Raw genomic sequence first — 141,983 nt, 5'->3', positions numbered from 1 at the left:
TACTTCTAGACAGCATCTGCTGGGTACAGCTGCAAAGAGGCAGGGGTTGGAAATGCAAAAGAATATTTATTCCAAGGAACAGAATCCTAGCTACTGTGAAGTGTTACCTTCAGTATCACCTACTGAGCGAAACTGGAGCCTTTTCCTTGGATTGCTGTATTGCGATGTAGGTGTGGGAGCAGTTTCCAATTCATCAAGCAGAATATCAAATCTAGTATTTTAGGGAGAAAAGACACAAAAGCACTTGTAAAATATTTCTCAGTTTCCACATCACTGAGTCCTGGTGAGATTTACCCCTTGTGGTCACAGGAAATGGCTAAATGGAAGGATTCCAAAGGCCATTTCTGGTCAGTTAAAAAAGGAAGGAAGAAAAACAACAACTAAATGTGAGCTTGAGAAATAAGACTAAGGTCTGCTTGTGCAAAATTCTTACTTGAATGGCAATTGCTCCAATCCAGTAAATGCAAGCCACAGGTGGACTGGCAGTATAAGCTATATCCAAAGCTTGCTGAGTAAGGGACAACAACAAAGTAATGTAAGAGCAATTGTTTCGTGCATTTTCCTACAATGGAGGTGGCTGTCCTCCCAAAGGGTTACTACTCCTCCTATCTCCAAAACAAAGGGTCATTCCATCCTCCATCATCGTTACTGACACACAGGTTCAGGAAAGCAGCCTGTCCATTGTGTATCCAGGGATGCAGAAGCAGATGAGCAGCTTTTTGTTGCTCCTGTGGTTTGTTTTATACAACTATTTGTGCAGATTGTGAAAATATTTTTAACACCACACAAACCCAACTCTCTCCCCTACAGCCCTTAAATGAGTATTGACAGACAGTTACCTTGTCACCATGTTCTCAGTTTTGCTGAGCAAGTGGCTAAATCCTGGAGACAGGTTCTCTTTTGGAGACCGCTTTGGGCTGTAGGTCACAGCAACTGGAGTCAACATTATCTCTCTCCTTGCTGCCAAGAGAAATAGCTTATTAGAATTTAGTTATGTCTTAGAACAAGCATCTGATGCGTTGTAATATTATGCTCCTGTTGCCTTTGCAAAAAAAAAAAAAAAAAAGGGGGGGGGGGGTTATTCAAGCATTTTCCCACAATACCTTCTGCTTAAATAGGATGCTATGGTAGGGAGCTGGAAGCCTATAGTCCAATTCCATCTCCCAAGAGGTGTATTAGCAGCCCTCTCCAGCTGCTAAAAAGGTACATGGAGGAAGGGGTTCCTGTGGAAATGGACTTCCTGGTAATCTACTGTGGGGCAACCTTGCTGCTCCCCCCACCCTCAGTGTTAGCTGGATTGATCAAGGTCGTGTGCGAGCAGTCATTAAATATCAAATCACCTTCCTGCTCTGTTTATTTACAGGATTTAAAAACAAAACCTTTGCCACTCCTTGAAAGTTCAAATTTTAAAAGAACAAGAGCAGCAGAATAAGACATCTTCTACAATAGCATGGGCACAGTAAAAACAGAAGCTATGGAGCTATGAAACACACTTTAAGTAAGATGGCTCTGTACACCCTAATTATAAGCTGGGCAGCCTGCAGCTGCAATTCCTACTTGGAGTGTTTGACTTCCTGTTTGAAGGTGGAAGAGATGAGGACCTCTGACCGTTAGGTGAGCTGTATCTTTTGTGTCTGAGTTGGTCTTTGCCTTTCTCTGGGGACCGGTTGGCACTGAGAGCTGTTTCATCAAATCCAACAGTGGGACGTCGAGTGGTTGCTTCTGAAATATACAAGCAATGCAAAAAAGTGGCTTTATTTTTCTTAGGATTTCCCATCCTGCTTTCCCCCTAGAAAAAAAATGGAGTGTTCCCAAATCAGCTTAAGAAAATTAAAACTAACAAGACAAAGATAATCAGACCAATTTCAAAAATTAAACAAACTTGGAAGATGCTTTCAAATTGGAGGGGAATCATAACACATTATTGAAAGCAAGAGAAAAAGATCAAAAGCTCACTGAAAAAACATGTATGAGTCCTGTGCTATGGGTTCTCAAGACCTCCCTACTTCTGGAGAACGTGCCAAAGAATGAGTGATCCAGAGTAAGCTGAAGGAATGGCACCAGGGATTTCTTAGAAAAGGTCTGGGGAGTCTTGCTAGGGGGAGAAGACTCAAGAAAACTGAACACCCACCACTACACTTCCTATGTTTTAGGCACATAAAAGCTTGCATCTCATTTATGAGTTAAAAAGCTGGCTTTTAGCTGGCTTGGCTAGCAATCTCATACAACTCACTTTTTGATCACTCTCCTGCCTTCTCCTCTTATTAACAAGACCAGCTAATTTTATAAGGCTAGCTTCCTTAATACAGTTGAATGACTGGGTCCATCTAGCTTAGTATTGTCGACATCAACTGGCAGTGGCTCGCCATAGTTTCAGACAGACATTCCCAGCCCTATCTGGAGAGGCAGAGGCCTGAGCCTGGGCCCTTCTGCATACAGATAGATGCTCTGCTGTTCTTGCGTATTACATAGCGGCTCTCTGTCCTTTAAAGACTGAGCCAGGCTTATTCTAATCCCTGGGAAGAAAGAAGTAGCAGCAAAACCCTGGGACTGAGGAAACCAAGGAGAAATCAAGGTGACTTACTTGTAGGAGCAGCTGCTTCCTCTTTCTCTGTCTGAGTGGCCCAGTTTTTCAACGTCTTCCTTCCTTCAAGTTCTTTAAAGGCTTTTATGATGGGCGTTTCTGTGACTTGCATTTCTTTTTTTGAAATTTCACTTGTCAGCGACGGATCTGGGGAAGAATCCTTTTCTGGAGGTGTATGGTATCTAGAAGCATACAATGGGATGACACACGTTCAGCATGGGCTGTAATCATGTTGATGACATGTCAAAAGTGTTGCACTCAAAGGATGAAGAAATTTCATAAGCACCAATTTAAATACTTGGGTTGGAGCCACACTAAGGCTGCAATTCTAGTCCAATTTACCTAGCAGTAAGACCTATTGAAATCAACATGGTTATGGTTTTTCTGCTGCGTTCCATTGAAATCAGAGGCACTGAACTTTCAGCTAATTCAATTCTATCCACTTAGGATTTTGGAGTGAAGGGAGATGTACTGGATTATTTGAATTTCTGTCACTGCTGTTGTAAATGTATTTCCATGTCAGGTAAAGGGTGGATTATAAGTATTTTAAATAAATAAAATAAACTCAGTCTGGATCCAACCCACGGCATACAAGGGAGACAAAGGGACAAAAGGGCACAGAAAATGAATTCCCACCTAACTGCAAAGAAATCACAGCAGGCTCATTTTATATCTCCTCCCTGATACAAAGCCCATGAGTGGTGGATTAGGATGAGCCACCAGTGGAAGAGCTCTCCTTATGCTAACAGAGTCCTCTCCTTGGGGAAGAGATTATTTGCCAGTTTAGCATTCAAAGTCACCCTACCTGCAGGAAGTGTATGTTTCTTCCAAACGATTATCTTTGGAGCTCTCTTGGGCTTCCAATGGCTGGCCTGTGAAGATTGAATACTCTGATCCCGGTATCAGCCATTTCCTTCTGCTCACATCAGAGCTTGCTAGCTTGCTTCTAGGCAGAAAACTTGAGAATTAATGGAAAGCTCACGTTTCATTTCTCGTACAGTACAGCATTTTACTAGCCAAAATTAATATGAACAATCATTCCCACACCCTCACAGAGCTAGCTGAGGAAAACAGCTTTAGGAAGCCACTTTGGAAAGTACACAGTAACTAAATTCAAGTGGGAGAAATCTATAGGAAGGTCAAACCATCACAGGGGCTGCTGGGGCTGCTGGGGAGACTGTCCCAGGCACATTTTTCTGAGGGCACACACTACTCCTGCTGCCCTCTCTGAGCCATTCCTGAACCACTTTGTGAGATATTTCAGTCCTTTCGCTTTCCTAGAGGTTTAGGACAATCTCATTTTCTTTTTTAAATCAGCCCTCTACATACCATCCTTCATGGCAGTCACTGTTAAGCACAATATGAAAGGTCCATATAAAGAAGTCTTAAGATGCAAAAATCACCAGAATTTCTTTATAGGGAAATGCAGAATTTATTTACCAACAGACATTCTGAAGGCACCAATTTTAGTAAATGCTCTATCATTTTAACCAAGTATTATTAAACTTAAGCCAGAATGCTAGAATAATTCATTTGGGGGACTAAAGAGTTGATGTAAGGAGCAAGTGTTTTATTTGTACTGCACATAATAATTTATACACCAGAGGTTCATAAGTAGTGTATTAAGACTGAAATGAAATATTGCTGGGTGTCAAGCATAGCAACCAAGTCTGAGACTATCTGAAGAATATTCAACATCCAAAAGTTGAAGTAAAGAACTTTCAGAGATAGTTTGAGAACTGATTTGCTGTAATTCATTAAAATTATTGTTTGGGGGCTGAGTTCTGTGGGGTAGGAGAGAAGTACTTGTTACCCCTAGAGCTGTGGTGGGGTGGGAACTTCAAGCCCAGGGATCAAAGGCAGCTTCCCAGCCTCTAGCCTTCTCCAGGCCACACTCCTCACTGGCTGTAGTCTGTGCCCCCTTTGAGCTCCTGCCTCTTGTGAAGCTATCAGCAGTACCTGCTAAGGGCACCTCATTAAGAGCACCTCTCCATGCCTCTTGCTGGCCTGGAAAGAGATGGGGTGGGCGAATGCTGAAGCCTCTGGTGTTTATATGGCTAGAATGTAGGCCACTATTCCAAAATGTAGGCGCAACATCCATTTATCCACCTGCTTTTGCCTTTGGTACCCCCCAAGTGGTTTCTCCAGGAGTGGAATAAACAATAATAATAATGTGGGGGTTTTTGGGAGGGGGGCTATTGGGTTGTTGTTTTTATTATGTATTTTGTGGTTTTATATCTTGATTTTATTCTGTGAACCGCCCTGAGACCCCCAGGGTATAGGGGGGTATATAAAGTCAATAAATAATACTAATAATAAATGTGACCATTGGGCTGAAAAATATCGCTTAACCCTGTCTGAGTCTTCCCTAGCTGAAACAACACCTGCTCAAGATGATCTTGCATGGTTCATACAATAGACAATCAGACTGCTGTACATACAGCAAGAACACATAGTATCATTGCTACATTACTGAAAATTGATAATTGCAGTAAGTCAGTGGGGATCTTGCTATATCGAGAAAGCCTCTTATTAATGCTTTATTATGCATCTGTTTTGTTGTGATTATTCTGTATCAAGGAAAACTGACTAATAGCTACGTTTATCCTTCTCAAAAATCACAGTTTTGTAAGACACGTATCCTTTACTTTCTCACAAAGTCATATTTATTATTTGCTTACTTGGCATAGGATGTTCTGAAGTGACTGTCTGCAAAATGACGAAATTTGAGCAAGTTTTCATGTTCTAACTGCTTGATCTGAGCTTCAAGTTTCGAGACAGTTCTATAATGGAAGCAAAAATATATTCAGAAACAATGGCATAAAATAAGTTTGATCCAACAACTCTGCCAATCACTGTCAATGCAGATATTTTATAAGCTGGTCTGACTCAGTGCAAGGCAGCTGCTGATGTTCTCACACATTTGTTGTGCCTGGACCAGGAAACTCAAAGTTTTGAAATCACCACCAAAGTGTCACTGGACTTTTTTAAACACTTTTTTAAACAGTTGAAAAAGAACAAAGTGTTGTACACAATTTGAGCTGCAATTCTAGGTGCAAGTACCACAAAACTGTGGGGTTTACTTCTGAGAAGAGCTACATAGTAGTTTAAATATGTTGCATGGTATGAATGCTGCAAATGAATACATAAATCATAGAATTGTAAGTGTCAGGGCCGCCTCAGGTCCCAGCTCACAAGAGACCAACGCCAAGTCCACTTTATTTACAAAAGTCTTTATTGAAGTACATTGTTTGTTCCACAGCCGAGGCGCGCAGCCCCACGTCTGTTACGCTTAGACCGCTGAAGTCCCCTCTGAATCAGTCCCGCCTCTACACCAGTTTAAGAGGCTTGTGCTGGTCCACCTCTTCCTGTCCTTCCTTTTCCGCAGGGTCTTTCTGCCCCCCTGGGTTCCTTCCCTCCTGCATTCCCCTGACGCTGACTCCCCAGACGCCTGTTCCCCCCTCCTCCGTGCTTTGGGACCAGGCTCCTCCTCCGGGCTCTCCGCATTTCCGCGCGCCTCCACATTTGAACTTGGCGCGCGTTCGCTACCCCTGACCTTCCTCTTGACAGTTACACTACTCTCTGTACTACTCTCCGCCCCTTCCGGCAGGACGTCTTGCCCCGATCTCCTTCCCCTCTCTGCTTCCTGCTCTGCTTCGTCTGTCACACTGGGAACTCCACCCTCTTCACTCCGTTCCGGCGGGGAAGCCGGCCCCGATCTCCAACTCCCACTCGGGGTTTCCCTGCTGCTCCCCTGTTCCTGACGAGTCCCCCCTGTGGCTCCCCTTGGCCTGACCAGGGGCGCCCCCTTTTGGGAATCCTCCGATTCACTTGAAAGACTCATGGAAACCCTCAAGTCATTGTCATCCTCCTCCTCCTCGTTCCTGGATTCTTCCCCCTCGCTCTCAGTCTCCTCCCTCATCTGTGCCTCTCTCCCTGAACCCCTGACAGTAAGGGACCCCAAGGGTTACTTAGTCCAACCCCCTGCAATGTAAAAATCTCAGCTAAAGCATCCATGACACATGGCCTTCCAACCTCTGCTTAAAAACCTCCAAGGAAGGAGAGTTCACCACCTTCTGAGGCAGTCTGACCCACTGTCAAACAGCTCTTACCACCGGAAAGTTCTTCCTGATGTTTAGTCAGAATCTCCTTTCTAGTAACTTCAAGCCACTGGATCAAGTCCTACCCTCCAGAGTATGAGAAAACAAGCTTGATCCATCTGTCATCTGACAGCCCCCCAGATATTTGAAGATGGCTATCATACTCCTCAGTTTCCTGTTTTCCAGGCCCAACATACCCAACTCCTTCAACAGTTCCTCATAAGGTTTGGTTTCCAGACCCCTGATGATCTTGGTTGCCCTCCTCTGTAAACGTTCCAGCTTTTCAAAAGCCTTCTTAAATTGTAGCACCCAGAAATGCAGTTATCCAGGTGTGGTCTGACTATGGCAGAATAGAGTGGTACTATTACTTCCCTTGATCTGGACACTAAACTCCTGTTGATGCAGCCTAAAGAGCATTAGCTCTTTTTGCTCCTGCATCAAACTGTTGGCTCATGTTAAGCTTGTGGTCCACCAAAACCCCTAGATGCTTTTCACGTGTATTACAGGCAAGCCAAGTGTTTGCCATCTTATATTTGTGCATCTGGTTCTTCCTGCCTTACATTTGTCCCTGCTGAAATTCATTGTTAGCTTGGGCCCAGTTCTCCGATCTGTTAAGGTGATTTTGAAATTTTTACAACATTATTTGAAGAAGTAACATTTCCCCTCACACAGGATTAAATGGCACATTTACCTTTTCAAATCAGAAATCTGAGTTTGTGCATCCAACAATTTGTTCTCAGTGATGTTTAAGGTATCCTGTAGGGAGGCAGAAAAGGTCACATGCTAAGCGTGCATAAAGTGTAAAGCAAATACAGAATTGGTCTCTCCACTAATCTTGAAAGATTACAACATGTAACTACTATTTATAGGGGCATCAATCCAATTTGGCTTGAGCTTCCTCTGGAGTAAGTTCAGCGCATGTTTTGCTTCATTGTCACTTACCAATAATTAATCTTCATACTTGTACTCTGTCAGGATTGCTGCAGACCAGCAGATCATCTTGGGCCTGCCTTTCTTTCTGGCTTCCTACATGCAGCCATGTTCACTTGCTGAAGCAATCTGTCTTCCTAAATGATTCTCTGGTGCTAAGCACCTTCAGTGCAGGCCTATCTAACTCCCTGCTGCTCTCTCAGCTGAGAGACACTATAATCTGCACAATATGGGTAAATGAATAAGAAGCTTGGTGCACAACAAATTCTATTTATGGCTGGATTAGTGACCACTGGGTAGTTATCATTTCCGATATAGTTAAAATGTCTTGCAGAAAGGCTGAATTCTGAGGAGTAAAAAAATAATAATTCACCCTCCCTCCTTCATGTATCAGTTTCTGTTGAGAGTACAATGCACATCTGGAAGATGTCCCTTATGAATTTAAGGCAATAATCTAGAGAGTGTACATCCCACTGAACTCAGTAAGGCTTTCTTCCAAGCAGACTTCCCTGCATAAGACTTCAGCCCTCCAAAACCCCTCCATCTCTTGGTCCTCTTTATTTAAATACACAGAAAATTCCATAGAATAAAAATTTGGTACAAAGTCAATTTGCTTCTCACCTTTACTCTTTCATGCTCCTTCCCAAGGGATTCATATTCTCCTAAAAGCTACAAAGAAAGAAAAGTAATTACATTTTCCTCCCTCAGTTAGTAATTATACTTTGAAACAGACATCATAGAAAGAAAATGTTTTGGGTGGACAGGATCAAGATGCTTGGACGAGAATCCTGCCCTCCTAAAAATAACAGCAAATGTTCAAATAGGCAAGGATGTTAGCTCTGTGATGAATATGAATACTAATGATCTGCTCCCCTCTAGCATTAGAGAAAATTCTTCAAGACTACAGATTTCAACAACTGCAGTGCTATACAGATAACCTACTAAGCTTTACTCAGTTCCATTATCAGGCATGTCCAACAAAACAGAATTGAAACAAATTCCCTCAACTTTTTGATGAATTTCAGCCTACCCCTAGTTGTTCTAAAAATAAAAAATAAAAAAAATACCCCAAGGAGGAACCTAGAATTAGTTTAGAAATACCAGAAATACAAAGTGTGAACTAAGACAGCACATCTATTTAGTTGCTAGAGACAGAAAAGAAACTGAGTAGGCAGAGACACCAAAAGATCTGCCTCCCCAGCTGCTGAATATCAACACTTAGCCATCTGGAATTAAACAGAATAGAAAAATGCTCCCCCCAATGCCTTTAGAAGTCACAATTTCTTTGTTAAAAGCTGCATACCACAAAGGTACTATTGTTTTAGTAGAGACAATTGAAGTACGGAGACATTTCCATTAAGGGCTAGCCAAATCTGCAGTGTCCAGAAAGTGGTTCCTATTACAAAGTTCCAGGAATATCATCTCAATTAGAGGTTCATTCAAGCAGCTGCTTGATTATAGTGGGGCTCTCATTTGACCTCACAAATGGATTGTTCAGCTGAATTTACTCAAGCATCCAAGTTACCCTGTTTTTTCCAACCTACATTTTGGAACATTTTATTTTCTTCCTTTAACTTGGCATCTTTATTATCTGAGAGCTTGTAGGCTTTTTCAAATGCTTCTTCTAGATCTTTAAGCCTCCTCTTCAGGCGGCTGATGGTGTTATCTTTCTCTTTACCACTGGTGCGCATTTCCTCAATACGTTCCTGCAAAGCCTTGGTGGTATTGCTGACAGCACAGAAGCGCTCTTTCCAGTCTGTCTGAAACAAAAGAAGGCCAAGTATCAGACAGGTACACACATAAACAGAAAACAGAAGCCTACTTTGAAAACAGAAGCAGAACCAAAGCTAAGGAATATAATGTCTTGAGACACAAGATATAAGATTCAGACAAAACATGTTCTCGTTTTTATTATTGCTTGCAAGCTTTAGGAGAGATACCAGTAACATGCAGTGGATATAAACACAACATACTAACAGATCTGATCCAGTAGAGGGTAGATACATCGTCTGCAGAGAGCTTGCACAGGGCCCAATAGAGCTGTTTCCCTGTTTTCTCCCACATGTAAGCTCACAGGCACCACAAGGGGACGCTGCAGTCCTCCCTCTATGTCCCAGGAAAATCTCCTGAGTTGCTATTCCACATGGGCATTAAGAAATAGTTGTGTTTTCATTCTCCTTGTTTCTTCTCTTCCCTCCCCATACAGTGGTACCTCAGGTTAAGAACTTAATTAATTCTGGAGGTGCGTTCTTAACCTGAAACTGTTCTTAACCTGAGGTACCACTTTAGCTAATGGGGCCTCCTCGCTGCTGCTGTGCCACCACTGCACTATTTCTGTTCTCATCCTGAAGCAAAGTTCTTAACCTGAGGTACTATTTCTGGGTTAGCGGAGTCTGTAACCTGAAGCGTCTGTAACCCGAGGTACCACTATATTGCTTTCCTTTTCTATCAAACCTTTTAGAATGAAAGTCTGGGGCCTGGGCCATTTTAGTCTTTCCACAGCACCTATAAAAACATTAAGTGCTTTAGAAATAATAAAATTATCCACACTTTAAGTCGTAATGGGTTGTATTAAGGTTTATTATCAATTATATTTTAGTGCTTATATTGCAAATAAGAAGCTTTCTGGTGAAAGGCAAGATTGACTGATTATTTGTTTATTTAAAGCCAAACCTAGTAACTAGGATTCTAGCAGGGAATCAAGGAGACCCCAGGGAAAGGAGGCATCGCTACAAGAACTGCTGACTTGTGACAGATAAGGACTCCCAAGTTCCAGCAGAAAAACATACCGCTCAGAGGGCTGACAGATCAGACTTGTATCGTCTCGCTTGGTAATCTTTCTATATAACTGAGCTCAATTTGACTCATGACATGCACTTACCACTTCTGTTTCCAGAGTGCTATTTTTATCTTCAAGTGCTCTCATGCGATTATTAGCTTTATCCAATGCTGCCTGTAAGTGGTCACATCTAAAAATGAAAATAAAGCCATGAAAATGATAGAAATGAAAACAAGATTTTTCAGTATTTTTAGCTGAGTTGCCTAACTAGGCTATGAGAGTGTGACCAAAACTGCATTTGAAAATGATTTGAACCCAGGCACTGTATAGCTAGTTTCTAAAGCTACAATAGTCTTCTTTCCAAAAATGGCATGTACAACAAACATTGAAGAAATAGTTCCACTTCCAGCTAAGCAGCATAAACAAGTTACCTTGAAGATTTGTGCTAGAGGAATTCTGTATGTGAATAACAGCATTTATCTCTTTTCTCTGTCTAAAACTCATCCCTAATTAACGGGCATCTCAAAGATTCCACATTATGTATTTTCATGTAGCCATCAATATCTGTGCCCTAGATCTTAAAAGTGAAGGAAGCAATATACAGAAAGAGTTGCTCCAGGAAACAACTATTTTGAAAGGAGACAGAGACAGAGAGACAGACACACAGAGATGGGGGGGGGGGGGGGCTGAGAAATATGCACATTGTTCCAAGCAGCTCTATTACCTGTCAGTAAGATTTTGATTGATCTTCTCAAAGTCTTCTGAATGAGGTTTATGGCTTGCCTCCAGCTGCTGTTTTAAGCTTTGAATTTCTGAATCATAATAAGCTCGTAGATCAGCAATATGCCGGGCATGTTTTTCTCTCAAATTCTGCCTAATCCTGTTTTTTAAGAATAAAAATATGTCATAATGCATTTGCAACACTATTTTTTAGAGACAGAAAATGACCATCCTGGCACGTGTTTTCCACAGATGGTGAACTACAGCTACTGAAATTTGCCTCCACAAACAGATGCCAAGTGATCTTCCCCACCAAAGCACTTGTATAACAGTGCATGTGCACAACTAGTTCTGAATGCAGAAGCTCTGATGGGTGTTTCTTGAACAGTAGTGTCCCCATGGTACATGGCAAGCCTTTTTTGAAAGAGAGAAGTTAAAAAGCATCTTGATATAGCAGAAGATGTGGGACGCTCTACTGTTCAAGGCAAACAAGCCAGAGTCTCGTTCAAGCTCACACATTCTGAACTAACTCTCCAAATTAAGTACCATGGCTGGAATATCTGTGCAATCCAATGACAATATAAAGCAAAACCAAATGCTTCAGTTTCTAGTCTCTGGTTCTCAGATTTTTCATGTAAGAATAGTAGTCACAAATCAATAGTTTATTTCTTTCCTTTTCCTATGCATAAGAACCACATAAAGAGTCCTGCTAGATAAAAAGCAAATCTGCCATGTCATAGGAAGATGTCAGACCAACTGGTGCATCTAGTTCAGTATTATCTACACTGTCTGCAAGCAGCTCTCCAGGATTTTAGCCAGGGCTTTCGTCCAGCTCTATCTAGAAATGCTGGAGACTGAACCTGGGACCTTCCACACACTGCACAAATTGAGATTGGAAGTCTCAGTAAAAAGAACAGTCTGCATTTCCAATTGCACAGATACTGCTTTTTCTGCTACCGTATTTTCCGCTCTATAGGACACACTTTTCCCCCCGCGCTCCGGAGGCTTTGTGTTGCTTTCGCTGAAGCCACCTGAAGCCCCCAGAGCGTAGGGAACTCACGCTGTGCTCCAGGCAGCTATCCGCAAGCCTTCGGAGTGCAGCAGGAGTTCCCGCTGCGCTCCGAAGGCTTGCGGATAGCAGCCTGAAGCCTGGAGAGCGAGAGGTCGGTGCACACCGATCCCTCTTGCTCTCCAGGCTTCGCTGGAGAGGCACTGCACAGTTTTCCCTCTCTGCGCAGCAAAGCAGGAGGAGAAATGGAAGGGGCTCTGTTTCTCCTCCGCTTCGCTGAAGGGGTGCTGAGCAGAGAGGAGAAGAATTTTCCCCCCCCCCCCCCCGTTCTCCCCCTCCTATGGTCCGGTGTGTCCTATAGAGCGAAAAATACGGTAAGTAGCAAAGCTTTCAATTTAAGCAAATGCATTTCCTTCTTTGAAGTACAATACAAAGTATTTTGAAGTTTTCTTGTAGTCTGTAAGCAAAAGACACTTCAACTGGGCTTCCCTTGCTGCAAACGTTTGGCGAATCGGGGCAAAATGTATTCTAATAAAAAAATAAATCTGAAAGACAGCCCGGGGAGGTTGCTACTTAAGAAAAAACTGCAATCTGAAAATCACTATTGGGAAAAATACCTTGTGAGGGTTCTGAGGAATGACAGCCAGTGAGGAAAAGGCAATGCACCTCCAATTTCCACTCAAAATTGCAGTTCCCTAGGCGGCTTTTGATTATGAACATTCTGAGCCATTCTTACATATATTTTTAAGGTGTAGCCTGCCTGCAGGGTGGAAAGTGGCTAACTTGGTGTGTGCTTTTTTAATTGGTTAAAACAGACATGATAACAGAAGACTTGTTCATTTAAATCCAGGTCTGCCCAATCATGTTTAAAGTAGATAGGGGAGTGAGTGGCACAGATGAAGAGTGCTAACCCACCTCCTCCCAGTTTAACTCCCCAACTAAGTTTCAAGTATCTAGAAGGGACACAGCTCAGCTCCCTTTGTCCACGTTTCCCTGTGTTCTAAACAGGCAGGTTTGTTGGCATCATATCTAGTCTGGTCCTTAGTCTGAGATCTCCTCAAATGACATAATCCAGCCTGAATCCAAGTTAGCCACTTTCCACAAAACTGAAACTCAAGCCTTGCAAATAAATTTAGAATAAGCTATCGGGTGTGGTCTGAAGGCACATAAGACTTTAGCACTTTGCAGAAAGACTTCATGAGACCTCCTATGAACCACAAGTATGCCACTTGGGGTTCCATGATGGAAGAACAGTTGAATATAAATGTAGAAAAACAGATAAGCTACATGCTTTCTAGCCGCCCCCCCCCATGGTTACGATAATATTTGGTCTCTAAAGAAAGTTTCGACAGGTTTTGTGGCCTGGTCACCTGACTACAATTCAAACTCATCACAGGCAGCCAGAAGTGACTGCTTTCAGGCGTGTAATAATGCTTAGTATTTTCATTTAACTCAACGGAAGGCTTCAGGAAAGGAAAGTAAGCAGACGTTTCAAATTACAGTGGTACCTCGAGTTAAGTACTTAATTCGTTCCAGAGGTCCGTTCTTAACCTGAAGACCACTTTAGCTAATGAGGCCTCCTTCTGCTGCCGTGCCGCCGGAGCACGATTTCTGTTCTCATCCTGAAGCAAAGTTCTTAACCCGACATACTATTTCTGGGTTAGCGGAGTCTGTAACCTGAAGCGTCTGTAACCTGAAGCGTCTGTAACCCGAGGTACCACTGTACTGAATACTGCAATGCTTATTTAAAGGTCAACATTCTTACTGACATCAGCCTTACTTGGAGAATACCACAGGATCTTCCATGCATGTCACTGAAATATTGTATTCCGGCAAACTATTACTGGCAGATGGAGGCTGGGAGTGGGGAGCTGAAGATGGCGTGAGTGTCAAGTTGTCATCCTCTTCGGTGTTTAAGAACTCATTGCTTGGACGACAAGAACTGCTGGCGTTAGTTTCATTCTGGAACATGCAAGTATTCCAGGGGTCACTGTGCAAAGCTGTTGCACTCAGAGTGTATTTTGGAGACCCAGGAGACAGAGGTGATGTTACTGTGCTTATGTGAGACAATGAATCGGAGTCTGAATGCATGAAAAAAGGAGGATCTGCCATAGAGTCTGGAGAAAACATAACCCTGTCAGGTGTCCCATAGAAGGAGGGCGGAGGCGGTCCTGGATTCTGATGGCCAGGTTTCATGTGCAATGTTGGGTCGAGGGTCAGGATCTGGGAAACAAAGATCACAGTGATTAGAATTGAAAAATATCTGTGGTCAACTATCTGGTGAAGCAGCTTTCATTTTGATATAAAAAACAAGAAGTTTCTGAAATTTTTAAGAGAGAAGTTACAGCTGTAATTTCATAATAGTATGTGCATAGCTGGGGAGAGAACAATGTTAGTTACTTAAATCTGTGAGCTGCATTTAAGCTTGCAGCTTCTGCTTGAAAGTTAAGCTGCTCATTTCTTGCCATGTTTTGTTAAGTGTGGAAGGTGAAATTATTGACAACGCCCACCCCCTTGTTGCGTGTTCCTGATTTAATAAGGAACAAAGAACCATCTGATTTTGTGATCAATAGCACAGGGGTGTGTGTGTGTGTGTAGGTATGTATACACTTTGCAAAGATCTAATTATTGGGCTTGTGTCAAGGGAGTACTTCACTATATTTTGGAGTCTGGAACAGATGAGTTTTGTCAGGGAAAAGGGTGATATTTTTATATACATACACATACATACACACACACACACACACACAGAGAGAGAGAGAGAGAGAGAGAGAGAGAAAGAGAGAGAGAGAGAGAGAGAGAGAGAGAGAGAGAGAGAGAGAGAGAGAGAATCTTAAGTGTGAGGAAGCATGGAAGGCTTCCAATCCAACATATGGCGCTGAAATAAAATTACCTCAGGAGGGTGAGTTGATTGTGAGGGCGAAAGGTTCCAGTCTACAAACTGTTTACATTCCCTTTGTTTCTTATGATAAATTTCCTTTAAGGATGATGGCTTCATCTCATCACCGGAAGACAACTAAAAAAAAAAGTAATTAAGATTTGTTTAAACACCCATCATATTTAATGCAAAGAAAGATGCCAAAGTGAACTTAAACATTTGGGGGAGGGGGAAGTGAATACAGTAGTGCCAATTCAAGTTCCAATGTGTGGTCTAAAGTATTATTGTTATATTATTAATATAATAATTATTAATAATTTATTGTTGTTATTGTTATATTTGTCATGTGCTTTTCTCAGAAAGTGACTCAAAGCAACTTACATTAAAAACATTTAAGAACAATCAATTACAAACCTAAACACCTATTACAAACCTATTTTATGTGCCTGCCCATTTATACCAACAGCTCTAGATACATATGATGCTAAATCAAAGTCTGAAATAAATCCTGGTTTACCATGAACAAGCAGCATACTAGTGCATGCTGCTCAATCGTGCCTGCTTTACTCCTCCCCTTTCAAAGAGTGGAAACAAGCCGCAGAGGGCCTGGCTTACTGTTATGTGTGAAAGCTCACTTGAGTTAGCTTCCTAACAAACCAAGAATAAGGGATCATACACAATGCTAAGCTAGTCACTTCATAGTTTGTTTTCTCATGCAATAAAAGGAGACACAAAGTAGGCACAACTGAGTTGTTGGCCCTAGAATGCTGCTTGTTCAAGGTAAACCATTATTTATTTCTGATTATTACTTACCTTTCGGGCCATGAGTAGGCTCCTCCTACTTTAGGGAAATGGGAAAGTATGTGCCCACAGTAATTCTATGAGAACATAGCCAAAAAAGGGGTGGGCTGTTGTAAATTAATGATAAAAATATTACTATCAATGAGCAATTTAAAAAAATACTCTAAAAGCTGAATAAAATCTTGGAAATTTTCTAAGACCTTTCCTGGAACTGTCAACTTTAATAAATAAATAAAGGGAATAAACCTATAGCCTAGGAGTAGCTCACATAACGCCTTCTGGATATTGCTGGACTACAGCTCCCATCATCCCTGACAATTAGGCCTTGTTGCCTGGGACTGGAGCTAGGAATCCCAACAACAACAAAAACAACTGAAGGGCACAACGTTGGCGACTTCTGCTGTAGCCCTTTCATTTATGGAGATGTACGAAAAAGCAGAAGTCTACCTTGATTCTTAGTAAGACACAAAGCTGCTTCTGCCTCCTAGTGTTCAGGACAGTAAGTGCAAGGATACTTTGATTTGCTTGGATTGCCGTAATCAATCAACCAACAGAACAACCTAAGGGCTCCCTACAATCAGGTTTCTCTTGTTTTGTATTGACTTACGATGCCCCACTCCTGGGTACTTTCATATTCCTCCAGCCCAATCCCCTACAAAAATTCTAGCTACAGGAATGGAGCAATGTATGGCAACCAGAGCATATGTAAATGTCAAGGATCCCTGGTTCAGGCCAATTTCATTCAGTTTTAGCAAAAGCAGTTTTCTCCTCTTTTATCTGGGTTGTTTTTTAAAAAAGAAGGGTACATAATGCTTTTAGTTCATAGTGCAGCAAATTCTGCTCAAAAGGAAAGCAGAGCTCAGCAACTCAAGTACTTGTTGTATGGTTTCTTTTTAAAAACAAGGAGTGATGATAAATCAAGAAGAGGCAAGCATAACTTTAAACAGGGCCAAACCGGAGGAGGCACTGATCATGTAAATTTAAAAAGCCATTCGTACAATTCTTGAAGTAAATGGGAGGCAAGGGGGAGACTGATCTGGAGTAAGAGCTCGGGGGTATAGAAAGGATGTAATACTCTCCACCCCCACCCCCCATCCCCACCCTGATATGGACCAGCCACCCTACACCTGCTATTTATTTTATTTATTCCTTTTCCATATATGCAGGATTAGAATGACAGAAGCAAACTGCTAAGTGAAAACCACTGTTCCAAGGCATGATTGGCTGAAAAGGGAAAAAGGGAAATCATGACTCTTTTCTTAGCACTGAAATTTATCCATCTAGGTAAACATAATAATACTGTAAATCACAGAAATGACAAGGCCTTCAGAATTTTTTAAAGGTCAGCTATTATTATCTGCTGTAGCCAGAATTCAATTATTTGAAAGCATTTCCTTTCATGTTTTCTGCCTCTTTTTATTATAGATTTGCTTAGTTTTTAAGAAAGGTGCATCAAAGTCTCATGAAACAGAACTTCAGAAACCATCCATTCCTGTCAACAGATACAATTTGCAACAGCCAACTTATAGCAAAGAATTAGAATTAGAAGCTTGGCACAAGAGCTACTGGAGACAATATATTCATTTTAAATGAGCCCTGAAGGTCTTGAAACCCTTTTGCTAAGGCCATGTCTCGCCTTCTCCTGTCCTGTATTGGCTCCCTGCCACCTTTTTCAACACTCCTGAGTTGCTACATGGATAGTTGTCCTCTCTCATTCCCCTTCATTCACCTCCCTAGTCACTCTACATAAGTATATCCATTTTTATTTTCCAACTCCTATGGCAGTTCTGAGTAAAAAATAATAAAATGATTAGTCACATTTATCAGAACCTATCAGTTATGAACACTAAATAAAAGTTTCAGGAGGTGGTTAAGAAAGCACAAAAAACTGTTCCTGTGTTAACTGCTAGAAATAGACAGGATCATTAAGGTTGTCCAAGAAAATATCAACAGCTAATGAACCCAGTTATGAACCATAGCCATTTGCTTTTTAATAATAATATTTTATTTATATCCCACCCTCCCCAGCTGAAGTCGGGCTCAGAGTGGCTAGCAACAATAAAAGTAACACAGCATTCTAAAATCAATTCATTTTAAAATCAAATTAATGGCAACCATTGGGCTAGAGTTCTGTGAGGATTACCAAAGGACTGTGCCTTGGCCAAAGGCCTAGTAGAACAGCTCTGTCTTGCAGGCCTTGCGGAAAGATGTCAAGTCCCACAGGGCCCTAGTCTTTCGTATTTATTCTGCCTTTGGGCCTGAGTCAAATGTCTCTTACTGAAAACAATCCTTAACCCTGCAGCAGGTAATTCAAACCCACCCATCCACAACAACTTGAACAACGGTCCACTTTCTCAAATGCCCTAGATCCTTGAAGCAATAGGAGAGAGAAAAGGGGCCTGTTTCTCAGCTCCCCTAAATAAACTGGCTGTGTGGCAAATACCTGCCAACCGATCCAAACAGCAACAGTGGCTGAACAGGGGGAAAACATTCTAACATGCATTAAACTACCAAAGCAAACACTACACAAAAGATACCTGGTCCGAGGACATCTTTGTTGCAAATGCACTAAATTCATTTCTGAAGTTCTCAGGCAAAGTATGGTACGTTTCCTTCTCATCTAGTTTCCAGTATGTCAATCCTGAAATGGAGAAATATATCAAAGTTTACTTCTGTATAGAAAAGAGCTGTGAAGCCTGACATTACTTTTTTTGATTTTCACATTACGGGTGCAAATTCGCAACATTATGAAAAACTCATGTCTGAAATGTTATGCTTCAGAGCTTTAGCAGTAATAGGGTTTGACATGAAATAATGTTAAAGATAATGTATTAATATTGCAGCGAACTCTGGGGAAACTAGTGCTGAGAATGTAATGAGAATATTTGTCCTTAACCATATTTCAACATTATCTCCATCTAAATCAGTCCTTCCTTATCCTGATTTAAACAGCAACACTAGTTCATTGAATCTGAATAAAGAACAGTTGGCCTCCTTACACTTTTCACTCACATTTGCAACATGAGAAGCAACATCATAGCCGTTTGCTATGAAAATGGGGCATAAATTCTATAACAAAAGGATTACATTTTAAAAACAACTGGCATTCTTCATGTTTTTTCTCTTATCCTACTCTCCCAAGCTTATTGTGCTTGGGGCAAAATAAAGTCGTTTGCCAGTTTTACTATTTGGAAGGTGTGCAGAGGAAGGCCACCAAGATCAGGAAACCAAGCCTTATGAGGAATGGCTGAGGGAACTGTGTATGTTGAGCCTGGTAAAGAGGCTGTCACATGGAGCAAGCTTGTTTTCATGTGACAGCCTCTTTACCAGGCTCAACATACACAGTTCCCTCAGCCATTCCTCATAAGGCTTGGTTTCAAGAACATTATAAAAAAATACCCATTTCCCCATAAACCTGTTATGCTGATTTATATGTATACATTTGTCATACGTTAGCTTAATCACAGTTACTATGGACCAAATTATCTCAATCCCTGCAGATATAGCAGGAGATATGCTTCTTTCCCAATGTTTATGGGGTAAAGTTTTTATTATTAAAACCAAAATCAGGGCCAAGCTCTTACAACGGGACTTTCAACAGAACAACATTGTTTATCGTATAGATATTTATAAAAAGCAGAAAAACAGCAGCATAGTGCCTTACAGTACAATCCTATACATATCTGTTCAGAAGTACATCCCACTTAGTTCAAGGGTGCTTGCTGCTGGGTAAGTGGGTACAGTCAACTTGCACCTTGTGTGGGGCTTACGTTCCAGAGATGGCACATATATGCAAAAGCACGTCTAGTCAAACCATCTCCTTGGAACTGCCCCCATGCAAGCAACCTTATCTTCCAGAGCCAGAACACCAAACAGGTCTTCTTCCCACTCCCAAGTACGGCAGAACGCGTTCATGCTCTCCACCTTGCTCACAGAGCTCTGGGAAGTTCCCAGGAAAACCCTGAGCAAAACGTTATCTTGTTATCTGTGCTTTAATTTGTGCAATTTCAACCAGCCAGCCATCAACAGCATAAAGTTGAAATTATTAAATTATACATGCACAAGCTGACTGTATAGGGCAGGGGTAGGCGACCCTTTTATACCTACTGTCCACTAATGCATCTTTCTTTATGGTAAAATTTCCTTACCGCCCACCAGTGCTCGATGGAAGGAGGATTCAGCTTGTGCTGTAGAACCCCCTACTGCCCACCTAGCAGGTTGACAACCCCTGGTATAGGGTTTATTTTTGGGACTGTGTTCTTAATCTTACCAAACTGCAACATACAGAGCCACCGAAAATAAGGAGAAACAGACACAAAATCAGTCACAACACAATTTACATTTAGTTGCAATTTTGAAATAGTAACAACAAAAGCAAAATAGAAAGCAATTAACTATACCTGAAGTACCAGAACTGAAAGAAATTTGGCTTCCGTTTTGTTCATTGAGGTAAAAAGTGTAAGATGATGATGGAGCAGCTGCAGTAGGATTAGTCTACAATTCCATAAAAGGGGGGACACAATGATTTATCGACCAATAAAAAGTTACATAAATTATATCAAGTAAAAAGAAAAAGTCAGCATCAACTACAAAATATTGAAAAAAATATTTTACAAGCGATTGTCTATAGCCATTTAACCAAAGTTCTCACTGAGGTCTATGACCTCACTCCAAGGAGGCAGTGATGGCTTTAAACAAGGATTAGACAAATTAATGGAGGAGAGGGCTATCCATGCTTGGGAATAGAATGCTAGACTGGATGGGCCACTGGCCTGATCCAGGAGACTCTTCTTATGTTCACCAAGAGCATATATTATATTAAATCCTATTGTATTTGTTACAGAGAAGCTCAGGGGAACTGTAACTCGTCACATGAAAGTGGTGGGGATTTCAAAACCAGTTTGCAATAAGGAACGGGTGAGGAGAGGAACCTCAATGCTGTTCAAAAACTGATGAAAGCGGGTTACTGTTGGGCATGTGCACATATACTTGGCCACATCTAAATGTAGCTCTTTGGATCCCAGAAAGAAAATGTAGCTCAGTCCTATACACATTTACTATTCCAATGAAGGGGTTTAGGTGGAATGGTGGTCCACTTACATTCTCCAATGTTACAGTCTGTGAGTGCTCTTTTACTTGCACAGAATGCATATCCCCTTCCTCCACATTTGTTCTTTTCAGCTGGTTTTGCTTTAACTTTTGAGCCCATGATGTTAAAGATTTACTACAATAAGGGAAATAGAAAAAGAGAAAGAAACATGTTTGCCCCAGCAACATTTATTTTAGATCTATTTCATGCTACAGCCTGTAAGGTACTATGGCCTTATGCAGGGGAGACTGGACAAACTCCTCCCCCCCCCCCGAATGGTTTTCAACAAATAATATTGGGAAGAAAGAAATTGTTCCCTGGAGTCTACAACAGGACATCCTGTAATTTATTTAAAATAAGATCTGTGCCAAAATGAAGAGATGATGCAACTCAAACCCTGCAGTAGCTCAAATATCTGGGCAACTGTAAAGAACTAACCATACTGAAACACTTACAGAACTTGCAGAATATGAGTAAAAAGACTCAAGAAAACAATGGTCAGGTCCAAAGTACAAATGACTAGCTCCACCTTAACCAAGGGAGGCTTTGGAATTTTGTTTCTTTAATAAAAAATAGTCTTCCATGCCATATAGCAACCCCAACAAAAGGGAGCAAAAGCAATATGTCACAAGGGAGGTCTGCTGATCAGTAGAAAAATATCAAAAGTCCCACTAATTGCATCCCAAACTCTAAGCATCATAGTGAAGACATGCACACACACACAAACAAACAAACAAACACAAGTGTATGTGTTTTAGAAACTTCACCACGCTATAAATATCAGAGTGTGAAGAAAACCAAATATAAATATAAACCAAAAACAATCCAGATAAAATAATGGCACAACACTAGAAGATAATCAGGAGACTCTTTCAGTAAAGAATTAGGGAAATGAAAAGGTCTGAAGTCTGTGTCTGAAAGAGTAGATTGTTGAAGCTGCTTGTCTCCTCCTTGCTTAGTGTTATGTTCAAACCAATGAGTATGTCTTCTTCGAACTAACAAAGCCAAGAGCAAACATCAGTTACAGAATTTTTGTTGTTGAGAGCAAGGCATCATGGTTTGTTTCCTTCCAGTGTGAGCAGAGAGGAGCTATGAGGTCAGGGCCAGTGCATTCACAATAAACAGTTAACTATGGTTTATCAGGATGTGTGAATGAGGCCACTGAATATTCCTATTTCTTAAGCATAGAAGAGAAGGCTTGAAGGTTAAGGCTAAGGCTATATAGACAAGGATGATGTTCTAACAATGGCCAGTCAGATGCCTTGGAGAAGGGCCATAAAAAGACCAGGAGGGCAATTGCCCCTCCCCTCACAGTGCCCTATTGCCCTCCAACACCGACTCTTGTTTTTTAATCTATGATGACTAAATTGCCACTGATACAACTATCCTCCAGGAATTGGCCTAATCTTCTTTAAAACGCTATTTGCAGCTAGTGACCATTGCCACATCTTGCCACTGCAAATTAATAATACCCTGTGCAAAGCAGCACTTTCTTTCGCCTGTCTTGAGCCTACCGAGAATCAGTTTCATTGGAGGACCTGGAGTTCTAGTATTTAAAAGACCCCATCATATAGATTATTATTATTAAGTTTAAACCCATTTAGAGCCCATTTTAAACATGTTTAGAGTCTGCAGCTTACGCTTCCCTCCTATTTGGACTTTCAGTCGTATCAGGCAGTTATCCAATGGGTCTAGCAAGCGGACCGTTCAAATCCTAGGAGCACACATCCACTTTTTAGCATCAAAAGGCTAGGTTGCCACATTCAGCAGTTAAGTTATCTGTGCCAGCAGAGCTTAAAATGAAGCAAGTATATATGCAATTGATGTTTTCTCAAGTGCCATAGAAAAAATATGAATCAAGAATAATGACCCTGTGAGTCAGCTTAGTAATTTCTTTCTTTTTCATAGAATTAATGAACAATCACATGTCCCCATCACTGTTTCCTTGGAAATAATGTGCAGGTGAAGGCATAATGGCATTCTGTCCATTAAAAAAAAGGCATCAGACTGCATATACTAAACTATCCGGTTGACAGCATGTAATTGTCACATTTCAGTTCATTCACAACAGAATGTATATTTCATCTCAAGAATTCTGAGGGCTAAGCACACCCAGAACATGCTCTCTTTGCTATATAGTTTACAGCTGAAGCAACTGCTTTTCAACCAGGTCCTCTCAGACTTCAGGGTGTACATAAAAGTAAGTTCCTTTCGTCTTTAAACCTCCACAATCCAGGCTTGGGCTACTTCTAAAGCTTTAGAGGATGAAACTGTTTGAAGAAAGTGCTAGACTGAAGCAGGCTATACTATTACACATTTGTAAGAACTCAATCATTTTGTGTGGCAGCAACACCACTTTGGAACTCCCTACCTATTGCTATCAAGCAGGGATACAGTCTTTACTGTACGCTTCCTGCTGAAAACATTCAGATCCAGACGCTTAGAAAGTTGAGGTGATTTAAATCTGTTTTAATATTTTAATGTAGTTTATTTTTTCTTGATCTTATTGTTTTAACTTTTTGTAAACCATTTTGAGGTTTTTGTAATCAAGTGGTATATAATTTTTATGAAATAAAATAAATGGGGAGAGACTGTAGCTCAGTGGTAGAGTGCATGTTTTGCATGCAGAAAAGCCTGGGTTCAGTCTTTGGCACCTCCAGGTAAGGCTGGTAAAGACCCGTCTGAAACCCTGGAGACACACTGCCAATCAGTGTAGAATAGACACTATTCACCTAGGTAGATCAGTGGTCTCACTCAACAAAAAGAAGCTTCCTGTTATTTTAACACCTCTCTCCTCGTAGACTTTCAATGCAGAATAGCAACATGCCACACACCTACCAGGAATGTGAAGTGCCAGGAACATTTCTGCCTATTTAACAAAACAAAACAAAACAAAGCCTGAAAATTTCCCTGGGAATAAGCAAGATTTTTAAATATAGACACCCTCATTACATCAGTGATAGCATATCAGGTATCACAAATGCAAGGAATGTATCTTAGATTTTAACGTAAGCAAACTCAATTGCATGCTGAGTGGCATATATAGGCAAGTAGTGAAACTACCTTTCCAAACACTACTGCCTGTGTTAAAAGCAGAGTAGACATATTAAAACCTTACCAACTCTAAATATAAACCTAATGACTCCAAGATTGGCCACTTACCAGTTTGTTTTTCCACAATGACCTTCGCCGATCTTATGCTCAAATTCATCAGAAAAACCTTTATCATCTTTTTTCAGCAATGGACAATGTTCTACACCTGTTTGTGTATATTCTCTTGTGTTCTGAATACTGGGTGTAACTAGACCTTCCGGCACTGGTGAGGCACCTTCCTTTCCTTTGGTAATCTCCGCTGGGTCTTCCATGCACGTCTGAATGTCTTTATATTTGCTAGGACTCAGTTCTGCAGCAGAACATGTGCCATAGCCACTGCTCATTGAAACACTATTCGTGAGACACTCCGGAGGCATGGCCGAAGCTTCCAGATGACTCTCATGATCACTGGTTTTGAGATGACTGGTAAAGAGCTCATTTTCTTCAAAAGTTTCAGACTGCAACCCCATTTGACTTTCTAATGAAGAAGAACTGTTCACAAATTTGATCTGAGATGTTTGTTTCTTGCACGAACACACATTCTGGCTTTGCAGCTTCATCAAGTGTTTGATTTCATTCTGTATGCGCTACAAATAAAAATATGTGATTTAAAATAAAAATTGGAAATAATTATGGAAATTGCACACAAGGGTTATTTTAACCTTAACTTCCACAAGACCAAGCTACAGACGTAACATGCAGAAATGTGTTATGGGATACAAATGAACACCCTGAGTTGTTCCACTTTTGCCATTAAAACACATGCGTGTGCACATTCAATGTTGCTTGGTTAAGACTATATTAAAGGTACCGTAAGTACAAGAAACAAATGGAGAGTGGGAGAGTCCATCCCATACAACTTTAAATGAAACAAGGAAACCTTCATGTCCATAAATAATTGTTACTCACCCTGCAAAGTTGACCTAATAAATAAAATTAGTAAAGTTTTAAAGCCATGGAAGCCAGCTTTTCCAGTGATACTCATAGCACATCCATGGGCAATTCTGGAGAGACGCAATGCCACTAACCACTCCTAATTTGCTTTTCCTGCTAGCCTGCCTCAAAATCCATGTATAGTATTTAAAATATCCACAATTCTTATTCCCAATCTCTACCACTTTCCCCCAGCTCTATCCACCTCCCCAAGCAGACAAATAGCAGCTACAAGCCTCCAATTGGAATTACTTGTTTAATGAAACCACTGGTTTGCTCAGGACCAATGATTGGTATATGTGTATTGTGTCTCTAAATTCGGAATGAAGACCCATTAATTTTAATTAAGCATATTCCACACCAGGCATAGTTATGGTTGCATTTATTCTTCAAAATAGAATGCTTAGAAGAAGTGAAGCTGCTCATCTTTTAAAACATTTCTGGACCAGACCTAGCAAAAAATGTTCAATTTTAATATGAGGTTTTGTGGTCTCATTGCCAAAAACAACACATATCTTCATGGGAATTAGCCAAATTAAAATACAACCATTAAGTTTTCAGCCTAATATATAGCATGATTGCCACGTGTAACCAACATGTTTCTGTAAGGCCACGAATAATGAGAACATTTCTATCTTCCAGAAAACTCAAAATACAGAACCAGTCTCTCATCCTAAGAAATGGTGTTCAGGTGTGACCAACGCTTTTCAGAATTACACACAACAACTTCAATGAATCTGCATAAGAAATGCCAAGTGTTGATCAGGCAAACTTTGTGCATCAGCGGCGCTTCCACCGGGTTAGTTTTGAAAACCAGCAACCCCGGCAAGCACCCTTCAGTGAGCAATCAGGCCTCTCCATAGCAACACATGATCGTAGACGCCCAACACAGAGAAGAAATACCAACATGGATGAAAAAAGATGCAAGACAAAAAGAAAGTAAGGAGGAAGGAAACAGGAAGGGCGGAAAAAGAATGAAAAAGAACAATACCTCTTTGTTATTTGTTTCAGGAGCTGTTGGTTACTATTAGTGCAGAGGACCATCAGGAAATGGAAGGGAAAAACAGTAACCAAAAGGGTATAAATATTAAAAATGTACTGAAACATCTATTAAATGTATCAAATATCAGTTTTCACATATGAAAGTGACTCATATATGCTGACTTTATTGTGAAATAGGCATGAGGGAGAATTTGAACTTAAGAGATAAAGATATTATTTATGCCAAGTAACAGTTTTCACATATTATAGTAAAGAAATGTAGAAATATCCCAAGCATCTGGTCACCCAGATAGCAAGACAGTTTGCTGAAACATGTCTTCAGTTCAGCGCAGAGCATATGTCTAAATAATTGTTACCTAGGAATTGAACTACTTTTGTAGTCATTATTAGAATGGCTGCTATACCATGCTAAGCTCCATATGGCCCTACATAGCTAATGAGAGAGTTGAGGCTGGAGACGTACCACTGCTCTTGAACAGGACCTCTCCAAAAGGCATTTAGTTGAACTCTTATTCTGGTGTTAAAGACTCAGTTCATCCTACTCAGCTATTCTAGATCTGTACTCCTGATGCCCTGCAATTATGGGATAGCAAGATGAGAAAATTTAATTCAGGACTGTAAAGGACAAAATATTCCTTTTTATATACCACATGGTGGCAAAAGCATGCATTTGGTCTCTCAGAATACTGCAAATTCAAAAGCACTTTATCACTTTCCTTCTTTAAAAAAGTCAAGGCTATGCTACCAAGAACTCTTTATAGTACACCAAAAATGAATAAGAGTTATTCGTTTCTCTACCGCGCACACGCACGAGCGCGCACACACAAACATACAAACCTGCTGACACCTAAAACTATGTTTGTTTGTTTTTTGAATATGCTTTTTATTAAGTTTTCATTTTAGATACACCAACACCAACAAACAAATATATCAAATCTTTTTACACCTATCTTACTTTATGCTCCATAGAGCCATTGACACCTAAAACTATGTACAGTTAAGCAGTTAAAACGGGATCACAATTATGGTCCAGAAGATAGCCATCAAATGCTTCATGTATTAGCCTAAAAAGTGCACCAGGTGGAGCTCACACTTCCCCCTAGCTTAAGGGCAAAAAAAATCAGAAGCAATGAAAAAGTGAAGAACTGTGGTCCACAGTGGAGAGAAAAATGGTTGCAAAAAAATTGACTGCTAACCCCATGCACCAGAAAGCAAGAATATTTTCTACGGTGCAATAATCAGGCTGACTAACTTCAAGATACTAGCAAATATATTGCAATAAAAACTTTCAAAGAGTTAATTTCAACAGGTGTATGAAATAGTATCCTAGGCTGACAGGAGTGTATGTGCTTGTACACAAAGCTGTTACATTTATAAACATTTTTATCTGTACCTATGCACACACATCTCTGCCAGCTTAGGACATGTCATGCATCTTATGCACTAGGAAAGCACAGGAAGAAGCATTCACATCACTAACAGCTGTCTTTGCCTCTGTAATGACACCAACCTCACACTAATGAGAAACTGCTTCAATTTAAAACAGTCAAGCAAACCAAAATACTTACATGGATCTGATGATAGAACACTTTTTGCTGGGCAACTATTTGTTCTTGGCATTGCTTCTCCACCAGCTGGAACAATCGCAGCCACCTGATCTATTAAATATGAATTAAAAGAAAAAAAGATGAAAAACACATTTTCTTCCATTTTTGTTTTACATCTAGCACAGTAGAGGCAGACAATGAAATCTCTCGTGCTGTCTAGGACTGTGTATGGAGCTATGGAAGCCCTGACAATCAGTGGTGTCTGCAAGCCAGCCACTTCTTTACCTGTCATCATGTGTAGGTTAACTGGGTTAGCCAAAATGGCCTTACAAGTCTAATTGGACCTGTGGACTGGAGGTTCCCCAATTAAAAACAAACCATGGTTTAATGGTGAATATGCAGCATGCTATTGCATGCTGCTGAAAAATTCTCAGCCTATTCCTCCGTCTCTGCACTGCCAGGAAACAAGTTAGAGTCTGGCTTGTTGAGAAGTTCAAACCTTGGCTAACAGTTTGTTTCTCCCTAAATAAATTACTGGTAGAAGCGACAAGTTGAGAACAGACCTTGAGTTCTCTATCAGCTGAGAGATAGAGAGAGCTGCTGATTGAACAAGAGGGAAACTTAAAATTGAAAGAATGTGATGAAATAAAAGAACATCTACAAAGCTGGCTGCATCATAGACAATTAAAGGATATATTTAAAGAGGATAATAAAAAAGGCTTCTCATATTCAGTTTCCAAATTCCAAAAGGAAGTGATAGAAGAAAACACAAAATTATTGAAAAAGGCATATAATATTCTCTTGGAATGGGAAACTAAGGATGAAGAAGTAAAATCGGTAATGCTCAAATGGGCGCAAGATATAGGCCATAACAGGATACAGGACTGGATAAAATTGTGGAAAGTAAATTTGAAATTTACAGATTGCATATTATTGAGAGAGAATTATATGAAAATGATGTATAGATGGTATATCACCGGTTAATTTGGCAAAAATGTATAAAAATGAAAAGAAAGAGGGCTGGAGGTGTGAAGCAGAAGGCATGTTTTATCATATGTGGTGGGATTGTAAAAAGGTAAAAGCTTATTGGGAAATGATATGTAATGAATTGAAGAAAATGTTGAAAATAACTTTTGTAATAAAACCAGATGCCTTTCTATTAGGTATTTTAGGCCAAGATATACCGAAAGAAAAGAGAACTTTATTTATGTATGCCACTACAGCAGCGAGAATGTTGATCACAGAAAATTGGAAGACTGGAGAAATGCCAACTAAAGAACAATGGCAAGAGAAGTTGATGAACCATACAGAACTGGCAAAAATGACAGACAGATTAAGAGAAAAAGACAACAGTGACTTTGAAAAGAATGGGAACCATTTATATTATACTTGCAGAAACAAAGAAAGTCTATAGACTTGATGGCAGGATTTAAATAAATATTCACATTGTTGGTATTAGAAAATGTGTAGAAGATAGAGAAATAATATGGTGTATTCATTGTTATTTTTATGTTTTCAGGTTTGATGTTATTGTATAAATATGTTATTAGTAGCCTTTTCTTTTAAGAGGCAGTAAAGTGGGTAAAAGGAGAAACAAACCAGAAGCGGAAGTTGGGGGAAACCTAGGAGGGGTGGGAGAAAGGAATATATAGTAAATGTTATGAATAAAAGATGTGTAATGAATGAAAAATAAAAATGACTAATTTTTTAAAAAAGAAAAAAGAGAGAAAAAAAGAGAGCAGACCCTGAGTGTATTTGGAGGGGAAAACTTCAAGCATTGGGCATCACAAGAAGCTAGAGTCTGGCTTATTTCCTGGGGTGCAATGGCAGGGACAGGGGTTTTGAGCAGTGTGCATTAGCATGCTTTGCGTTCACATTAAAACTTACTTTTTCCCCAAAACTATGCTTCAATGTGAGATTCAAACCAGTCCTGGAGATTGTGTTCACTGCAAATTAATAGAGTTACATACTTTCCCCCTACAATCGCAGTATAGACTCTTACAATTTTTCATAACACGATGCTTTTGTAAGATTTTTAAAAAATGTTTAAATGTTCTTGATCACTGAGAAAAGAACGTTACCTACCTCACAGTTTTTCAATAGTTCCGAGTCACTATTCCATTGAGCGTTTTGCATGAAGGAAGAAGGACCAACATCACAATGTATTACAGGAGGGATGGTTTTCCCTGAGAAACTGGAGATGCCATTTGGGTTTGAGAAGGGACTGCTGGTGCTGAAGAAAAAATAAGTGAATTATTTATTATGCCAAATGCCAGACAAAGCCGTCTCTATAGTATTATGCTAGCAGCATAACTGCTTTGTGCTGAAAACAAAAAAGAACAGACCACAGGAAACACTTACAAAGAGGTAAAGAATTTCCAAACCTTGACAAGAAAGTTGTTAAACTCAGTGAAAATAACTGTCTCATCAATGAGAATGAGTGTATAGAACTCAAAAAGTACAATTATTACTATGTTACAGTTGTACCTCAGGTTAAGTACTTAATTCGTTCCAGAGTACTTAACCTGAAACTGTTCTTAAACTGAAGCACCACTTTAGCTAATGGGGCCTCCTGCTGCTGCTGTACCGCCAGAGCACGATTTCTGTTCTCATCCTGAAGCAAAGTTCTTAACCTGAAGCACTATTTCTGGGTTAGTGGAGTCTGTAACCTGAAGCGTATGTAACCTGAGGTACTACTGTATTAATATCCAATAGTGTGACTTCATTAGCAAACTAGTCTTTAGTGAGACCAGTGTGGTTCAGACATAACTAGGGACACACACATTCCAATGAAATTCATGAGACAGAACTACTTAAGAAGATCTCTTCCCATTGAGTTTTCCCTCACACACCGCTCCAATTCTTCACAGCAGAAAATATAGGGCAGATCTCTGTACCTAAACTAACCTCCTTGGAAAGGGCATCCAAGACAAATAATGGTGACAAGAGATATGAGTTCTAGGCCTTACTGACCAATTTAAGAATTGACAAATTACCAGGCCTTGATAGCATCCACTTGAGTATTCTTAAAGAACTCAAATATAAAACTGCTGATATTTTAACAAAAATATGCAACTTGCCTCCAAGTTCAGCCTCCATACCAGAAGACTTTTTTCTTGATGACTGACACATACGGTATTTTTCCGAGTATAAATATGCCCCCATGCATAAGACGACCCCTACTTTTTTGAACCCAAAATTAAGAAATTAATATTTTAAACATCAAACAGAAATTTAATATTTAATAAAATATTCGAAGTTGTTAAGCCGAGCCCACGGGACGGACAGTTCCACCCTGAGGCCCAGGTACGCCCAGTGGCACCCCCACCCCCGCCTGCCTACACAACTGAGGACCGGTATATATACTACAGTATATTTAAACATCAGCAGTGACAGTAATGGTTAGCTGAGGTGCATGCATTGGTTGGCAGAAGTGGTTAAGTGAAATGATTGGTTGTTCCAGCAGCTTCTTCACGGCAGCCACAGGGAGGTAAGTGGTGCTTTTTTAAACTCCTGTGCATTCATCATCTGTGTATAAGATGACCCCCAATATTTGACAATTTTTTTAAACAAAAAATCATCTTAGAAAGTTGCACTGAGTGTTGCACTTTTTGCTGAAATGACTGTCTATGCTAGAGTTCCTTTCTAATTTGAAAAAAATTACCTGTTATTACTGACATCACAGCCAACAGAGTTCTGATCATCTCTGGTATTGGTGTCTACAGAAGCAGCCTCTTGATCAATTTTCACCAAGCCCAGGTTTTCCATATCTCATGCTTGCAAAGCATGTGGTTATCCTTTCAAAAAGAAAAAGAAAAATACGTGACACACCCACTTCAAAAAGAAGGAAGGAAAAGAAGGTACCATATTTTTTGCTCTATAAGACGCACCAGACCACAAGACGCACCTAGTTTTCGGAGGAGGAAAACAAGAAAAAAAATATTCTGAATCTCAGAAGCCAGAACAGCAAGTGCGCTATGAAAGCAGCAATCCCTCTTGCTGTTCTGGCTTCTGGGATAGCTGCGCAGCCTGCATTCGCTCCATAAGACACGCACACGTTTCCCCTTACTTTTTAGGAGGGAAAAAGTGAGTCTTATAGAGCAAAAAATACGGTACATCAACATTCAGTGTTCGAAATCATGGCAACTACTTAGCAGTCCAACTTCATTAAGGTGCTTTCAGAATCAAGGCTTGAAACAAGTATCTTCAAAGCTACAGAAATCAAGTTGTTACTTGGCTGAACCCAAACAACTGTTCCACATTTTCCTATACATGCCAGTCAAAACTGAGTAGTTGATTGTTTTCATCAAAAAGAGTGACTTCAGCAATTCAGCTGAATATTCCCATGTCATAGATGAAGCTAAAAACAGTTCTAAAAAGTCCCCTAAAACAGTTAATTGCTCTATTTTGATTTGAGCCTCATCCACTCTTCCTACTACACCACATGCACATCAACACCTGCTATATTCTCATGACCAGTCAACATCTTCTGGGAAAATCATTCACTTAAACAAACATTTTCTAAGTACAATAAAACAATTCTACCCATCATGGATATCCACAACATTCTAACCAAATTCCCTGTCACTTCCGTCAATCTACCAATGTAGCAGAATACATGAATGCCACAGCACCAACAAAGAAGAATCCTTAGAGGTTAAGAGACCACATTGAGGAAGCAGGAATTAACCATTTTCCAGCACATAATGGCTGACCTACTTCTTCCCTTCCTCAGTTCTGTGTGCATTAATTATTTGTGCTACATCCTCAGTTTCTCACCATACTGCAAACATAACATTTCCCTTCAAAAATCTAGATAAACCAAGATCAATCTTGAACTCTAGAATAACTTCACAGGAAATTGAAGGTGCCATTCAAAGTATGCAGCTAGGCAAATCTCCAGGCCCGGATGGGCTTACCTCCAAATATTATAAGACTCTGAAGGACTACTTGATACAACCTTTGTTGGAGGTATGCAACCAGATTATGGATGGGAGGAGGGCACCAGAAACGTGGAAGGAAGCTTTCATCACATTGATACCTAAGACTGAATCTGAAAAGACCCAGCTCAAGAACTACCGTCCCATCTCACTCCTGAATGTGGATTACAAAATATTTGCAGACATTTTGGCAAGTAGACTTAAAAAGGTCCTAAATGAAGTAATTCACAAGGACCAAGCAGGCTTTCTCCCTGGTAGACATTTATACGAAAACACTAGAAACATTATTGACATTTTGGAACTCTTGCAAACTAACCTTAATACAAGAGCAGTGTTAATTTTTATTGATGCGGAGAAGGCCTTTGACAACATTTCTTGGATGTTTATGAAAAAAAATTTGGAAGGGATGGGAGTGGGACGGGGGTTTGAGAATGGAATAGAGGCAATTTACTCAGAGCAAAAAGCTAAACTGATAGTTAATAATGTGGTGACAGAAGAGTTTAAAATTGAAAAAGGAACACGACAAGGGTGCCCTCTATCCCCTCTTTTATTTATATCAGTCCTGGAGGTGTTGCTGAACATGATTAGGGAGGACCGGTTGGTACAAGGGATAGAGGTCGGAGTGAAACAATACAAATTGAAAGCTTTTGCAGATGACTTAGTTTTGACACTACAGGAGCCAGAACCCAGTACAAAAAGAGTGTTAGAACTTATAGCAGAGTTTGGTCGGGTTGCGGGATTTAAGTTGAACAAACAAAAAACTAAGGTTTTGACCAAAAATTTGACATCTACAGAAACAGAGGGGTTCCAGAGAGAAACAGAATTAAGTGTGGTTAAAAAAGTGAAATACCTAGGGATTTATTTGTCTTCCAAAAACTTGAATTTATTTAAAGACAATTATGAAAAATGTTGGTTGGAAATTAAAAAGGACTTAGAAATTTGGTCAAGATTGAAACTTTCCTTGTTAGGTAGAATTGCAGCTATAAAAATGAATGTATTGCCGAAAATGTTATTTTTATTCCAAACCCTACAGATCGTGGACAGAGTGGAATGCTTCGGAAAATGGCAGAAGGATATATCTAAGTTTGTCTGGCAGGGCAAAAAGCCCCGAATAAAGTTTAAAATACTAACTGACTCGAAAGAAAGAGGGGGGTTTGCCCTGCCGGACTTGAGGTTATATTATGAATCTGCAGCCTTCTGCTGGTTGAAAGATTGGTTTTTGTTAGAAAACACGGATGTCCTAGATCTGGAAGGCTTTGACAATGCTTTTGGCTGGCTCGCATACCTATGGTATGACAAGGTTAAAGTTCATAAATTGTTCAAAAACCATATTGTGAGAAAAGCAATTTTTGCAGTCTGGATGAAATACAAAGACTTACTAGAGAGTAAAACCCCGAGGTGGCTATCACCGATGGAGGCCAAGGCTCGAAAAAGGCCCAATATGGAGGCCAAATGGCCGAAATATTGGGAAATAATTGAAAAAATTGGAGACAATTGGAAGCTGCAGAGCCAAGACAAACTAAAAAATAAGGTGCGAGACTGGCTACATTATGCTCAAATTCAAGAGGTTTTTAAGATGGATAAAAAAGTTGGTTTCCAAGTGGAAAAATCGAAATTGGAGACAGAACTATTAGAACCAAAAACTAAGATACTATCGAGAATGTATAACTTGCTGCTTAAGTGGAACACACAGGATGAGACAGTTAAATCTGCCATGATAAAATGGGCACAGGATGTGGGACATAACATTATGTTTGAAGACTGGGAAAGGTTATGGAACACCGGAATAAAATTCACGGCATGTAGTGCCCTGAAAGAAAACATTATGAAAATTATATACCGGTGGTACATGACCCCAGTCAAGCTAGCTAAGATATATCACCTGTCTGATAATAAATGTTGGAAATGTAAGAAGGCAGAAGGGACATTTTTTCATCTCTGGTGGACCTGCCCAAAAGTGAAGGCCTTCTGGAAAATGATTTACAATGAATTGAAAAAGGTATTTAGGTATACCTTCCATAAGAAACCAGAGGCCTTCCTGCTGGGCATGGTAGACCAGAAAGTGTCAAAGAAAGATAGAACGTTGTTTATGTATGCTATCACAGCAGCAAGAATACTCATTGCAAAGAACTGGAAGACACAAGATTTACCCACGTTGGAGGAATGGCAGACGCAGTTGATGGACTACATGGAACTAGCTGAAATGACCGGCAGAATCCGAGATTTGGATGAAGAATCAGTTGAGGGGGATTGGAAAAAATTTAAAGACTATCTGCAAAAATATTATAAGTTGTATGAATCTTAAGATAGTGCATGTTATTGGAAATGTTATGCTTTAGTAAATATGATTAAGCAAATGGTAAAATAAGTCACAAATGAGAAAAGAAGATAAGTGAACCAAACATATTATGTTTATTTTAAAGGTATTAAAATTGAGATACAACATATTGAATACGGAGACATAATAACTGAAAGTTGTAACAAGGTTTGAAATAAGGTAACAAATTGCTGATATTGTTATTACAAAGAACGCAGATTTGGAAGGTGTGGGGAGGTCAAATGAGGATTTACGGAAAGTGGAATGTTTATATATCTATAATTTCATTAAGGTTTTTTCCTTTTTTTTTTTTTGTTCAAAAAAATAAAAAAAAATGTTTCTTGTATTTGGTTCCTCCTGTACTATTTGGAATGTACAAAACTATGAAAAGAAACGCAATAAAAAATATTTTTAAAAAAACACAAAAATCTAGATAAACCAATGCAATGATAGTTGAACACAAGATTAGCCAAGAAATTAAAATATAAAAGCAAATTGTAAACTGGTTGCCAAATGTCTCCTAGGCCCACCTCAAGTTACTTGCATTGATTTTTAAAGCCCTAAACAACTGACTTCAACAATATGGGGTTGCAACATTAGACAAAATTGGAGGAGGGATGTGGTTTGAGAAAATGAAAAAGGCCCACTCATATCCTGAGCCCAAGGGCTTCCTGAAACATGGAGCCACCCCTTGCTGTATGGTAGGCAGAAATTCAACAGGTTAAGCTTCCTCTAGTGGGGGAAAAGCTTTACTATTACTGTGCTCTCTGATTTTATGTTTTTGTCATACCCCCTACACAGCAGCCATTTTGTGACTGGCACCAAGAGAACTCTTTCAAAAGTTGTGCACTGGTCCAAAAAGGTTAGCAAACCCTGTATAAATATAAAGGTAAAGTTATGTCTCTTGCACAAAAAGTTTCAAAAGTTCTAACAAAGATTAGAAATGTAATATATAATACAACTGTTTATCAAAGGCAATGCAAACAACAGGGTGATTGAAATGGATAAAAAGCTTCCTATCCCAATGAAGCAGGGGAGAAGCATGGTAAATCACTTAGGTACAAACATCCCTTCAGTATAAGAAATAACCACCTATGGCAAAGGATGGCCAGGTTACCAGCCAAAGAAATGATCACATCCCTACATTTTCTCTACCTCAGCCTTTGGCTTCTCCTCTAGCTTCCATCCTTCTGATTGTCTGCTCCTCCACTTATCCATTTTCTTTACTGCAAATTTTCCCTTCAAAAATCAACCCCAAACCCCAGCCACTTAGTCCACAGGATTAGGGACTAGTCACCAGCAGCCCCTTGAACTGGATCTAGCTTCTTGAAGGGTCATGCCAGAAGGGATGCAGAGATACACACAAGGCAGTTGGAAAAAAAACTTGAAAAAATGTTTAAAAAACAAGTAAAGTAATAAACAATTATGACTGTCACATTTAATCAATTGATTGGTTAATTTAACTCATTTTTAAAAAACCTTAATTGATTAAATAGGTGCCCCCAATTCATTGGGCAGATTTTTTATTTTAAAAACTTATTCTTAATACATGTGGTTATAAAAACTGCAAATGGCAACTACTGTGGTGAAACTGGCATTCTCTTTTCTCTCACACAGGATGAATGCCTTTACAAAGCTGCTATTTGCTATAATGCCTGCAGCATTTAAAATCAAAGCAAGTATGCTTACTAGTTCAGAAATAAATTCACACACCTACAAATTTAAAATTAGATGAATAAACTAAAACTCTAAAGACTGGGTTCCAGCCCTACAAATCTGTGCCATTCATGATTACTTGGAAATAAGCCAATGCATTATTCCAGCATGGTTCTAATGTGAGGTCAATTTAATAGAAAAATGGAGAAAAGGGAGGTGGAGAAAGCAAAAGAACCACCAAATTCAGAGCCCTGCCAGTCTTGCATGAGTCAGAGGAGCTGGACAGAAAACAGAAGAAACTCAGAAGAAAGTCCTAATGAGTGCAATGGGACTTAGGGCTGCAGCCTTAGTTCTGAACAAAGCAGTTAGGATCAGGTACAAGTAATTCTCTCATATGTGTTGTTTCCATCTCTTTAATTTACACTAAGATTTAATTGTCATTCTTTCACCGTCTTCCAGATTTCCTAGCTATCACCAACCATCACATCCAGTTGGCGAAGGGGTTAGGATATCACTAAGACTGATGAGACTCACACTGAAATATCCAGTTAGTGATTAAGCTTGCTGGGTGACCTTGGGCTAGTCACTCTCTTAGCCTAACTTACCTCACGGGGTTGTTGAAAGGATAAAATGGAATGGGGGAACCTCGTATGTTGCCTTGAGCTCCTTGGAGAAAAATGGAATAGAAATGTAATTAATAAATAATAAAATAAATTTGTGGTAAGCACTGGCATAAGAGGGGGAGGACAGTGGTGCTTTGCCTTCACTTATTTACCTGCAAAAGATACACAGAAAGACTTAACAGACTGAAGTTAGACAAAGTTGTTTTTCTTCCATCATGCCAACAGCAAAATCTTTACCTGCTTAATTTCTACCAGTGAGAAAGCTGTTGAAGGCATATGAGCAGAGGCGATTTTCTAAAAGTGGCTTGAGTGTATAACAGCAGTTAGAAATTGAGCCCGCAATCCAATTCATACTGATTTGGGAGCAACTTCCATTGAATTCAGAGCAGCTAACTTCTGAATCAACCATGAAATTGCACAAATGGAAGAAAGGTCCCAGTTCAAACTTCCCCTCAGTCATTACAAAGAAAAGGCCTTAGGTTACAGATTCCCATTTACAATATGGAGAAAAAAGTATCGGTCTTCCTTATAAGGTAGTTGTGGCTCCCAGTACTTTTCTTCTAGGAAAAAAAGGGTGCTGCTACTGCGTACAATTTACCTCCAGAAAAAAAAGCACAGGACTGGTCTCCATATGTTAAACTACAAGTCTCATCATCCCTGACCATTCGATATGCTGGCTGGGGCTGATACAATCTAAAGTTCAATAAAAATATTTTAGGCCCCCCAAGTCCCCCACTCCTATTGTATAGGGTAAGATACAGTCTACAGGAAGTGCTCTGAAAAATCTAAAACAGTTGAAATATTATTAAACATGCTCTTTTAACATTCCTGCAGTATCAGTACTTTCCTTTTTTTTATCCTTATCGTATTTATTGATCCAGTGCATTTCAGACCCTACTGATCCTTCAATAAATGCATTTTTAACGACGAAGCTGTTTTTTTTTCTTCCACTTCCCCCCTTCTGTCTTTAAATCCATTTTTTAAAAGAACGCATGTCCCTACTCACAAAGTTCATTGTTTCTAACTATCACAGCACGTCACGTTTGAGGCATTTTATAATTACTGCTACTTCCATCTTATCTTGCCCTTTTCCCTCTAATGGCTCTAATTCACCGCCATCCACATACAGGGTACCGTAGAAAGAACAATCATCACTATTTCCTACCCCCAAAGGGCTTATCAGATAAAAATTGATATCAGAAGCAAAAGGGGGAAGGCAGTGGGAAAGGGAAGCAGGGACAAACAGAAGAATAAATGATCGTTTCACTTATTACTGTATACAGTACATACTTTCGGCTTACTTACAATATAGCATATAGGGATGATCTTATATAAGATAAAGAAAGAACTAGAAAGCATGAAAACAAAAACAATAGGAGCACTTAAAAAAACAACCTTCCTCTATATCTGCACTCTATTATTATTATTAAACTCACATATCCTCTCATCAAAGAGCTCAGGAGTTGAATCCCGCTCCCTTTTCCCGTCAAGTTGTTTATTTTCCCTTTGACCCTCCTCTCCAGAACCCGGCGAGGCAGGCAGTGCTGAGGCGGCAACCGGCTCCAATTCGCCCAGCGCGAGTCGGAGGCTGAGCGGAGAGAGGACTCGAACCCGGGCCGCCTCGCTCTTCCTCTTACACGCGCGCGCCCCCCTCGCCCCGAGGCTTCCGCGAAGATGTTGTCTCCCAATTCTGCAGCCCAGCCTTCCTGCGTCCTGATTGGCTGGCTCTGGAATGTTGACGAGCGAGGCCAGGCGTTGATTGGCTAACGGGAGCGCCGCTCTGCAGCCCGAGGGCTCGTCCGAAGGCCCTGGCCAAACCCGCCCTCGTCAACAGCCGTTATATTCCAGAAACATCCGGTCGCTTACCTGCATTTCGAATCGCCGGCCTAGTCGGTGGGGGGGGGAGAAAAACAGCGGCTCCCGCGTTTTTATCTTCCCCCGCCTCAGAGAGAGAGAGGTCAGGCTGTAAACAACGGCGACCGCGGCGGGCTCTTTCCCCTCGAGCCCCCTCCCCTCAGGGTTGGCGGTTGAGATTCGAAGCTTTTTCAAAGCAGACGCAAGAGGCTCGCGAGGCGGCTTCACCCGGACGCTTATTGGCTGCTCCGAGCCGCGCGCCGGGGTGGGACGCGGGATGCCATTGGCTACCCAACAACGGAGGCGGGAGCGGAGGGGCGTGGAATGGGAGCTTCGCGGCCATTGGGCGGTGGCAAGGAGAAAGGCCCGTCGCGTAACGGGTCGTGCTCTGTGATTGGCTCTCCGCCGCCCCTGTTGGAGTGGAACCTTCATGGAGTGGCGGGTGGGGGCGCTCTCTCTTTCTCTACCTCGGGTCAGTGAAGTAAATACACGGCGGCGCATGCGCAGACAGGCTGGGGCCTCCTTCTTCTGAGGCGAGCTGACCCGTCCCGCAGTAGGTAAGAGGCGTCAGCAGAGCGGTTTTCTGCTTTTCCTCCGGCCTAGGTGGAAGTGCAACGGGCGGGGTTCCCGGTCCCCACCTCGGCCCTCGATTGAGAGGCCTTTCGCTCGGTTGCAGAAGAAACCCAGGAGTCCTGCGCCCCCCCCCCCAAACCTCCCCTCACCTACAAAACCGGAATCCAGCAGCCCTTCACCAAGGAGGACCCAGGAGCCCGAACCTTAGTCATGCATTTTTTGCATTTATAGCCCACCCTTTTGTTCATGGAGCTCAACGTGACGAGCACATGATTCTTCCCGCCTTCCTTTAATCACCACCACAAGCCTGTGAGGCAGGTTGGGTTGAGAGTCAGCGACTGGCCCAAGATCATTCCGGGAGCTTCATGCTTGAGGGGGGATTCGAACTTGGGTCTGTGAGGTCCTCGTCTGACACACCCACCCAGACTTTCTGGATCTTGGGTCCCCAGATGTTGTTGGACTACAATTCCCATCATCCCTAATGAGAAGGGCCAGCCGTCTGGAATGATGGGAGTTGTAGTCCAACCACGTCTGGGGACCAGAGATTGAGAAAGTCTGCTCTAACCACTGCACCACCTGGCTCTCAAACTTCTCACTCCTCCAAAAAAAGACCCCTCTTTTTCTGTGCCCAGGACCATCCACAGCCAGGAGAGACCCAGGAGCCTGTCCTCCACTTCATCATTTGTAAAGCCAGGACTCAGCATTCTTTCTCCCCCTTCCCACCCTCATCTCCAAAACGAAGAGCTTTTCTATTCTCCCCGCAAAAACTACAAAGTCAATGCATCCTCTTCCCCTGCAATCACCTTGAAGCCCTAGGAGTACTGACTACCTCCCAGCCCACAAAAACAGGAGTCCTACCCTGTGTGTCAAGGATGGAATATAGAAGTTCTGCTGCATCCTCACCTCAGGTGTGGAGCTGGGATTGCAACCCAGAGTCTTGCTGCCCAAGTACATCCAGAGCCAAGAATGGAGCCCAGGAGCCTTCTTGTTGCACCTACAGCATGTAGCCTGGAGTCTTCCACTTATAAAACAGAGGCAGGAACATGTAAGGCAGGATGCCTGTTGCCTTTTGACTTAGAAACCAAACCCTTAAAATTGACAGCTGCCTTAGATTTGCACCATGGAAACCGTGTCACCAGGAGACCAAGGGAGACTGGGAGCAATTGGGCTACTAGACCAGCATTAGGCTGAAAGGGTCAACAGACAAGTTTGTATTTTCCCCCTGGCAGCTGCTTGCAGAGCCCTACCTCCTTTTGAAAACCCAGACACAAAAGTATAGCAACATCTACTCACTCTTGCCATGATGAGCGGTGGCCAACCTGTGTTCAATCTAGCACTTGGTTGCAATGCCTTGCAGTCTTCCTAGGAGGTCCTACAGAGGAAATCCTGATGCAGCCTTTTCCCCTGGCAACTGATGTGGCCAGCAGTGGATTGTGACTTCAGCGCAGAGTTAAATGGGGTGGGTGGATGGGAAGATGAGCAGTGGGGAATGTGTCTTCAAAGCAGCGTACTTCATTTCAAACAAAATGCTTGAGGGGGTATGTTTTGTTCATTGCTTCATTTTTTATTTTCTTTTTAATTGTTTAAATTGGCATCAGAAATGCATCATCATCTGGAAGACCGCATTTCTTGAACAGAGAAGCTGGAGTTTTGTGGCTGGTGGACACATTCTGTTCTATGATGGTGTTGCTCTGGAATGGAGCCTTCAAATTGGAAATGCTCTGTTGGTATCTTGGGGGCAGGAGAGAGCAGAATATCATTAACAGATGCTGGCATCAGTGAAACCTTAGAAGGGAGGTGTACTTTAACGTTTTTTGTTTTTTAATTGCCTTCTTAAACTAGAAGGTACGGTATATATTTATTTAAAAAACTCAGTACCATTATTTATCAAATCTCATTATTCCATTGTTTGACTTCAGTAACCTATTTTGGCTGCTGCTGCTTCTTTTTAAAAAAGCTGAATCAACTATATTCCATTTTTGGCTAAGCTTTCCTTTCTTCCACCCACTACTTATTTCTTGGCAGTATCCTGGAATTCAGTTTAAAGTTACTGGGATTAGTTGCCCTATTAATTTAATACTGTGGATGGTAAGAGGAGGAAGAAACCTGCACTATGTATTTAAATTTCCAAATGCACTGAGAGATGAAAAAGCAATATGATCTCCTGCCCTCTCTCCTTTCAGTTCTTGTTATGTCCTCCCTCACCTGCCTGTCACATTATTTATTACAGTAAACATGAGAGGGACTGGACAACAGAATAAGAACATAAGAGGAGCCTGCTGGATCAGGCCAGTGCCCCATCTAATCCAGCATCTTCTCACAGTGACAAACCCACATGCAGGACCTAAGCACAAGAAGACTCCCCTCCTGTAGTATTCAGCTTGTATAGGTAGCCTTTGCCATCATAGTGCTGTTCAGATGTTACAGATTACAATCACCATTACCGGGCTCAGTCTAATGGGAGTTGTAGTCCAAGACATCTGGATAGTAGAGCTGTAAGGCATTGTTTTCTACTTCACCCTTTATTCATTGCAAGCAGCGCTGTTTCTGTTGCGCTGCAGCTTATCTTCCACCAAAACCCACATTATTCATCTTGCTGTCCCCTGTAGCAAAATTACATAACTTAAGTAACTGATGGTGTAAGTTACATATCCATGCAAATGGAGAGGGGAGTAATCAGTTGCATATTGTTTGTATAGTCAAAGCAACAACAACAACAGTGAATAATATTCACTGGATTGATTTGTGTGCTGGATGGGGCAAATAATTGGCAATTCCTGTTTCCATTTCTTTTTGGTCAGAATTCTCCGGATTTGGTGGAAGAAAAAGGGTTGAATCTGTTTTCACTGCATTGTCAGGGAACATAAAGTTACTTCGTAGACCAAGTTGCAGCCTGGCAGTCCTAAGGAAGAGCAAAGAGCTGCTTTATTCCCGTTGCTTGATCACTTTCTTTGAAAACTGTTTTATTACTTTTGCCAAATCCAGACATATTTAAGCTGGAAACCCAAAAAGCATATATTTAGAATCATTTTAGCAAAATGAAGAGCCTGTTTGCCCACAGACCAGTTCAGGGTTAAGCATTCCAGGGCAGTGCCATCATGGAACATGTGACCAGCAGCTGCAGCATGACCTCCTACTTATCTGTATAATCAGTGCTCTTCTGGGTGAAGATGTGTTTTCCACTTCTGACTATTGGTTGGAATTTGTCCAGACAAATCAGTAGTGATATTGGTGATTTCTATAGCCCTGTAATTTTATAATAGTTACAATTCGGGTTTTGCAAGGAAGCATTTACTTCCTCCCCTATCTCTTGGTTTCTGGTGCCACCAAGTGAGCATTTTGGCTCATTGAAAATATTTGGTTTTTCTGTACCCTTTGGATCAGCAATTGCTAAGGGGTACTGTGAGCAGAAACCTGTTTGGTCTTCCTCTACAGAAATGGAAGTCCTTTCAGTTTGTGTTTTTAATTTAAGCAAATAAATGATTTACAATTGGTCCAATATACATAAAACAGATGGTCGGATAAATCGCTCAAATAAAGCAAAAGGTTCCTAATAATGTGTGTTTAGCAGCATTATCTTGACCCCGAAGCCTTTTCAATTTGATCATGTGAAGATTGGGGTACCTGTGGATAAATACTTCCAAGGCCACATTCCACAATTTGTGTGCTGGCACAGTGGCCAGGTGAGTGTTCAGATGTGGCAGGTATTAGAGTCAGGCTGTTAGTCTTGCTCCCTTAATCATAGAGTGGCTTTGTTTTCAGAAAAAGAGACATCAAGCTGGAAAGGTTAATTGCCACTTGTCTGAGTAACAGAAAAAGACCGTGGCCAGTTTTTTCACTCCTCTCTTTTTTTTCCATGAAAAGATTAACTTCAGCCAGAAGTTGGAAAAGCACCCTGTACTGTTTAGTAACAAGATGATATTTCAGTCTGGGGACTGGGAAGAGGAGAGTTCAGGGGTGGAGAAGGCTCAAAGGGAGGATAGCAACTATACCACAGCCCTACCCACATCATATGAGATGTTGGTGTTGTGTGGTGTTACGGGTGGGATTAAATCATCAGACAGGATATCATTTCTTTTGACAGTTAAGTCCTCTCCTGCTACCCTGGAATGTAATGTGAAGTCAGCAGAGTCAATGAAAACAGACAGCTTGCATTCCACACTGCAGTGGTGTAGTCTGAGAAAAATTAAAAAAAAAATTGGGTCCCATCCTCCACCACCAAAAGCACAGCACCATAAAGTGCATGTGTACAAAAGGCTGTGGCTGAATAGTAAGCAACTGCTTTGTGCCCTCATGGTCATAGGGTCAATCCCTGGCAGCTTCAGATAGGGCTGGGCAAGAACCCTGCCTGAAATCATGGAGAGCCTCTGCCAGTCAGTGAAGACAGTACTGCGCTAGATAGACCAATGGTTATAGGGCCAGATATACTGACAGTTACTTATGAGTATTTTCTTGGCTTCTCTCCTATTGTTTAAATTAGGAGTCCTCATCTCTAGAGTTTTCTATGCCTCCCTCAAGTTTACCGCTCTTGGCAAACACATTGAATGGACTAAGTGGTTTCCCTCTGGCATCAAGGCTTTGGTGGAAGTCGCGTTTTTTAATGCCTTGGTGGCCCAGACCGTTGCTCCTTGAAGTGGGAAAGAAGAGCTTCAGAGACCTCCTTCCTCTACACGAGGCTGACCTAGAAGAGCAGTTTGTCCGTGGCTCTGGACCCGGAGGCCAAGCAACCAATAAAACCAGTAACTGTGTGGTCCTGAAACATCTTCCTTCAGGAATTGTAGTCAAGGTGAGCTGCTTGACTTTGCTCCACATCTGCTTCTTTGGCAAGTTTCACTAGTTTTCTGCTTCACGTAATACAGTGTTTAGCACAACAGAGGTTTGTAAAAAGCTTGTCCACTGGAGTAAGAGTCGTGTTCAGGTGATCAGCCAGGAAGCTTTTATACCACAAAAAACTATATACTGTTGGATAGGCATATGGGCCAATAAAGCTGAGGTGTGTGTTCTTCACATTCCTGAGAAGCCCCATGTGTAGTATCCAGGTCACATCAGCTAGAATGGGTAGAGCAGGGATAACTAACATGGTGCCCTCCATACATTTTGGACAACAATTCCATTTTCATAAAATTTGTATATCACTTGATTGTAGAAATAACCTCAAAGCAGTCTTCCCTGACAGTGATGTTGCAGCGATCCGGGGAAATGTAATCCAAAACATCTGGTGAGCACCATGTTGGCTATCTCTGACCAGATTCATGAGAAAATCCATTTTGGGAGTCTACTCCAAAGGAATTGTCGGCATGTGGTGCATCCACCAAGAGTCTATAGGTAGTTCTTGAAATCATGATTCTGTGAGGTAGGAAACAGATGACAAAGGCAGCCTTTCAACAGGCAGAGACTGAACTGCCATTTCATCAGTAGAGTAGGGGTGGGCAGTGTCAGGTTTTCAACACTGCAATGTATTACCAAGCAAACATTGCGATCTGGTGGTACATCTCAATGTTCAAAACCCTGCTTCCTACCACAGCGCTGCAAGATCACTGAGGTGATTTCACCCGGGCGCTTTGCCGCACCAGAGAGAAAGGAGCTAAGCAGCCCCATCCTTTTCCAGCTTGCACTTGGGGGGCAGTGGCCACATCACAATCCTAGCTTATTTTAATGGTTTGCATCTCCCCCACCCTCAAGAGCTGCCAAAAGCGCATAAACATGGAGAACAGTGGGGCTTGGTCCATTGTATTGCCTTTATGTCTCCAGCCCCTGCCTTTCTTTCCACTCATCTACAACACTTCTGCCACCTTCCAGCATCCTACAGCCACATACGGATGGCTCCATAAATCCTCTTTCAAGCTTCTACAGTCCTTTTGTGCCTCTCCAGCCACCTCATCTGCTTCCTTCTCTTAGAATTCTCTTTCCCAGACAAAGTAGTTCTGTATCACCAGGCCTGCAATAGCATTTCTAACTTTCAGGATGGGGCTGGCTCCAATCCCCTAAGCGAATTATTTTTTCTCCCCGCCCTCCTTCTAGTGCCATCAGACAAGATCAGTGGATCAGAACCGTAAAAAAGCTAGAGAGATCCTCCAGGAGAAAGTGGATGTTTTCTACAAAGGTGAAACCAGTGACGTTGTTAAGGAGAAGCGGGAATTTCAGAAGAAAAAGCAAGAGAAGAAGAAGCGAGCAAAAGAAAATCTTGAAAGGAAAAGGCACTTGAAAGAAATGCAAGCATTAGAGGACAAATAAACAGGACTGGGCAGTTGTGGGTTTTGGTTGGTTGTTTTCTTTAAAAAAGAAACCTCATCCAATTTGTTGTGCATGGGAGGGGGACACTTGCCTGGTTGTGGTTCTTTAGAATTGTGAGAAAAACTGTTTGCAGTTCAGAGGCAAAAATGCAAGTGACGGTACACTGTGATATTTGTAGATGTTCATCATTCCATCGTTTCAGATGGAAAAGAGCTTTTCTACCTTTGCGGTAACCAGCAATTGAGCCTACAAACCAACCTTGCCTCACTCTTAAGAAGTTACTGCATCAAACATGTTCCAGATGGAACCAGATGGATGCCCCTTGTTTTAAGGCAGGATTAGGGCGACTTCCTGTCCACACTTTCAGGAATTGGTGCCCAGTTGCCTTTCGGTAATAACACATCAGTGGTTTTGTGGTTGTGGACAAGCAATGCTTAGCTGCAAGCCCTGCCCAAGCCTCTGTCATCAGGTCATTACCCCAAATAGGCTGTGTGTGTGCTGGCCACTCTACTCTGCAGCCATGAAGCAGTGGGCGTGGTGCGTTCCCAGCATTGTGTCAGCATTCGGCACAAGGCATGCAAAATGAGAACTGCATGACGCCCAAGCAGAGCCCATAAAACTAGAACAGCATGGCAAGCAGTGGAGTGGCAAAGCCACCAAGTATGTGGTGTCTAACCCTGTGTTTTTCAGCCTTGAGTTCTCAGGTGTATCTGTGTTGGGACCCCCAGTTTTCCCATCATCCCCAGCCATCTTAGCCAATGATCAGGGATGGTGGAAGTTGTAGTTCAACAACAGCTGAGAACCCAAGGTTGAAAAAGAGTGGCCTAGCCCACGATTAGCTGGATCTCTTACTTTGCCGCCTGCAGAATATAGCAGCAAGGCATTAATCTCAAGCACTACAGCAGGGATGGAGAACCTGTCGTGCTCTAGTGGCTTCTGGACTTTTCCCATCAACCCCAATCATTGGCCTTGCTGAAAGAGGCTGAAGAGAGTTGGAGTCTGACAACATCTGGAAGGCCATATGTTCCCTCCATAAATGTTCTGCTTTGCCTCAACAGTGCTGGAGTGGATGCCCAGTGGGTCCTCTCTGTGGCAGAGACAAGGGAACAAGCAAGTATGGATGCTCAAACCAACCAAAAACCTCAAGCTGAAAGTTGCTTTCGACCAAGGTGGAATGATACTTCATTATAGGGACAGGCTAGAACAGTGGTCCCTTTTTGTCACCTGCTGCTGAACTTGAAGCTCACTCTGGCTAACTGATGGCCTAAACACAGCAGAGAACAGAGCAGCAACTCCCTTTCCTGGCAAATGGTGGTGGCACTTTATGGGGCCAGTGGAACCCTCTAAGGCAAGGATGTGGCCCTCCATATTTTGTTGGGCTCCAATCAGCCCTGTTCATCAAGGTCCAATGGAAAAGGGTGAAGGGAACTGTAGTCTGATAGCTGGAGTGTCCCAAATTTTCCACCTCTGCTCTATATAATGTATAATGAAAGCCAGTTCTGCTAAGGCTTCTCAGCTCAAGTGAAGGTGTCAAGGTGGCTTCTGCCACTTCCAGCATTCCTCAGAGTTTTTGGGTGGTTGCATACACTCTGGTCAGGTAGAGGTGGTCAGTCAGGAAGGTTGAACACCCACCAGCAGAAGCCTCCATCTCTTTAAAGTTGACAGTGCTGGAAAGTGGATTTGGAGGGAAACGGGAACCCATGAGTAGTACTGGCTGTTCACCAACTATGTCATAGACCAGAGCTTTTCAGTCTTTGCATGTTGGTGACAAACTTTATACATGCATATTTCGCAACAGGGTAATTCACTTTTACTAGCAAACTGACAGCCAAACTAACCCCTTATAAAAGCATTTGTGCAACACACCTACACTTTGCAGCCAACACACTTAACGTGTTGTGACACAGTTTGGAAAGCTCTTTTATAGACCAATAAAGTTCACCGAGCTCAATGGGCCTGTGTGATGTCACTGGATATTGCATGTTCAGAATGGTGTAAGGGGTAATTCCCTCATCATGCTTGCTTACCTTATCTTTATCCTTTATGCTTCCACATCACTGAGTTCCTATGCTGGATTTCCTGAGGGATCTCTCAGATGTTCCAATAATTCTACGCTTTAATGCTTTTGAGTAATTGGGCCTCTGCTGCTTAACAGTACCAAATTGTTAATGAAAATAAGCTTTATTACGTCAAGTAATAAATACATACAAAGATGCAAATAACAGTTTTAGTCACTTATTTGGATTTTTTTTTTTTTGGCAAAGTTACAATTTAAATCTGGGGGAATAGAGTTGCTTTTGGGGCCTGTGACAGGTTAGAATAGTCTTTTTGTAGAACTCATGCACTTTTAATGGAAACACTAACAATCATGCAAAATGATGGGGAGGGGGGATAATTTTTGAACAAAATTTATGGTGCGTGCACCAAATTAGAAATTAGGCTGTCAGCTGGTAAAACAAGAAGCAATATCTGTACTCAAACTTAAAGGAGTCTGGGTAAGAAATGGTTTAGTGGTGAAGCCAAATGAATGCTTGAGGATTAAGGCGGCTGTTTTCAAATTTTGCTTTCAAGCAGCCCTTTACTCCTCTGCTGTTCTGCAAAGGCTGAGTGTTTGCCATAGGAAGTCTGCTGCACTGCAAAGGACTCGGGGGTGTGTACACCCAATCCATGGGGTGTGATGTCTGGAGCTGCTTAGCTTTGCCAATGCCCCACATGACCGTACCTTGCAACCTGGAACATAACCAGCGCTCCTTTTACATTACACAGGAATACTGGCAGCAGCAGAGGAGCTCCCTTTTCAGGGGAGCGTGTCCAACATTGCTGATATTGTTACTGAGAAGTCCCTAGAAAGCTAAGGAGCCGTAGACCTTTCCTAGAATGCAGTTTGAAAACCACTGGATATGGGGAATACTGTTAGTTGAAGGAGCAACCTGAGGCAGAACAGAGAATTAAGAGAGAGGAATGTAGTTGTTTTTAAATAAAAAATTTCAACTAATGCCTCAAATAAAATACTGCAAACTCCACTTTAAATGAGAAGGAGGATAATCTTCTTGACTATGGCCAGGATCCAGAAGAAAAAAAGACAGCACAAGTTTTATCCACCCAAGGGGACCTTTGGACTTTCTCAAACCAATGCCCCCCATGCTGGATGGTGAGCTGCTTTTGGATGTATTTGTTGGGGGGATTCAAACTTTCCACTGGGCACACAAGCCCTTGGCTGCCTCCCAAGTGCTACTTTGGATTGCGGCCCACATTCTTGGAAATGGCAGTGGGGGGGGGGGGGAGTGGTAGAGTCAAATTAAGGGATCTCTCTGAATGCCTTCTGTAGTCTCCAAAGGAACTGGTGTCCCTTTTTCATAAGAGGTGGAAAACTCTTGCAGCCATGGGAAGAGATGCTAGGATCTTGCATTGCGCTCAGTCTCTGCCAAACACTCTCGAACTAGTCCTCTGGCGTGAATGATGCCTGCAAAATAAGTAACATAAAGTCTGCTTGTGTTCACTTTTACAAAAACAATACAGTGGTTCCTCAGTTTAAGAACAGTCCTGTTTACGAACAATTCGGTTTACAAACTCCGCAAAACTGGAAGAAGTGTCCCGCTTTGCGAACTTTACCTCGGTCTAAGAACGGAATCCAAACGGTGGAAGGGCACCGGCGGCAGGAGGCCTCATTAGGGAAAGTGCACCTTGATTTAAGAACTGTACAGTTTGGGAGGCATTGACTTTTTGCCAGATTCATATGAAGGTATAGCTGCTTTTTCATTTCACTGGGACATTTGCAGGAGAACTTCCTTGGTGGAGCATGCCTTTGAGTTACATTTTTCTCCCTTTTTCTGAAGCGGTTCAGTGACCATTGCAGCATTTTTTGTAAGGAAGAAAGCTTTATCTTTAAATACTTTTGGAGAGGGGCAAAGCATGTTTCTAGGTGGCCAGGGAAAGAGGCGCATAGCAACCCATTAATCCAGGTGTATCCAAGATGGTGCCATCCAAATGTTGCTGAACTGCAACTCTCATTAGCCCTCATCATTGGCTATGCTGACTGGGGCTGGGAGAAGTTGCCAGGTATCAGAACAAACAGTCTTCAGTCATGGTAAAGGGACCCCTGACCATTAGGTCCAGTCGGGGCCGACTCTGGGGTTGCGGCACTCATCTCGTTTTATTGGCTGAGGGAGCCGGCGAACAGCTTCCGGGTCATGTGGCCAGCATGACTAAGCCGCTTCTGGTGAACCAGAGCAGCGCACGGAAACGCCGTTTACCTTCCCGCCAGAGCGGTACCTATTTATCTACTTGCACTTCATGCTTTCGAACTTCTAGATGGGCAGGAGCAGGGACCGAGCAACGGGAGCTCACCCCGTTGGGATTTGAACCGCCGACCTTCTGATCGGCAAGTCCTGGGCTCTGTGGTTTAACCCACAGCGCCTATACGTTAAAAGTCATATATTACTTCATATGCTCTTGGTATGAATTGCACAGGCTAGCCTTCTCTTTGGGTGGGACTAGGTGGCGTTTTCGTTTCTACTCTGTCTTAAAGTGGGAGCTCCTGGGCCACTATAAGCCCAACCTGGACCACTCTTATTAATAAACCTTTCTCAGAGATTGTGTTTTTTGACCTTTTCCTCACAATCTTGTGGACTAGGTCCTTAAGTCAAGTGATTTAGTGTAAATAATACGGCCTAAAATATGTCTCTCAATATTAGCTTCATTACCTCGTTTTAACCTTTCCATGGCACTTTTACTTCCCGCATATGTAGGCCTGATTTCTTTTCCTAATTCTTCTATGATGGCCAAGAGTTCTGCATACTTGCTCTGTGGTACTTGACTGCTACTCGTTCCCTGGCAGCAGAAAGAAATGGGATCTGAATTAGACCAGAGCAAGTCACAAGAACCAACAAACCACAATAAAGCTCAAATTAATCAATTCATAAATTGCAGGGTGACAGTCCAATCCTACACATGCTCTGATTAGTGGGGATTACTCTTGGGAAAGCATGCACAGAATTGCAGTCTAAAAGTGGCTGTTTAGTGCAGGCCATATCGGGACGGGAGGGTTTCCCCCTCATTATTTTATTTATTTACTGTACTTTAAAAAACATATATTGCTTGATTGTAAGAAATCCTATTAAGCAGCTTACAAAATTACCAAATATTAACATTATCAATAAAAACAGTTAAAAACGGGTCCTTTAAAATATTTAAAAGATCATTAAAATCAATAGTAGCTAAAAAGAAGAAAGACATCAACATTTCACATAGAATATTAGAGTGGGAAGGGACCCCAAATGTCATCTAGTCCAACCCCCCGCAATGCTGGAATCATGCCCACAGCCATCTGCATAGGCTTGCCTAAACGAAAAGGTTTCAATCAGACGTCTGTCTGGTGTTGACAGGCTGGGAGTTACAATATGTAACACCCCCCCCCCCCAAGATAACTATTTCTTACAGGTGTTCCAGTTCCACATATCAAAGCAGTTGAGTGGGCATGTAAGGGGTAAGGCGACCCTGCGAGTAAACTGGTTCCCAGGTTGTTGAGGGCTTAATATGCTAATAACAGCACACTGAGCTTGTCTGGGTAGCAGATGGGAAATGGGCAACTAATGCAGATCTCTGAGCAGAGGGGTTCTATGCAGACAGGGTCTCATTCGTGACAGCAGCCGTGCTGAAGCATTCTGCACTAGCCGCAGCTTCCGGATCAAGCCCGAGGGAAGCCCCAAATAGTGAGCACTGCACCTTTAAAGCAACTTGAACGTGAAAGCTGAAATATTTATTAATGCCATCGTTGAGGCGAGCAGGTTAAAAGTAGAGTCGACGCTTGTGAAAAACAGAAGCTTGTTAACAAATAAACATGAAGCCTTAGATGCCACACCCACAGCAAAAACGCCATGTACCTGAATCACATAGTCACTCAGTGCTGATTTTGGTCAATATCACTTCTGTTTGGAAACTGTAATATTTATTTTAATCCATCCACTTAAATTTAATCCATTAAGTGACATCACAACCAGTTTGTTGACTTACACAGGCATTTCCTCGATTTCTCAGCCCATCTCCAGATTTTAATTGCTGCACTGTTTTAATTGGGGACATTTATACAGTATTTTAACTTTTCTGTCACTCTGTTTTTATATTTTGCAAACTACTATTTTGGAACTGTATGTGGTGTACGTATATAAATTAACAATATAGACAACTTCCCTTTTTTTCAACAAGTCTTTTCAAATGAGGTTCTTATCCCAGTCTGTTTCTGTCGGATTTGAAATTGTCCTTATATATGTTTTTTATTGTCAAACCCTTGGGGAAGTTTCAAGGGAACTCGTTCATAAATGAATGAATAAATGGCATAAGAGACACACTGCTGGCAGCCCAGAATGTTGGAAGTTTTTACCTGCACTCCTTGTGTGTAACCTAGAGATGGGGGTCCGTAGTCATTTATAAGCTGTCTGTATTGCCCTGAGCCTGCCATGCTCGTGGAAGGAGAGTGGACGTTCCCAGCTTTGGAAAAAGAAAATGTACAAAGTGAGAATGATTATGAAATGTTGAGTAAGATACAAAGCTAGCAGGTTAAACATTCTGGTTTTGAAAGGTCAGTACCTATCTTCCTCATTCCGCTAACAGTTGCCAGCTATGCTAATGCAGTGGTAAAAATAAACACCACATTGTCCTGATCAGTAGAAGCACAAGACACCATGGCAATCATAATACATTGACATTTGCTGTCTATGAAAGCTTTTCCCAGGCGCTCAGAGTTCTTCACATAGATTATCTTGGACATCCTAACAGGAACCCTGTAAAGTAGGTCACCATTATTCTCCCTATATTGCAGATGGAGAGACCGTCCAACAAGTGAACAGCTCACCTAAAGTCTGTATGTGGTATAAAAATAACCGTTTATTTAACTGATGTGGCAAGGTTAATAGGCCTTTGTCAGAAATGCTGGTCACTTGTAGGAGCAGAAGGGGAAAGGGAAATGGATGGGAATAAATAAAATGTTATTTGTAGCCTTGGCATCTGTGTCCCAGACTGGGTGCTGCTTCGCTATCCCCTCATCTATCGCTGCAAAACTCCTCACCTGGCCAGGCTAGCCCTTCCCCTAGACTGCCAATGAGTGCTGCCAAAATGGAGAACACCAGCCATTTGTTGGAGAGGTGTGCCCACACAGGCAGCCTGTTGTTCAGCTACACACATGAAGACCAAAACAGACCACTGGTCTGTCTAACTCAGTCGTAGCCATGCTGCTGGTCAGCAGATCTCCCCACTGAGAGATGCTGGGGATTGAACCCCAGACCTTCTGCAGACAAAGCAGATACAGTGGTACCTTGGGTTAAGAACTTAATTCATTCTGGAGGTCCGTTCTTAACCTGAAACTGTTCTTAACCTGAGGTGCCACTTTAGCTAATGGGGTCTCCCGCCGCCACCGCACAATTTCTGTTCTCATCCTGAAGCAAAGTTCTTAACTCGAGGTACTATTTCTGGGCTAGCGGAGTCTGTAACCTGAAGCGTCTGTAATCCAAGGTACCACTGTACTCTTCACCAATAAGGAGCTAAGGCCCCTTCCCTTTGTAAAACAGAGCGCAACGTGCAATGTTCAGGAAACATGCGGGGTGGGGGAGGCCACGCGGTGAGAAGGGAGGCCCTGAGGATCTCCAACCGGACTGGCATGTCTTCTCCCCCCCTGCACCTTCTCCTGGGGCCGTCTTCCCCCATAGCGCACCTAAGCTTGCCCTAGAGGCTGCTGATGAGTTTAAGCCAGCGTCCCTGTCCCCCCTAAGCTCCCCCCCCCAATGCCAAGCCACTGGGTGCCTTTACCTGATCCTTTGCCGTCTGCCTCGAAGACGTAGTAAGACATAGTGGCCAACACAGAGCGCGCCTTATCAGCACCGCAGCAGCAGGCCCCGAGAACAAAAGGAGGGTTTTGGACTTGGCTGCGGTGCCAGCCCTCCTTGCACAGTGCAGATGGCCGCATTAGTCGCTGTGCCAGCTCAGCTCAGATGGAGGGTGCGGGTGGGAGGGTGGAAGGAAGGAAGGAAGGAAGGAAAGAAAAACATAGCCATGCTTGCTTTGAAAGCCCCGGATCTTGAAAGGGTTCCTGCACCCCATCAAATCCAGGCCAAACTTTTAAAGGGCAACCCTGCTCCGAGATGTGGCCAGCTTTGGAAAGCAGCAAAGTATGGTAGGAGTTACCGAGGCAGATTTGGGATGGTTTCTGGCAGTCAAAGGCATAGCATGGGCTTGGCTTTGCTCTAGCGAAGGGCCCCTCGCTCAGTGGCAGTCTGCCCTCACCCAGCCCCCACCTGCTTGCCTTCCTCCTACAGCTAGTCTTTTTTTTGGGGGGGGGGTGGTACTGGCATTCCCTGTCGGCTGCTGTCTCATCAGCCTCAGCGCTGCCCTTGCAGAACTCAGCAGGGAAAAGGAGGTGACTGTGGTTAAAGGTAGCATGAATTGCCTGTGCCTGCCATTGGCTCAGGTGCTGCTAACCATTTAAGCTCGCCACCTTCTGCCCCACCAGTCCCAACGAGCATCAGCTACTCCTGATCCTTTGCGTGCAGAAGGCCCCAGGGTCCACCCCTCCCTGGCATCTCCAGCAAAGGCTGGGAGAGAAGTTCTGGCAAGCTGCTGCCACACAGCAGAGACCACACTGAACAAGAGGAACCAATGGTCTGACTTAAGGCAGTTTCCTATGTTCCTTTCATAGAATGGCCATAGCTCAGGGGCACTGTTGTTCTTGACATCCGTCTGTCTCAAGACAATGCACTGCGCCTCCAGCAATCAAAGCAAACGGCTGTATTAGCGGCACCAAAGCAACCTCCTTGGGGAACAAGCCTGGGCAGTATGTGGAGGTCCTGGGCTGCCCAGACAACAAGACACACACTCACACTCGGGTCTCACTGGTGTGGTCCAAAGGAAAGGAAAGCAAGACATTTGGCACCAGCTTGGTTGCAGGAGGTGCTGGAAGGAGGTGTACAAGGCACCATCCAGGTGAACAAACCCTCATTTTTCTCTACAGCATGTGCAGAAACCACCTTCTTGACCACTGGACCTGGGTGTAGCCAGGATTCATATTAGGGTGGGCAGGATCAATGTTAGGGGGGCAGAACCAAGCTATCTGCGACACAATTGGCCACTTAGTTAAGTATTATTATTTTTTACTTGATTTAGGGGGAGGCAGCTGCCCCCCCTTTTGCTACGCCCATGGTTGGACCCACTATTGGTCTTGTCCACTCAATCCGCCAGAGTCTGTCTTTGCATGCAGGGAAGTCCCTAACTCACTGAGGGTTTGTGACCCATCAGTTACCCTTGCCTGGTTTAGCCAACCAGTCAAAGCCACTCCCGGGCTGTGGCAGCTGTTGCATATTGAGCTTCCAGGAGCTACAGGTGAGAGCTGAGTGCAGAGTGGGGACCATTGGTAGACAAACTACCCCAGAAGGAGAATGACGCGTCCCCCACCAGAGGTACTACAGAGGGAAGCCTAACACCCCATACACTGGGGCATTATTACTCTCTTATTATTGCTGCTGTTTCCATTTATAGACCGCTTTACTATCCGAAAGATCCATAGCAAGTGATTTGCGTAACAAAATACATAAACAATATCCATAACCATAAAATACAAAAAATCATAAAAAATAATATACAACTATCATAAAAATATATCGTAGCAGTTTGCAACAATATAAAAACATAAAGCCAGACAATAAAATCAAAAAAAGTTAAAAGTAAAGAGAAATGAAAAACAAACATCAGTAGACCATTGTGAGGGGTTGTACCTCTCATCTGCCTGCTTAAGCCTGGAGGAATAGAAAAGTTTTCAGCAAGCGCTTAAAAGTTGGCAACTTAGAACTACCTAAATTGTAGTTGGGAATTTCAGCTGGCGTAGCTGCCCATTAAACGTGCAGGAGCCCCACCCCTACCTGCTTGGTACAAGACCCAGAAGCCAGCCGGCACTCTGTCCCAAACAATCCAGAATGAAGCATGTCCAAATCTACTGCTGGGAGGAACAAAACAAACCCCTCTTGAGCAAGGATGCCAAGGTGGAGCGGGAGGACAGGAGCCCACCCCCCTCGCCAGATGCCCCAGTCAGTCCATTCCAGTGGGGAATCCGTGTCCACGGTAATATACCTTAGGCAAAGGTAAGGTATATAAAACTAATAAATAAATAATTTGGGCAGGCAGCATAGTTAGTGGCTTCCAGCTAGGATTTCCCCTCTCTTTTTTGATAGGGTTCCTGTGCTATTAATAGCCACATGACTGGCAAATTATTATTGTTAATTACCTGTCCTTCACCACAAGTTCCCAGGGCATGTATTACATTGGTAGCAGTAGCATTAATAGTAATAGTATCTTTTGTATACCACCCTTCATCTGAAGATCACAGGTTTACAACACAAAATACATCATAAAACAGAAACAAACCATAACTCCTCTCTCCCACAAACACATTTTTAAGAACCATAGAATGTTAATCAGCCGAACACCTGGTCATAGAGAAATGTTTTCACCTGGCGCCTAAATATACGTAATGAAGGCGCCAGATGAGCCTCCTCAGGGAGATTTCCACAAATGAGGAGCCACTGCAGGAAAGGCCTGTTCTCGTGTTGCCACCCTCCAGACCTCTTGAAGGGAAGGCACACAAAGAAGAGCCTCAGAGGATGGTTGCAGGGTCCAGGTCGGTGCATAAGGGGAGAGGCAGGCCTTGAGGGGTTATGGTCCTGAGCTGCTTAGGGATTTATAGATCAAAACCAGCACTTTGAATTGGACCAGGAAACTAAATGGCAGCCAGTGCATTTGGGCCGGGATTGGCATTAGATGCTGAAACCGTCCTGCCCAGTGAGCAACCTGGCCACTGAATTCTGCACCAGCTGGTTTCTGAACCATCTTCAGAGGCAGCCCTACGTAAAAGGCATTGCAGTTATCTAACCTAGAAGTTACCACAGTATAGACAACAGAAGTTAGGCTGTCCCTGTCCGGATAAGGGTACAGCTGGGCCATCAGTCAAAGCTGACAGAAGACACTCCGTGCCATCAAGGCTGCCTGAGCCTCAAGTGACAGCCAAGGATCCAGGAGGACTTCCACGCTGTGTACCCAACTCCTTCAGAACCAGTGTTGCCCCGTCAAGAGCAGACAACCTCTCCGCCATCTGGTCTAGGGATCCACCAACTAGCAGCGCCTCAGTCTTATCTGGACTGAGCTTCAGTTTGAGGCTCTCATCCAGGCCATGACCAAGGCAAGAAATTTGCTAGATGCTTTATTTATACAAATGCGCATGACTCAATGTGACTTAAGAAAATAATATGAAAGATATATCCAACAGGTGTTGCTTACTATCAAACAACTGCAGTGTCGCAATGGAAAAGGGTTTGCCGGCTGCATTTCTCCCTCTAAGGCTCAGGAGTCCTGCCAGAACGAAAAGTGGCTAATCTTGCAGGGGAACCATGAAGAGAAGGAAAAGAACTGGTATTGAAGTTGCCAGCTTTTATTTCTTTTTACTGTTAAGTGTTGAAGCTCCTGTGTCTTCAACAGCAGCCCGATACGGACAAATTCTGCCTTTCCATTGTTTTGCTCCCTGCCAAGAAAAGCCCCACTTAATTTCCATATGCTGGGCTGTTTATAAAGCCACAGGAACAGGATTTTTTTTTAATGTTGGCATCTCAAACGGTGTTAATGAGGAACTTTGCCAGAGTGATGGGCAACCAATGGGGGGGCAGGGGGGCGAGCATACATCAAGGTCCAATGGGGACACTCTTAAGAGAGGTTATACACATCAGTATAGTAAATTTTCCCCTCTGCAGAGCTTGGGAGCTGCCTTCTCTCTCCTTCCTAATTGATGGGGAAATCAAAGTTAAGTGGGTAATTAACAGCAGCAAAAAAGCCCTTTAAAAGCCTCCCCCACACACACACATCACAGCCACCTGGAATGCATAAGGACACTTACTGTCAGATGCAGGAAGACACTGGGGGAGAGGAGAGAAAAGACATTACTGAACCTACAGTGGCCTTCAAAACTTTCCAGCCCCACAGCGGTGGGTGGGTCACAGCTGATGATTATTGGCTTTGGATTTCCCACACATTTGGCTTGAAGAAGGGGTTGGGGTTAAGTCCCCCCCCCCAAAACCAGAATCCCTGTGTCTTTAATATTAGCACAACGGGCAGAAATTTGACCAGGAAAGCATTCTTCCTTCAGCCTTTTTCAGGCTAAGAGAGTAAGGGAAGCCGCAGCAATCATTCTTAATTCCTGCTACATTTAAAAAGCGAAATCTGCCTTCACATCTGCAAGCAAAGTTAAGAGTTTACAGGTCTGAATCTGGGGTGTGTGTGTGTGTTAAGGGGGGGGGGTAGTATTTCATTTGGATGGCTGAGAGAGGCCCCCTCCAGCCCTGACCGCTCAAGCCAAGCTGCCTAATCAGAGACTGGGAGCATTTGCAGTCATATCACTGAGAATCCGAGATATTCAATTGCCAGGGCTCCTTTGTCTAACTCCCTTGGCCTTACGCCAGAGTGCTGGCATTAGCGCTTAGCGAGAGGAAGGGCTGGTGTACAAAGCAGACAGAGAAACCATTTTGGAAACTGATGAGTGCTCTTTACTTCCCTTCCCCCCTCCCCAATTCCACCTAAAGAGTTTCTCTATAGAATGGATGAGGCACAAAGCAGCAGTACAGGTGAAATGGGGACAGGCTGAGCATCCCTGGAAATGGTTGTGGAAGGGCCTTCAATAACAATGCAATTATTATATTATCAGGTTTCGTTAAAGAGCGTAAGAGATTTGGGGAGCGACTGGTTCCAGTTGCCTCGGTCAACTCTTGCAGGATGTCCCTTGCTCCAAGCACATCTAAAACATCACAATTCGTATTCTGTCCAAAACACAGGACGAAAGCAAATGTTTTGCTGGGGGCGGGGGTGGGGTGGGATAGATGGGCAACCAAACCAGCATCACTACACAAGGTTTGAAACTGGAATTAAAAACGGGCTTCCACTGACACCCAAGAGATTTGGTTGCCACCACACGTCTTCTCTCCAAATACCACTCAGATTAAGGTGTTTTTTTAAAAAAAAAAGACATAAAATGTTGCTTCTGCTCACTGTAAGGGGTAAGGGGTCTATTTGGAAGCTCCAAAGCCAAAATGAGGAATCTGAAGAAAAACATTTGCAAATCCAAGGTTCCAGGCATGCGAACACACAAGGCTCAGACAAGGGGTCTTGAAGGGCACAACCCGTCAGGACATTCTCCTGCACAAAACCCATTGCAAATTACCAGGATGACGCATGAAGGGGGGGGGGGTTTCCACAGGGAGGGCGCGACTACCGAGAAGGCCGTCTGCCTGGTCCCTTTGGACATCACTGGTTCAAATCAGTGCAGACTGAAAATGTTCAGTCCACCATCTTGATTCAAAATGGTGTCCAGCTGAGTCCAAACATGGGTGAAAACCTGCAGCTTGATCTTAGGAGCCAACATGCAACATTTGGTTATGGTATCTTAAGGGGTGTTCAAATGCATAGTGAACAAACAACTTTTCAAAATAGACACAGAGTGAGAGAAAGAGAGAGAACTACAAATTAATTTTCAAATGTGCTCAAACAACTCTTTAATCAGCAGCATTTGCTTTAAGAAACCAAAGTCTAAGTTTTTGCTACAACAATAGATAGTCCCAATTATTAATTTCAACAATACCTTATTACAGGACAGCTTAAACCCTGAAGCAAACTTTCTACCTCCAGGGCCCACTTAAGAGAGCTGAAAACAGCAGTCACAAGATGCTGGCACATGGAGGGCAGGGCTAATCAAGCCGTGCCCTGGCGACTACCGATAGAATTTTCTACAGATACCCAATCCATCTTTGGAAATTTGGTAAATTCTTTGCCACTGCTTTTTCTTCAAATTTGCTTTGGAGCTACTGTGACAACCCAACCTCAGTTTTGAGCAGATTTTTCTGAGCCAGAGGCAGTAAATGGAGCAGCTTTTCTTTTATATTTTCCCCTTCCCACCCACCCCACGCCTCTCAAAGTATTTTTTACCCATGTCCTATAATTTCTTCTCCCATTTTCCTTTCACACTCAACTTGTAAGTTATTCCCTCCTCTTCAAAAAACTGTCAGTCTTTCCTCCTTCCTCACCTTTTCCATTCATTCATTTCTTCTATTAGAGTTTCCCCCTCTTGTTCTCTTTTCAATTCCTTATTTATTTGACTCCGTCCTATACTTGTGATTGCAATTTGTTGTAAACTGTTTTTGATGTTGTATCTTAAATTGCTGAGACCCACCCTGGGACCCTCAGGCCAAGGGTGGGTAAATAACAGCCAAGGTGGATGATGATGATGATGATGATGATGATGATGATGATGATGATGATAATGATGAAATACTAGTGTTTTCTCTTTTCTCTCACTTTCTAATTTCCTTCAACGCCTCCTTTGGTCCTTTCCCCTCAGTCTCCCCCTCTTGACACCTTACCTCAGCATGGATGGAGTTGCTGGTGCTGGCACTGCTCCAGCCAAAAAGCTGTGGGCCGCAGCGACAAGGTGGGCAAGTGGGCAGGTGGTGGCATTGAGACCCACCTGAAAGTGGCCCATGGCCTATTGGCAAGTCCTGACCCACTGCCTCACAGCAGGCATGGGGAATGTTTGGCCCTCCAGTCGCTGGTGAACTACAAGTCCCATCAGCCCCAGCAAGCATGGCCAATGGCCAGGGGTGGTGGGAGCTGTAGCAACACCGGGAGGGACAAAGATTCTCCACACGTGCCTTCAAGGACACGCGTCAAAAAGCGATTCTGCTTGCTTTGGAAAGAGAGATGGAATAGTGGACTCCGACTTAAGGAGAATGTGACTCAGATGCCAACTCAGCCGTAAAGCTCACTGCGTGTCAGAGGCCCACCACTCTCTCCAATCCTAATTTGCCTCAGAGTTGTAGGAACACCAGAACACCAGACCAATTTAGCCTTCGAGAGAAGCTACAGAGGAAATCCCAAATGGCAATTTGGGGCAGATATTCCTTCTCAGGGTCCTCTTTCAGTCACAAAAATCTGCATCTGACAGGGGATCTGGTTATAGTAGTAACTCTGCTGAACTTGCCTGGTTTTGTCTACACAGCGGAACGGACTTCTGAGTCCACATGCAGAGGGCTGAGCTGTGCATGGCGGAGAGCACAGCCAGGGCAGGCCAGGGGACCCAGGCTCTGGGGCAGAGAACAGGCTTTCCGTACAGAAAGCCCCAGGTCCAATCCTCAGCCTTTCCAATTACAAGAAATGGAGGCAAATGGAAATTGTCCATCAAGAAGTCCCCCGTAGGAACTTTGCATACACTTCCCCCACCCTTTTGCTTATGGTTGGAGCAATTTATCTTAAAGTCTGGATGACCACAGAAATAATTACACTTGCCTCAGAGGACCTCAGTGGGAGCGGTTGCCTGGCAATTCCCAGCAAAGGCAGGTTTGCCTCTATCTAGGCCTGAAGAGCTTCCAGCTGCAGTGGTGGCCAGACCCCCCTGGGACCAGCAGCGCAGAAGGGGGGGAACCGACAGGAGGGTGAAGCCAAGGAGGGGCAGAGCCAGCTCCTTCTAGGTTTCTGCCCACCTTCTTCCCCGGTGAGGAAGCTGACTGGCAGTGGACCCTGCCAACGATACAATTCTATGATTCTAAGAAGACAAGGCTGGTGGGGCAGTGACCCATTTGCCCTGATGAAGCAGCTTCCACAGCTCAGCTGCCCCCCCCCCTTGCCTCAAAGGACTTCAGGGGGCTCTGTTGCCTAGTAGGCAGAGGCTGTAGGGCAATCAAGGAAATCCCACATGAATAAGCCACAGAGACACCACACTGCTTCTGTCCCCAACAGCAGCCTCAAACGCAATTGTCAGTGTGAGGATCTTTGGGAAAGCTGCTGTGAGAGTCTTTCAGGACTAAGTACGCTAAACCAGGAGTTGGGAAATTTTAGACCTGCTGAATTTACTTTGTACAAAGATCAGGGTGTTTTATTCAAGTGGTATATAAGCAGGGCCTTTTTTTCCAGCCGGAACTTCCAGCACCTCTCAGGTGGTCGCCATTACCATTCTAAGAGAATGAGGTGAGTTCCAGCACCTCTTTTTCCAGAAAAATAGCACTGGATAGAAGTATTGTAAAACACAGAGAGAGCTTTCTGCAGTTTGCAAGAGGCAAAGTTAAACCGAAGGAAACTTTTTTCTTTTCTTTTTTAGTGGAAGGGGAAGATGTGGAAGAGAAAGGCAAAATAAAGTAAAACAGTAGAAACAAAAGTGAAAGTGAAACACAGGGTTTTCTCCAATGAAGTTCTACTCAAAAGTGGACCCAGTGAAATTAATGGACCTTTGTAATGTTTATTCATTTCAATGGGACTACTAGGAGTATGACTAACACTGAAAACAACCCAGGCTCTCTCTTCACACAAATGACAGGTTTAACTGATAAGAAGATTAAGCTCAAAACACCCAACTTTTCTAAACAGTAAAGGCTTGTTTAAGGGGCAGTTTACACATCCATGAACATCACTTGGTCACAAGAGGCAGCTGGATGTGAGAACGGCCGCTGAAGTAGATATTGGTGACAATGAAGTTTCACCTGGGGCAATGCCCATCGGTCAGATGCACACATCTCCTGAATGGCACACTCAACAGGCAGTGAGCCTGCCTTGCAGCCTGCCACTCTCAGAGCACCAGTTCCCAAACTTTTCTGCTAAAGGGACCACCTGAAAACTGCTGACAGTCTTGGTGAACTACTTAATGCTTTTCTGGCCTGTCCTAGCAATTCAAATTGTAACACAACGAAATGCAATATATAATAATAATAATAATAATAATAATAATAATAATAATAATAATAATATGCTCTTAAATCACAAATCCATGGACACACTGTCTGAAGCTTGCTGAATGAAGCAGCTGGGGGAACCCTGGGTTACAGCAAACGTTTTGCGTGCAGGTCCCATCTGCCGCACCTTCAGGTAAGAGGCTCTCAGGTACCAGCTGACGGGGAGAAAATCATTCCCTGCCCAACAGCCTGCAGTCGCTGCCGCTCAGAAGACATAGTGATTCGCAATAAGGCCGCTTCCAAAGGTTCTCATCTTCAGGAAGGTGCCTGAGACCAGAGGCAGTGTGGTGTAGTGGTGAGAGTGTCGACTAGGACCTGGGAGAGGCCCCGGTGCGAATCCCCTCCACCCCACTCATCCCTGGATGCGACCCCTGGGGGGCAAGCACAGGCTGACCTACCTCCCAGGGTTGTTGTGGAAGTTAAACGCGGAGACTTGGCAATGAGCCCTGAACTCCTTGGAGGAAAAGGTGGGATATGCATCTATATATAGGCAATAAATTAAAAAAACTCAACCGTATCATTTGCGGGGCGCCTGCACGTGGCCGGCTCTCCTCCGCCCGGCTCCTCGCGCACTTGCGCCCCGCCACCAGCAGCGGCCCTCGCCCAGGCGTGCAGCGCGCCTCGCTTCCTGCCTTGATCCGAATCAATCAGCCGCTCTAGGGAGGCGATCATGGAGGGGAAGGGGGGGGGGAGGAGGCGTCAGGACCGATCCTCCACCCGCCAATCCTTGATCCCCCCCCCCGCCCAGCCCCCGGCCCCCCCCCTCGCCCAGGCGCCGCCGCCAATGCCGGCTTCCCGGGGCGCAGCCTGGCCGGGCTGCCCGGGGGGGGGGAGGGAGGGGGCTTGGCCGCCCAGCCAAACTTTGCCCCCCCCCTCCGCCGGCGCCCCCCAAAAAGTGCACAATGGCGGAGATGAATCAGCTCGGCGGATCCGACCAGAGCGGGGAAGCGGGAGCGAGGCGAGAGCCCGTCTCCGGCCGCCGGCGGGGCTCGGCCAGGTAGCCAGGGCGCAGCGCGGCGCTTGCTTCGCCTCCGGGGCCAGCGGGGCTTCTCCCCCCCCCCCCCCCCGCCTCTTGCAAAAGGCGAGCCGGTGCCGGAGAGCGATCCTGGGTGCGCTTAAGCCCCCCCCCCCCCCCGGAGAGGGAGCGGCGGAGTTGGCGCCTTACCTTGGCTGATGGGCGCCGCCGCCGCCGCGATGTGCGCGGTCAAGTTTGGCTTGTAAGACATGCCGAGCAGCAGCAGCGACATCGGCGGCGAAATGTCCTGAAATTCCTCGGCGCGGCTCCCTCGGGCTCCGTCCGCCTGTCCGCCGCCGCTCCGTCTGTCTTGCCCGAGACTTTGGGGCTTGTTTACTGCCGGAGACGAGCGCACGCCGCAAATATGGCCGCGTCACATATGGAGAGAGAGAGAGAGAGAGAGACATCTATATGTACACAGATTGCCGCTCGCTCTTGGGCAGCGCAGGATCGCATCCCTGCATCGCCAGGAGGAGGAGGAGGAAGAGAAGGGGGGGGGGGGCGAAAAGAGGGGAGAGGAGGAGGAGGGAAAAGTTGATCCTCAGCCCGGGGAGTTGTGGAATCCCGTGCACAAAACGTGTAAGATCTCCCTCCCTCCTTTATTTTTGGAAGGAATTAATTCCATCTTCTGCCTAGAGAGGTGCAAGCTTTATTGTCACCATCAGTTTTTTTTTACCCCCTTAAAATAAGTTTTCAGAGTTTTAAAAACAAAAATTTTGGAAAGAAGTTTTCAGATGCAGCCATTCTTGGAGGGATGTTTCAAAAAATTAGGGAGCGCAGGAAGAGAAATTAAAAGGGTGGGCATGGAACGGTTGAAAAACGTGTACATACTGCTTGGTTGTTTAATCTCCCCACCAATTCAAAAAAAAGAACTCAATATTTGCAACAATTTAAAATAAATAAATGCAACCATGGTTTAGGATACAGGAAAGGCTTTAAAGATATTAAATAATAAACACAGTAGGCTATAAATAAAAATGTCGTGCTACTTGTGTGGGTGGTACCAAATCCTTTGCTTTTTATATTTTATTCACTTTCAGAACCTATCTGTTTTGTTCTAACAGTTTTATTTTCTCATAGTTTTATTTTATCACCTGTTTGGTCATCTATTTGTAAATTTATCAATCAATACCAGAAATTAATATGGAAATTAATTTATATAATTAACACAAAACATGACCGAGTCTTAAATATTTAACATCTTGTTTGTAGCAAGGTCCTTGAGAGGGTGGGGGCAGGTAGCTTCTACAGTGGTACCTCGGGTTAAGAACTTAATTCATTCCGGAGGTCCGTTCTTAACCTGAAACTGTTCTTAATCTGAAGCACCACTTTAGCTAATGGGGCCTCCCACTGCCACCACACCCCCGGAGCATGATTTCTGTTCTCATCCTGAAGCAAAGTTCTTACCCCGAGGTACGATTTCTGGGTTAGCGGATTCTGCAACCTGAATCATTTGTAACCTGAGATACCACTGTATTTGGCTTGGCAGAAGGTGGTTGTCCTTGACTCATTTCAGCCTAGCTTCAAACATGGGTTTGTTGATGAAAGAGTTTTGGTAACCCTGATAGATGACTTACAGTGGGAAGACAGGGAGAGTCTTCTCCTTGCTCTCTCAGTGGGGTTTCATACCACTGAGCATGTATCTTCCTCAAGCACTATACGGGTTAAGAGTTTGAGGGACGGTGTTCAGGTGGTTCTGCCCCAACCTAGAGGTGACTTCTACTCAACTCCTTGGCAGTTGTCCCAGGAGGGGTCCATCTTGCTCTCCCCAGCTGTTTCTCCTTTTCATTGGAATCAGGTGATGCTACTTAATCTCTGAAGGCAGTGATGGGCCACACAATGAGAAACGGGAGGTAAGTCCTGACAAGATGCTGTGGGCTGATGGCTCCCAAGCCTAGGAATTCAGTGGGTCACCTGTTCTGGAAGGGGCCTGAGGGCACTGCACCAACAGAGGGACAGGTAACCTCGGAAGGCTGTCCATGAGGGAATGTGACCTCAGCTGAGAAGGTTCTCCACCTTGGCTTATGGCTTTAATGGTTAAAACCAGCAATTTGAATGGGGCCCAAAATTGGTCTGGAAACCAGTGCAGATGACAGAGCCCCAGAATAATGTGATCACGATTATTCTAATATGCATGTTAATGCAGGCTTAATTAATTGAGCAATCAACCAACATTTTGGATGACAGCCCAAATGATAATGATATTTCGCATTTTTATAGCTTTTTCAAGTAGGCTTGACAGCAGATCACAGAAATCTCTTGCCATTTAATCAAATAAATATTAATTAAATTTACATATATTTTCATATGACTCATTATCTGCCATAGTTGTATGCCATTCAGTAACAAAGTTCTTTGGTCACCTTAAAATAAAGAATTTATTTTAAAAAATTAAATGCAATTCCCCCCACCCTATAAAATCAAAAGCTACATGCATGCAGCAAAAGACAACAACTACTCAACCCCCCCCCCCAAAAAAAAATAAAACAGGCCCAGACTGTATAAGTTATTTAAAGATCTTCACCTGGCACAGAAAAGACAACAAGGATAGTGGCAGGGAAGCCGTTTTGTAGCTGGGGTGCCACTACCAAAAAGACCTTTCCCCCTGGTGATTAGCTCCCTTGCTTTCTTTGACAGGGACACAGAGAGCAGGGCCTACAAAGATCTTAAAAGTTGGGGGGGTAGCTTTATATGATAGTTTTGAAGAGGGAAAAACTTTTTTGTTTTGTTTTGTTTTTAAAAAGAGCTTTATATTTGTGTGGCAACATCTTAGAAGTGGCAGTTCCTTCCAGTGCAAGTATGAAGAGAAAGCTCTTCAGACAGTGCCTGCCATCAGCAGTATTTATATTTATATTGAAAATAATTAACTTTTAAGTGTGTTAGAAGGCACCCCAATTTATCACACACACCCCTTTTCTAAAACCTACTCTTTCTATATCAGCTATCTTATTCAAGGGCAGATTTATTACTCATTATTATTGCATTTTATTTACATACCACGTTGGAACCCCAAAGGCCCCTGAAATAGTGAACAGCATTTTATAACAACATGTACAACAGAGTACAGAAAAATCATAAGCTAATCCGCAAGTGGAACAAAAAAATCACAACATTGGTCAAGCAAGCAAGAGGGTCGAAGGGTCCCTGGCTCACCCTTCTTTCCACAGGCTAGAAACCTGAAGGGACAATGTGAAATGGTCAACGAGGCAAATGACCCCAACGAAAAGTATTCAGGGTGTTCCCAACGTTCTTTCTGCTTGAGAGATTCAAGGTGAACAAGTAATCCATGTAATTAACTGCCAAAAATATTTTAAAAAGCAAAATTGGGAATACTTGTAATATTAAGTGTTTCCACAAAAGTATATGATGTCCTACACCCATGCCTTCTTAGAATAAAAAGAATGCAGCCTTTTCTTACAATAAAATAAAAGAAGTAAGTCAAGAAAATACAACAGCAGAATCTGAAAGTTGTAAAGCAACAGACTATTAAAAACACAGAATCAAACCAAATTCAGTTAATGTTTGAAATGACCTGAGGAAACAAAAAGGGGGTTATCTGGCACCAATACAACCACCCCACAAAAACAGGTGTCAGATGAGTTTTTATGGGAAGAGCACACCAGAGATTAGGGGCAGAAAACCTGAAGGCTTCCAGATGCTCTTGGACTCCAGCTCCCATCATCCCTGATGCTGGCTGGGGTTGATGGGAGCTGGAGTCTAGACGCCTGAAGAATCACAGGTTCCAATCCCTGCCATACCACCTGCCCTCAGCTTGGTGTTTTGACAATGAACATAGGGTACAGGCAGGTGTGTTTATATATATTTAATAATGATTTTAATCTGCTCAGTTGGGCTTACTTCTGAGTGGACAAGCATACAATTGCACTCTAGTTGCCCACATAAAACTGCAGTTCTGAGCACATGCACACTATGGAAACAGTGGGCTAACTTTTAAGTAAGTGCATAGGATTATACTAAAAATCTTAACATATGCATTTTGTCTGCTAGATGCTGATGGAGTTCTAAGGGAGGTTTTGTTTTTAGGTGGCTATTTATAGTTAAAAGGGAAGTCATATTTAACATTTTCCTGTCGTAGGAACCAACTCCTAGAGGCTAAGGTCCCTTTGCTCCCCAATAAAATATATGAGGGGGCAAGGTCCCCCCAGAGTTGATGGACGTTGCTATTTAAATGGTGTGTGATTGTGCAATCTTGTGATTGTGCAATAACACCCCTAAACCAAATCTACTTAAGAAGATAATAGTGTGTCCTCATTTAAGTATAGAGACAGCCTCATCAATTTAATTTAGCCCTCCTTGATTAAATGGCTCCCCACCAGCCAACATTTAATTGGTTAATTTACCAAACAGTACCAAACCCTAGTGATAGCAGCAATAAACTCCCCAACACTGCAACCCCCTTGCCCAGGTGCTTATTGTCAAGAAAACTCGGCAGTGACTTGCATTCTCTTCCCTTCCTTCAGGTTGCTCCCATGACCTGTAGAACTAACAGTTGCCTCTTCTTATCCAACTCCCATCTGAAGGCAGCCCTGTATATAGGGAAGTTTAAAAAAAAATGTTTAATGTTTTATTATGTTTTATATATGATGGAAGCTGCTCAGAGTGGCTGGGGCAACCTAGTCAGATGGACACGATATAAATAGTACCATCATCATCATCAGTGCTTTTTTCTAGGGGGACGCAGGGGGATGCATACCCCTAAACATTTTGTGAATCTAAGTTTGGCCTCATTGAGGGGCAGCATTTCAATACAGTGGTACCTCGGGTTACAGACGCTTCAGGTTACAGACTCTGCTAACCCAGAAATAGTACCTCGAGTTAAGAACTTTCCTTCAGGATGAGAACAGAAATCGTGCTCCAGCGGCACGGCAGCAGCGGGAGGCCCCATTAGCTAAAGTGGTGCTTCAGGTTAAGAACAGTTTCAAGTTAAGAACGGACCTCCGGAACGAATTAAGTTCTTAACCCGAGGTACCACTGTATGAGTAGGAAATTGAGAGTACCCCTAAACATTTTTTAGAAAAAAAGCACATGATGATGATGATACGTCCCTATTTTCATTGGAGAGATATTGGAGGATATGTGAGAGAGGGAATTTGATGCATTATTGCAGCTAAAAAAGTTATCTAAATAGGAAGGCGACTTTCACCCCTCCCCCAATAATTTTTATTGTTTTTCATTTAAATACAAGAACAACCTCTAACTACAGTAACTTGCCCAATGGTACATTCTTATTAAGTTTCATATGCAATACATACTACACAAGCAATACATTTATTTATGTATTCAAGTAGCCTCTCCGCAGAGATTCTTGTGCTGATGATGGTGGAATTAAAATATTTTCCGTCTCATTTATAAAGGAAAAGAAAGGAAGTCGGCATCTCACCAAAAGTTTCCATCCATGAAGTGCCTTTAATTACCCTTCTGTGGTGAGTAAGGCGTTCTGGTAGAGCCACATTCCAAATACTATTTAAGTAGACTTCAATGGGGATTTCTAGGGACTGTTTCCAATATCAGGCTATTGTTCAAATCAAATACCTTTATTGGCATCACAGTATAAAACATTTCAAGTCACTGGGATCATTAAAAGAACAAGTGTGAAGTTGTTGAGGGTCATAAGGTCACACTGTGATTGTGTGCACTTAGATATTCTGCTTCGCCCTGTCTGTTCCCCAAAAGGATGAATCGTTAGGAAACCTTTTGGGTAAGGTTGTGGCTAAAAAGGAGGCTACTAAAGCAGTGATATCTTTGTCCCAGGATCTGCCAGGAGAAACCTCATTTGACTTCTTCTCGGAGTTATAGGCCGGAAGTCCAACATTTTGCTCAGCATCAGTTGGCGAGGTCTGCTGCGTAAAGAGCAATCTAAGAGAATGTGGTCCATTGAATCAGGTACTTCTTGGTTGCAGGAACACAAACGGGCTTGATATGGAGCATGTGAGAATCTGCCTTTGGTCACTGCAGAAGGGAAAGCGTTTAATCTCATGAGCATAAAGGCTCCTCAATGGGAGGTGAGTACTGTATTAGATCCTTTAGATATTTGGCACAGGTGATACCTAAGGCCTCCGGAGAACAGAATCTTGGCATATGAGGTAACAAGCGCTGTCTTTCGTGGTCGTAGAGCAGCTGCTTGATTATTTGGAATATGTAACTTTTGTCACATGCTTCAAGGCTCTTGAGAGCAATGCCCAAACTACACATTTTATCTTGAATTGCTCTATATCATCTAGAGGAAATGCAATCTTCAAGCACAGAGGTTAAGAAGGAGTTAGATGTTGTTCTGAAGTGGACTTTCAGCCAGGCCTTGGTTGTAGTCAGCCATGCTTTGGTTTCCATCAGATGTTGGCCGGTTTCAACACTTAAGGCTAAGTAACTTAAGCATTTAGGGGCACCAAGGATCTTACAAAGAAAAGTTGCTTGAATTTGTTCAACTTCTCTATTAAATGCTTGTATCCAAATTGGAATGCTGTACAATAACTGAGAAAGGACCTTGGCATTAAAAATATTTATTGCAGCAGGGACCATCCAGTTGCCTCTGAGGAAGAAAAAATGAAGAATCGCAGATGTGGGGCATTTTGCCTGGGTGATCATTCGGCACCTGTGTGTTGTCCAGTTTAAATTTGACTGGTAGAATATCCCTAGGTATTTGAAATATTTTACCTGGTCAGTGGGGTGATTATCTAGTCTCCATTTGACAATTTGACGACTTTGAGAAAAAATCATAATTTTAGATTTTTCGTAATTCCCAGGGAGTTGATCTGGCAGAAGGAAGAAAACAAGTTCAGAAATCTTCTAAGGCCGACCTGGGTATGAGAAAGAATTGTAGTATCGCCCACGTATAAAAGCAGTTTTATTTTATGTTGGCATAATGTCGGTGGATGTCCATTTAAATCCTTAAAGTGATGAGCCAGGTCATTTAAGAAGAGGTCGAATAAGTGGGGTGCCAAGACGCATCCTTGCTTTACTCCTTTGGTTATATTTATACTTTTTATCAGCTCGCCTTTAGAGTTACATGTAATTTGACAGAACGTAGCAGAATGAATTTTTTAAATTAAAAACAGCAGGCATTGGTCAATTCCCATTTTACATAAAGGTAAAGGTACCCCTGCCCGTACGGGCCAGTCTTGACAGACTCTAGGGTTGTGCGCCCATCTCACTCAAGAGGCCGGGGGCCAGCGCTGTCCGCAGACACTTCCGGGTCACGTGGCCAGCGTGACAAGCTGCATCTGGCGAGCCAGAGCCGCACACGGAAACGGCGTTTACCTTCCCGCTAGTAAGCGGTCCCTATTTATCTACTTGCACCCGGGGGTGCTTTCGAACTGCTAGGTGGGCAGGCGCTGGGACCGAGCAACGGGAGCGCACCCCGCTGCGGGGATTCGAACCGCCGACCTTTCGATCGGCAAGCCCTAGGCGCTGAGACTTTTACCCACAGCGCCACCCGTGTCCCTTTCCCATTTTACATAATTTGTGCCAAAGTAGATCACAGGGGTCAGAAGCTCCTTTTAAGTCTAGGAAGGCTACGTAAAGTTCCTTCCTCCCATTTTCCATGAATTTTTCCGTGAGGTGTGAAAGGACTATGCAGTGATCAGTGGTTGATTTGCCATGGCAGAATCCTATTTGTTCAGGCCCAAGGATCTTGTTAGATTTCTTTTCCAAATATCAGGTATACATCTTGCCAAGGTTTGATAGGAGACTTATTGGACAGTAATTCTCAGGCAGATTCGGGTCACCTTTTTTAAATATAGAAGTGATGATGGAGTTTAGCCAAACATGTGGTAATATCCCGAATTTGTCAATTAAAGTAAATAAGTTGGATAATAGAGGGGCCCACCAATCTGGAATGTGCTTAAAAAGTTCACCAGGGATCCCATCTGGTCATGGGGATTTATTTGATCTTAACTTCTTGATTATTGTGAGTATTTCATCTGGTTCCACTGGGGTCCAGTCTGGAAGATGTACATAACTGGGCCCATTTTGCATAGCTGATAGATTTGTTGGCACTGTAAATATTGCAGAATAGTGATTGAACCAGCTAGAGGCAGGAATGATGGTGATTGTTTGGTTGCTACCATCTTGAAGGGCACCAGAAACTATCCTCCATAATTCCTTTCTGTCCTTTGCTTGAATTGCCCTGAGTAGATGATGCCAACAGCCTTTGTAGAAAGATTTCTTTTTCTTATGGAAGAGCTCTGAAAGGTGTGTTTTTTTCCCTATTAGGTATTCTTTTAAATGGCTCGGGTTCTTCCTAGATTGGAATAGTTGAAATGCTCGTCTCAGAAGAGATTTCTCATGATGGCATTCTTTGTCAAACCATGAGACAGCTTTACGTGTTTGTCAGGATAAATAGCAAGTCTCTGCATTTAAGGTTATTGTTTGAATTTGGGTCTAATGATAAGAAGACGAGAGCTGAGTTGGGTGAGACATTGCTGTGTAATGTTAATAAAATATGAAATAATGTGAGACACCTTTTTCCCAAAGGCATGAAAACACGGGTCTCTCTCTCTCTCTCTCTCTCTCTCTCTCTCTCTCTCTCTCTCTCTCTCTCTCTGCAGCCTTTCTAGCATAGGGGAGAGAGAGACACTGGTGTTTATTTTGGCTATAGGAGGGGCAGTTTGTAAAATACTTAATTTTTTTAGGTGGCCCTTCTGTAATACTTTGAATTAAACTAGATTAGGATTGTATTCAGCTAAGTCCAACTCAGAGTATACCTATTTACATTAATTTACCTCATCCACTAATTTCAATGGGTCTTCTCTGAGTAGGACTTACCTGGTCACAACCCTAACATTTATAAGAAGTGTGGGGTTCCCCTGTTCATTGTTCCAGTCAGCATATATGCCCTATTTCAAGATACTCCATTCCATCCATCCTCCCAAGAGTCAACATTCCATGGCCACTAAGCATGTTCACTCTTAATTTGGCTATGTAGGCCATTTCCTTGTCCACTTTAGGGTTTGTTTGTTTGAAATGTTGATGTTCTGCAAACCTCAGGACTTCACTGAGTGTATGTCCCATCCTGTGCAGAGGTAGTGAGTGCCATTTTGGCTGCAAATGCATTGGCACTGGTGCCTCATTGTAGGAAATAAATTATTGCTCCCTTCCCACAGGGCATGCTTGCAAGAAGGCAGGTCCAGAGTAGTGAGTTGTGCAGATGTAGAACATGCAACCCCCTCCAGGGATGGGCAATTCTGCTAGGTCTTTGTATCAGGATGGATTAATGCATACTTGATACTGGGATAGACCAAAATTCTCTTCCGCAATGAAGCCTGGAAGTAGTTAATCATGCAGAGCTGTAACAGACAGCCTCTTCTGAGATGAGCCACTGGCCTAAGAAAATGCTCTCTTGCTTCTCAAGGCACAGAGTTTGAAAATTCCTGATTGACATAAAGTTAAATTAAGAGATGCATATTACAAAATACTGAGTCTCTCTGTTGAACTCTTAATTCTAAAGGATTCTGACAAAAGCCGTGCCAGAGTACTTAAAATGAACAAAAGATAACAGGCTTGGAGGTTTCCTGAAAATTGGGACTTGGAAAGTGGGTGCACACTTTACTTTGAGTAGTTTGTAAAACACGTGTCATTGACCTGTAAAGATACTTACAGAGTGTCTCAGAAGCTGTTGATTTGTGATGTTGAAGGCAGCAAAATTATTGGTTGCTGTAGCTTTCCTTGTGGGATTTTCCTCCTCGGGTGCCAAAATACCTTGCTTGGCCTTGGGTACTATACACCTTGATTGTGTAGGACAGGTGTGTGTTGGGGGAAGTGCCATTTGGTGCTCCACCTTAGAAGAAGGAAGTTTTACACTGGTCCCAAGTGCAACTACAGAGCCGGTATAGTCTTCTAGGTAAATAGATATTTAGTGAAATGCTTAAGCAAGGCATGTCCAAAGTACAGGGGCCTTATGTGGCTTGTTGGTCGGTTTAATCCAACCCCTGTTGGCAATTTATTTCTTGGGGTGAAATCCTAAAATCCTAAAAAAACCAAACTCCAATCCTAAAAAAAAGGTCAACAACTTTGGTCGGCCCCACGACCCTTCACTTCATCAAATCTGGCCCTCTTTGAAAAAAGTTTGGACGCCACTGGCTTAAGTTTTAAAGTTGTAGGCCAGCGATTGTTGGGCTCTTTCAGTTCTCATCAGCCATTCTGACTGACGGTCTGGGACAAAGGCTGCTGTAGCCCAGAAACTCACCCACAAATCATGTTCTAAACAACCCAGCTTACATTTTAAAAGCCGTTTTGATGCTGGGATTGTCAAAAGAATTGGCATCAAATCTTTGCAAATCATTATGTTGCAAAGTACCGAATCACAGAGGAGGCGTCTACTATCCAAAACAGGAAGGTTCCTAGTGGATTGCACACCTTCTTTAAACCTTCCCCTTCCTTTTTTGTTCCTAGAAGTGTCTTCACCAACATGGCCTCTGCATATGTCATATCCTCCAAGTGCCCTGATTTTCCAGTGCTGGAATTACAAAAGCAATCCTGGCTTCTGATTTGATCCCAGAAGGTCCCGATTTCCCCTGCCAGTCCTACTGCTGCTGAGCTTAGAGGGAAAGTATGAGCCATCCCAAACTTTGCCTCTCCTGGTGCTGCCGCCTCCTCCCCATGGCAGCTCTTAGTGGCTGCCGGAGAGCGGACGAGGAGGAGGAGAGGTGACCACTGCCCCTGAGACCCAGCCCCACATGACACACTGGCTCTGAGAAGGCAGAAGGCAGGGCCACCTTGGGCAGGAAGAAAGGGGGAGAAGAGAAGAGCACAAGGCTTGATTATTATTATTATTATTTTTTAATGCTTTTTGCACCTGCGTCCAATCTTGGCCCTTTCCAAAATTTATTTATGGTGTGTGTTTTTCTTTTTGTAAATCTACCAAAGAATAAAATAAAATTGGGATTAAGTGGTTTTCTCAGCATGGTATCCCGTTGGTGAAGTGCTGGTGGCATTCGCCCTTCTACTGGTAGGAAATGCTCTGCGAGGGGCGGGGACACACAAAAATGAGGAATCAAGGAGGGTCAGTTCCTGAGGAGTGAAGAATGTCCTTATTTTCACCTGAGGGTATGATACTTGATGGGAGTGGGAGTCCAAAACATATGAGAGCGCCATGTTGGCAAAGTCTTGTCTACTCTAGACAATAAATAAATTTAGACAACAGAACCAGGAGAAGAGCAGAAAATGAAGCATTGTAGCCATAAGGGACTATTTCTCACACCCCACACAGAAAGTTACAGGTCTGCTTCTATGTCGCTGCCGGTCTCATCCCCACCTTTTAAGGGTTGCACATTTCAAGATAGCGACTACCCTTTTGGGAATTTATTCCAAGGCACAGTTACCTGATCTCTTGCTATGCGGTAACAAAGACTTTATTTTAACTTGGAATCTTACATTTCTATTCCCCTTTCACTCAAAACACTGTCCAAGCAAGCTTAAATTAAATTTTAGACAGTGGAGTATATTTTAAAATACATGCATGTTGCTCTTTGTAAAACGTTATAGCAGTTGAACAGAGTGAAACTAAAACAGGCAAATGAATCATTTTACATTAAACCAGAAGAATCAACACAGCAAACCAGGAAAAGCAGCAAAAGACTATGAAACAAAGCCCTCCCCACAAAAAAAGTCATTTTCAGCTATCGCCAAGACAACAGGAAGGAAGAAGATGAATGAACCTCCTGGGGAGAAGGTTCCGAACCGGGGCTACCACAGAGGAGGCGCTTGCAGAATCCAGGGTGGAGACATGTGACCTTCAGGTGTTGCTAAGACTACCATTTCCATCATCCCTGGCCACTGGGCCATTCCAGCTGGGACTCATGAGCTGGGAGTCTGGCCACAATTCCTACCCGAGAAGTATCTCCATCCTAGACGCTGATCCTTGACAGCATATGCCCCTGTTAAATTCTGTTTGGATTTTCCTCTCTCATCCCGCCATCTTGTGAAGTTCTTCAGAATTCAAGAAGGGTTGAGCAAAGAGCTAAGGTTGCATAAACACACCAAATTCCAGGACGAGGTGCATTTGAACAGCCTCTGCAGCCCCAATTCAGAACCAGAATGCAGACTTGTTTCATGAAAGCAGTATCTGAACTGGAATAGGTCCTCTGCTTTTGTCCGTGTAAAGCAGTGCAATGCTATTTATTTGTTGTGCCTTGCTAGCTTTTGCTGTAGCCTTTGTCCAGCTTTTCAGGGCTTCAGCGGCACCTTCTGGCAAAGCACAAGTAGGTCCATTAAAAGGAGGAGATTGCTAATAAATAAATGGGAGGGAGCAAAACTTTACAGCTGGGTTTGAACCTTCATCTCACCCCTAACCAAAACGATTGTCAGGGATCATGGGAATTGTAGTTCAACATCTGGAGCGCCAGAAGTCCCCCATCTGTGCTTTACAGCTATGACAAAAGCCAACATCCTTTTTGACCATGTAACTTTGGTCTTATTTAAGTTTGTGTAAATCACTCTAGGAACCAAGGGTAGGATATAAATTGAACAAGTGAACAAGCATTTCTCAAATTCAGTAAGTGAAGGCACACACTTTGAGGAAAAAACAGAGACTAATTTCACTCCCACCAAAACAAGATTTACTTTCTGGAATTAGAACCTTCCTTAGATGATCCCACCACTTCTACTGGAGTCACCACTGATTTGAACATACCTCCTGGTTGTTATGAGGCAAGCCCAGAGCAGGGACTGCAGAGCGTGGCTAATTCAGCTGTAAAGGGACGCGGGTGGTGCTGTGGTCTAAAACACTGAGCCTTGCTGATCAGAAGGTTGGTGGTTCGAATCCCCGCGACGGGGTGCGCTCCCACTGCTATGTCCCAGCTTCTGCCAACTTAGCAGTTCGAAAGCACGCTAGTGCAAGTAGATAAATAGGTATTGCATCGGTGGGAAGGTAAACACCATTTCTGTGCACTCTGGCTTCCGTTAGTGTCCCGTTGCGCCAGAAGCGGTTTAATCCTGCTGGTCACATGACCCGGAAAGCTGTCTCTGGATGAACGCCGGCTCCCTCGGGCTGAAAACGAGATGAGCACCGCAACCCCATATTTGCCTTTGACTGGACTTAACCGTCCAGGGATCCCTTTACCTTTTTAAAATGCCACTATGCTGAAAATGGTTGATTCAACCACACCTAATGCAGGTTAATGAAAAAGAGGCAAGTACTGTGGTAAATCAGTGATAAACTGGCCACCTCCTCCTTTGCATGGGTTCACAAGTGCCTTCAATGATTTAATCCTGAGTAATTGAGACATGCTCATGAATCTAGGAAGTGTTTGGGAGTTAGTGGTGTGAACTTAGGTTTAAAAAAATGGTAAAGGACCCCTGGATGGTTAAGTCCAGTCAAAGGCGACCATGGGGTGTGGTGCTCATCTTGCTTCAGGCCGAGGGAGCCGGCGTTTGTCTGCAGACAGGTTTCTGGGTCATGCGGCTGAACTGCTTGTAGCAGAAAGGAACATTGTGATGGAAGCCAGAGTGCACGAAAGCTTCCCGCTGCCACAGTACCTGAGCCTCTCAGGTTTGCCAATCGACTGTCTCGATCGGCGGTTCAAGTTGTGTGACCTGTCCGAGTTCCTGCCAACCTAGCAGTTCAAAAGCATACCAGTGTGAGTAGATAAACAGGTCTACTCGCACTGGTATGCTTTTGAACTGCTAGGTTGGCAGGAACTCGGACAGGTCACACAACTTGAACCGCCGATCGAGACAGTCGATTGGCAAACCTGAGAGGCTCAGTGGTTTAGACCAGTGTTCCCCAACCTTGGGCCTCCAGCTGTTTTTGGACTACAATTCCCATCATTCTTGACCACTGGTCTTGCTAGCGAGGGATGATGGGAGTTGTAGTCCAAAAACAGCTGGAGGCCCAAGGTTGGGGAACACTGGTTTAGACCACAGCGCCACCTGCTTCCTTCTGGTGTGAACTTAATGACTCAATCACTAAAATGTTCTGAGAATTGTGACAGACTGATGAAAAACACAGGACTCGTTGCTTGTTAGAACAATAGCTTTTTTTATTTATTTGACACCTACAAGATTTTGGTATCTTGCAGTTCTGTGGACAGGTTTATACAATCTCAAATTTTCAATAGTGCAACCTGTGCAAGCAAGAAGAAAAATGACAAACATTGTCCTTCACTTTCTTTATAAACATCTACTATTATAGGCAAAACAAAACTTACCCATATTTTTTAGATAAGTGACTATTCACATTTTGTACATTTACAATTTTAAACAGCTCCAGGATAAACTCTACAATGTCTTACAACATAAACAAAAGGATTCAAGTTACGGGGCAACGGGGGGAAAAAATCAACCCAGCATACACATCGGGACCCTCACGTGCTGCTGCCCCCCTCCCCCCCCCATGTGTAATTTACAGCTCAAGTATTGAGTAACAAAAAAACAAAAACTTTTTTTAAAAGGGCTGTAATGTGAAATGGAAGTAAATTTGCACTTGTGTTTCCTAAAAACCTCACTGGATAAAGGAAACATTTGAGAAGGAAAGAAAAAAAGAAAAGAAATCAGGCTTTTTTAAAGCCATTCTTGCAGCACACAATTAGCAACACCATTAACACATTTTAAAAAAGGAACTTTAAAAATTTAAGATGTTTTCATCACACACGCACACAAACATGTTGCAGATTGAAATATATAACCTCTAGAAGAAAGCCAGAAAATGCAATTGCTGGGCCTTTTTCTGAAAATGCAATCCTCAATGCTGTACTGAGATTGTCTCTCTCTCTTCCTTTTCCACGTTGACTTTTTGTGTAGGAGATCCTGCTCATGCCTAATCCAAAGACATGCACAGCCCAAACAAAAATGGGGAACAAACTTGAATGTGTGGTTTGCAAACTTTTAAATTTTCATGCTGCTTTTTAAATAAATGTACTTTTTTATTGAGACCTGTGTTGCCACAATTATATATATCATCTCTACAATATGAACTCAAAATACATGCATCTGAGGACCTCTCCCGCAGCAATGGCACCGATGTACTGCATTAAACCCTGAGCACTGTATGACAAGGTGAATGGATAGGTTGGTTGGGAATTTTCAAGCCTCTTCAAAAACAAAAAGTCATGGTTTGTAGCTTAAGTAGGACAAACATTTTTTGTAAAAAGAAGCAGCTCTATAAAGAGCATGGGGGGGGGGGGGGTAAAAAAAGGACACATGGACCACTGTGAAACAATGTTTGGCTTTCAGTTTGACCACCCTTCAGGTGTCTCTCCACTTCTGCACAGTTCTAAGAGAGCATGATGGAACTGAAAGTTATTTCTTTGGAATCTGTCCCTGATATTTTTTTAAAATGCAATGATACGCTTGTACAGCCAAATACCAAAGACTCTCTTTTCTTATGCATTGTTGAAGTTGGTAATGCTCTGTGGGTGATGCTGTTGCCATATTTGTTGCTGTTGCACTGCAAGCTGTTGTGACTGGTCTGATGTCGAAAGGAGGTTTACAAGGGGAGACACACAATTTGCGGGAATGATCAAGCCTGCAACAGAAAAGATTGGGTCTTATTTCACAGACATTCATGCTGCTTGTAAGCAACCTACAGTATCCTCCTTGACTCCAAGGCAGTGAGTGGTCCTCAATTAACTGACCACCTAAAATCTTTTACTCTGAGGACAATCACCAGCTTTGTGGATTTATGGTGGCTACTGATGTCCAATCCCATATACTGTGCACACACAGGGATACTAGCTGCTACCATAGATATTAAGGAAACAGGTAAGTTCTCCGTGCATCTCGGATATTGTCCTTCTTTAAGTAGAATCTGGCCACAAGAAATGCCGTCTGACCACTCCTCCTCCCTTTTTACCTCATTTAGGGGACAGAGGCATGATTAGAAAAGGTTACTTTAAGCATGATCAAGGGCTTGTGGCGAGCCCAGTACACCCATCCCTCCACCTTCTAACTATGAATGAATGAATGAATCTTTATTTACGTCAGCCATTGGCCATGGCAATAAAACAACAATACAATATACAAAGAATAGAAATCAAAAGTCAATTATATAAAATACATTTTAGGGTTTTGAATCAATAGTCAAATAGTGGATCTTATTCTAATTGCCCCAGCTAAAAACCTTGCAACCTTTGCTGTCACCTGCTCATCTTGATCTGCCAAGAGAAAGGACACTGTGGCAGTGGTTAGGCGACCCGGAATGAACAATAAAAGAGGGGTGATAACCTCATCCCTCAAGTCTTTATAAAGAGTGCAAGCCAGAAGGGGATGCGCCACCAATTCGGTACTGCCATCTCCACAGGGACATAAGTGTTTTTTGTATGGAAGCGAGAGTAAAAGTGTGTCTACATTTTAGAATTGCTAGGTTATGCAGATAGGGTGCCAAAGAGTCAAAATGGGATGGTGGAAAATAGTCATACCATGGGCAAAATGTCCTTATTGTGGCCAAGTTTTTCTGACGCTCAATATCATTTAGGCACTGACAAATTAGACTGTTTGCTTTACTAAAACCCAAAATGAGTAGCTGTTGTGGTGTAAACCACAAGAGTGAAGTATTTGATAGACAATTTTAGTCCAGGCGCTCTTGTGACAATCTTGCAGCACTAGGGATATTAGACCAGGGGGATTTAAGTTTAGGCGAAGCCAATAGTTAAATGTCCTACGCCAGATCCGTAATTCTACCGAGGGAAGATTAGCCTCTAGGCGCAATGATGCGTTTGGGACTCGGTGGTACACAGAAAATTTGCCTTACGAACTTTGGACAGCTTCCATAGATGAGGTGAGTGCCTGTCCAAATCTGAGCCTCATATAACAACTGTGCTAGTGGTTTAGCTTTGGAACACTTCCAGGACTGATGGTATAGGTTTACCACCTTTTGTGTAGAAAATGCGTCTCAGAATTTTGCATTTCTGGTGTGTTCCCCATGACCCCATAGAATGGGAAATAAGGCCAAGATATTTAAAAATTTTGACCTGTTCAATTATCTGGTTGTCTATGTGCCATCTATGGGCCCTATAGTTTCTTGAGAAAACCATGACTTTGGTTTTCTTGTAATTCACGGCCAGCTGTTGTCTCTGGCAATATCCTGAAAATGCTCTCATCAGTCTTTTTAGGCCTACTTTTGCTTGGGCTATGAAATGCCGCCCCTTTGCTCCTCAATGTAAGACACTAAAGAAACATGCTGCACATTCAATAATGTATCCTTGGAGGGAAAAATAAAATGCAAAATGAGACTTCTGTTCCAAGAAACCAACAATACACAAAACTAGTTGTACACTTTTTAAGGTTAGAGAGACTTCAGGAGTTAGACTGCTACATGGACCAAAAGGTAACGACAAATTATCAGACTTGCCTACAATCCTCTGTCCATCCTCCGTCCGTAGCCGAACGATCTGCATTTTAACATTTGTACCGCTTACTGAGGCTAGAACTCCTTCTACCTTTGTCCAGACACTTAGGACTGAACCACACAGGACATAGTACGTCCGACAGCGCAGGCCAACTTCACAAACCAGGCCCAGGCCTGCTTTTTTGCAGTTGCCTCTCCTGAAAGAGGAAGGGAAGGAGGAATACTTAAAGATAGATCCTTTTCTTTAACACATACACAATTTTTAATGAAAAGCAATACACAAAGATACTGATGTCCCACAATATTTTCTGAATAACACTTTGATTTTACATAACAAATTGTTGCCCCACAATAGACTAGGATGAGCTGCTCAAGCATGCAAGTCAGACAAGAATAGAGGATAAAGTTAGTTCTGAAGAAAGAAGGTTCCTCAAGCCTAGTTAGAACTAGCACAAATCTCAGGCTCAATATTTCTTGTGGAAAAGCTGCCAATGCAACGCTTTGGTGAAGCTTTCACTAAATATGCTCCCATGCGAAGTTTCTTTTCTCAGAAAAGCCCAGCACACCACACTAGGCATTTTGTAGCGCAGCATGTCAAGAACTCACCAGTAAGCATGGGTGCAAGTGTCTGCTGATGACGTGTACTGCTCTAGCCAGTGGGCCACAGCATCGTCGGAAGGAACCTGAAAATGAAATAAATCAGATATTACATATTTATTACAGCCAGATTTGGCTTCTTGATTTCTGAGATTAAGAGTAACTTTACAGGTCCCATTCAGATGCATGGCCAAACCATGCTCTCATGTTACATGGATGAGAAGAATCGCAGGGCACCTCAGGCTCACATGCTCTTCCTGCCCATGCAGCCCCCAGTCCTTACTGATAGAATACCATAGCTCAAGAGTTGTCTGAAGGTGTGGTGGTTTGCAGAAAAGCACAAATCAGAGTTTGCTTGTTTGGGAGAACTGGCCAACTCTGATTTGGAACAAGAATCATTTTTATTTTGATTTTGCCAGGGGGAGGAAGGGAGGATGCTACATGTGAACAGAAGGCCCCGTAGAATAGGACTATTTAACACCAAAATTACGGTTTGTCATTATGCCTAATTTAATTGCAATACCAACTATTCAGCACCCAAGTATTTCCACAAGGTCATCTCATTTGACTATGGCTGCAATCCCAGGCATGCTTTACTTGTGTAGGAAGTAAATAAGATGGGTAGTTAGCCAGTGTGTGTGAGAGGGCAGCCCAGGTGAGAAGAGGCAAGCGGCAGGGGTGGGGTATGTGCACAAATTATGGGTCATGTGAATAAACTACTCTTTACATCTAGGATCTGTGTATTTTTAATGTAATGAATGCATATTAAGGGTATTCATGCATGATATTCATGCATACTTTGTTTCTCCCTTCCGCAAGATTATAGGTTTAATACATATGTGGTATTTTAATGTTTTCCACATGTTATAGTTAAATTTGTTTTTGGAAAGCAAATATTTTGTTTTTAAATTTGTTTTTAAAAAGCAAGTAACCTTTTTATATTTTTTCTTTATTTCTGCATACGTCTCCAATTTCAATTGTTTTCCGGTATTTGGTCTATATACTAGAAAAAGCTTCTTTTTGGGATTCACTTCTTTCACCAGGATGGCAGTTTTCTTATTGTTTCGTATCTGGAAGAAAGAAAAAAAAGGAGGGGGGAGAAATACTGTGAAAATGCAGTATGCATTACTTAAGATACTGTCAGGATTTAACATTTATTTAAAGACAGACCAGGTTTTGAATGTGTTGGATGAAGCAAAACTTACCAGAAGAATAAGAAATCAAGATAACAAACTTTTTATTAAAAAAATGGAAATGGTTTATTGAACATTTATAGATAAATTGTAAACAGATAAAACCATTGGCAGGAGTATTGTAATAACCTGGTTTCATAAGAGTATATATTTAAAGATGATGAATAAATGAGCAAATTAGGTTCATTTGGATACGCAGAAAAAATTAAAAAAAATATTAAGGAACCGCAGAAAGGGGCAAGGAAGTCAAGTTTTGAAATGTTAAAACGATTGTAAAATTAGTGAAATGTATAAAATTAGTGAAATGTATAAACTTGAAAAGTATAAATAAAAAAATTTAAAAAGGAAAAAAGAAAGAAAGAAAAGAAAACAGTCCTGTCAATGGCGAAACACATCCCTAACCGCAAAACAGAATTTGTTTTATACAGAAGCAGAGTTGGTGGCTTGTTTACACACACGTTGTGGTAGCAGTCAATAAATCACACTACACTCCCCAGAAGAAGGAAAAAAGAAACTGTTGGATGAAGTTTAAGGAGGCAACAAAAATTTCAAGGAGGCAGCTTTATGGCACATGCAAGCGTAGTTCTGTCCTCCTGACCCAAACCTCAGCTCTGCTCCCAGATCTGGTCTGAGGGGGCTGTTATTCCGGGAAAATCCATCTTTTGCCACCATACTCTCAATCTCAGGCTCCCCCCTGAAATACTGACTACACAGTGCTTCAAATGCTTAAAGATACACTGCATAAATGTCAAGTATTATTACTTTATTACCTTAAGAAATTATTAGGTTTGTAAGAAGGTAAAAGGTAAAGGACCCCTGGATGGTTAAGTCCAGTCAAAGGTGAATATGGGGTTGCGGCACTCATCTCGCTTTCAGGACGAGGGAGCCGGCGTTTGTCCATAGACAGCTTTCCGGGTCATGTGGCCAGCAGGACTAAACTGCTTCTGGCACAATGGAACACCGTGACAGAAGCCAGAGCGCACAGAAACAGTGTTTACCTTCCCGTCACAGTGGTACCCATTTATCTACTTGCACTAGTGTGCTTTTGAACTGCTAGACTGGCAGAAGCTGAGACAGAGTAATAGAAGCTCACCCAGTTGTGGGGATTTGAACCACCAACCTCCTGATCGGCAAGCCCAAGAGGATCAGTGGTTTAGACCACAGCATCCACCCGCTCCTTTTTTTACCTTTTTTGTTTTTGTTTTTATTACACACAAGATATACTAATGTCCAATGAAGTTAACATGCTTTTGGGTGGAAGTTTGCAGAGAACAATCTCACCTGAAGTGATAAATAAAATCCATCTTCTGGTCCAGTTTGTTCAGCCCAAATCTTAGTTGCTTCTTCCCAAGACATCCCTCTCTCCACGCTTATCTAGAAAATACATTAAAAGTCAAAGGGTGCTTAGCAGGAAGTTTTACCATTTAAGAGTCAACAAAAAATGCCAGTGGCTCATGCAAAGGTGAACAATTAACCAAGAAACTTACAGTATACAATTCAACATGTCCTGAGGTAGAATATCCTGGTGTGAGGAATTTTTTAGCATCTGCCTTCCTCACTTTCTCATCTCCTGAACCCAGATCTTCAAGAAAGAGAGTCACAAGGTACATATGAGTACAGGACATAGAGAAGAACAAAAGTCTGCAATGATTCTCCTGTGTGGAGGAATCACCAGTCTCTGAACAGCCTCCTCCACTGAGGCAGCATATCACTCTCTGAGGCATTTCTCAAGAAAATAAGGCAGCACGGCACATAAAAGCAGCATTACTCAAGCCTGCCTACTTTGCCATCACAAGAAATACATGAACAGTGCTGTAGAGACATGAGATAGAGGCCAGGCATCTGGGGCACTGCAATCCTCAGTAAGCATTACAGAACAGCACAAGAAACAGTGACTATGCATGCGATGCCGGAATGGCAGAAAGACAGAGAGCTCAAACGGGGGACTAATCAAGGAAGCAGGTCGGAAGAACTTCAGTTGTTTGGCTCATGCTGCTACTAAGACCATGGAGCACTTCCTATCCGTTCAAGGCACCGTCTCATTCTTGGAGAGGCTGAAAGAGGTGGCGGCTGGTTTCCATCTGCCTCTATTGCTGGCAGTGGAAGAAAGTGGGCTCTGAAAAAAGCCTGGCATGGCAGGTTGTGCGAACGAACTCATGCTCTTACCTAAAATGCCCATGTCATATCTTCCATTCTTTTTAGCATTCTGTATTACTGCATTTAACGTGTCTGAGAAATACTGGAATAAAGCATTCTGCTGATGCACTTCCATACCCAGAATCCGGTTTAGAAATTTCCCTATATTGTTGTAATCTAGAACAAGAGGAGATGAAGCACTTTAAGACAGATTATTTTGGGGGATGGGGGAGAAACACAGCATTTTATTTCATCTTTGTTTTATCAATGGAAAAGCACTATCCTGGCAGTTGAACTAGTTGATGAAGTTAGCTGTCTTGGAAAATAATTTATTTTTTGAAGCACACAGTACACACAGCCCCACCCTCTCTATAAATGCAAGTCGTCCACCCACAATGAATGCAACCAAGATCCTACATAAATGGATTGGTTAACTATTAAGACAAATCACGAAACAATCTCCCTTAAAGTTTAGAGAAATACAGAGTACATTATGGGTATTCCCCAATTCTCTGAAGAGGCAGATCTGTCTGGCACCTACTCCACGGTCTCATGGCTCATCACAAGGTTACCAACTGCATTATGTAGATGCAGATGGAGGTCATAGCTGACGTATCCCTATAACCCCCTTGTGTAGGCACCAGCTGCTCACCTTTCTAGCTCAGTAAGTTATTTGCACTCTGTAGTATTTCTTCCTTAGTTATACTAGGCATTCTAGATTATTTTATGAGCAAGGCAACTGTATGAGGTACACTCTTCCTGAACTCTGTCTAAGCAGTTTCTTCCCACCAACCTCAACTCTAACCATAAAAGCTGCCTTAAATTGTTCTTCTCCCCCTCCCAAGCCCCCTTCTGTCTTAGGTCAGTGAGGCAGAGGGAAAGAGACATGCTGGCTTCTGCCTTTAGAGCCATAAAGGACTCCAAAAGCACACTACCAATTTCAGATCACTGTGTTATCTGAAACCGTAGCTTTGATTTGTATATTCGCACTTGAAGACTTCGGCCTGTATCCAGCCAAGTTCTGCTTAGAGTAGACCCACTGAAATGAATGGACCAAAGTTAGCCATGTATTAATTTCAATGGGTCTACTCATAGAAAACAACCCTTTCAAATTTTGCTGTTGACTTACAAGGCCATTACAGAATTATATAAAAAAAAAAAGTCAGTTACATAGACATTAAAAAGGAGCAAGTACCTTTGTCAAGCGTGAGAATTCCAGACCGGTCTTCTACATTTATTAGGCCCACACCTATTAAACCCTGACGGACATCTAGGAAGAACAAAGGGAAGCTGTCATGGGTTCCATTCTTGCTGTTTACTAGTTTACTAAGGTAATTTAAGTACCATCAGTATTTGTGAAATGTAACCAAACCTTTGATGGTTTCCCTCCCCTAAAAACTAACACAACTGATTCAATATGCAAGAGAGGTCATATGGCAGTACAAAGAGGTGCTGTTATCTACTACCCAAAGGCCCAACAATTCTGTAGCTGGAATGCCATAATTAACCCAAACCATTTGTACTCTCAGATCCAAGTTCTGAAAACAGATCATGCAATTTTAAAAGGAACTGTTGAATTTAGTTGTTAGGAAAAGGTACATATAGTCTCACCAAACAATTAGAGTACATAATTTTAATTCATTCTATGAAATTGTTTCCCTTCACTGATAAACGTGATTATCACTGCAGTATTTTTTCAAAAAAATCATATACCTTTAAAGAATTCTCCTGGATAGTCAGCAGGTGGAGACACCAACGGCGAGTCTAAGTTCACAATGGACTTCATCACTATTTCCAATGCATTTCGGCCATACTGTTAATGAGAGTGGGGGGGAAACTATTGTAGCCACCGTAAAACACAAACATCCTTCTTTTAAAAGTATTATGTTTCTCCCCTAGAAAGTTAGGACACTTGCCTTTCACATCCAAAATCTGGCCAATTTTTACAGGCAGTTTTTAATGTTTGATGTTTTTACTATGTTTTTATATGTGCTGTAAGCTGCCCAGGATGGCTGGGGAAGTTCCAGAGTCTATAACCCCAAAAGGGAAAAGGATAATGATGCAAAGAAACACCCCTCCCCCCCAAAAAAATAACAGCCTATTGTTTTTTAAGTGTCAAGGCAAGATAGGGCTTGCTTTATTCAAAAGGTGTCTCGCTTACCTTGTTGTCAAAGTTGAACCTGCTGAGGTCTCTTGTTTCTGTTGCTCTTCTGTCGCCATGAGTGAGAGCTCCCTATCAAGAGACAATAATTTGTTTTTATAATATATCATCTCCTAAATGCTTAACACATCTTTATTCACCATTATTTCAGTTATCCGCTGAATAATGCCTATCATCTGAAGCCAACGGCCTGGATCCAGAGATAAGCACAATGAAGGGGCTGGTGGAAATGGACTTTCCCACTCCCTCCTCTCTCTTGCAGTCTCCAACCCTTCCTCTCTGAGGGTCGGGACCTGTTGATTGGAGAGGACTGCAGTGCAGGAGACAAAGGGAACTCTCAAAATTAGATAGAGGTGCCTTCTTCCAGCAGAACTCTCACGCATGGAAGCTGAGTCTTGAGGAGGGGGTGGAAAATTCTGTTTCCACCAGCCCCCTTTGATATGCTTATTTCTGGATCCAACCCAATTTGCTTGTGCCTCAGCACATAACAAAGGTAGTGCAAATTTGGCCCACTTGATTAAGAATTGAATCATCCAGGAGCATGGAAGATATTACAAAAAGTTGGCATAAGAAGCCAAAAGTATGTCAGAGAATGAGGCTCATCAAACCTGTACGACCATAGCTAATAAAGATGGGTTGTTGTTTTTTCGTTAAACATTTTTATTGAAAGTTTTCAACATAAGATGCAATAAAAGCCAAACTAATAATAATAAGATACAGAAAAGCCAAAATAAGAGAAAAAATAAAACGGCAAGGGGGGGGGGAATATAAAAACCCTCTATCACAACTGTATCATGTCCTTTAACCATATACAAAAAGGTAGACCTTCCCAGCTCCCACCCGGGAACTTCTGTTTCTTCCCCCAGACTCCCACCCTGGGGGATCTTTGCTACCCTGTCTCCCACACAGAGCCCTTCATCATCTACCTCTCACTGATGAGAGGTACATTTTGAACACCTGGTCATGTCCACAAGACAGATCCTGTTCATTCTGCAGAGTAAAGTACAATCTATACTGGGGATAGGAAACCTGTTGCCCTGTAGAAGGTGCTAGACTCCATCTCCCACCAGCTTCTCCCAGCAAAGCCAGCAATTGGAGATGATGCGAGTTATAGTCCATCAACATCTGGTGGGCCAGATTCCCCATCCTGCATCTACCCAATGATTTGTATTGAGTCTCCAACATATTAACATAAATTGGGAACTGCTTAAATGAACCACTACCCCACACAATTTGAGATACGAGAGGCACTCTCTAGACCACAGAATCTTAGATGTTTTCTGCTTTGTTTTCAACTTTAAAAGAACCTGGAATAATTGAGAAATGTGTTTTCACGTTTCTGTGTCTTTAATCAAAATCTGCTCGCTTGCAGTGAATTTCCTAGTCAAAGCTACACCCAACAATCCGCTTACCAAGCTCTCCAGGCGTTTGGCAACGATTGACGCAAATCTTTGTTCTCCAGCCAGTTCAGATATTAGGAAGACATATTCTGGTGCGGTCACTTGGTTGGACCTGTGAGTTCGGCCTGGATAGGAAGAAAAAGAGGTTTCGTTCACTCAAGTCACACAGCATCAGCCACCCATTCTCAAAAATATTGGATAGGAAAACAGAGGTATATTTGGAGGCCATGTTCTTCACAGCAATAACATAAACACATGATTCAATTAACCATCTCAAACTGTTTTCCAGGGAATTCTGTGGTTCCTCACAAATTTATAAGAGGTTTATTTTATGATTATAAAAACATTTCTTTACTGCCACATCATAAAATACCAGGGTGGGGTATAACAGGAGAATAGAAAACACTATGAAAACAACAATACATATAATAAATTGAGCAGCTGATCAAAAAAATTAAAATTAAACAGCCACACAGGCCTGCCAAGGGAAAAAAAACTTCCCTCTGTGAAAATCAGTAATAGCAAATAGCTTGCCAACTGCTATCATATCCTCCTTTCAGTATACAACCACAGACACGGGTGGTGCTGTGGTCTCAGCCACTGAGCCTTTGGGGCTTGCTGATTGGAAGGTCAGCAGTTTGAATCTGCGCTACAGGGTGAGCCCCCGTTGCTCTGTTCCACCTCCTGCCAACAATAGCAGCTCGAAAGCATGCCAGTGCAAGTAGTAAATAGGTACTGCTGCGGCAGGAAGGTAAACGGCGTTTCCATGCGCTCTGGCTTCTGCCATCGTGTACCGTAGCGCCAGAAGCGGTTTAGTCATGCTGGCCACATGACTCAAAAAGCTGTCTGTGGACAAACATCAGCTCCCCTGGCCTGAAGCAAGATGAGGGCCACACCCCATAGTCAGTTCATATGAGGCACAACAGGCCTAGGAAATGTACACTGGAGGGATAAGACCCCCCACACACCAAGAAGGGAACACAATCCACAAACACCAGAACTTGTCCAAACCCCATGTTCATTGCCAAAAATAGTCTGGACATAGTATTGACTTGAAAGAAAGAAAGACCACTCTCTGCAGAGTGGGCAACACCAGGCCTAAGCAAATTTGAATCATTCTATCCTTAGAGCTAGTAGGAGGACTAACTCTTGAAGACAAACAATTTTTATTGAACTATGAAGATTCATCTTGCTTGTGTTTGAAGCTACATTTTGGCTCAGATATACCCTAAGTGAAGAAACAAGAATTTAAAATTTACTTTTTAAGGAAACTGTTTTAGAAGTGAATACTTAACTGCCTTGCAAGTCACTTCTTCCATAGACACAGATTGAATTGTGTTCAATAGTTTGTCTCTGTGGCAATGGAAATACGACTCAAACTAGACAGAACTAGAAAACTCTGTTCGAAGACTCCTACCATTATGTACCAATCAATGTGTTGTCAGGTTTCATTATCTTCTGGCACTGTGCAAAACCTCGCATAGACTGAACTCTAGTTTGCATATCAGAACACTATGTAATTTGAGAGCCTACACACATCTGTTTAGCAGCATTGCAAAAATAGGCTACTCTGCTAAACCTCTCTTACTGCAAATGATACAAACTCAACATTATGTGCCTGACAAAGAAGCATCATTTCCAAGTAAAGCCAAGACAAAACTGCTTACCAAACTGCTGTATTGCTCTATCTGCACTCCACGGCAACTCCAGAGTCATATGTACCCTTCGCCTCTGGTTCTTGGCTCGTCGATCTGCTTGCAATGAAATACCAGAGCTGGCTGCTTCAGAAATGATGGCAATATTCTGTAAGCGAGTAAGAATGGAAAGGTTGGATTTTAAAATTTCAATATGTCTAAGGACAGGATGTGAACATGTGTTGGAATTGGTAGGAAGAGACTGTAATTCAAAAGTTAGATCACATTCTTTGCGTGCAGAAGGGATCTCCAAGTCACCTTTAATGAAACAGAAGTTACATGTGTTTTATCTCTATTTTACCTCTGAAGTTACTATTAACTTTAATAATCTTTTGAATGTTTTAAGTAACTGTTTTAACAGTCTTTTATCGAGAAGGGAGTCAGAGGTTTTCTGCTACTCTTCTGCTCTTGTTTGATAGAGACCATCTTGGCTTTGAGTCCTGGAAGACCTGCAGGCCTTTTCCACCTGTCCTGGAGGGCAGGACCCTGACTGACTCCAGCTACAAAAGCTGAGGCTGCTGAAGAGGACAAGGACCGTTTTGGCTGTCGTGCAGACCCAACCAAAATACTGCCAAGAATTCCCTGACATCTGTCCATCTATTTTATATGAATCTTTCATTGAGAACAGATGTAGAGTAAAGAAAATGGTTACCTTATCTCCATCCATGAATCTTTGCTTCTCTGTGATGTTTAGGATTTCAACAGGAACATCTAGCTCAGACCTGGACTCGTAAGAAATGCTGCCATCATCATTACTCACGATTCTCCCTTTGCGACCTGTCATCTTGGGAAGAATGACCTGTTTTAGCATGCTAAATAGTGCTTTTAGGAATCCATTAAATACTTCCAAGCACATGCACTCAAGAAAAACCTTGTAATGATTAAACATGCTGCCCATTTCTAGCAGAGTTTGTGTCCAAAGCCTGACTTGCCCTAACAAACTTTTAGGTTAAGATTAATTCTGGTTCCCTTATTCTCCTCATGTGTCCTGATAACACCTGAAGGCTCACTCCAATGGAAGTAAGAACTGAGGGGTTGGTGGGTTTGGGGTGAAATAGTGACTGGTCAGAAGCCAGTGAGTTATTTTTAAAGGGACATGGAAGAACTTGTGTTTAAAAACTTCTCTATGAACAAAAGGTTGCTTTTGCAACTGTTTGGTTTTTCCTATTTGACAAAAGAGGGAAGTCAGGACAGTAGTGCTGGCTTTCTAAAACACCTACATGCTGAAGACACCCAAGTCTACTTCTCTACCCAATAACTTTTGCCTTCCATTCAATTCCTTTTCTATTAGTGTCTGATATTTCCACTTAGAAGCATAATCATCTGAAGCTCAGGATATCCAAGACTCTGGACTTCCAATCACTGAAGGCAATACCTTCTTTCTTTACTGACAATGTCACCAGCCATGTTGTTGGTATGAGAGAGAGAGAGAGAGAGAAAGAAAGAAAGAAAGGGCGGGTGGACAGGGAGTCCTCATCAAGGGAGTCCTCATCAACAGTTGCGCAGAAGGGAATGTAATCCTCAGGCTAAAATAGGTTTGCTACACCTGTTATTAGTGGAAGGTAGTTTGACTCTAGGCCAATTAATGCAAAGGCACTGGAATGAACATCACTAGGCTTTATTTTATAAAATGTTTTAATTTATTAAATTTTTATTTATTTGCATTTAATGTTAAACATGTTAAGGTATGTGGATGTTCTGTAGCAATTCCTGCTCTTATGTTTGCACACCATAACACCTCAAACTACAGCTCTGCTTCCCCCAGTTACTTGAGATCCAGCACCTACCTCAGCCACATTCTCAGGACCACCGAGTTCATCTATAAGTTCATCCAGTGTATTAGGAGGAAGATCTTCTGATAGTTTTTCCAATTTATCAAGCAACTCCTTCTTCATCTGCTGGGCTCTCTCAACAGCATCCTGACTTGTTACATAGCTGGTATGTGTATTACTGTTAGCTGCAGCATATATATAAAAAAAGGAATGGTGGTGTTTAGAAATGTGAAAGTGTTGTTTCCCTTGCTGGAAGGAGCATTCTGGCTTCAAAAGCCAATTCAGAAGCTGGACATTCAACATACCAGACGTATTTGTAGTAGAGGAGGTAACTACTGTGGAAGAAAGAGAACTGGGCCGTTTGGATCCAAGTCCAGACGCTAGTAAGGCACTCTGAATGGAATCTGGGTCTATGCTTTTCTTTTTTTTCTTTTCTTTATTTTTCTTATGTTCTTTCCTAATTAGCCAGGGGTCTGAAGAAAAATAAAATGTATTAAAGGAGAAAAAAAGGCTTCTGGATAAATATGAAAATTATGCACCAGAGCAATTTCTTTTGTAGGTAAATCTTTTATCAGCTTAATGAAAAACAGTACAATTGTAACTTATGCACATTTAACACGTGCGGTTTCAGTTCTATGTGGTTAAAGGTTGGCCGGCTGAAATCACACAAACTAAATGTATGGAAATGTATGGAAATCAGAAAGCTTAAAAGATCTTTTGCGCAGGGTTTTCCCAGCACAGAAGCTTCCAAGCCTTGCTTACATGGCTCTTGCAAGATCTTGTGGGAACTTGAACAGCCTCTTGAACTTGAACTCTCTTACAAGAGCACTCCAGAGCTTGAGCAAGAGTATTCTAGAGCTGATCAAGGCCCACTTGCTAGATGGCTCCAGAAAGGTAAGGATGCTTGCATGGCGAGTGGTTCAAGTCTATGTGCTTGTGTGTGTATGTGCCATCCCTGGAGCGTAATCCCCCCACAAAATGTGACGGTACTATACTCAGCCTCTGCAAAGTAATACTACAGTGAATAGTGGCAGCACATGCAACAAAGCAACAATTGAGAAGAAATACTATATTACATGATACCCATTATTATCTCACCATCTTCATCATCCTCGCTAGATTCATCCTTAAACGGGTTGAAGTCATCATCTTCCCCAGAGCTTAAAAACCTGGAGCTCTCATTATCACTCTCTTCATTGTCCGAGATGTCCGACTCACTGTAGCTTTCATCAGAACTGCTCCCAGCTAGCCCGCCAGTTTTACGCGCTTTCTTGGCTTCTCTGCTTATTTCTTCACCTTTTTCATATGAAAGGTAATAAAGAGGTGGCTATCACTGAGTGGCATTTACCCCCACTATTCTCTCTATGGGTTGTTAGCAAAGACTTTGTAGATTTTTTATTATTTATGGATGTTTAACAAGGTGGAAAACCATATCAAAAGAAAAAGAAAAGGGGGGGGGAAGGGTCCTGTTGTACTCCTTACACATTAACAGGCTTCCTTTCAAGTCTTCTTCAAAGTATAAAATTACAACTTCACTGGAACTGATAAAAAAGGGCTGGAGATGAGGGCACCTCACAGGACACTGCCAAGTTTACAAGCCAAATGTTAAAAACCCAAGGTTGTACGTATGTGTGTGAGTTTTCCTTTGCTTGTTCTAACTGTATGGAGTCTTTTCCTGTAACAAGTCATGATATTTCCCTGCTGTTATCGCGTACTGTACCAATTATAATTATTTTACACAAAGTTAAGGAGCTGGAGAGAAGGGTCCTCATGGGAGCCAAGCAGTTTAAGACCCTGGTCACTCTGATGTGGTAACTGGGATGGGAGGCATATATAACAGCAGGGGTTGCTGAAGGTTCTATGTTTGCTGTGGTGCAGCAGGCCTATTAAGTCCCTATATAGTAAGAACGAGCAGTGCAAAGCCCTCTGCAACCAATTCCTGAACACTCAAAATTAAATGAGCACCACTTACAAAAAGGGTGGTTCAAATGAGATTTGCTTTTCACATCTCTTGATATTTAAATCAGTTCAGGCAATAGAGAAAGTGACAAACATAGTATTTCAGACAAAAAGCTTCACAGCAGAAGACAGGCACTATGGTCTGTTCAAATAAGGAAGAACTTGCAGCTGAGTGTGGGTAAAAATCAGTGTACCGGTAGCTTGAATTAGTTCTTCAGTGACCCAGTGCCAAGACCCCCTGCTCTATACAATTGCTGATTAGTCTTCCTTGCACACCTGTGAACACAGTTACTTGCCAATACGGCTAGATTTTCCTATTTCATCTATATCCAATATTCAAGGTGGCGTACATGGCTCTTCCCCTCATTTACTCCCCACAACAACCCTGTAAGGTAGGTTAGAATGAGAAACAGGCCCAGGTTCACCCAGTGAGCTTCATGGCCAAGTGGGGACCTGAAACTTGGTCTCCCAGGTCCTAGTCCAAAACTCTAACCACTATCTTAACTATATTAGAATAGCATTACAACTATGTACCTTTGCGTTTCTTCATTTTGTCCTCCTTGCAAGGGCTGTCTCTAGGAGAGTTGTTATTACTTTGAGCAGACAAGTCGATTCCCAGCAAGCTAAAAAGCTTCTTCCTGTCAGGAGCTGGGAAATGTTTCTCAATGAGAGACTGAAATACTCCCCTGCAGATTTAAAGAAGAAAAAACAGTTTTGCTTGGTTGAATGGGCAACCTAAAATTTCTCTTCTCCCAGCATTTTTAAATGCAGCTGTTTATGTGGTATTTTCTTGAAGGTCTGAATTGTTTCAGGCAGATGCTATTAAATCTCAATTCAGTCCGAACTGCCATACCAAGAGCGGCAATGAATCAGATGAGGACTGGTTAGTCTGGGGTCAATACTGTTCAAAAGAAGATCATCCACAGTACTGCATCATGGCAGAAAATTATGAAGGACCATGACTTGGCATGTGAGAGTCACTGAAAGCACACTATATTATATGCTGCTTGAACAAAGACCAATCAACTAAGAAACCAAAGACCTTAAAAACCATCTCCCCTCTTACATAAAATTGCAATTTCCACAGCTCCAGAGGCAAACAGATCACAGAAAGTAATAGTACCACTTTATTCTGACTTGATCAGACCACACTTAGAGCACTGTGTCCAGTTCTCCAGTTAAGGATACTGACAAGCTGGAATGTATGCAGGGGAGGGTGATCAAGATTATTGACGTTCTGGAAAACAGGCCTTATGAGGAATGTTTGGGGGAGTTGGGTAAACTTAGCATGGAAAAGAGGAGACTATGATAGCCATCTTCATATATCTAAGGGCTGTCAAAAGCTGTAGCAAGCTTGTTTTCTCCTGCTCAAGAGGGCAGGACCCAAACCAATAGATTCAAGTTACAAGAAAGGAGATTACGACTAAACATCAGAAATAACTTTCTGTCAGAGCGGTTCGGCAGCGGAATGGACTCTTTCAGGAGGTGTTGGACTCTCCTTCCTTGGAGGTTTTTAAGCAGAGGTTGGGTGGCCATCTGCCATGGATGCCTTAGTTGAGATTCCTGCATTGCAGTGGGCTGGACTAGATGACCCTCAGGGTCCCATCCAACTCTGCAATTCTATAAACAATGATGCAGCTGAAGGCTGCATAATTAAGAGAGCATTTTGCAGGCAGAGATGAGATTTTTAAAAATAGCTAACTTAAAATCAGCCTACAAGGTGCTGCTATACCCAGCAAAGTCACTGTGCAAGTCGCATGGCTTCTGCTTCTTTTTGTCCCACAACCCACATACACCTCAGGTCTGCTCCCAGGGTTCCTCCCAATACACCAGAGCAATCTGGGGTGTGCAGGGGGAGGATGCTATGGTGTGGAAGCAAAGGTTGCCCTACTTATGCAATGACTTTGCTGGATACAACCCAGTGAATACATAAACTTATGTACAGCACCTATAAGGAAAGTAAAGAAACTTCTTGCAGCTATGCAGTGATTTTAGAGCTGGCACGAACTTTTCCTCAGGATAAAAGATCAATTAAGTTCTGTAATATTATTTCCTATTGTTCTCAATCACTGTACGCTCTCATTCGGATTCCAAGAGTTTCCAGAAATTCTGATTGCTTGGGGTGGAGAAAAAAGGCAGCTGCTGGACAAACGTCTCCAACATTTGCAGTTTTAAAACAGCACTGAAAGACCAAGTGCAGTTGATTAGCCTGCCCTCTTCATCCTCCACTTTAGCGAGCCCTCCCTCCCTTCATGTTCATTTTTTAGTAAGCTTGCTGGCGAAACCTAAATTGATTTTTATTGTACAGGTCTCTGCATTTTCCAAGAACCTGAAAAACTAAGTTACTTCTCCCAGATTTGTATGACTGATAGGAGTCTTACTTTGCTGTGGAAACAAAGTCGTTCAGTTCCCCACCACCTTCTTCCAAAGCTTCTAAGGTTCTTGCTTCCCCTGTGGACTGCAACCCAATGACTACACACTGGAGAGAGAAAAGGACAATCAGTTTAAAGCTCTTCCAAATATACAAAGCATATCCAACCCCACCCATCCACACACATTAGGTCACTCTGACATTTCCCTGAGAAAATGAAGCCATGTTTTGAAAACATTCTAGAGTCAAGGCCAACCTAACACTTACTTTGCCATTCTTTATTTCTTCTCGTGCCAGCTGTACCACCCTTTTCACTTTGGAAGCTATGCAGAGGTACTTGAAGAATCTCTGGTGGGCAGACCAGAACTGGCCCCACATAGACTTCTTCATCCGCTGCTCAGCATCAATGAGGTCGGCTGCTTGCTGGAATTTCTCCCTGGCACTTACCCACTGAAAAAGGAACACCAGAAATTTTTCTATAAGTAAATATGATGAACTTCTACAGTGTAACAGATTAATCTGAGATGATTTGTCCAAGAATGTTTCAGTTTATCACAGTTATTTTCTAACTTGCTACCTTCAGGGAATCAAGGATGTATCGTTCTAAGGTGCTTAGTCAATTCAGAAAGAGTGCTGCCAATAACTACTGGACCTCAGCGTTGCCTTCTATGAGTTGAATACACCCTAAAATGGGAGACGGAACCTGGTGCCCTCCAGATGTTGGACTACAACTTTGATCTTCTCTAATAACTGTCCTTGCCGGCTGGCGCTGACAGGAGTTAGAAATCCAACAACATCTGGAGAGCCACAGACTCTCCATCCCCACCCAAGAATATACCCCATGATAAAACACTGCCAAAGAAGACTAGCAACAATGAGTCTCCTGTCCTTCAGGGAAACTCACTCACTGCACTGATCTTCTCACTGAGGAGTCCCAGGGTTCCCTGTCAACTACTGCACTATAGAATGATCGCTGTAACTTTGTTCAAATCAATAATTTTATCATTAGTGCTTTTAATCTGACCCTGAAGCCTGCAGTTACATTATGATGTACAAGACACACACCTGAATATTTAAAAGTCAGGACAAGTGACAGCCACCTCTTACAGGCTTTACAAATATGCATTGAGAGGTCCAGTAAAAAAACCGCATTTTCAAAGGATGGGAAACACCTCCGTGATAAAATAACTTATTTGAAACATTTAAAAACATGTTCTCCTAACTTCTTTCTAAGCCTTCACCAATAAGAGCATGAAAACCAACTTTTCAAGGAAATATTTTTATTTCCATAGTACAAGCATGTCTCAATCCAGAGAATTTACATGTAGCACTGAAATCAATGGGGTAAGTTAAAAAGTAAAGGTAAAGGTACCCCTGCCCTTACGGGCCAGTCTTGACAGACTCTAGGGTTGTGCGCCCATCTCACTCAAGAGGCCGGGGGCCAGCGCTGCCCGGAGACACTTCCGGGTCACGTGGCCAGCGTGACATCGCTGCTCTGGCGAGCCAGAGCCGCACACGGAACGCCATTTACCTTCCCGCTAGTAAGCGGTCCCTATTTATCTACTTGCACCCGGGAGTGCTTTCAAACTGCTAGGTTGGCAGGCGAATGGGGTAAGTTACTCATGACTAATTTGAATTATTTAAAATACTATTATTGTAATATTAATCTTACGTGTAGAATAAATTTAAAACACACTACTTAAAGAACCAAGTGGTATTAGTCTTAACAGACAACATTAAATTAACAGGCTTCAAATACCCAACAAACAGTAATGTCTTCAGTTGATAATGAAAACTTATCAGTAATGTGTCAGGTGGAAGAAGTTTTCCAACTGGAGCATCAGCACCAAGAAGGATCTTTCTCAGGTTACTGCATCATATGCTTGTGGAGGGCCGCCACCACAAACCTTAATACAACCCTTTAGGTAAGAGCAGAACCACTGTGCTGCCAACTGCCAACCTACACAGCCAACCTAGCAAAATACCATGGGTGTTGGTATTAAGAGCTGCTGAGAGATCAAAGAGGAGAAACAGGGTAGCACCTCCCCCTTCCGCCCTCCATCAGAGCAGCCAGGGCTGACTCAGTCCCTAACTCAGGCCTGAACCTCAACTGGAATGAGTCCAGATAATCTGTTTCCTTCAAGAACATCTGGATGGTCATCACCCTCTTGAGCACCTTCCCCAACATGTGCAACTGGGCAATAGCTTTCACAAACTGCTGGGTTCTCCCCCCCCCCCCCCCCGCCAACCGAGGAGCAGTCACACTACTGCATCTTTAAGAGTGGCAGTTACCTCCCCATCCTGCAAATATTCATTTACCACACCTTGGACCCACCTGGTCAGCCACCCTACACCAGTCTGGATTAGGGTCTGTGTGTTCAACTACAATTCAAAAGGTACAGTGCCTAGTTTAACATGTAAAATGCTGTATTTAAACACACTTACCATTTTTACAGATTTATTATACATTTTAACATAGTGATGTGAAAGCTGAACCTCATCAATTTTGAAGGTTACACCCGAAAAGCTCAGCTGCCTTGCTATATACATTCCTCGTAGCTTCATATCCATAGCAACAATTTCCATGGCACCTACACCTCTGAAAACAAACAAACAGAAAGGAACCATCAAGGTAATTGATAAGATGGAAATTATTTTAAAATAGAGAATTCTTGGATTTATTAGGGAAAGCTAATGTTGTATTAAAGCCTGATTAAATATGGTTTTTCAATGGAACAAATATCTTCAAGTACTATCACAAAATGACACCACCACCAGACTGAGTTGCAAGCACCATATTTTAAAAACACACTATAGACATGAGAAGGGAGAATCTGTCAAGCTTTCTATTATTTACATCAATGGACGACATGGACTTTGCCTCAAATAAGAAAGTCTCCTGGGAACATACAACGGAGGAACCAGAAGGCATTCTCACCCCCTTCTTGTGCCTGAAAAGCTAATGTCAACTGAGTGGAGAAACGTTTGCAGTATGTGAGTTCTCAGCTCAGCTGGATCCCTTCCTGCATTTGCATCTGGCTTGAGTGTGGCACCCTATGGCTTGGATTGTTCTTTTATTGGAGGGGAGAAAGCAAGGTCCAGGTGAGCAAAGGACCCTGCTCTGTGACTGAAGGACTAGATAATATGGGCTTCTGGAGCCATCTGATTTCAGTATACAGTAAGAGAGACTTGTATTGCACTCACCAGCCCCGTGCTGTGTAACACTCCTCCAGCAGATTCAGCAAGCACCCTCAACTTTTGACTGAGGCACCTCTTGAAGACTTTTTCATGCCAACAGGCCTGTGCAGCTATTTAAAACTTTCTTGACTAGTCACTTTAATAATTGTTTTGGACCATTTATATTGGTGTTTTATGTCTGATTCTTATACCACAGCGATATTTTAGTATGGTGGCATATAGATACTTTTACAGTGGTGCCTCGCAAGACGAAATTAATTCGTTCCGCGAGTTTTGTCGTCTTGCGATTTTTTTCGTCTTGCGAAGCACGGTGTCAGAAAAGTTTTGGAAAAGCTTCAAAAATCACCAAAGTCTTCAAAAACCTCAAAAAAGGCTACCACACCGCATGCTATGAGTTGCTCCTTGAAGTCAAGTCGCAACTGTATTAACGGTGTTAAGAAAAAGGAAACAAACTTGCAAGACGTTTCCGTCTTGCGAAGCAAGCCCACAGGGAAAATCGTCTTGCGAAGCAGCTCAAAAAACAAAAAACCCTTTCGTCTAGCGAGTTTTTTGTCTTGCGAGGCATTCGTCTTGCGAGGTACCACCGTATAAAAAATAAAACCTCCAAGTGACACAATGCAATGCAGTATCTGCTTTTGAAGGTAGAAATGGGTCCTTTACTTGCCACCATTGACAGAGACCTCTACAGACAAGATCCTCCCACAACTGCTTTTGCATCTCCAGGAAGTTTGGCACTGAACTGAATAGTCTTCACATTTAGGTATTCTACTTACAGCCATGCATTTTGAATAAGGCAATAGTCTTCACATTTAGGTATTCTACTTACAAGCATGCATTTTGAATAAGGCAATTCACTATATTTCACTAGAAAGCAATTCAGATTTTCCTACAGCAAGTCTCCATTTTGTTTCATGCAGCTCCCCAGATTTAGTATAGTATCAGTTTCATTTATGAGTCACATGAAATAATCCTCCCTCCTGTCTAGGAATTAAATGTTTGTTCTTACATCCTCTGGCAAATAATGTTGCCTTCAAATTCAAGCCCTGAGTTGTCCCCCTAAAACAGGGAAATCTTCAAGAGCCATGTGCGACTTGATAACAAGTAACACCTCATATGAAACTGTCTTATAGAGTCAGACCATTCCCATGAGCCATCTTACTGAGGATAACCATTTTCATGCTGGATCTTCTTCATATAAACCTTGAGCTCTACCACATAGTTATAGCCTGCATATTAAACAACAAGAGTCAACAACTTACCTTCTTTCAACAGCCTGAATAAAGTCACTGAACTCCCTAAATGGAGTTCCTTCACCCCATATCCCAAGGCGGTTCATATATGCCATATTGCGTGGCTCAGATGCACCTGGGGGAAAAAATATCTAGATTAAATTTCATATCTTTCCACCAACTTAAGTAACAAAACAACACCATCACATTTAAAACAGAGTACATACCTGTGGCACTAGCATAGACAACTCTGGCTTTTGGAAGTTTATTCTGCAGCTCCAGAACAGCCAAACCTGTCTTAGTTGGTTTTGATGACCCAACAGGACAAAGATTTTTAGCCTTGTGACATTCATCAAATACTATCTGAACATATTGTTAAGGAATAGACATTAATAATAAAAATAATCTTACTCCCAAGGAAGTTTTGACTTACAGTGAAACAGAAAGATTGGTCATAATGTTACCCAATTATAAATAAATAATGCAGCACAATCCTAAGCCCTTCTCCTTGCAAGTGAGCCTCACTATGTTCAGTTGGACTTTCTCCCAGATAAATTGGATAGGATTGCAACAGCAGCCGATTAATCATACAAGTTTTAGTCAATCAAATGTGCATATTGGTTGTTTTGGTATGACATATATATATGCATATGTTTCAGTAGACACCTTGTAAGATCATTCCTTCTATTTGGAAGAGAATGAGGAACACCTCAAAACAATGTTTAACGTATACAGTTTTTAGAAGTACTGTACTTTTATTAACAATAGTTTTTGCAAGTAAGAAAAGGTGCTCCATCTGGACAATCAACTAAGAGCTAAAAAGTCAATCAAATACTGCAGCTTAAAGATCAGTTTAGCTTTTTATTAATTAACTAGACATCCATGTCTTATATTTAATTATAAATACAAAGGTTTGACTGCTTGGAAACAGTTCTACACTTGACACATGTCTTTCCCAAGTGACTAAGAGTCCAATAATTTAAAATCAGCAAGTCACACATGCTTAAGAAAGTGAGTGCAGGCACAGGTTTAAAGAGCTATGGGAAGAGTCTGTTATTGTACCAAGTTAGAACACTGAAAAGATACAACTCCATCAAAGTCATCTCCGCACCAGTGAAGAAGTTGTTTGAGCCTCGTTTTATATTTACCCCCAGACTGACTTTCTCCAATAAGAGAGGAATAGGTGGCAAATATGACACCTTTCTTCACACTCCCGTTGTGTTTTGAAGAAATTTTTCCATATTTGAACTAAAATAAAAATACCATATTAGTATAAAAGACACCCTGCAACTGGCACAACTATTAGTTCCTTAAACTTCATTTACAAACTTGTACATCCAACATTCAATTTCCATCAATATAATTATTGTAAGGTTGCAACAGGATGCACATACCCAATATAAGCAACAATGTTAAGTGCAACACAGTGATCTTAAAACCTATACTTTCTCCTACAAAGCTCATACACATTTTCTCTATTTTTAAAGCTAAAGTTCAAATGAGAAACGTTCCTAATCTTGGCAAGTTTGTGCCTGTGCCACTTTTTGTTTCTGCTGAAATAGTTCTAATACCAAGACACATGGAGAAATGTTTTTTGCCTGAAATGGTCACAAGTTACAATACCTTGTAACTGAAATGCCTGAAATGGTCACAAGTTACAATACCTTTTTAACTGTAACTGTACAACCCTGGAAAATGCATTTCCTAAGGAAAGGACAGCAAAAAGGTGGGCTAACTCCCAGCATTCAGTACACTATAGTAAGGGAAGAAGTCCAAATATTCAACCCTGCAAAGAGCATTAGACTTCTTTATTCAGTGTGAATAGTGGCACTGGTATGGCACATTCAGTACAACTTTGCTCTTTATTAGAAATAGGGATACTGCAGGATTCTTAGTACACATTTTTTAATGAACTGACTTGATTTGTACTTCCCAGACCAATACACAGATTGTAGCAGTTATCCTTCAGTTTTTGCACTTGTTCACATTTTGTGACAAAGTTCTTGGCCCAAACATGTTCCAAAATGCTTATTTTATAAGAAAAGGCATAAGAAAAGAGTACAGTCATATCTCTTGTTACATTAGGTTCAGGTTACGTTCTTTCAGGATATGTCCTGCCACGATCCAGAAGTAACGGAACGGCTTACTTCCAGGTTTCACACGCATGCACAGAAGCGGCAAATCACGACCCATGCACACGTGGGTTGCATTTTGCTCATGTTACGAATGGGGCTCCGGAACGGATCCCTTTCGCAACCAGAGGTATCACTGTACTGTAGTGTGTTTAAGAAAATTCACAATAGATGCAGAACAGAGTGGATTTATGAGTGAACACATGCAAAACAGAAGTGGACTAGAAATAGATCTGTCCATTCCCAATTAGAAACCTGCACAAATGCAGTTCTTTCCAAGAACTTGTTACAATGTTATGCAGAGCTTCCACCCAAATCAATAAGACTCTTTCCCACTGTATATTTAACATCTAGTTGCCAATAACTCATTTGTTACTATAATCTTGCAAGTTTAACAGATTTGTTAAATCTATGAATGTCTAAGAGATAGTTAAGACATGGAGACTCATGTAAATAATGATTCATAAAACTAATCATATTAATGAATTAAGAAGTCTAGCAAGATACCCAATGCTGTAAAGCAAAGGACTAAAGAAGCATTTACCACAACTAAATTTGTTGAGAACTACAAATTTCAGTGGAAGAGCTCAGAAGCAAATTACTACCCAAATAAACTCAAGAAAGCTCAAGCAATTGTCATGTGTTTTAGTAACTGGACCCCCCACCCCAATCCTGAAGTGCTCATCAAGCCTGTAGCAGTGCTCTAACACCACGCCAACATCTTGATTTTATAATACTGCACTGGAATAGCGGCATTCTAAGCAACTGTGTGCTAGTATTGCAACTTAGGCAGGAAGGCAACAAAACCATAAAGAGCAGGTTTTAGCATGTCTAAGATATACAGCATTCACATAACGTGCATCTCACACAAGCATACCTAATACTTTGCTTCAACTGTACATAGTAAAAAAATCCACACCTTGTTTAATGAATGAACCAAAATGTTTTTTGCTCCAATATCTCTCAGATCTCTTTCTGCATCATATTTCAAATCATTTGAAACACTAAACCTAGGAGAGAGCAAACACAACTGTGAAGATACAGGCAAAAAAGAAGAAGTTAAGGATCTTGCTTACATAGCATTCCCCCCCCCCCCCAATTTAAGTGATCTCTACTTACCATACTGCCCTTTTTCTACCCAAGAGGTAGTTCTCATATATTATTCCAGCTATGGTCCTTCCTTTTCCTACACCTGCACCATCACCTATCAAGAAACCAGCTCTGTCTCCATTGGGTAGGAATGTTTCATGTTGCTGCAGAATGTTAAAAAAAGGAAGATAAAAGATTCAGCACAGCAGAAGTTACGCGCCAACCCCACACCTTCTGTAGCTGAAAGGGAACTTGGTTCGTTTTGAGTAAACATGAAACCATGACATACCTGTGCTGCGTATGTAACAGCTTCAAGCTGCAATGCTGACAGCCAGCCACTATCAATACTCTCTTCAGGAATTGAAGACTTATACCAAACTTCTGGAGGGGTAACACTGGAGAGAGAGCTGGTTTCTACCACTGGATCAGGATGACGCAGACCAATTTTTACTGTTTGTAGAATATAATACAAATATTATAGGCAACATCCTATCAGAGGTTACTTCAGCAAGATAAAAATTTTAGTGACTCTAATGCAAACATTTGCTCTTTATAAAACTAAAGCTAAGAACTGCTCTAAATACAAGGCTCTTAATCTACAAAGCCAGCAGGAATTCGGAGGGTTTACGAAGTAAAGGGCAGAAACTAGAGTTCTATCTCAGTGTGACTCATGATTTATATACAGCCTTGTTTGCAAGATTTACATGTGATGGTACAGGCCTAGTCCCATCTCCTGAAGAAATGCAAGGGACTAAAGATGCTCCACAAAAAAATTAGATGCGTGCAAAGCAACCACACTGCCTTAGACCACATGATAAAGCCACCTTGCTGAAGCTAATGAGGTTTGAGTTGGTAGAATGCCTGGATGGGAGATCCCATGCATGTCACCTTCAGCTCCGTGATGGAAGATGCAGGACATAAATGTACTCAACACATGAAACAAACATCTGCTGATTGCTTACTCAACCAAGAGGCAAAAATGCCCTGAAGAAATAATCCATTGAAGTGATATCCTAAAAGGAGCCTTGGATAAACACAAAGGCAATTCTGCCTATGCAAGGAATTCCCTCTCCTAAATTTCTGCATTTCCCCTTGGGCAGCACATACTTCCATTTGTGTAACTATCCAGTATGTTTTATTACATCATTCTAGCCCCCGCAACACTAGGACGAAAAACATCTAGAGATCTGCGGAGAGTGAAGAAGGCAGATGTTCACAGTGACATCTTTTATGGATGGTCCCCCCCCCTTATGATTTTATTGTCAAAATTATGCCAATGAAGGCTGAATGAATCTAGAGATCTGTTGAGACCCAGTCTTCAAATGAAAAGAGGTAGGAGATATACAAATACACACTACAACAATTATCTACTTACAAGAAAGATATTGGTATACCTATGTACTGTAGTTTAATAGTTTTTAACAGTTGAATAACCTATACAGTTGAATAACATACATTTTATGGGCATGTACTCTGCATACGTCTCTGCATGACCCATTTCTTCTTCATCTTCTTCTTCAGGCTCTTCTTCCTCTTTTGCTACTGGAACTTTCTGCAGCAAAGATGAATATTTGTAAATTGTGTTGATACAGAAACAGCAACGCTAAAGACTAATCAGCAAGATGGAGCCAAAAGACTCTGCTACACCAACAGAGAAGAATGCTTATCTTTTAAAAGTGCTATGCCAGACTTCCAGTGTGCTGCAGGCTATGGTGGACAATGGGGTTTGCTCATCCTGAGCAACCCGACTGCTGCGAGGAGGCGGGAAGGGAGCACTGGCAAAGCACCTTCTCTAAAAAGCCCAAAAGGAAAATTCGGGTTCTGAAGGCTCCAGTGGTGTCAGGAACGCTCTCTAGTAGCCCCCAAAGCTCTGGAGGGAGCCATGGGAGCTCTGACATTGAGCACAGACACACGGCACGATCAAGACCTCACAACAAAATGTTTCATTAAAGCATTTTGCCATTAAAGCAGCAACTTCTCTAAAAAGTAAAAGGAATCCGGGCCAATTTGGACATAGTCATTTAAAAAAACAACAACATTTAATAAGAATATATCAATTGGATCCACACCCGGGAGGGAAAGAGGGCCCCCCTGCAAGCAGCTATTGATCTACATGGAATAAAATCTGCAGGGACTAAGAGAAGAATAAATAAGCATTCCAGTGGATGAATCGAATTAACATTGTAATTTGAACTAATACTGGATGCATAAATGTAAGGCTTTAAAGTTCTTTTCCGGCAAGCTTGCCAAACATTGGAAAGGTAAGAGAAGAAAGCGGGACGTGAACTTTGTGGATTATCAATACTTTAAAGAAACCTCTTTATTTCATTTGTTTCTTTTTATGAACTAAATGAGACAGACACTGTATGTATGCATTTAAAATTTAAATATTAAATTGGGATTGGCTTGGAAATATTTTTAGAGCATGCCATAAGTGGATGGTTAAATATATTTATTATTGTTATTGTTGTTTCCATCATCACCACCGTCACCATCGTCATCATTATAAGGGTCCAATAGAAACCAGAAACAATTTGGGGGTGGGGTATTTATTTTTTAAAAATAAACCACAGCTGTAGGCACCTGTGAATATAGCTGGGTCAGGAATTCCCAAGTCACAGTACCACAAGAGAATGGCTTTCCCTAATCTCTGGATAAGCAGAGCAAGACCTCAGTAGATCTTAAGGAGTAGACTTATTTGTTAAAGGAGCAGGTACTCCTTCAGTAGCTTCTATATTTGGCTTTTGGGTGCAGAGAACTGAATTTTTCAGGAGCAGTGTTCCGTTAGAGAGCAATGTATACCTCGCTGCTGAGGAAGTTGCACCTACCATTGTAGGAGAAAAGCTTCTCATTTTCATGTCATTTATCCATATTCTTGCTACCTCTTTAGTAGATGCCTCCTTTTTTACAGTACCATTGCTTATATCAGCTACAAAGAGAAAATTTCCAAGTTAATATATAACAAATTCAATTTTCTAGAATGCAATCAAATCTCCTCTATAGTTGAATGCTGAGTCAGAGCATGTAAATTTCTGCGAATTTTAAACAAACAAAAAGACAAAAGTTTCTCAACAGGTTCTGCCACAGCAACACTAAACAGGTTGTTAACCAGTACAGGTGCCACCGTTAAATCAAACTTACATCTGGATCACCTTGAAGGGTGGGTTAAAGAGAGGAAGCCCAATTCCCAGTTTTAGCAGTGAAACCAAAGTTTATCTTACCTGATTTGGTGGCATTTACCACCATTGTAGAAACTACAATTATTTCTGGAAGAAAGTCAACATTTTGGGGTCTAAATAATTTTTAGATTATTTAGATGAACACATAATTTAGCAGTCTCTCTCTCTCTCTCTTTTCATCCAAATCAATAATATGGCAATAGTACTAATAACTTGATATGATTCTGGGATGTGGATGTTATGTTCAAAGACTTGCAGAAATTATTTTCCATGTGTCACATCCATGGCCCCTGGACAGAGTGTACTTAAAGAAAACAATTTCACCACATCTTTATGAGTCAGAACGCAAGGCTAAAATGCAAGTCTATTTTCACAGGAGATTTTCACGACAGGTAACAGTGTAAATGCTTTTTAACCAAGAAAACATTCATGTGCTTCTATGCCACCTAAGAAGAGTCTATTCATTCACAGAAATACCCCCCCCCCCGAGGAGTCTTTATCTTTCTGCAAGAGTTTGCTTTCCATCACAGTCTGCATTTAGAGAAAATGAAACAGAGCAAGTATGTTCTAAACAAGAGTCCTGTTTGTAAAGGTACTCAAATGTAAACTTCATGACACAGGTTAGCTTTTAATGCACACCATGCCCAGCAATTCACCTACATCGGCCTTCACTAACTTGGTGCCCTCCAGACATTTTGGACTACACGTTCTATCAACAGTGCTGCCTGTGAAGGTCATCAGGTTGGCAGAGATTGGCCTACAGTATTACATGCTACAAAGTTTACTATCTATTTAGAAGAGTCACATTAACATAGTTGGCCTGTCCAGTTTATGCTTGCACGCCATTTTGTTTTAAGATGCTGTAGCAAAGAAATCAGGTTGAATACCAAATATCTAACATAGCCTTCTCCAATCTGGTACTCTCTGAATCAGGCTTCCTCAACCTCGGCCCTCCAGATGTTTTGAGACTACAATTTCCATCATCCCTGACCACTGGTCCTGCTAGCTAGGGATCATGGGAGATGTAGGCCAAAAACATCTGGAGGGCCGAGGTTGAGGAAGCCTGCTCTAAATGTTTTAAACTATGAACTATCATCCCCAGCCAATGTGGCCAATGATAAGAGAAGATGGTTGCTGTAGTCCAAAACTTGTGGAAAGCACCAAGCTGAGGAAAGGTGATCTAGTATAAAGGCAAATGGCTAAGGAGTCTGCAATGAGCATGCTAGATTATTCTGTTCAAGTCCCCCCAAAACTAATACTCCATCCAGTCAGCTTCTTAAGCCACTTACTTGCAGCTGTCGCAACCGGCTGAGCAATGTTGGGAGGTGGCTTCAGCTTCATCAGCTCATTAAGACTATTGTTTTTTAGCAGATCTTTTAGCTGGATCTGGTCCTTGGGAGTTGTGGAAGTCAGGGCATTCCGAACTGCTGGCGCTGCAACTGACGGCCTGGTAGTGGTGCTGGTCTGTATGATTTTTGCTACAGTGACCGTCTGCCTGGTGGTGGTGACTGGGGTTGTTTTTGTCATTACTATGGTAGTTCCCAGAGTAGGAAGCTGGTTTATTTGATTCAGCACAAAGGTTGTAGTTGATGGTGGTTGCTACAGAAAGAACAGAAAGATCATTACCGTTTGCTGGAAAACCCAACTTAAAACTCTTATTTAGTCTTGGCCTGCAAGTGAAAGCAAAAACGTAAAACTGAATAGTTCCGCTTTCAACTTCAGACTTCACAGCAGGGTCTCATTTGTTTGCTTGAGCTGGGCGAGACAGAAGTGTTTGTATAAAATCTTATCTTTTTTAGAAATTTGGTTATAATATCTAATAATAAAAAGTAGTGCTTGCAATAATATAATGAAAGCAATGAATGGAGGAAATGGGTAGATATATACTCTGCAGGCAGGAGTTGGCCAACAATGCAGCAAGAATGAAAAAAAAATTAATGGCATGCAGAAACTGTGAGCAACTGTGAGTTGGTAGGGAGGGAATTAAGATGAGGTACTTATAAAGCTTTGTTTTTTGTTTTTAAAAACACATGCTAAGTTAACTCTGGGGCATCAGAAAAGTTCTCAACACAACTTACCCTATGCAAGTTTCCTAACTTAGGTAAAAGTTAAGTAATTTTTAAAAGACATTTTCCTGGATTCCCGCCTCCAAATTACTATTTAGTTTTTTTGTTGAGCTGTCATTTTAATAGTGGGTGGCATCCAATGTTTTTGTTCTGAGTGGATGGGGCTTTCATTCACAGATCAAGAACAGTGCATTATACAATGTTGATGGTGTGGGCAGTTTGGGACCTGTTTAGTACAACAAGTCTTAAGAAGCACCATATACAATACTAAGGGTTCCAAATATACTCAAGTAAACTGCCTCCCCAAGATAGATTTGGCCCTAACTATACAATATATACATGAATCAGCATGATATGCAAGACAATGAACACTGAACTCTACACTGTAGTTTAACACCTTTCCCATAGAAAAAACTGTTTCTTCATAGCTCAAACCATTCTGTGATACAAGGTATCTGCAGGAAATTTGTGCTTACTCATTTTTCTTTCTTCACATAATCAATTCCATCAGAGGCAAATTTCCAACTCAAATACTTACCGTATTTTTCAGTGTATAAGACTAGGTTTTCCCCCTAAAAATAATGTCAAAAGTTTGGGGGCATCTTATACACGGATACATCTCCCCCCATTTTCTTAAATCGGAGTCCCCCAAAACAGGGGGCACCTTATAGGTTGAAAAATACGGTAATTAAGGCTTTACATCTCTTACCCTGATGTTCAGTACAGCTGGAGAAGATGCAGTCTGTGGTTCTGTTTTAACAGCAAGTGATGCTTCAGTCTCCATGCCCAGTTCTAAGGCACTAACTGGGGCTGACTAAAGAAAGACAGAGAGAATAAAGTCACATTGTGGAACATATCTTGGAAACAACATTCAAGTAAGACAAGCATCTGACTTGCTTTGCCTTTTTATTTATCTATTTAATACAGTTAAGAGGAAGCCAAAGGCAGTTGGTCTCTCAGCCAGCAATGAAATTGCTCTGCAACCTGAGTGAATGGGTTAGTACCAAATGACAGTTGTTGGAGAGCTTTTATTCTTAGATATATCCCAAAGAAGATACTGTATGCGCAGACATGCAACATGTGCTCACAACACGTATGCAGATATTCCACACAAGATACTCCTGCATATACTTCTGAAAAATGAAAAACACTGACAACTGTGACCTCATGCAATGTCTAGATGACAACACATATTTTTATATAGTGAATATATAGTTTCTCTATGGAGTGACAGTGGTGCCCTGCACGCTCACCCTGCATTCTCCATGCAAGTGCAGTGCTGTAGCTCAGTGTTTCTCAACCTTTTTCCGACCATGGCTCACTTCTGATCTTGTTTCCTTCCTGTGGCCCTCCTGTCCTACCGGACAGCTTGGTGCAAACAGTAGTGGAGTGCGGAAGTGGGAAGGAGAAGGGGCAGCAATGCTGCCATAGGGTACGTGTGGCGATCCATCCACTGGGAAGCATGGTCACTTCTCTGTTCACGCTACTTGTTTTCTATTTTCTTTTGTTTGTGCCATGGCCCCCCATTTACCCATGGCCCCCTTGAAATAATCTGGGGGCCCCAGGGGGCCATATGGCCACCAGTTGAGAAACAATGCTATAGCGTACACCATTAGCCTACACACATCTCCTCCTCAGTATCAAAAGGAGGGCAGCACAGGCCACAATAGCAAGAGTGGGAAAGCACACAGTCTCTCTCCATATGACTTCAATGGCATGAACTTAAATGCTTAAATGAGGCTAGGTTATTGCAATTAATTTGGAAGACAAGACTGACCAGGTGATGGATCTGATATTATTAAATGCTTAAAATTTTGCAAGACGTAAGCAGCACCACAGACAGAAATACACAATGTTACAATGTCACAGGAGAAACTTTCCCAAACTTTCTACGACTAGGAGCAGCACATAACCCGAAAGGTTTATTTCCTAGATTTTATCACCCTATCTCTAGCCACAACACTAAAGCACATTGACTTGGAACTGGGCAAATTTAATGTACAAGAGGCTAGGATACAATGTTTGCACCCAAACTGAAGTAAGGCACACTTATTCCACAGCCATGTTGCTTCATATCCAAGCTATCACTTTGTTTTAGAGTAGAATAGGTAACTTTTAAAATATCATTATTTTCCCTTTTCAATCACTCAGTATCAGCATTGTACTTGAAAAGAATAGGGAGCTCAAAAGGTTATTACAGTAAGCAATTTAAGTGTTTTTGGTTTATCAACCTGCTGAACAGCTGGAGCTGGGGTTGCAAGACCCATATCCGTAGACTCAATATCAAACAGGTCATTTGGGCTGATTCCACTCTCACTCAAAGCAGCAAGCAACAGATCTTGTCCTGGTTCCACCATCTCTGAAACAAAGCAAATTTACAATTAGGTGGTTTAAGTGGCAAGAACTCAAGAAGAAAACCCTCCTGCACACTTTCCACAAGCACAGCTACAGCACCTATGAAGTTACAAATACTTATAAAATTGTAAAATTATTCATAAAGCATTTAAGTCTTCACGGAATTAGGTGAAGAACTGTTGTTCCTGTTAGGTAAAGACTATTAGGTTATGTCACACTTCTATTGTTCCAAAGAACCACCATAATGTCACTGGGATTTGCTTCTAATAAACATGTTTAAAATCAGGGCATTGGAAGATTTGGTCAGAGCAGTGGAACTTAAATTACAAATAACTATGTTTACAGCAACTATGCTGTTAGAATATAGAGGGATTCTGACAACAGTTCATAGTTAAGAGGACTGCATGCCTTGTTTCGCCAAGCCAGGGATGGGCAACTGTTTTGACAAGTTCACCTAAAGTCTGAGGTATTAGGTCAGAGGTAGGGAACCCTTAGCCCTCCATATGTTGCTTAACTAAAACTGTTATCAGCCCTAGCAAGAATGGCCAATGGCCAGGGATCTTGTCTTCTGCGCATAATAGTAGGAAGGAGTGCAGGCATGCCTATGCCACACATAAGCTAGTGGGTTCTTCTACTCTCTTCCAGGAGTGCCTGTGTCACATAAGAAAGGGGTATCACATGTTGGCCACAGCCACCTGGATAAGTCGGCCAAATTATAAAGTATCACCCCCAATACTTTTATTTTTTTTTGCTTTGGGTCTTTAATATGGACATTATCACTTGGTTCTACTTTTCTGTAAAGTCTGCTCAGCATGTATGGTTGCTATACTATGACCATATTCAATACTGTTAACTTTAAACGCAGAGCCACAATTTCTCTTTCATTTACTACAACTGTTTGCATTAGACTAACCCTTCCCATAACAAGGAAGGTGATACCATTAGTTTTCAGTAATTAAGAGCAGAGAGTGAACTACCAAAAAGCAATACTAAAACACATTTACTATTAAGGTTATTCTCCCTTGAGTTTTGAATGAACTGAATTGGTCTCTGAAGTTGTGTGCAGCTTCATCAAGAGCTCTACTAAGTTTTGACAATTTCTCTCTCTCTATATATATGAAGCCTTCCACCTGAATCATTTTCAAGGTGGATTATAGTGGTTCTAATAAAGTACAACACTTTGCCCTCCAACTGATGGATGGGGCCTTTGAAAACAGTTTGGAAGCTTCGGTTACTGCAGCCTCACAGGTTTAAGATGAACAGAAGAGAACACCAATTCTGTTCACATTAAATTGGTTGCCTGTATGCTTCTGAGCCCAATTCAAAGTGCTGGTTTTGACTTTTAATACTCCTTATGGTTCAGGAGCCCAATATTATTGGGAAAGGCATTCCAGAAATGAACATACCTGGACCCTTAGATCATTATGTGAGGCCCTTCTCCAGGTCCCTCCTCTGAGGGAGGCTTGGAAGGTGGTGGTGGCAAAGGGAGACGGCCTTTTCAATAGTGGTTCCACATCTGTGGAATGCTCTCTTGAGGAGGCCTGCTTGGCACCTTCACTGAAATCTTTTCAGCCCCAGTCTAAGAGACAATTTACCCAGGCCTTTGATAAATTCAGTTGAGTTTGGTTTACAACCAAAGCTTCCTGTAGCTGTTACTGGGGGTGGAGTTTTTATATGTTGCATGAAACATTTCCCCCTTGCCTACAGTACAATGTATTGTGTATATGTTTTGAAATGTAAGTCACTTGCAGACATTTTAGGTAACAAATGATTAATACATTTAATAAATAATAATATGAAACTAGGTCACGGATAAAATATATTCATTATTAAAAGAGAATCTCAAGAAAGCCTGTGAAAATTACTACGGTCATTTATCAGGATTTTAAGTTGAATACAACAGCTTTCAAAAAGTACCATTTATTTCAAGCAGAAAGTTTTCTGTCTTTGGAGCAAGAACATATACTCATGTTCACAAAACAGATCCAGGTAGGTTGTTTTCCCCTATCAAACTCTGAGAATTATGTTCACAAAGTTAAACCAGCAGGGTTAATGGTCAGGGATGGTATGAGTTGCAATTCAGCAACTTCTGGAAGGCCACAGGTTCCCTGGCGCTGGGTTAAACAGACTTTGGATCTATTTCACAAATTAATGTTTTCCAAACAATGTTGATTCCACAGGAATGCCGCAAAAAAGTTCCTATATGGATCACCAGATCTTAGCCTTCCACATAAACCACACGTGCAAGACATAAACCTCCAGGTTAGGTTAGCTCCACCTGTGTAATTGTTATACACATGGTATTGATTGATCAACTAGAATACCCCTCTTAGTAGCAGACTTTTACATTTCACTGAAAGATGAAAGTCTGCTTGCTGAGATAAGGAAAGAGAACTAGAAACATCCAGGAATGAAAATGATTTCTGCTTAGTCAGGCAGGCAGAACAAACTACAGCTGTCCCCAAGTTTTAAATGCAGCCAATTCTCTTTAGAACTTACACACCTCAACAAGATAATGGCTCAAGGCATCCTTTGACAAAGGGCTATAAGCTGAAGATTGTAACTACTTTCACAAACAAAAGAAAGAAGCATAAATCCCAGCTCACTGAAAAAGGCTACATCTGCAAGCATGCTATTGCCACTGGCAAACTGCAGTGGAGTTTGTTCTGACCTCTCATCAGTTGAAAGAGTATGTTTATATACACTATACAGCAAGCCAGAACAGCCAGCTGCTATTTCAAAACACTGGAGTTGAAAGACCATGCTTCTTTACTATCTCTAATCTTGATGTATCCACTGATATTAACATTTAGATTTAAGCAAGGTGTGCGCAAGGACCTTGGTTTAGAAATGATTAGATTTCTTTTTAATGGACCATATACAATTACAGTGCTATACATATAGGGGATTACCTGTTACACACTCAGTCCTCACCATCTTTCTTCTCTGCCCAGCCTATGTGGAAGCAGGGGGTGCTAGATGATTAGTTCAATCAAGGTGGAAACCAGACCCTGCCCTAACGAAGACACTAGGTCAGTGGTAGCCCATGTGCTGTCCTCCATATTTCACCAGACTACAATACGCATCAGTACAAGCTGGCATAGCCAATGATGAAGCATGATGGGAACTGCAGTCAAACAGTAACTCGAGGGCACCAAGCTAAGCCGCACAGGGAGCTGCAAGGCTTTTCCAACAGTAAAACAGCTTGGTATCCTGGCATAAACCGCAAAGAAAGTAGAAAAACCCATTCTTAACGGGGAAGGAGGGAGAAGACCCCTTGCACCATAGACAAATTGAAAGGAAAACCCGTAAGATTTTTTTTTTTGGGGTGGGGTGCGAAAGAGACGACACACCAGCTCAGTGACTTTCTTCACAGGGGTGGCTTTAAAGCAAAATTCTCCTCTCTTATGTCTGTTATATGAGGCCAGTTATGCTTCTTCTCAACCTGAAGGGCTGGGGGAAGAAAGAGCCCCCCTCCCCGCAATGCAACAGAGAACTTCAGGGCTCTGCGCTGTGTTGTTGTTATTGAGCCCGTCTGGGGGGCGCTGAGGGGAGGGAAGAGGCGGCAGAAAACGTTCCCCTGCGGAGCACTGAGGGAGGGGACCCGAGAGCAACACCTGAGAGAAGGTGCGTGTGGGGAAGGAGAGCGGGGGGGGGCGCTTCTTCCTTCAATACAGCAAAGCTACGAGAGACAGAGAGAGAGAGAGAGAAGGCGGGGCGGCAGCGGAGGGACCCCCCCCCACCACCGACGAATGAAAACCAAACCCCCCCCCCGAAGGAGCGGGGCAGGAGAGACTCACTCTGGCCGGGATTCCTTCCGCCGAGCTGCTCTCCCTCCTCGACGCCTCAGCCGCTTTCTAACTCGCCGCCGCCATCTTTGCGCGCCCGCCTGCCCTCCCCTCGCGCAGAGAGGGCAGGGGGAGGGAGGGGGCGGCGCGGCGGCGCGCGACGAGGGAAAGGCTCGCGGCGGCGGGTGACGCTGCGCCACGTGACCTCAGCAGGACGGCTCGGCTGCTGGAGCTGCTGCTGCCGCCGCGGCCGCCGCCTTCTTCTGCCCGGAGACGCGCGACGCCACTGCGCAGCCACGTGACCATCGCCCGGACTCCTCCGCCCCTCCCGTCTCCCTTGCCCCTCGCGCCCAGGGAAACGCCAGTGCGCACGCGTGCTCCTTGCTCTCCTCGGCGTCGTCACCACAAGCTCCTTCGCCGCCATCCCTCGCATCACGTGGCGGGCTGCCCGGACGATCCTTCGCCGCGTCCCTCGGTCACGTGGCCCGCCGTTTCCTCACGCTCTTCCCTCACTTCAGAGGAATGCGAAGGGGAGGGGGAGGCGCGGCGGGGGGAGGTTTCTAAAATGCGAACCCCCTCCGTGAATCCCGATGCCGGCTCGTAGTTCGCTGGAGTAACCCGCAAGCTGCCGCCTCAGGCTCAAGCGCTGGCCTAGGCCCGGTTTTTTTCCCCGTTGGGAGGGGCAAAAAGGAGGAGGTCGAGGAGACGACCGTTGGGAGTCACGTGACGCTGCTTCCCAAGATGGCGGCTCTGTGCGTGCTCACGCAAGAGTAAGAGGTCACACGTCCGGCCGCATCGCGAGAGTTTGTTACTCGTGTGGTCTGACGGGAGAGAGTCGTGCCTCCCGAGAGAGCCATGAGGAGGAGGTCCGGGGCCCAGATAAGGCACTGCGCAGGCGCGCACGCGGGGCTCTCTTTCGCATGGGAAGTATCCGCAGCAACGCGTGTCGCGTTTGGCCCCGTTCCCTCAATGTAGCTGCACGTCCTCGTCTTGTGGAGCCAGCGCGGCGTAGAAGCTGAAGCCCAGTTGCTCTGCTTCTCCACCTCTCAAAGTCGAATTTGGTTCCTTTAATCTTTCAATGGTCCCATTTCAGAGAAAATGCAGACGCTATTACTTATTACCACTACTGTATTTAGTATAGAAATACAAAAATACATAACAAAAAACAGTGACTCCACCCACACACAAAACCATTTAAAAGGCTGTCCGTAGATGGGTCAAAGGCCGTTGGCGTAGAGGAATGTTTTTGTCTGGCACCTATTTACAGAGCATCTTATTGTTACCACGTATACAGTGACTCTATACTATGAATGCAGGTGTTGCACTGCGCAAAACGCCCCAATGGGGAAAGCTGTGTAAAAAAATTCCTGGTGTTTTTATTTAGACTCTTGTCTGATTCTGTTGGAGTCTCATCATCGCACAAGGGGCAGAAACAGCAGATGCCCATCAAATGGGACTTTGGTCACATCCGTAGCACAATGGCTTCTTCCAAAGAATCCTGGGAGGTGTAGTTTCCTCAGCGTTTCAATTTCCACCACCCTTAACAAACTACAGTTCCCAGGATCCTTGGGGGGGAAAGCCATGTGTTTTAAATGCACTGACTGCTATGGAAATAAGGTTAAGACTGGATCTGGAAGTCCTTTTCCATTTCTGAAATAAATCTACCTGTTGCCAGTTCTCAGTGTTTTCATTTTCTGTGGTGAGCATTCTTCAATATTTTAGGCATCTTTTTATTCACTCACAGTGTGATAGGAATTTTATTGTCTTAGATATATGATAATGTTCTTAAGTGTACCAACCAAGCACATACATAGATCAGCACAGGAAGGCTAACCTGGAACCATTTTGATTCCTAAACTGAGCAAATGTTTTCTCTGCAAGGTCAAACTGGAAAGGAGTCCCCATTGTCTTTTCCTTCACAAATCCTGTCTTTAGGGTATGTCTGTGTTTGAATAGGGTGTGAGTCTGTGACCTGGCCCAGGAATTAAGTATTTATCACTACAAAAGAACGGCCAGGCTCCCTAGGCAATCCAATTAAGTAACCTGCCAGATAGGAGATAACAACAGGAGAAAACCAATATTCAAAATTCTGTTTTAGACCGCCTTTTCTGTGATGTAGGTGTGATGTATCTGAGGGGTGGTCTTAGGTTACACCCCTTCTGTGATGTATGTATGATGTTTCTGGGGGTGGTCCTGATCTACAGGATGTGAATTTCAAAAGTATAAGGCCTTGCATACCATTTTTCTGGGTCCCTCCTCTCTCCTGCGGGTGAGGGGAGCACCCTGTTGCAATAGATCAATAAAGATCAAGCTTAATAGCTAGAGTGGTGCCTCGCAAGACGAAATTAATTCGTTCCGTGAGTCTTTTCGTCTTGCGATGTTTTTCGTCTTGCAAAGCACGGTCCGTCGCAGCTGCGCCTTTTTTTTGTTTTTGTTCTTTTTTTGGGGGGGTTCACCGTCCGGGCGCTCGGCCCGACCTGAGGCTCCGCCAGCGGGGAGCCTCGCGACCGCAGGGCACGGGGGGCTAAGGTGGAGCCCCCGCTTCCCCGGCCTCATCCCCTGCGCGACGAGGCCGCTCGAGTCTTTGAACCGCCGCCCCGGAGGGTGCCAGGTACCTGGACCCTGGGCGGAGGGAAACATGGACTGCACGACCCCCCGAGACCTCCGCACTTCCGCCGCCCTGCCCCCTGCGGGCCTCCGGAGTTTTCCTTCAGTCGGCCGGCACGCCCGAGGGGGCCTCGTACGGCGGACGGGCACACGCCCGGAGAGGTCCGAGGGGGCCGGCAGGGGCAGCGAGCAGAGCGCCTCGCCCGGCTGAGACGGGAGAGAGGGTGGTGGTGCCGCCGCCACGCGTCGGCCGAAGCCTTCCCCCCTGCCCGGCGCCCGTCTGCCCGGTGACGGGACGCCAGAGGAGAAAGACCCGGTGGCGACGCGAGCGACGTTGCATCCCTCTTCCCGCTCGCAGGCCCAGACGCCCGCTGCTGCCTGCCGGGCGGCCCCCGGCCGGCTGGCCACCCACGCGCGCGCCCGGAGGGGCTCCCAGCGCGTCGAAGGGCGGACACCGCCGCCGGCCGGAGGGGTCGCTCGCGCCCTGCCCTCCGCGGAGAGAGGGAGGGCGGCGGGCCACCGTACCCGACCGCCGACGGGCCGCGCCGCTCGGGGTGGCAGCGGGCGGCACACACCGCCTCGCTCCGACCGCCTGGTGGGGCGCCGCTCGATCGCCGGCCCGCCGCCCGCCCTTCCCGCCCGCGCGGGTTAGGGCCGGGCGTGGGTCCGCCTCGCGTACCCCGGCCGGCGCCCCTGTCGCGCCCGGCGGCATCCCGCGTCGGCGGCCTGGGCTCGCTCGCGGCATCAGCATGGCGTGGCTGGTCGGAGCCTCGCCTGGGCGCGACTGCCCGGGCCCTCACGCTCTTGCGAAGCACGGTCCGTCGCAGCTGCGCCTCTTCAAGCGGCTTTAAGAAAAAAGCGCAAGACGTTTTCATCTTGCGAAGCAAGCCCCTAGGGAAATTCGTCTAGCGAAGCAACGCAAAACCAAAAAACCCTTTTGTCTAGCGAGTTTTTCGTCTTGCGAGGCATTCGTCTTGCGGGGCACCACTGTACTTTGCTTCTCAATATTCTCTGATTGGCCTCTGTTATTCTCTCCTACCAATAGGGAACCTATGTAAGGACTCTTGGATACCCCCATAAGGGAAAAGGGCAATTTTTGTTTACAACACAGGAGAGACTCTGTCTTTATGATTCTCCTGAGACAGACGGATACCAACAACAACATACATACATATACTTATGCACACACACATATATATAGCTGTCAACTTTTAGATTTGAAAATAAGGGATCAGCAGCCTCACCTGTCCCGGGGACAGTCTACAAGATATCTAACAATTCGGGATAGCAGCAGGAAGCAGTTGGAAACGGCGCTGGAATAAGGGAATTTCCCGCAAAAAAAGGGAATGTTGATAGCTAAAGGTAAAGGTACCCCTGCCCCTACGGGCCAGTCTTGACAGACTCTAGGGTTGTGCGCCCATCTCACTCAAGAGGCCGGGGGCCAGCGCTGTCCGAAGACACTTCCGGGTCACGTGGCCAGCGTGACATCGCTGCTCTGGTGAGCCGGAGCCGCACACGGAAACGCCGTTTACCTTCCCGCTAGAAAGCGGTTCCTATTTATCTACTTGCACCTGGGGGTGCTTTTGAACTGCTAGGTTGGCAGGCGCTGGGACCGAGCAACGGGAGCGCACCCCGCTGCGGGGACCATGAGATCGGCAAGTCCTAGGCGCTGAGGTTTTACCCACAGCGCCACCCGCGTCCCATGTTGACAGCTATGCGTATACATATGTTGGGAGAAGCAATATATATATATATAAATGTATTGCTTCTCTCAGGCTTGGATTCAAGTAGAACTCAAACATGGCTCTCACCACTATTTTTCTTGAAAATTTGGTGCTGGAACTCACCATTAAGACCCCCCTCAGTCTCTTAGAATGGCAATGGTCCCTACCTGAGAGGTGCTGGAACTGAGTTCATGCGAGTTCCAGCTGCAAAAAAAAGCCCTGGCTCTCACACTCTGGCTTCTGCCTGCTTCTAGCCCAGCTCTCTCACACAGGACTCTGGTTTTGTCTTTCTTACAGGAGCCAGGTGAGGGAGCACCCCCACCCATTTGTCCTTTGACAGAAATCCACTTCCATACTTAGATGATGACTATGACCTTTCCCTGGCTAATTCAACAATGGAATCTTCCAGTGGATTTTAACCCTTGCTAGATTCAGGAATTCAAAGGGATGCAGGCATCATACAGCGTAACCTCCACTCCAGTTTACACCATTATGTTACAGGATGCACATTTGAGGTGTTGTGTGTTTATTTAAATATTAGTTGAATTGTTTTAATGAATTGGCCTTCATGGTACATTCCACCTCTACAATTTTATGATTCTAACTTGTATTTTATGTTGAGACACTTGGACACTTTTTATATAAAAAGCAACTATTAAATAATAAATAATAGCTATTAAAGAATAATCTCACTTGTGAAGAATACTCACAACTTCAGCAGCGCCATAGTTGCATGTCTCCTCAGAAGTAAAACTCATTGGTGGTTCAGTAGTTATGCACTGCATATTGGGAGAAGGCAGTGGGGTCTGCATTGTGTTTTACTCGAGCTCCAAGATTCACCAACAGGAGTCAGGCGAAAGAGACATTCACTTAGGGCTCACCCATACTGCTGATTAATGTGGGTAGAAAGCTCCCTGTACCTCCACTGATTCTTTCTTGTCTATAAGATGTTGTCCCATACACAAGTCCTATATCACTGCTTTCCCACACTTTCCTCTCCCTCAATCCAGACTTTCTCTTACCCTCTCCTTTATGGAGTATCCCTGATAAAGTATGAGAAAATATAGATTGTGGGAGGGAAAATGAGGGAAGGGTAGGGTAGTTTTAAGATGTTTCAGTATTTTAACCTTTGCATATTTCAAAATAGGTTTTTTCTCAGTGTTATTGTTTAATATTTTTGTAAACCGATTTGAGTGGGGGGGGGTTACAATCAAACAATGAAACGAGCAAGGGGCACGGGTGGTGCTGTGGGTTAAACCACAGAGCCTAGGACTTGCTGATCAGAAGGTCGGCGGTTCGAATCCCCGTGATGGGGTGAGCTCCCGTTGCTCGGTCCCTGCTCCTGCCAACCTATCAGTTTGAAAGCATGTCAAAATGCAAGTAGATAAATAGGTACCGCCAGTGGCGTAGCGTGGGGGGTGCAGGGGGGGCCGGCCGCACCGGGCGCAACATCTGGGGGGGCGCGCGCTCGCACTCGCAGCTCTCTGCCCCTACCTGGTTAGGGGGCGCAAATTACTTGCCTTGCCCCGGGTGCTGACAACCCACGCTACGCCACTGCGTACTGCTCCAGGCGTTTCCGTGCGCTGCTCTGGTTTGCCAGAAGCGGCTTAGTCCTGCTGGCCACATGACCCGGAAGCTGTACGCCAGCTCCCTCGGCCAATAAAGCAAGATGAGAGTCGGCACCCCAGAGTCGGCCACGACTGGACCTAATGATCAGGGGTCCCTTTACCTTTACCTTAATGAAAAAAGCAAGCAAGCAAGCAAACAGATTCCACACCTGTTTTACAGCCTTAGGGTGCAACCCTAAACCCCCTTATTGGAGAAAAAGCCTCAGCTTGAACTCTGTGGCGCTTTCTATCAGCTACGTGCGTTTCCTTATGCCGGCGTTTCTCAAACTTGCGTCCCCAGCTGTTGTTGGGCTACAAGTCCCATCAACCCTAGCTAGCAGGACGAGCGGTCGGGAGATAATGGGAGTTGTAGTCCAACAACAGCTGGGTCCTTCCGCCCTGCTACACATAATAACTCGAAACTGTTACACACACGTGGAGTTAGTCCCGCCGAGAGGAGGGACAACCATCACCCTTCTCCTCCTATCATGCGCCTGCTCTCCCCCTCGCTCGCCAATCAGCGCCAGCCGAACGCCAATTTTAAACACTCCTCCTCGGGAAGCTATACTGAGGTTCAAGTGCAGAAAGGGAGCCGTAGCCAACCAGAGGCCGGGAAAACGTGAGCGGCGGGCAGCCGGACCAATCGAACGACAAGGAGAAACTCCACTGTATCCATTTTTTTGAAAGCGGTTGAGAGGTTGGGGAAAGCCTCCCGCATCTTTGCTGCGGGTTGCCCAAAACGGGGAGAAAGGAGCTCCCCTCGGCTGGTTCTCGTCTGCCCCGTTTGCTGCTGGCTGTGAGCTTTGCTACTGGCCATCATGAGCAGAGGTATTCCTCCCCATTGGTTTGAGGACTATTATGGGATGGGGTTTCGGGAAGAATTTGATATGGGAGGAGCGGGGTCCCAAATGGACAGAGGTGATGGGAAGTGGAGGGCAAGGAGTCCTTTGGAGAGCAGGCGAAGATGGGAAGTGGGGAGGGGTCTGCCTTTGGTGGAATTTTTAAAAAGGGAACGGAACTAAGCTGCAGCGTGGGAGATGGGGTTTTTGGTGCGTGGGTGGGAAAATTCAAGTCGTCCTGGGGGTGGGGAGCAGGGGCACCTTACAAGCGGGAACCATGGGTGGTGGTCCCCAGTTTTAGACGATTATGGCACTTCTGTAGGGATCTAACAGCAAAAGGTGTGGGGCTCCCCCTCGGACCTGATTCTACCAGTTCTGATATCTTCTGAGCTTTTACAGTGTGTAACTGTAATGGATAGTTGCTGAATTATGGGTTGAATTATACCAGTGTTCAAACTTGGTTCCCCAGCTGTTGTTAAGGCGATGTACATTGTCCCTGCATAATCCATAGCTAGCAGGACCAGTGGTCGGCGGGGTGTGTGTGTGTTGGGATGTGGTTGTTATCTGCATTAGTTGTCTAGCAGCATGGCTTTTAAAATTGATTAATTCTGCAATGTCATTTAGCTGGGAGTATGCCCCAGTGAATTCAGTAGGACTTACTTGGAACATGGTTAGGATTTGTGCTGTAAGTTAGCTACCTGACAGTTCTGAAGGGCCCTATCTAAGGAGAGGCATTCCTTTCTGAATATGAGATAAGGCCTCTTCTAAAGGGGAACCCTCCCATCCACGGCTTTCACAATTTTAATTAAAAAAAATCAAAAAGAAGTCTGCTGTTTAATTAATATTGGAAGCACTTTTTTAAAAAAATAAAGGAAAAGGATCTGAATCGATAAATTGTGGAAGCTGCCGAAATTAAGATTTGTATGTAGAATAAAATATAGTGTTTCGTTAATTCACCCTTCTGAAAACTGTTGTTGTTGTTTTGGTATTTTTTAAATTTGCATTTTCACATACTGTACAACAAACATTTGAAAGACAAATAAAAAAACAGCAGCTACGGTAGTTGCTTAATTCTCAAGGATGAAAGTGTATCTGGCAGCTTAAGGTTAATGCCAATACACAGAGAATGCCTACACTGTGAATTAAGGTCATTACTCCAGTAATGGTAACTTTGGTAACCAAAGGTTTCCATGAGTTTGATGTGGTTGTCTGATTTGATAATCACATCATGTTTAAGAGATGAATGCCAAGCAGTGTAGGAGGATAAAAGATCCAATTTGCCACTGGCTACTTTGATTTGGCATGTCAATTTCCCAACCTGGGCAACTGACCAGTATGTACCAAGAATCAACAGACAAACCTGCTGCAGAACCCCAAGATTTGGCTACTTCCAGATGTGTAGCCACAAATAAGAACATTAGCATTTCCCTCTAGAAATTGTTTAAGGTTAGAAGTTCAGGTGATGGGGGGCACTGTAAGGAATGCATTATTGAATATGAGATCACCTCAAAAAGGATGCTGAAGAATTGGAAAAGGTTCAGAAAAGGGCAGCCAAAATGATCAAGGAGATGGAGCAACACCTCTGCTAGGAAAGTACAGTGGTACCTCGGGTTAAGTACTTAATTCGTTCCGGAGGTCCGTACTTAACCTGAAACTGTTCTTAACCTGAAGCACCACTTTAGCTAATGGGACCTCCTGCTGCTGCTGTGCCGCCAGAGCACAATTTCTGTTCTCATCCTGAAGCAAAGTTATTAACCTGAAGCACTATTTCTGGGTTAGCGGAGTCTGTAACCTGAAGTGTATGTAACCTGAAGTGTATGTAACCTGAAGCGTATGTAACCCAAGGTACCACTGTACAGTACTTATTTACACAGTGCATAGTTAAACTATGGAACTTGTTTGCACAGGAAGTAGTTATGGCCACCAACTTGGATGTCTTTAAAAGAGGATGATGAGACAAATTCTTGGAAGAAAAGACAACCAGTGGCTGCGAACCATGATGCTTCTGCTCTGCTGCATGGTTGGAGGCCGTAATGCTTTTCTGAATGCCAGTTGATGGAAACTGCAGGAGGCGAGAGGCTCTTGGGCTTGGGTCCTACTTGAAGGTGGCCACTGTGAGAACAGGAGGCTGGACTAGACGGGACACTGACATGATCCAACAGTCTCTTATGTTCTTAAGTAGTATCTGGGGTACCTTGCAGAAATGTTAGGAGGATGGGAACCGTGGTACTGTATGCTGGGAAATCTGAAGGAATATGGAGTTGAGGCAGTTATATGTGTAAGGTTGCAGCCATGGGCGAGTGTCTGAGGTCCCAGATTTTGTAGCCCGACCACCTCCAAGGAAGCAATTTGCTTCTGCTTAAAGAGGTATAAGGAGCTATTCTATGACTGGAGCTATTCCATGACTAAGCCATCACACAGATACATAGCTGTCAACTTTTCCATTTTCTTGCGAGAAATCCTATTCGGAATAAGGGAATTTTGCTTAAAAAGGGGGGAACGTTGACAGCTATGCACAAATAAACTTGTGATCCTACACACCAAGGATCCTTCAACTTGGCACCCTCCATCAGCCACCTTCCATCAGCCACAGTCTGTATGGCCAACAGTCATCAATAATCTGAATTGTAGTGCAAAACTGAACACAGTGAATATGCACAGATAAATGTCAAATGTCTGAGGCTGCCTGTATTTATGACTTGGTTGTTTTGCAATTCTTCTGTTTCCCTGCCGCAATATTTCAGTCTATAGGCTGTGGAGCATGTTTAGGTACAGAGGCAGGGCAAAGAGTTATTTGGCAGATAAAGTGCAAATGACAGCAGAACTCTCTGGGGAGGAGGGTTTCTACTTTGTAAGGGGTCTGGGGCTCCCTGTGGAATAAGAAAAAAGAAGCTTTTTAAAAAAACTATCGTGGGGGTGCATACAATTGCAGGTTCTTGTGTGGCAAACAGAAATCCAACAAGTCGTGTTTGTGGGTGTCTGTGCCTCTTCAATGTCGTCCTGCAGCACCATTATTAAAGAATCTGAAGTCCTAATGCAAAGGTGTGAGCTCTAGGGGTGAAGGGGGAAACTAAGCGGTAGCAGGAGGCGGACTGTTTTGGGGGCGCCGGGGGAAAGCCATGCTATGGATCAAGCGCTGTCATAAATGCCAGGAAGGAAGGAAGGGTAACTTGGGAAAGTCATACAGCGTTATGTGTGTGTTTGAAGAGGCTGGAAACTATATCTGGGGGTCTGGAAGTGGGGTAGGTTATGCTCCGCGAACATCAGGGCCGCTGTTTGGGGTGCTTAATTAGGCTGCCTGTGCGGGAGGGGCGGGAAATCAAAGGGAGAAAGGCTTTTGCGGGGGCGGGAGACTTGGGATGAATGGCGATTTGGTCTGTGCCGGAGCTTGAATCGGGGCCGGGGGAGGCTAATCCGTGGGGTCGGCAGGGCGGGGGGGGGGGCGGGGATGACCCCTGGCTGCTGAGCTGCCTGCAGCGGCTCCACCTGCTGGCCGGGAAGGAGCCCGGCCAGCCCTTTAAACATGGCGGTGGTGGGAAGCGGGGCAGCGGCGGCGGCTCCTCTTGCGCGCCGGGGGCTCCGGGCATGAGCCGCGCTCTGACCGCCGCCTTTGCCCGGCCTCTTCCCGCCCCCCGACCCCGCTCCACCCGCAGGCCGGAGGAGGAGGAAGATGTCCCGAGCCCGAGAGGGCAGAGCCGACGGCGGCGCGGAGGTGGTGGCCGAGAGCGCCGAGAAGCGGGTCCCCAGCCGGCCCAGGATGAACGGGGTAAGTTACCGGGGGGATCGCTGCTTCCCTTCCTCTCCCCCAGCCTCGGATCTTCCCCCTGCCCTTTCCCCGCAGCTCGCTCTCTCCTGCCCCGCAGTTGCCGAAAGGAGGCGGCCAGGCTGCTCGGCCTCTCCAGCGCGCCCTGGGCGCAGCGCGGCGGCACCCAAGCGGGCGGAAAAGGCCTCTGGCGCCGCCCGGCGCGCCCGGCTCGTGGGCTCGGAAGCGCAGCCGGGGACGCCGCGCCGGGGACTCCCCTCCCCGGGTCACCCGCCCCCGCGAGGGCCTTTGCTGCGCGGCAGTCGGGGGCCGATGGACTCCTGCTGCTGCTGGCGGGGCGCCGTCTGGGATCCTCCCCGCCTGCGCCTTTTTGGTCATCCTAGGGTCCCACCAAGTCGGAAGGTTGGAAATGGCAACTCAAGATCCTCTTTTGGAAAAGAGCCTTTTAAAGCAGGGTTCTCAGGAACTTTAAAAATTAGTTGGGGTGCAAATCTGGATGGTAGCCTTTTATGGGCTCCCCCCCCCCCCACGAAGAGTATTTTATACTCCAGATTGTGTATGCTGTTCACCCAGGGCAACTCTGATCAAGCAGCCTGCATTTTATAGATGAGGCCAGAAAGGAATTGGCTAACCAAGGCCAGCATGTGAGTACATTGCTGAGCAAGAATTTGCGCCCTTGCCTCCTTGCTCCAAGCTCAGAAACAGAGCACTAGGTCTTAAAATGAGTCATTTTTCTTCCTTTCTCCTCACCCCCCTCTTCTTGCTGCTACTTTCGTTATCACTACTGTTATTGTTATTTCTAAAGTGCTTCAAAAGCTAAATGCTGTACAAAATTAGACCTTTTCTCCAGGGATAGAACTGATGGTCCCTTGTACCATTTTGAAAGTGTAATATGTACTTGGAAACAAATCCCCACTGTTTTGGTGGGTATTGCTCCCTAAGGCAGGAGTTACCACTGTGGTGTCCACAGAGGCTCCCCCTTCTATTCTCCCTAGTAGAATAGGATATGGTGTGTCTGGGTAGAGCCCTGATATTTCCCCCAGTTTGCAGATTGTTAGTGTTACTAGATTATCACCTGCCCTTCACCAAAAGGTACCAGGGCAGGTCAGCAGCTATAGAGCCCTGAATGTGACAGGAGAGGCTTGTTGCCTTCATGCCTCAGTTGTAGGCTTCCTGGTTAGCCACTGTGAGTGGCAGGATGCTGGACAGGATTCGATCTTTGGTTTGACCCAGCAGGGCTTTTCTTATGTGCTCAGTCCTATTCATGACATGGAAAAAATTCACATTGAGTCCAGTAGCAGTTACTGCCATGTCAGTGTGCTATGATTGTATGCATGTGCCCTGCCACTAAGAATCCTAGTCATGTTTCTCTCTTCCAGTGTTGCATCCTGATATTTTATTGGGAATTGTACACACTGTTGTAAACCTCAGCTTCAGGGGCTAGAAACTTGGTGAGTTCTCCACTCTGCCCGCCCGCCCGCCCCCGAAAGAACGCTGGCATTATCCACCACAATTCTAGAGTTGCATTTTTAGGAAGCACAAAAATATGCCAAGAGAACCCGTGTGCCTGCATACTAGAATATTTTGACTGTTTCATTTTAGGAGAACATATTTACTTGCCAGTCCAAAATCTATACCTACATGAGTCCAAACAAACCTTCTGTACGACCGCCACTTCAAGAGGAAAACTCTGCCACACATCATGAAGCAAAATGCCAGAGCAAAATGGGGAATGAAAGCTACAGAAAAGGAGACGGTAAGCTTTTGTTATTAGCGACTTGGCTGGCAATGGGGCCAAACCCATTTCGATCAAGGTGTGTGTGTGTGTGTGTGTTTGCACGCACATGTATGTTTCTTTTTAAATTTGTTGCCTAGATTTCACTCGGAGGGAAAACGCTTTTTCACAAGCACCATAAGAGGCTTCTTACAGTGATGTTGCATCATCTCTGTGGGTGCTGCATCTTTCCCCTTCCCCACCCCATGTTGTATCCTCACAACAGCCCTGTGAGGTAGGTAAAGCTGAGACACAAGGATGAGCCCAGGTCCATCTGGAGAGCAGAGATGTGAACACAGGTCATCCCCCCCCCCCAGCCCATCCACATTCAACTTTCCAACATCACACTGACTCTCAAGCTCTCTAGAGTCTAGACCAAGAGAGGCTAAGCTTTTTCACTGCAAGGGCCACATTGCTTAGTTGGAAAAAAAGTTGAGGGGGAAGGGCACCCGGTACCTCCCCAACCCCAAGCCAACATGTTTGGTGTTTACAGGGAGGATTTGCATATCCTAGTATCCAGGGCATTCCTAAGGTGGAGGTAGAGACATGGGGTGGTATCCAGTGCTGGATTACCCATTAGGTAGACTAAGTACATGCTTGGGGCATGAGATGTTTTATTAAAATAATGTGGCATTTGAAGAAGCATCATGGGAAAATATATTCTCATACTCTGCCCACGCGCCCCCCTCTTTTCTCTTTTTATTACTTATTCCCACCTAAACCAGGGGTCATCCTACAAACGATAATTTAACTAGACTCAGACTGTGTTGTAATAAATATATGGTTTATTACTGATATAGTATTCTGAGTTAGATGTTCCTGATTTGGTCTCATCCCCCGTCCCCCGATGAATATTGTGCAGTTTGGTTTCTTTGTTGTTTCTGTTTTGAATTACATACCAGGGAGGGTGCAATAATCATTTCAGTCCTTAGGGCCTCCAAAGGTCTTAATATGCCCCGTGTTGTGTCCAGTGTGGTGCCGAGTTGAGGTCACTTACAGACTGACTTGTTCCACTGGTGAAAAGTGTCGCCCCAGTGGAACGCCGTTGCGCTAGAGAATGGCTAAGTAGGATGCTGGCAATGTCTGTGACATAACAGACTGCGCAATCTCTTGCACAATGGGCTTCTGCTTGCACAAAATGGTTGCGCTGGATTTCTCGCTTGCACAATGTTAAATCCCATCTGTCCACTAGCACTGGATACAGCCCAGAGGTAACATTCAGGTCTCCTCTATTACTGGCATGTGGCCTGAGGAATGTTGCCCAGATGGTAATGCAGCCCTTGAGGCAAAAAGAGAAGATTTCTGAGTCGAGCGGTAGAGGAACCAAGGTTTGGGTGGGAAGCAGAGCTCACTTCCTACAGCACTCCCGTGTCCATTCAGTTGTTGGACGGGTTTAGCCGTCAAACGCATCTGTCTATCTCCACAGCCTTTTTCGCCTCCTGTGGGTTAGAATAATGTTTAAACTGGAGCACTGTTTTGACATGGCGCAAAGCAGATGTGAGCCTCCTCTCCTTTCATGTTGATTTGCATTCCCCCCCACCCCGGCCATCATTTGCAGACAGACTAAATATTGGCAATGCAGCCGACAACACTATGAAATCTGAGGACCAGAACAGCAAAGAGTGTGAATCTCCAGCCTCCTTCTCCAGTCCCAAACCCGAAGCCTCACAGCCTCCCAAAGCCCTGCCTCCAGAGCCCGCTGATGCAGCAAACAGAAAGGAAGCCCCGAAGAAAGGTAGCAAGACCAAACCTGGCTCCAAGAGAAAGTAAGTGTGGCTCTGGAATACAGCTGATAAGGCAGCTTTCAGGCTTACAATCTGAAAGTCATGACGCAAAAGGAAGAGCAGAGGTTGAGGGAGGAGTGGGGGAAAGCGAGCACTGTGCCTTAGTTTTGGAGTTCTTGTAATATCCAGCTGGAGTGGAAAATAATTTGAAGAGAGGAGGACCATATGTTGCTGGCAAGACCTTGCAGTCCCGTTTTTCTTCCTTTCTTGTAGCCTGATAGAATGGCTTTTCTTGGCTTAATAAAGCTGTCACTTTTTAAATGGGCTAATGCCTGCTTAAGGGGACGTGGGTGGCGCTGTGGGTAAAACCTCAGTGCCTAGGACTTGCTGATTGCATGGTCGGTGGTTCGAATCCCCGCGGCGGGGTGAGCTCCCGTCTTTTGGTCCCAGCTCCTGCCCACCTAGCAGTTCAAAAGCACCCCTAAGTGCAAGTAGATAAATAGGTACCGCTTTATAGCGGGAAGGTAAACGGCGTTTCCGTGTGCTGCGCTGGTGCTGGCTCGCCAGAGCAGCTTCGTCATGCTGGCCACGTGACCCGGAAGTATCTGCGGACAGCGCTGGCTCCTGGCCTCTTAAGTGAGATGAGCGCACAACCCCAGAGTCGGTCACGACTGGCCCATACCGGCAGGGGTACCTTTACCTTTAATGCCTGCTTAGGGACGCTGGTGGCACTGTGGTCTAAACCACAGAGCCTAGGACTTGCCGATCAGAAGGTCAGCGGTTTGAATCCCCATGACGGGGTGAGCTCCCGTTGCTCGGTCCCTGCTCCTGCCCACCTAGCAGTTCAAAAGCACATCAAAGTGCAAGTAGATAAATAGGTACCACTCCGGCAGGAAAGTAAATGGCATTTCCATGCACTGCTCTGGTTCGCCAGAAGCGGTTTAGTCATGCTGGCCACATGACCCGGAAGCTGTATGCCGGCTCCCTCGGCCAGTAAAGCGAGATGAGCGCCGCAACCCCAGAGTCGTTTGCAGCTGGACCTAACAGTCAGGGTCCCTTTACCTTTTAATGCCTGCTTATTGTCAGTAGGTGCCACTAGAGTGCAGTCTGTAAACAGTAAAAAAATAATACTGTACATGCAACTCCCGTTTTGCATGCATTCTGAGAACACACAATTGTGCTCACGAGCATCACCACAAACCTCGAAGTGGCAGAAAAAGGGGGTGGGGTGGGTTTATGCATGCTCTGCCGACGCACATGATGACCCAGAATGTAATCCCTGTGCAAAACGAGGGTTGCCTGTACTCCCAAGTATAGCAATAATGACACCTAGTGGGAATAACCAATTATCATAACGTGAAGAGGATAAAAAGGACACACAAGAGGAAGAGGGGAATCATAGAGTTGTAGAGTTGGAAGGGACCTCAAGGGTCATCTCCTGCAACATGGGAATCACAGCTAAATCACAGGAAAGAGGTAGGACATTTAAAGATTGATCACATAAACTGACTGTATAAGCGGTGATTTCAATTGCAAGGTGATGTTGGGTGTTGTTACGGTATAATGTAGGGCTTGGGGATCTGTGGTTGCTGGATGTTGTTGGACTCCCATCAGCCGCAGCTGGCATGGCCAAAGGTCAGGGGTGTTGGGAGTCCAGCAACCTCTGAAAAGCCACAGCCCCCCTCCCCCATCTCCAAGCCAAAAGGATGCAGAGCTTTGAGGGGACACTGAGCTCTTTCCCAAGCAGAATGGGGATGTGGCAACCTCATAGGCGTACTCAGCACAGAGATGCCTCATCCTGGGAGAGACGAGGCTGATTTAAGGGGAGAGTGGGGGAGCCCCTGGGCGTTCATGCGGCTTTCTCCATCTCTCTCAGAGCCCAAGGGAAAACGCAGCAGAACCGAAAGGTCACAGATTATTACCCTGTTAGAAGAAGCTCCCGGAAGAGCAAAAAAGAATTACAGGTACTGTCTTCTCTTGTAGTGCCCCTTGGGGACAGATACTCCACCAAGGAACTGTGAAAACCCTTACAAAGGGTACCATGGGAATGACTTGCCCCACCTGACAGCCCAGTTCCTTGTTTCTGGTTTTGTTTTCTTTTAATTCCACTTGCTTATTTAGTCACTTTTGGGGGCCAAGCAAAGCCTAGTAAAGCAACATACAGAGAGAAACTTAAGGTATATGTACATACAGATGCATGGGAGGTGCTGAGTTAGATCATCAGCGTTCTCTTAAAGGCAATAGTAGAAAATGGTATGGTTTTAGGCCTCCTTTGAGTGCCAGAACCTGACAGGGCCAAACAAATGATAACAGGAAGAGAGGTCTACAACTTAAGGGCTACCACTGGGAAAGCCCTGTCTCATGTGCTCACCAGTGCAGTCATTAAAAAAAAATTTTTTTTTAGTGTCGTCAGTTTCACCCAGTGGGCACATGAGCAGGACCCCAAGATTGCCGATCCTGCATTACACATTTTAGTGGTCTCAAGACTTTTGATTTTAAGTTTTGTTTGTGAGCTGCATTGGGTTTATTTTTTCATGCAGCCTTTTCCACTAGCTCCTGGTTTCTAAGCCCTACTGCAAGGGTTGGAACCTTTGGCCTGCAGACCAGTCTTTGCCTGCCTGGGTGTCCAGGTTAGCCCCTGAGGAGATTTTCCCCAAATCACACCCACCTGTCTCTCAGCTGACGCCACTGGGTGATAGCAGTTGACAGGCAGGAGAGCAGGGTTCCGTTCTGCTGGGGTCTCCTTCACCAGAGCGTTCCCTGTGGGCAACTTGCTGGCCAAGCAGGCCCTGGCAGTCAGCAGGATTAAACCCTTCTCTCACCAATCCTGATGGGGTCTGCTTTGCCAGCCCTGTCAGGCAGGAAGTGGCAGAGGAGACCCCTGCAGGGTCAAACTTTCCTCTCATCCCCTGACAACCTGAGGGTTTAATCCTACTCAGTTTGCCCATGTGTGCTGGGGATTTAAAGAACAGTGCTGTGCTTTGAATTGTCAGCACTTTGAAGTCTCAGTTTGGCCTGTTGGGGGAGAATCAGGATCTGGCTTAAGGTTCCCCACTCCTCTACAGCACATGTAACCGAAGCAATTGCGTTACATTACATTGCACCTCTGTTGCATGAGGGTTTTGAGGTATTGGGGGTTATTTTTAAAGGTTTCTGTGGCCTTTCTGGAAGGGTGGCATCAAGAGGAGGTCTATGAACTATTTGCTGCCCCCAATGCTGTTGTTTCTATGTGACATTTTGGCTGTAGGGACTGGGGACCCTGTAGCCCTCCAGAGGTCGTTGGACTTCAACAGCCCTCAGCCCCAGGCAGCATGGCCAGTGGCCCAAGCTGGAAGAAGTTGTTGTCCATCAACCTTGGGACATCATAGGTTCTCCACCACAGACATTCTATGAGGCTTTGAGAATCCTTTTGCCACTTCATGCATATAACAAAGCCAAGACTTTTGCTTCAGTGTGTGTATCGTATTTATATTCCTGAACTTACACAAAATAAGGGCTGTGGAATGCTTATATGAACTGGGAGATTTTATCATTGTGCAGTAGCAATCCTATGTGCATTTACAGGGGAACAAGTCTTGCTGTGATCAGTTTGACTTCCCAATAAGTGTGTGGTTGTGTGTTAGGATTGCAGCCCAACTCTTTTGCTTAAGTGCTGTATCCCTCATCATGTTTGCTTGGGAGCAAGCCTTCAGGAACTTTCTAAATAGTAGCACTTAGGCAGTGATCCTGTGCACACTTGGCATGTCTACTCAGCAGTAGGCCCCATAGAGCCCAGCAGTGCTTCCTCCCTAGAAAGTGTGCATGGGATCACAGCCCTAGGCTCATTCTTATAAATGTTGTGTTTCCAAGTAGCATTGCTATGTTTCTTGATCTCTTTTCAGATAGAGGAGAAAAAACGGATAGATGACTTAATAGAGAGCGGCAAAGAAGATGGCATGCAGGTAACGGCAACAGCATCATGGCACTGCTGCTGGCAGTGGCTGTCCTCCAAGGGCAGGTCTGGGCTGCCAGTGAACCTCCAGGTGAACTATGGTTCCCATCAGCCCCAGCTAGCATGACCAGTGAGCAGGAGTGATGAGGCTGTAGCCCAGCAGCTACTAAAAAGCGACAGGTTCCCCATTCCTGCCTTGGGGCAGCCTTCCCCAACCCGTTTGGGTCACAGCTCCCATCAGTGCCAAAGCAGCACAGTTGCAATCCCAGGAGTTCCTCCCCGTCCACCAGGTGCCATTTTGGCAACGCTGGGATTCTCCTGTGGAGAGTGAGTTAGCTATTAGTATACAGCAGGGGTACTGGGTAGGATATTTTTAAGGTAACCCCACCCCAAGTGGGAGGTATTTATTTTTAGTTGTTTGTAGCATTACAACAGATTATTGTAATATTGTAATGTAAATATTTTTAAAGGGTTTTTTTTGTTTTTGCCTTGACCAAAATAAAGCAACTAACAAATTTAATAAATACAAATAATCATAATTCTGTCCTCCTCTGACCTCCAGTGAGTTAGCAGCTGCTCTGTGCTGGGTTCAGGCCGACTGCAACAAGAGAGCGGAAATCGGGTGTTGCTGCAGCAACAGTCGGCCTTGGACTGAGTCCCACACAGAGGCAGCAGTTCTGTCCCAGCCACAAACTCTGCTTTCTATTAAAGGGCCCCAGCCTGCTCCAGCAGCCTTTTACTCTGACAGGGCAGGGGAAGCTCTGGTTGCACCGAGGGCTCTGTGGTGAAATCTTCTGAGGACAGCAGGGCGAAGCCCTTGGCTTTTGGGGGGGGGCCTTCCCCGTGTGCAGTTCTGATTCAGAGGCCCCACCAGCAGTGCATATTTAAAGCAGTGTTCCACCCCTTAAATTTCCCTCAGAGAATCCAGGGAATGGTGGTTGAACAAGGCTGGGCCAAGACTTTTTGGCACCTGAGGCAAACCACAAAATGGCAGCACACCCTGCCAGGGAAGAGGGGGTGAAGAAGATCTACATCTGGAACGAAGGGGGATGAAGATCTACATTGGGAAGGAAGGTGGGAGGAGACTGGCAGCACCCTCTATTTGCCTGTTTGCCATGGGGGGCACCACAGTTCCAGCCTCCAAGGAGGGCACCACAGCCATTGCTGCCACTGTGGCAGCAGCAGCAGGCAATGGGTTCCTTGGAGGCCGGAACTGCTGCCCTTGCGGCTCCTGCTGCCCAAGAAAGTCGCCCCACCTTGCCTCATGGGTGGGCCAGCCCTGGTCCTGAGAATCATTAGGAGACCCTCGTTCCCCCCACAGAGTTGCAGTTCCCAGAATTCCCTAGGAAGAAATACTGGCTGTTAAACCACTATGAGAATTTTAGCTCTGTGAGGGCAAACAGTGTGTGTGTGTGTGTGTGTGTGTGTGTGTGTGTGTGTGTGTGTGTCTCCTAATAATGCTCAGCACCCTTAACAAACTACAGTTCCCAGGAGTCTTTGGGTAAGCCATGACTATGTAAAACAGCATCATAGTGCTTTAAATATATGGTGCTGTTAGGGCCAGAGTCCCTGGACCGCTTCTCCAAAAGAAAGGGAAATCTGACCCCAAGGTAATCAACTTGGTGCCCTTCAGATGTCACTGGACTCCAGCTCCCATCAGGCTTAGGTAGCACAGCCAGTGGCTGGGAATGATGGGAGTTGCAGTCCAGCAACAACTGGAGGGCAGCCGGTTCCCCACAGAGCTTTGGGCTGTTTGATGTCTTAGGCAGTAATCTATTTTAGAAATTTGGGAGCTCTCAGAAGCAGTTCATAATATGTTAACAGGGATCGGCTCCTCAAAGATAGAATGGGGGAGATCCCACTGGAGACCCACAAGTCCATAGCTACAGCTGCAGTCGTCCCTGGCCTGCGGGTAGGTTAACATGTCTTCTTCTTCTCTGCAGATTGACTTCATTGATGGTAAAGGGCGAGGGGTCATTGCAACCAAGCATTTTAAACGAGGGGAGTTTGTGGTTGAATATCACGGGGACCTCATTGAGATCACGGATGCCAAGAAACGAGAAGCTGTATATGCCCAAGACCCTTCCACTGGCTGCTATATGTACTACTTCCAGTACTTGAGAAAAACATACTGGTGAGCTCCACTCCTTCTGCGAAGATGCATCTTACATCAGGGCTGGGGAGCCTGTGGACTTCAACTCCCATCAGCCCCAGCCAGTAGGTCAGTGGTCATGGATGATGAGAGTTGTAGTCCAACAACATTGGGAAGGCCACAGAGTCCCTACCCCTAATTTGGAGGGTGAGGTAATGTTGCTTCAGACAGCTTCGCACTTGGGGTTTTCCTTGGCTTGGAGATATGGGGGCGGGTTCCTGAATGAAAATGGAAGGGGCCTCTTATCCTGGCAAAATATTTACTGAGAATCAGGCCATGTTACAGTAGTTTGGAAGCTTTTTCTGCCTATGACTCCCATGACACAGAGCCAGGATGGGAGACAGGTGGTGCACCCGACGTTGTGGGACTCCAATTCCCTTCAGCCCCAAAGGGCCAGGGCTGATGGGTGTTGTGTTCTAATGTCATACAGAAGGCTGCAGACTTTCCCACCAGTGTGCTAGAGCACTGGTTCTCAAAGGGTGAGGCAAGTGTGGTGGAAAGATTCAAGGACAATTTAAACATTTAAACATTTCACCATGTATAGTATAGTATAGTATAGTATAGTATAGTATAGTATAGTATAGTATAGTATAGTATAGTATAGTAATAATTCCTTTTGGATACACAACCAGGAACAGTACTCACGCTTTTCTTCAAGAGCATTGGCTAGTCTACAGTTCTCCATGACATATTGTTGTGAACAGGGATTTTCAACTCTGACAAATATGGAAGATCAGAAAAGAGAGAGGCTTCTTTATGTTGATGAAATGAGAGTCTGTCTCAAATTACAACCTAATATAGATGAGATTACCTGGAAAAAGCAAACTTACACCTCTCATTGTGTTTGTGTACATACTTAAGGTACATATTTAAGAGGCTTGTTTATAATTATTTCTGGGAATGTTTCATGTTCTTATGTAGCTGCATTGTTCTATACTTTCTGGATATCCCAAGATCACAGTATAAAGTAGTTGTGTGCTATGTAATAAATCAAGCACTGCTGGGAATTTTTCTTTTCCTTTTCCAGTGTATTTCTTATCAATAAAAAAACAACAGTGTGGCATGAACAAATTTTTATTCTGAAACAAGTTTGAGAACCACTGGCCTAGAGCAGCTTTTCCCAACCTTGGGACCATCAGAGGTTGTTGGGCTACAACTCCCCTCATTGCTAGCTAGCAGGGCGAGTGCTCAGGGATGATGGGAATTGCAGTCCAGCAACATCTGGGGACCCAAGGCTTTGCTAGAGAAATTGTGCCTTTCTTGATTTAGCGTTCCTTCTCTTCTCTGCTCTAGTGTTGATGCCACAAAAGAGACCCACCGTCTTGGAAGGCTGATCAATCACAGCAAATGCGGCAACTGTCAGACAAAACTTCATGACATTGATGGCACGCCCCACCTCATTCTGGTGGCCTCCCGTGACATTAAAGCCGGCGAAGAACTCTTGTACGATTACGGAGACAGGAGCAAAGCTTCCCTTGAAGCCCACCCGTGGCTGAAACATTAGCGCAACTTCCTGGAACGGACTTACCAAGAGGACTCTTGTTTACAGCTCTTGTGGTAGACCCCCTTCCTGAGTCTGCTCTGTAACGGTGGTTTGAGATGGCCGCTGCAGGGTGGAAGTCTTCCAGCCCGACCCCAAGCAGACTTGAACCTGAATTCCTGGTGATTTTAATACATTATGCTCATCTGGATTGCCTAATCCTCACTTCCTCTACCCATCTGCATACGAACAGAAGAAATAATCAGTGATTCCTGACTTGGGGTTTTGGGGACTGAATTTTTACTGATGAGAAAGCAGCTTTTACTAAGGTTTGTTCGTTTTGAAGTCGCAGTTTTGCTCGTGCGAGGGAGGGGGGGAGGGCGAGGAAAGGATAATATTAGGAAAATAAACGTCTGAGGAGTGTTGACCATCTCAGGTGAACGTCAGGGGCAGGGGAGATACCTGTTTCCCCTTCCTCTTTGGCCACTGCTTCAGTGAATGCCTTTTCCGGGGCACATCAGACACTTCCGAACTTCATCTGGGATTCTCACAATTCACAGGTGGGTTCTGGTGCTATTAACAGAAATCAGATCCCTGCAAACATTGGGTCTAATCTAGGCAGAGATGTACTTGTCCCAGTAACCCTGGGGGCTGCAAATGGGGAGGAGAGGAAGGAGAAGTTTTGTTGCACAAGCAGAACAGCTGCACTGGATACAGTCCTGTTAGGTTGGCAACTAGATGGGCAAAGGGGTTATGTGAGGCTCTGCTAAAGGTGAGCAAAGCTTTCTCCTTTCCACAGTGACTGTCCATGCAACCCTTCTGGCACTGATTATGCAGCTACTGCTTCTAGATGTACCTTCCTGGCTAAAGGAAGTAAACTGGAGCGAGTTGGTCTGTCATCACCTGCTTTGGACAACCATTGACCATATGGTCTGCCACCCTTCTCTGAAGCCTGGGATGGGGAGCATGTGGTCCACTGGTGGACTACAACTCCCATCAGCCCAACCCAAGCAATGACCAATGTTCAGGGAAGATGGGAGTTGTAGTCCACTAACATCCCAAGGGAGCCACTGGTCTCCCCTCCTGTCTTAAACCCAGCACGGATAAGTAGTCAGAGAAGGGAAAAGCTCTTCCCGCGTTTTAGGCCCCAGTGAGCGGCCTCTTGCCACCTTGGCATGGCCACACAGCTGTCCTTGTTTGGCTTCCTGCCACCAAGTCCTCCAGTTCTGCCATAGGATTTAGGGACCCAGCCTCTGTTTTTCTTTTTTAAAAGAGCTGTGAACTCCACTCCTGAGGTTGCTGGATTATTATTTTAAATTTATTTTAAATAAAGGGCGTTTGATCCACGTAGAACTGTGAAGCCAAAATGTTAATAATTAATGCACTTCCTCTCTCTCTCTCTCTCTCTCTCTCTCTCTCTCTAATAGAAAAGAGGGAGGAGAATAACTTGGAGAAAACTCGATGCTTTTTATAGAATCAATGGCCGACTTTTGCTTAAGGGGATTTTTTTTTAATGAAAGCTTCTTGGGACAAAGCTCTTTTTCAACAATCTGGCTGCTGGGAAGCATCAATCAGTTCTGGTGCGAACATGAGATTATTTATTTACTCTTGACTGCTCTTCGGGGACCATGTCCCCAAACTTGGACTTCCTCCTCTCTCTCTCTCTCTCTGGGTGGGTGGGTGTACACACACACACACACACACACACACACACATGCATGTATGTGCACACACATACAGGCACCCTTGGCACACCTCCGATTAGATCTAGTGGGATTAAATAGGTACTTGCAGTATATCTCTTAGGGCAAGGATGGTGACCCTATGACCCCCAGATGTTGCTGGAATCTAGTTTTCATCACCCCAGATCACTTGCCATCTTTGCTGCCAGGGCTGGGAGGCAAAGTCCAGCAACATCTGGGGCACATCAGGTTTCCCACTCCTGGTTTTGGGTGTGCTCCTCAAGCTGGCATCAAGCGCTCTTGGACCTTGGCTGCATCCAAGGCTCTGGGAGACCGTTGGGGTGTGTATGTTCATGAATACTGTGACATCCTAGTTGTATGCTTGAGCAGCAAGTGGGGTGGGGTGGGGCAAAGGGAGATGGGACCTGACTTGGTAATGTATTTTTAAAAGCTTAAGAAAGACACCTTGAAGAAAATAGTATTTCTCTGTATAAGAAAATAAAGTGATGTATTTATTAATGATGAATTGATTGCTTTAGCCAGCATTGCGGTTCTGCCTTCACCCTTTCCCAGCTGTCTCTGACTATGTTCGTACTGGGTGTCATTGGACTACAACTCCCATCATCCCTGGCCATTGGCTGGCTGGTTGAGCCTGATGGGAGTTGAAGTCCGCAACACCTAGAGGGCAACAGAATGGGAAAGTGTTGTCTATGAGGTCATTTTATTTGCCATGTGCGAGCATTTGGGCTTGTGGGAACACCAGTGGCAGTTTTGGGATAGCACAACCGGTTTGGCTGCACTGAATTCCACACTGCAGGGGGGCGTCACAACTATGCTGTAGAACAGAGCATGAGAAGCAGAGGGTGGGGGTGGTTGCTACTGGGTACACTGGGAAGCTCTTAAAATCCCGTGGCTGCAGCATGGAACCAGATTCAGCCTGATTAGCACGCCTAGTCAATCAATCAATCAATCAATCAATCAATCAATCAATCAAACCTTTATTGCATTAGCATACAGCCATAGCAGGATAGGACAAAAATGCTAGAGACAAACAACCAAACAAAATTCAAAGCGATATTACTGACGTTATGACATTTAAATTTAAATTAAGTAAAGGTAAAGGTACCCCTGCCCGAATGGGCCAGTCTTGACAGACTCTAGGGTTGTGCGCCCATCTCACTCAAGAGGCCGGGGGCCAGCGCTGTCCGGAGACACTTCCGGGTCACGTGGCCAGCGTGACATCGCTGCTCTGGCGAGCCAGAGCCGCACACGGAAACGCCGTTTACCTTCCCGCTATAAAGCGGTCCCTATTTATCTACTTGCACCCGGGGGTGCTTTCGAACTGCTAGGTTGGCAGGCGCTGGGACCGAACAACGGGAGCGCACCCCGCTGCGGGGATTCGAACCGCCGACCTTTCGATCGGCAAGCCCTAGGCGCTGAGGCTTTTACCCACAGCGCCACCCGCGTCCCATTTAAATTAAATTTAAATTACCCTAGGACAATAATGTAAAGGTTTAGTTGCCAGCGCCGGATGTATATAAAGCATGTAATGGCCCCAAAATAGGCTCGGCACATTAGGTTAAAAGGTAATAAAAAGGTAATAAAAAAGAATTAAAACAGGTCCAGGTCTAGGACACACTACCCAGTCAGAGTAGCCCTGAGTTTCAAAGCCTGCGCTATAAAGATTGCCACCCCACGTGAAATTTGGGGATTTGCGTCCACAAGAAGCAATTTCAAACAGTCTTCCTTAGATGTGATGGTGGACGGGATCAAGAGGAGGAGCTTAGTTCTTATTGTCTCATAAATAGGGCAGTAGAAAAAGAAATGTATGAAGTCCTCTACTTCATTCATTGTGCATGGGCATAGACGCTGAGTAATAGGGGTCTTGGAGTAAATCCCCTGCAAGAAGGCCGTGGGTATAGAATGGAAACGGGCCATGGTAAACGCTCTTCTCAAATTGGGCTCCGTCAGGTCTATCAAGTAGTTGGCAAGTGATCTTACCACTTTCACTTTAGGGAGCCACATGGAGAGGCGAGCTGTGGTGGACTGTGCCTGGTCCATGGCCTCGTCTCTTGTAAGAATCCAGGCCCGGATTTTATGTTGGTCCCAAGATGACAGTGTGTCAAGATCTGGGAGGGAGTAGTGAGCACGCCTAGTCGTAAATATTACTGCCCTGCTCTTTGTGAAACTAGGGTTCAGTTCCCTGGGCCTCCAAAACATGCATGGCATAAATTAACTTATGGAACTCACGGCCTGTTAAGATGGCTGCTAACCACAGCGCTTATGATCTACATCCTCTTTTGGAGGCCATAGGCCCCTGAATGCCAGTTGCTGGGATTCACAAGTGGGGAGGGTGTTACTGCTCTTGGTCCTGCTTACAGGCTTCCCAGAGGCATCTGGTAGGCCACTTTGAGAAAAGGATGGTGGACTGGTCCAGTGTTTCTCAAACTTGGGTCCCCAGCTGTTTTTGGACTACAACTCCCATAATCCCTAGCTAGCAGGACCAGTGGTAGGGAGATAATGGGAATTGTAGTCCAACAGTTGGGAACCCAAGTTTAAGAAACACTACAGGACACTTCCTGTGTTCTAGTGGTTGTGGTCTTCCATATGTTGAAAGTTTAAAGAAAACAGCAGGGAGCTGCCTTAGGTCAAGGCAGATAACTGACCCATCTATGTTGGTGCTGCCTACATCAGAGTTTTGGATCCTGTGTCCCTCCAGATGTTCCCAGCTACTCCCATCAGCCCCAGTGACTGTGTCCAGCAGTCAGGAATAATGTAGTTCAAAATGCATGGAGAGTACCAGGTGAGGGAAGCCTGCTCCACACGTTACTGGCCTCTGACTTCCACCAGCCCCAGCCAGCAGGCAAATCGTCAAGGATGAGGGAGCACTTAGCCAGCCACACTGGGGGTGGTGGGACACAGTTTCCTTTTCCTTCCGATTAAACATAGATTCAGCCAAGTCAGGGAGGAAGAATTTGCCAAAGGCGATTCAGGTGTGATGGCGAGATGAACCCTCCCAGTGCTGTGAGGGAGTGTTTCACTAGATGTAAGGAAAAACAACTGTGGATGGCTGTTGCCTTCATGTTATTCTCTGTGGCTTTGCAGGACTGCTGCCCTGGTCCAGCAGGGCTCATCTTTATAGTCCTCCTCCTTCCCGTGATAGCAACATCCTGTACCGCGATGAACATTTTTTCCCTACCAACATGATTTTCTGACCAATTCATGATAAGACTCTCCCTCCTGTGTGACCTGGGAGGTTATGCCACTGAAGGGGCTGTACCCCCTGACTCTCAAGAAGAACATCACAGCAAGGCGAAGACTAGCTTGGCCCCCTCCATCGGCCAGAGAAGGAGTAGGGCTGAGGACCTGCTTTTTCCTACCAGAGAGAACATTTGGCTCTAAGTGCTAGTTGCCCTGTGGCTGCAGAGCTGCAAGGAGACACCCATCAGCCAAGACCACGGGGAGGCTGCTTCCCCCTCCCCCCGCATCCAAGGAAGGATGCTGCAGAAAGGTGAACACCAGTTTTGTTGTACTATACAATCACATGTGGGTATGAAAGGGTTAACCAGAGCCCTGAGCCGAAGTTGCCAGTGAGTGTGAGCAGGTTCCCAG

The 141,983-nt window shown here is 43.8% G+C and overlaps 5 protein-coding genes and 1 long non-coding RNA gene across 19 annotated transcripts in view; 3 read left to right on the top strand and 3 right to left on the bottom strand.

Moving 5' to 3' along the window:
• Positions 1 to 39,106, bottom strand: part of MPHOSPH9 (M-phase phosphoprotein 9) — a 43,859-nt gene extending 4,753 nt beyond the window's left edge. For 2 of the 10 annotated variants that reach the window (XM_077920819.1, XM_077920824.1), the window contains exons 1-22: positions 38,868 to 39,106; positions 36,984 to 37,044; positions 31,130 to 31,262; positions 29,551 to 29,698; positions 27,487 to 27,576; positions 24,053 to 24,570; positions 20,902 to 21,025; positions 20,202 to 20,295; positions 18,339 to 18,442; positions 15,016 to 15,138; positions 13,903 to 14,345; positions 11,118 to 11,273; positions 10,496 to 10,583; positions 9,159 to 9,374; positions 8,236 to 8,283; positions 7,376 to 7,440; positions 5,266 to 5,367; positions 3,390 to 3,542; positions 2,585 to 2,766; positions 1,558 to 1,722; positions 840 to 960; positions 108 to 211 (exon numbers count right to left, since the gene is read on the bottom strand). In XM_077920819.1, coding sequence (XP_077776945.1) covers positions 108 to 211; positions 840 to 960; positions 1,558 to 1,722; positions 2,585 to 2,766; positions 3,390 to 3,542; positions 5,266 to 5,367; positions 7,376 to 7,440; positions 8,236 to 8,283; positions 9,159 to 9,374; positions 10,496 to 10,583; positions 11,118 to 11,273; positions 13,903 to 14,345; positions 15,016 to 15,138; positions 18,339 to 18,442; positions 20,202 to 20,295; positions 20,902 to 21,025; positions 24,053 to 24,570; positions 27,487 to 27,576; positions 29,551 to 29,698; positions 31,130 to 31,233 — 3,148 coding nt within the window. In that variant the 5' untranslated portion in view covers positions 31,234 to 31,262; positions 36,984 to 37,044; positions 38,868 to 39,106. Of the gene's footprint in view, positions 1 to 107; positions 212 to 839; positions 961 to 1,557; positions 1,723 to 2,584; positions 2,767 to 3,389; positions 3,543 to 5,265; positions 5,368 to 7,375; positions 7,441 to 8,235; positions 8,284 to 9,158; positions 9,375 to 10,495; positions 10,584 to 11,117; positions 11,274 to 13,902; positions 14,346 to 15,015; positions 15,139 to 18,338; positions 18,443 to 20,201; positions 20,296 to 20,901; positions 21,026 to 24,052; positions 24,571 to 25,907; positions 25,941 to 26,381; positions 26,471 to 27,486; positions 27,577 to 29,550; positions 29,699 to 31,129; positions 31,263 to 36,983; positions 37,045 to 38,437; positions 38,663 to 38,867 lie in introns of those variants that run through there. The other 8 variants (XM_077920823.1, XM_028710368.2, XM_077920820.1 and 5 more) reach the window with 8 other exon arrangements.
• A 134-nt stretch (positions 39,107 to 39,240) lies between these two features.
• On the top strand, positions 39,241 to 45,678 carry MTRFR (mitochondrial translation release factor in rescue). 2 transcript variants are annotated; one of them, XM_077920829.1, is made up of 3 exons: positions 39,241 to 39,412; positions 43,909 to 44,214; positions 45,450 to 45,678. In XM_077920829.1, the coding sequence occupies exons 2-3, from the start codon at positions 43,933 to 43,935 to the stop codon at positions 45,660 to 45,662; spliced, it is 495 nt and encodes a 164-aa protein (XP_077776955.1). In that variant the 5' UTR covers positions 39,241 to 39,412; positions 43,909 to 43,932; the 3' UTR covers positions 45,663 to 45,678. The 2 variants fall into 2 exon arrangements, with proteins under 2 accessions (XP_077776955.1, XP_028566207.2); XM_028710374.2 differs by lacking the exon at positions 39,241 to 39,412 and adding an exon at positions 40,522 to 40,966.
• Positions 45,679 to 47,824: 2,146 nt separating this feature from the next.
• CDK2AP1 (cyclin dependent kinase 2 associated protein 1) lies at positions 47,825 to 63,864 on the bottom strand. 3 transcript variants are annotated; one of them, XM_028710376.2, is made up of 4 exons: positions 63,621 to 63,864; positions 52,042 to 52,148; positions 50,366 to 50,492; positions 47,825 to 49,125 (listed from the first exon to the last, which is right to left on the bottom strand). In XM_028710376.2, the coding sequence occupies exons 1-4, from the start codon at positions 63,700 to 63,702 to the stop codon at positions 49,058 to 49,060; spliced, it is 384 nt and encodes a 127-aa protein (XP_028566209.2). In that variant the 5' UTR covers positions 63,703 to 63,864; the 3' UTR covers positions 47,825 to 49,057. The 3 variants fall into 3 exon arrangements, with proteins under 3 accessions (XP_028566209.2, XP_077776956.1, XP_028566208.2); XM_077920830.1 differs by lacking the exon at positions 63,621 to 63,864 and adding an exon at positions 63,391 to 63,503; XM_028710375.2 differs by lacking the exon at positions 63,621 to 63,864 and adding an exon at positions 62,854 to 62,981.
• On the top strand, positions 63,348 to 74,047 carry LOC114586676 (uncharacterized). 2 transcript variants are annotated; one of them, XR_013391071.1, is made up of 3 exons: positions 63,348 to 63,452; positions 68,846 to 68,914; positions 73,878 to 74,047. It is a non-coding gene; the product is annotated as an uncharacterized LOC114586676 (long non-coding RNA). The 2 variants fall into 2 exon arrangements; XR_013391070.1 differs by lacking the exon at positions 63,348 to 63,452 and adding an exon at positions 63,966 to 64,049.
• Positions 74,048 to 77,443: 3,396 nt separating this feature from the next.
• Positions 77,444 to 116,074, bottom strand: SBNO1 (strawberry notch homolog 1). The gene is made up of 32 exons (XM_077920818.1): positions 115,101 to 116,074; positions 111,177 to 111,304; positions 109,655 to 109,759; positions 108,169 to 108,478; positions 106,529 to 106,629; positions 105,156 to 105,252; positions 103,990 to 104,150; positions 103,731 to 103,864; positions 103,531 to 103,621; positions 101,566 to 101,727; positions 100,707 to 100,842; positions 100,510 to 100,615; positions 98,498 to 98,651; positions 96,320 to 96,502; positions 96,063 to 96,160; positions 94,216 to 94,367; positions 92,821 to 93,018; positions 92,028 to 92,195; positions 91,738 to 91,907; positions 90,603 to 90,734; positions 89,924 to 90,059; positions 88,269 to 88,381; positions 86,857 to 86,928; positions 86,409 to 86,508; positions 85,891 to 85,965; positions 84,726 to 84,872; positions 84,047 to 84,141; positions 83,841 to 83,933; positions 82,299 to 82,436; positions 81,376 to 81,452; positions 80,773 to 80,966; positions 77,444 to 78,948 (listed from the first exon to the last, which is right to left on the bottom strand). The coding sequence occupies exons 2-32, from the start codon at positions 111,300 to 111,302 to the stop codon at positions 78,806 to 78,808; spliced, it is 4,167 nt and encodes a 1,388-aa protein (XP_077776944.1). The 5' UTR covers positions 111,303 to 111,304; positions 115,101 to 116,074; the 3' UTR covers positions 77,444 to 78,805.
• Positions 116,075 to 121,710: 5,636 nt separating this feature from the next.
• KMT5A (lysine methyltransferase 5A) lies at positions 121,711 to 138,890 on the top strand. The gene is made up of 8 exons (XM_028709526.2): positions 121,711 to 121,854; positions 125,519 to 125,631; positions 127,231 to 127,384; positions 128,961 to 129,168; positions 131,003 to 131,090; positions 133,008 to 133,067; positions 135,001 to 135,191; positions 136,503 to 138,890. Exons 1-8 carry the CDS (start codon positions 121,845 to 121,847, stop codon positions 136,711 to 136,713), a joined length of 1,035 nt encoding a protein of 344 aa, XP_028565359.2. The 5' UTR covers positions 121,711 to 121,844; the 3' UTR covers positions 136,714 to 138,890.
• The last annotated feature ends 3,093 nt before the right edge of the window (positions 138,891 to 141,983 follow it).

This window comes from Podarcis muralis, chromosome 16, assembly GCF_964188315.1.
Source record: "Podarcis muralis chromosome 16, rPodMur119.hap1.1, whole genome shotgun sequence".
In the NCBI taxonomy this organism is placed as follows: Eukaryota; Metazoa; Chordata; class Lepidosauria; order Squamata; family Lacertidae; genus Podarcis; species Podarcis muralis.
The sequence above is the reverse complement of the archived record's forward strand: the minus strand, read 5'-3'. Positions and strand labels throughout refer to the sequence as shown.

Coding starts and splice junctions, on each gene's coding strand:
- KMT5A (XM_028709526.2), top strand. Junction 127,385..128,960: donor AAGCTACAGAAAAGGAGACG/GTAAGCTTTTGT, acceptor CATCATTTGCAG/ACAGACTAAATATTGGCAAT. Junction 133,068..135,000: donor GCAAAGAAGATGGCATGCAG/GTAACGGCAACA, acceptor TCTTCTCTGCAG/ATTGACTTCATTGATGGTAA.
- MTRFR (XM_028710374.2), top strand. CDS start 40,883: ATGGGGTGGGTGGATGGGAAGATGAGCAGTGGGGAATGTGTCTTCAAA. Junction 40,967..43,908: donor CAAACAAAATGCTTGAGGGG/GTATGTTTTGTT, acceptor TGTTTAAATTAG/GAGTCCTCATCTCTAGAGTT. Junction 44,215..45,449: donor CTTCAGGAATTGTAGTCAAG/GTGAGCTGCTTG, acceptor CCCTCCTTCTAG/TGCCATCAGACAAGATCAGT.
- SBNO1 (XM_077920818.1), bottom strand. CDS start 111,302: ATGGTGGAACCAGGACAAGATCTGTTGCTTGCTGCTTTGAGTGAGAGT. Junction 103,622..103,730: donor GGTAGAAAAAGGGCAGTATG/GTAAGTAGAGAT, acceptor GCTCTCTCCTAG/GTTTAGTGTTTCAAATGATT. Junction 82,437..83,840: donor GATTTTATTTATCACTTCAG/GTGAGATTGTTC, acceptor TCTTTCTTCCAG/ATACGAAACAATAAGAAAAC.
- CDK2AP1 (XM_028710376.2), bottom strand. CDS start 63,702: ATGTCGCTGCTGCTGCTCGGCATGTCTTACAAGCCAAACTTGACCGCG. Junction 50,493..52,041: donor GTTACACACAAGGAGTGCAG/GTAAAAACTTCC, acceptor TTCTGCTGCCAG/GGAACGAGTAGCAGTCAAGT. Junction 49,126..50,365: donor CATGGAAAGGTTAAAACGAG/GTAATGAAGCTA, acceptor CTTATTTTGCAG/GCATCATTCACGCCAGAGGA.